The following is a 144,179-nucleotide window of genomic DNA, read 5'->3' as shown; positions in this document are numbered from 1 at the left end:
CACATCTTGCGGCTGGGGGTTTCTTTATAGAGGTTTTTATCATCCACATGACTAAGGCAAGAACGGTGTTGCCTGTGACACAAAATATTCCACTGCCAAACTGCACGATGCATGCTGAAGCATACTGATGGCTTACAGTCTTACAGTTACAAAGTAGTGGTGGTGGCTTCCAAACTCCAACTCAGGAAACCCAATTGTCCAAAACAGAAAAACAAATCCAAGCACTGTCGGCATCAAGTACACCATCCAAAGGAAATGGAGAGGAAAAAAATAATAGTAGGAGGACAGAGTTGCTGTACAGAAAGTGAATTAGCATTGCAAGGGCTGGGGTCCGATGTTGGCAAAGCATCTACTCACAAAAGTTATGTGAGCCATCTGGGGGATGAGGGTCAGATTCTGGTCTAGCTACGTTAATAAAACAATAGTTATTTGGAACTGACAACGCATTCTATCATACAGCTTCAGGCGCTAGCTCACAAGACTAGATGAATCCCTTAACAATACAATACAATTGGCCGTCAATGTGTTAAGTGCTATCGAAAGCGTCGGCGTAAATACACGCCTTTAGAAAAACTTCGCACCGACATAGACTCCAACCATCGTACCCTTATGTTTGACGTGTAAGTTCGTTGAGTGTCTAAAGGTAACATGGTTTTGGAGATTACACGAACTGAAAGCAGAGGTCGTCGTTTTTAGATGAGAAAAAAAAAGAGCGAGTTACTAGAGGAATCTTCCGATCTGACACTTCAAATGCCTTTGGCTTATCTTGTGGATATTTTCACACATTTGCATAAGTTAAACTTGCAGTTCCAAGCTTCCAGAAACAGACATTTCGAAGTCGTTGCAAATATCTTTATATTTGTCTTTATTTGCAAACTTCAGTGATGGATAGGTGAAATAGGCAAAAACCATTATTCTGCGTTAGCTCTCACTAATGGTACAAGTGTGACACGATTAGCGCAAACGTACAACAAAGCATCAAGAGTCATCTGCGAATGTTAGATGATGAATTCAATCATTATTTTCCAGAATACAACAAAACATAAGCTAAAGTTGACAACCCGTTTATTACTATTGCAGGAGAAATTGCAAAAGAAATGCGAGAAGAGCTCATTGAACTCCAAAATAACAAACTGTAGGGAAAAATTTGAATCCGATTCTCTTGAGCAGTTCTGGTGTAGAAAGGAATTACATACACTAAGCTTCGAAAAATCATCTTACCCTACCTTAAGACTTTCTTCGAAATTTATTTATACAGACAAGGGTTTTCTCCGCGACTGGTAATTTAAATCATGTCCAGGAATGCACCGACTGTAAGTGACTATACGCCTCTAGCTCTGAGCAACAGTATTAAAGCCGGGATTACGGAACTTGGTAGAGATTATGCAAGCTCAAAAATCACATCGATGCAAACCGAATTAATTTTCTACTGAACATGTATTCCCTATTATAATAGTACTGTTAACGCATATTACTGTTGAGTTTAACAAATATGATAAAAAGTTTTGATTAAAGTGTATTTTTTGTTTGACGCCCGCCGTTGTGGCCGAGCGGTTCTAGGCGCTTCAGTCCGGAACCGAGCTGCTGCTAGGGTCGCAGGTTCGAATCCTGCCTCGGGCATGGATGTGTGTGATGTCCTTGGGTTAGTTAGGTTTAGGTAGTTGTAATTCTAGGGGACTGATGACCTCAGCTGTTAAGTCCCATAGTGCTTAAAGCCATTTGATCCATTTTAAATTGAAACCATGTTTTTTTAGTTGTTTTTTTATTTACCTGCGGTCCCCGCTAGCTACAAAAAATGGAAGTGGCCCCTGATCACAGTTACGTTGGGAACCAGTGGTGTAGAGGTAACCTTGTACGGAAGTAAATGAATACCACGAGAGACTTGTGTGGAGACCTGCACTCAAAGAAACAAACAATATGTTCACAAACAAAACATATGACCGACATCTACAACAAAAATATAATTCGCTATGCTCTCTTGAGGACTCCAACAGTTACAAAGCAATGTATCATTAGGTCCGTGAGGGGCAGAAATACGCGAACACCGAGTGAGTAACTTTCACCATATACTATTTAAAATAACTTGCATGCTAAGCCAATCCGCCATTGCTGTCACCCTAGCCCCGAATAATTAGACTTGTCGAGACACACAGAGAGCCAATAGACAGACTGACACCTCGTCCGAGCTTCTCTAGTTAAACAGCTTTTGCGCTGACCGTTTAACAACCTCAGGTGGCCAGCGACTTAAACTGTGGAGGCGTTCTGCGACGGGCGTCCACTTGTACTGACTCTTTGGTGTTGGTTATGCATTGAGACACAGAGGCAGATACCGACTCGTGTGAGCACGAGCTCCTGCGTGCATGGCTTTAGCCCTTACAGAAACACGTAAACTGAACCCTCCAATACGGACCAACTAAAATTATGTTGTAACTTCTCTCAGCGTCAAGAAACTACTCTCGTGTAGAAGAATATGAAAGATAACCAATGTTCTCACATAGTTATTAGCGTCCGTTTAGAGCCACTAACTGTGAACTATGTAATAAGCTGCGAACCTACGCTAAATCATAGTTACTATTGAAGAATGTGATACATCAAAGGAGTATTTTCCTTTCCTCGCATCATAAGGTGGTCCCGACATCGAAAATGAATTGTTTCAACTCTGGTATTGTTTAACAACAACGTAACTATGCACCTCTGGTAAAAGTCACCTAGTGCCATCCCCCTTCTCCCATTTTGCAATTTCCATAATTAACTTATGGTATGTGTACGTAACTAACAAACCTGGCAATGCTTCGCAATTTCTGAATATGCAAAGGAATTGGATATACATCCTAATCTCCTGCACCCCCCCCCCCCCCTTCCACAATCCTGTGTGAATCGCCCCTTCTCCCCTCTATCTGACCATCAGCTTTGTTTACTGTTATTGCCAACGAATCCTTAACTAGGAATTGAAATTGCTTAAAATCAATAGGTAAATCATGTATAGGGTATGACATGCCTTTTTCATCTGTCAGGATAATAGCTTCATTGACATTATTTCACATTTCGATCCAGCACAGTGCTTGTTTACTAATGAAGCTCTACACCTGGAATGAGTACACTTATTTGGTTTGTGCTTACTACAAAACTCTGGAGTCTTCAACATCCACATGCGACATGTTTGGAGTGAGTTTATTCCACGTGCGATATTTAATCAATCTAGTCAACTGATGTTCTACGTGAATCTGTGGGCGGATATTGTTCGTGAGTATGTAACTGGGACATATCTCCTATCTAGGCCATTAAATGGCAGGAGCTATTACGGTTTCCTCGCCAGAGCATTGCCAGAGTTGCTGGGTGACGTGCCTCTCGCTACAAGACGGCGCGTGACGGGGCGCCGGTATCTGCGCCGAGTCTGCAACCGACGGTTTCCTGAAAAATGGGTTGGCAGTGGTGGTCCTGTTACACGGGGTACTCGATCCCCTGATTTGACCCCTCTGGACCATTTTTTGTTTAAACAGACGTTCAACATTGTTTGCAATACCTCTGTTCTGTCAGAAGAGGAACTCGTCGCTCGGATAGTAGCACCAAAAAAAAAAAAATGGTTCAAATGGCTCTAAGCACTATGGAACAACATCTGAGGTCATCAGCCCCCTACACTTAGAACTACTTATACCTAACTATCCTAAGGACATCACACACATCCAAGCCCGAGGCAGGATTCGAACCTGCGACCGTAACAGCAGCGCGGCTCCGGACTGTAGTACCTAGAACCACTCGTCCACATAGGCTGGCCCGTTCGCTTCCATCTGTTAAAAACTGCGTCTCAAATTTTAGTGTCATAAAAGCGATTCCTTACAAGAGAGGTAATTATAAAAGTATCTACTGAACAAATAATATCTATCTCGTCCAGGCTTTAGTATGTTTTTATTTTTTAAACACATTTGGCTCTCTATTCGGTTTGCATTATTACTGTTAGTATTTTAAACATTTCAAGTTCAAGCAGCATAGTTTCCTAATGTCTACGTTTCTCCCCCACAGGATGCGTATAAACTGAATAGCTAATGCATAGCGTTATAAACTGTTCTCACAGTTTCGTAGAAGGAAGGAGTGATGGAGTGAAGGGACTACAGTGAGGAGGAGGTGAACAACCGAAACAACACAGGGTTTGGCACTACCCCCACCACTTCGTGCCTGCTCTAACCACGTCAGAGCTCGAAGGCTAGTCGGAAAGCGCTATGTTTGACCCGAGTGCAGGTTTATATTGTTTTTTTTTTCTAACGTTGTTTTTGGTGTGGTGATGTTTGATCACAAACATGTCACCCTTGGTAGTATTTGGATTAATTGTCAACTAATGACACATCGATGGAAAAAGCTGACAGGAGATCCTAGTATGAACTTTTAACTTTATTCTTTCGCATCCAGCGTTCCGTTTGGGTTTGTACTTGCTGTTAGACGCATCGTATCACGTGTCTAAGGTCATGTCCTTGCGTCTATGACGGATTCAGAGGCCAGCAATGATATTTGTATTCATGATTCTTACAAACATTTTTTTTACTATTATGTCCCGATTTCCATGGGTGTGGGTAAGCAGCAACGTAAGATTACAACTCAAATTGCGGAGACTGAGCGAACAGTAATGACTTCTGGAGAGGAAAGAGCCTGAAAATGAACTCTCATTTTGTTTTCTATTTAAAAAATAGAAACAGTTAATTCTTTTAAAAGCATGCAATATTTATTTTATAATGTGATGTAGTATTTACATTTTAGTAATAGGTAATAAACGAAAAGTTATTATAGAAAAATACCTTAAAATTTACACTTAGATGGCAAAATCTGTTTCCATGAACAAATAATCACAATAACGCTACACAAAATTAGAATTAGGTACTAAATCAGAGAAAACATAACCTAGTTTCAATGTAGGTATAATATAACATCTTCCAGAAAGTTATAGAATTACTGTGTGTTCCTTTTGCTGAACCCAAGGAATATGTGGAATTTATTTCCTACAGTTTGGATTTGTGTAGTTTAAGAACTCCCTCCCCCCCCCCTTCCTCTCCTAATTTGCCCAGCAATTTAGTCTTTGAAAGGATATTAAATGTTATTCCTCTTAGACAGTTGTACAGTCATTGTTCACAAGCCTTTGCTAGTAAGCACGAAGAAAAAGTTTCCGTAACAAGACAACACTAAAACAGCTTTTCTTCAAGATCTTTACAGATCAGTGTAGGCCTTTCCTCTTTTCGCTGCGTCGTCAGGTGTGCTGTACTTAATGTTGGACACAATTATAAAAATTCACTGGCCTTTTTCCAACTCACCTCTTTTTTTACCTACATCAATAACTTTAGTAATTTTAGCCAAACTCCACTTTCTTTGGTAAACTCTCCCTATTACCTTCTAGGAAAGAGCAAAAAAATTGCAAGGGAATAAGAGTGTGCACAATTACGGGAAAATTTTTAAAGTGAAAAAGCAGTTTAATTAACTTCAGGAGGTCGAGTTTACGTGACTAAACCCTACATTTCATAACGGAATAATTTTTTAACCACTCATGTCAATCAAAATGAAAAATATGTCTGATACCACAAATGCATCAAAGTATGTGTGTGTACCATATCAAACATTGCTATGAAAAATACTAATTTCCCATAGATGCTTTTGCACTCTCTGTAAATAACTGCACTTCACAAGATTTATTGGGCGCCCATTTGATAGCATTCATAACACATGATTTGTTATTACCATTGCGCTGACTTACAACGTTCTTGGCAGCAACTACTGTACAAGCTTCACACTTCATTTCATACACGCCTAGTTTATCTGATGTCAGTATTTAAAACAGCGATACGAAAAACAAAAACGCTAAACATAATTTTCAGAAACAAGTACAATTATTGAAAATAAATATAATTTTCAGACAACACGATTTTCACACTTAAGTGGGCAACTTTTCAAAGAAGCAGCACTGCTATAGACGGTAAGCAAAAGTCAGCTGTTTTAACTTGCAAGTCGGTGAAACATAGAGCTTCGCGTTTGGCCTTCCAGTTTTGAATTTCCGTTGGTGAGTTTGTTAGAGCTGGGACGACGTGGTGGGGATAGTGAGAAACCCTGTGTCGTTCCCGTTCTCGCAAGGAGGAGTCACTTCTGGAACATCCTGTTGTCGGACTGTTTGGGTGGGAGAGGGACGCGTGACGTCATTGGTCCGACGCTGCATTTGGCAGCCAGTTACAGACCGTCACATCTCCCCTCGGCGTTGTCTGATGCCGCCCTCTGTTGGTGGAGGACTCAAACCGTTAAGTTAGACCGCCACCTACTTCTCTGAGGTGACATCCTGCTTGTTTATGATGGCACATTAAGCTAAAACGTAGTTCTACGTCGCATCTCCTTCATTAGTTCGGCAGTCTGCACCGCAAATAATTATTTGGATGACGCAAAAATAGGACGTTAATTCTTATATGGACTCCTTTGATTTGTCAATTACTTTTGACAGTGTTCTTAATATTTTCTACAGATGTTAAGACGCCACGAACTGGAAGAAATCCAGCCGGTTGTGGAGAGACAACAGGGATTTGCAGTGTAAACATTCTCATTCAGTTAGGTTGAAAATTCGGCATCCAATCTGTTGCATGCAGTACCTAGAAATTCCGTCCAGTTTGTTGTAAAATGTTGGAATACTTTGAATAGTTCTGTGTTCCATAACTCGTAAATCACTTATTATACAGAATGATTTTACTTGATTAATTTCATTCCAACAAAAAAATGTCTGTACGAAAAGCACGAAGGACAAAGATCGTAATAGAATAGGTTTAGCTGCGATCTGTAGTTCTACCACAGCTCTTCCTGTTTTGTCTCTGTATCTGTGCGTGTGATTTCTTAAGACTTATTTTATAGCTCTCTCACTGGATGCAAATGATGTTTTTACAAGCCAAGGACCAGTTTAGAGACGCTCTTGCAACTGGAATAAAACTCGTTGTTTCACTGTATAAACAATTTTCTCTAAAGCCTTATTGTTCCTTGGGCGTCTTCTAAGAATGGGTTCTGTAAACAGCTTTCGCACTGTGCATTTGTTCGCCTATACCGGAACCTCAAGCAGATGTATTTTGCAGACGTGACCCATAACAAATATCTTTAGGTAGTGGCTGCAGGTTTAAAACGACTCTGAGCAGCATGGGACTTAACATCGGAGGTCATCAGTCCCCTAGAACTTAGAACTACTTAAACCTAACTAACCTAGGGACATCACACACAGCCATGCGTGAGACAGGATTCGAACCTGCGACTGTAGCAGTCGCGCGGTTCCAGACTGAAGCGCCTAGAACCGCTTGGCCACCGCGGCCGGCTAGTAGCTGAATACGAGCTACATAACACCGAAATCGACAGCGTTATGAAACTAACAGAAAATTGAAGAACAAAACTGTAAGAGAAGTTGTTTATCCATAGATGCCACTAACTGACATCATTCAGAAGTCTATCCCGTCCGCAATGGAACATATTGCACTAATACCGGAAAAGCGACGTAAGCTATTTTATGTGTGGACTAAATGCTTCTAAAGATGATAAAGCTGTTCTGTATGGATTACCATTTTTGGTCAAGTCATCTTGTCATACACAGTGTTTGTGCTAAGCTAAGTGAATAAATTGACGACAACATGTGCTAAAGGGTATACATTTGGTAGTTCGAAATCTCTCTAATCGCACTACGCAACACTGAACACAGAAAGCTAAAGCAAATTTGCCTGTGGCGACCAGCCGAACGCACTCATGTGAGAAAACATTTCATTTCCTAGTTAAGTATCTTATTCCTGATAACAAGAAATACTAGCTGAGAATGGCTCAATGTGATTCACATTCCGGAATATATGAGATGTGAGTACGAGTTCTGACACTTATAAAACTAAGGGAAACCAGGAAACACTGGCTCCCAGTGTTATTTTTATATTATTGTTTGGCTTATATTCCTCAGACAGAAATATGAGCGCGTATTGTGTGTGTGTGTGTGTGTGTGTGTGTGTGTGTGTGTGTGTGTGTATGTATGTGTATCAGTAAGTGCGCGTAGTTCAGTGAAGTCGATGGCTGCTCGACGTATGTGGCAGTGTTCTTCCCTGGAATTGAGTAATGAATAAATGTCAACCTAAGTCTGAAACAGCAAAAACTCGCAATAAATCGTATTCAGTGTCTGCGTTAGTGCAGTATACTGAGAAGACGCTATGACCACAAAATTTATTTACGATTGGTTAAAACACTCTTGGGATGAAAAAGAACTTATATGTGAAACGCCATGTTCAAGTTGACTGTCAACACACATAATTCGGCGTATCTGTCAGATTCCGACAAAAAGTCTACGACTGTATCTGAGAGTGATGTCTAATATAAATTGAGAATTTAGAAAGACGACGGCAGAACTACCACTCACATAGACGTAGGTAAGCGGAAGATTTGTTCCTGATTTCAGTCAGAGAAATTCACTGACTAGCAAAGAGCAATGTGAATGCAAACTGACATACTTGGGAGTCAAGTGACTTAATAGTACACAGTAGTAAATATACATACATATACTTAACTATTCTAAAGTAAGTAAATAGAGGGAACCTGATGGTATCATTTTGAGTAAACGATTACTGAAAACTAAGTAGGCGAACGTACATAACTTTGTTTACAACCGGAAATAGGCTATGTGGTCTGGGGCTACGCAGAAATTAAAAAATAGTATTTTCATTTTTGTCAATAGCATGCATATTGAGGGTGTCCTGGCTGGAAATGAAAATAACTATTAAACAAGTAGCAACTGCTATAAAGATTGGTAATCTAAAAATAAGATAGTCTATTAGTTAAACTCTCCTTAAGAACTACAGGATAAAAGTATGACCAACGTAGTCGCAGCAAACTATTTCAGTTATATAGACATAAAAGAAAATCCGACACTCTGAACAATGCGATAGTGTCAAAGGCCCTCTGGTACATAAGAAAAGAGGTCTTTTGGTCTCTGTTACCGACAGAGCGGCAGGTGAGCTTCAACATTTAAGAACGATGTTACCGATCAACGGTTATCCCAAAAAAACTGTTCCATGATACATTACTGTCAAAGCGACGTCAGTCGAGAGAAGCAAATCCGGATTGTAGGTACGAACAGCAACTGTCTTTTCCTCATGTTTTAGTGACATGCGTTGTAAAATCAAATGTCGCACTGTCCGAGAACGAAATGATGAACTCCATCGACATATGAGCTTTGGTTCAACCTATTAAATAGGCAGTAACGGAACATTGTCGAAACAACGAGCATTGCATATTTTGTGAAGAGACTGAAATTTTATCTTCTGCATCGTAGTTCGAGGATTGTATCATTTAGGAAGTGATGCATACAAGTGCAGCAGACGAGATACTCTACAGGGATGCTAGATTTCAGCCAAACACTACCTGGAACCCAGCGCTGCCCGCTGTTAAAGTAAAAGGAGAGAAACGAGAACCTTTGATGAAGAAAACTAACGCAGCAAACTGCTGAAATTTAATTCAAGTTTTAGCTAGGGACGGGCGGTAACACATTTCCTTCTGCGCATCAACTGAAGGCCTCTACTGGACTCGCGGATGGCGGATCTATGTACGCAAGTTTCGTACTTTGCGCTTTTTTGCGCATATGTTATTCCTGCTAGTTGCCCCGATTCATTTTGAGGCCGCTGCTCTAATATCACCATTCACGTCTTGCAGTCGTGGGCAACCATCTGCGGAGCGAAACAATTGCTTCGAAGAATGACTGAGGGAATTTACTCAACGTTATACGGCGACAAGTCCGAGAAACGTATTTGCAACGTCAGTTTAGAAAGTACTGAAACCTCCGTCTTCTAGAAACGGATTTGAAAAATGTTGCTGTTCAGTATACTAATATGACAAAAGTGAGGCCAGAATGAGCAATTGGCAACTATTCTGGGGGATGTGTTTTGTAGCCGCACATTACAGTGATTTACTGTGATGAAGTAGCGTTAGCTGCAGCTGCAGTTACTTCTTATCGTCGTGTTGTTGTGCGCATTAGAGTGGCTCGGTATGTTGCTGTCCCAAGAGGTGGGGGAGGGGGTGTGACGTCACACTCAGGTATACGTTTGAGGCGAGAACCGCACCCAGCTGCTGTTATCGTTTTTGTTTGTTGTGGCCAGCCGGCGGCTAATCTTTAGAATCTGAAAAGCTTATTGTCGCCAGTTAAGCTGGGCACTCCCTGCGGCCTTAACTTATAGGCTACATTTACTGGTTACCAATGTGTATAGTAATTGTTTTGCGCCGTTGACAACCAGATGCATATGAAAAGTGTCGTCCAAGTAAGAAGAAACTCTTTAATTTACTCGAGTAAGTAAATATGCACAAACCAGCATGATTGTGTAATACAGCCAACTGGTTGCAACAAGATTTAATACTGCCAACAGTTCGCAACAAGTTTTAAGATAAATCTTACTGTAATCAATTGACTATATTATGTAAACCACATTCTTGTACGGTTGCCTGTTCACAGCAGTGCTTAAAATTTTAACAAACACATGAAACAATGTTTAGTAGACGTACCTAGCGCTTTTTTTACTGTATCCTTCGTGTCTTGTTTTCTTTTAGAATGATAAACGTTATGTGAACGACGATCCTCATTCAACCAATTTGAGTTTTTTGCTGTTGAAACTATTTTCATTGAAATCTTTTATCTGTTTACGTTCTTATCCATGCACTGAATAGGTTTATTTTCGAACAGTTATTTTAAAGCCTAAATACTTCTTTTGCATTTCCATGTCTTGTTTATCTTGCAGAAGAAGACCCGTAGAAAACTTGATAAGTCTCGACGCAGCCTTAGCTAACTATCACGTAAACAAAGTAAACAGTAAAATAAAAGTTTAAAGACGCAACATCCATTATTATTACTTTAGCGAAAACGGATATAATGTGTGTGTGTTTACGGACATATAGCATTCAGTGGCGCGATTATTAGCGCCTTTGCTAAAATAAATCGAGTCGAATACGGTTTAATTAGTTAAAACTAAAAATGCATAAAACATAATGCACTTGAAAATACAATCAGTCTCACCCAATTACACTCACTTTCGCCTTTCATATGACGCCCAATCATTAAACCTGTAAATTTTGCAACATTCTCAACGTTAAAATGCGTTATTGAAAACATAACTATACCACAGAAAATTAACGAAAAACTAGGAGAACGGTTGGGTATTTGATCAATTACAAAAAACCAGGTTCAGTCAGCCACCCTGTTAACACATTAAAATTCCTGCCTAACAGGTTATGGAGAATGTCAGATATTTCACAAAATGGTAAGTTATTCGCCCCATTGCCAGCTAAAACAGACAAGTAATTTGACTGCCCTCTGAGCATAAACTACATTAATTCACAATGTGATGTCCCATAATCTGCACACCACCAACATCAGATGGCTCTCCCGATCGAGCAGGAAACCACTCGTCTTCGAACTGGGCCCTGTCCGAAGATGAGTAGAGGAATTTCATGTCGCCTAAGTGGCCTAAAGGAGGTGATAAGTAGTCGCTTTTACTGACCGCAATTTCTTGTCTGTCACTTCTAGCCATTGCTTTTCCCATCGTCAAATAACCTTCAACTTCAACGGCGATAATACAGTATGAAAGGGGGCAGTGCATTGAGCCCCCTGGGATAGAGTCCATGTTTCCTTGGTTTAAACTATTGCTAGTGCATGCTCCTGAATTTCCTTGTGCCTTGGTACCCGGCAGAATGGGGAGTCGGTGGGGACGAGGAATTTTTCAGCGTGAATATGTGCGGTATGCTGCAGTGCCCTCAAGATTACATGTGACTCTGCAGCATAGACAGTAAAGTAGTTTGCCGGCCGCGGTGGTCTCGCGGTTCTAGGCGCGCAGTCCGGAACCGTGCGACTGCTACGGTCGCAGGTTCGAATCCTGCCTCGGGCATGGATGTGTGTGATGTCCTTAGGTTAGTTAGGTTTAAGTAGTTCTAAGTTCTAGGGGACTAATGACCACAGCAGTTGAGTCCAATAGTGCTCAGAGCCATTTTTTTGAGTAAAGTAGTTTGGTAAACAAATCTGAATGAGACACCCAGCAAAATTACAGCGCAGCCAAAGGAGGTTCCCTGTTTACACCCATCTGTAAAAACGACTACATATTAGTGGTACTCATTTAAAATGAAAATGGAAAAAAATGTGCTTGAGTGCTGTTTCTCCGACACAGTATAAAGCCTAAAATTACGGTGTGCCTCTTCAATAGCCAAGGTGACAGTGGACTCCATGCCAGTATTTTGCCCATAGCAAGTGCCAAAAGGTCCTGTTTTGCATGGGTAAAAAAAAGGAAGATTAGTAAAAATTGCTTTCATGGAAGGGCGACCAGCGGATTGGTGTGCAGGTGACGACAGAAGTGAATTTTTACGCTTGGTGCACCATAGGTAGTTGCCACTCATATGGCAGTCGGTGGCTCCCCTGGCTATAGGAAAAGCACCACCTGGGGCCAGCCGAACCCCCCCCCCCCCCCCCATCGTGGACAGCATCAAGTATCTTGACGTACCTAGTTTTCGCTGATTCATAAACCGTAATCTAACAGAGATCTATCAAAGCCTCTATATAACCGTAGCCTATGAGCTCTGTCTGCTCCCCACGATTTGCATCTAAGGCACTTTAAAATGTTAGACGCCTTGGGGAACCTTTCGTTGAGGTCCCCTAGGTGTGGTAGCTAAGGCAACTGGATTAAATGTCGTACCCAGAAACCTCATCGAAACTTTGAAATTGGAAACTGTGTCTTTCATGTGGAGGTCGGGTACTTTATAACAGCGACGACAACAGTGAAGAGCAACACACACACACACGCGCGCGCGCGCTTATCTGTAGGAAGTTTAAAGTCAGTTCGTGCAGCCCATTCTCCCAAACTTATAAAGGCAAGCTGCAACTGACGAGTTCCTGTCGGAGCGCTGGAAGAGGAACAGGACTGCAAAATCGCCAGAAATAAGGAACACTGCACTGGAATTCTTACTGTAAACTTCATTCTATTATGAAAAACATAACAGAGTTACGATTAAAACACTCCTTTAAGGCACTCGATTTTCCTGACCAAACCTGTCAGAAAGAACTTCACAAGCTCGGTATGAATATGAGGAGTCTTCCGCGGAAGACAGTGCATCAGGAATTGGTTAACTTCTGGTGTTGACACAAGATACCTCCGTTCCTGTTAATGCGCACATGTAGAGTTCAGCACAGGATTTTGAAAATCGGTGCTCTCGGCCCAGTGAACTAATGACAGACGTCACTGATGCATTAGCGATGTTGTAAGCGTATGATCTGCTCGCTGCCGTGTGACGCAGAACCAAGACGATTATGCGATTTTGACGAGTGAGTCATTAGTGTGGTAACAGACAGACAGACCGGCCGGGGTGGCCGAGCGGTTCTAGGCGCTACAGTCTGGAACCGCGCGACCACAACGGTCGCAGGTTGGAATCCTGCCTCGGGTATGGATGTGTGTGATGTCCTTAGGTTAGTTAGGTTTAAGTAGTTCTAAATTCTAGGCGAATGATGACCTCAGAAGTTAAGTCGCGTAGTGCTCAGTGTCATTTGAACCATTTGAACAGATAGACAGGTGCCACAAATTTTCTCTGGTCTCAGGAGTAAACACGAGACATTTCCATCACATTGCAAGAATGTTCGGCCATTTCACTTGTGGAACAAGAGCACAAAACCTTCTTGCCATCGGCCCTACAGAACGAACCCATCAGATCAGCTGAGTGCAGCAATTAGACAAAAATGAAAACGCCAGCATTTATGCCTTCTACACGTATTGTAGACTTTTGTAATATGTCGTTTTCATTCCCCTCTGCATCTTAAGTCTTGATTTAATCCCATCCAAAAGTGAGTTATGTTGCCTAATCTCGTTTATTCTATCCTAAATCTTTCTAGTCGATTTATTTCTCCCTGCATTTATTAGTATAGTTTTTAGTCAAGGTCTTTGTCAGTGACACATATCATAGAAAACATCATAACATACAGATAACTTATTGAAATAAAATGGAACAGTGCAATAAAAAATGATGTTATGAGAGTTCATTGACAACAACTATTGAGTAACTTTACTACCAGATATACATTATCAGTATAGATGTCTTTTCAGAAGTCTTGATAACGGGAAAAATGGTTAGCTGCCAATCATTATGAAGTTTCCAAGCATTCACATACTGTGGATCAAAAAAATGGGAAAACCAAATCTGCATCTTTAGGCCAGATAAATGAACAAGTATATTCATCACGCGAAAAACTTCTGTATCTCGCAATGTATTTTAGTGACTTACTGTTGTTATAAGAAAATCAAGTGATCCCAAAGGTATCCTGAATCCTTAAAAAAAGATGTTTATTTTGAAAAAGCCTTCAAAGTCGATTTGAATGCCTACTGTTTATCATCAACGCCCTTCAACTACTGCTGAACTCTATCGAAAATAATATATATTTAATCGTAAGAGGAGTAGCGGGATTTCATGTCTCCCAACTGGTCTGAAGGATCTTCTCGGACACTAGATGTGAATCTGCTCACATGGAAATACTGGCTCTGGCTTGTGTCAACTCAAGGACTGTTACCGTTCCTCATCATCATGATCACGTCGACAGCTACAAACCTCCAAACTGTAAAGCAGAGTTGTGAAATCACCATAAACATTCCAGCTCCTTAAATAAAGCTCTGCTCGAACTTCGTGAACAGCACTACATGTACTCGTGATACTAGTCTTTCATACTGAAATGCTTTTTTTACTTGAACTGAATGCTCACCAAATATTCTTCCAAATATCATCAAGAGTGGGAAGTAAGGAAGGTAGAAAACTTTCATTGTACAGCTGACTTCGGCCGTGTAAAATATTCTGACATTAAGTGTACATTCATTTAGCCTCTGAAGGAGATAGTGAATATGTGTTTTCATTAGAACTTGTAACCTACCAATAGTTCGAGAAATCTGGTTCATTAATCACGACTCTATTGTAACAAAAAGCTTAGTGTAACGCTTTTATTTAAATAGGAAGATTCAAGAAATCGCCATAACAATCACCTTGCAGAGAGCGCTTCTGGTGGCTGCGCCAGTAACATGATCAGATTCTTTCCGCCGTCTTCTCAGGCAACTGAGTCGCCCAGGCACATTGGTGGTGGTCATTCTACCAAGGATGTCATCACTCGAGACCAGAGATTCATATCTTTTGAAATCCGACTGATTCCGATGAATCTGTACACAAACCGTAGAAAATTTGTGCCGTCATGTCGTAGCTTGGTCCGGATGCGACCATATCGGAGTTGTTTTCGGTATGACTGGCCACCCATGTGCTTTGACGGTAGGTGGCCCCGTTCTCAGAATCCAAGCGTACAGCCAGGCCACCTCTCATTGTAGCAGCAGTTGCGCCGCCAGATGTTCATCTTGGTTTTGGGAGTCTTAATTGTCTGTTAGGGGTTCTTTGTATTGTTTTTGTTCATTTGCGGTGAAAACGCTCGTTGATGGCGTTTTCTAACTAGACACCTATGGAGAATTAGTACCGTTATATGTTGTCTGGTCAGTCCAATTCAGTTGGACCTTCTTATTCTTTCTGGTTCGTCTTGAGGTGAAGACTCGTCGAGGTTGGGTTACAGGTACGGTAGCACATAACTCTCTCTGTTGATTTCTGACTCCGTTATGTAATTAAAAGTCAGTCAACAGTATTTTGCGATGTCAGAGACGTTCGGGCTTACGGACCTGCAGCATTGTATTATTACCCAACTATTAACTGTCTTCACTGATAATAAAACGAAGCTGCAATACATGCGAGGCCAGTTACATGCGTCACTACATTGTTTATAAACACTATCGTGAACCGCTGTTAGTTACAATTCAACGTCAGTCTCATTGTACATAGTTTCGCGGTGGAAGAGCACATTTCGAAGATGAAAACAATTTTAAAATTTTTGGCTGCTTAAAATTTTAGAGTGAGTGTTTTTTTCTACCATTCATGGGTGCCCTTTCGGCTGTTTATGGCGCATATCGATCACCAAGTACTTCAAGAATCAGAGCGTCATCTACGTCTCATGCATAGTGGAATAATGTGAGAGCGTAAACGAACTCGTTCTGATGTTGGATCAAGTTATACAGAGAGTGACGCTGTGTGTTTGTGTGTGTGTGTGTGTGTGTGTGTGTGTGTGTGTGTGTGATAGGGATTTAAAAAAAAAAATGTGTGTGAAATTTTATGGGACTGAACTGCTAAGGTCATCAGTCCCTAAACTTACACGCAACTTAACCTAAATTATCCTAAGGACAAACACTCACACCCATGCCCGAGGGAGGACTCGAACATCTACCGGGACCGACAGGGATTTCCATTGTTATTCCAGTGGCTGTGAATGTTACTTGCAGTTTAATTTTTTAAACGGTTGGTATGCCCATCACGGAGAAGCAAACGGTAAAGTACAACTGAATGATGAAAGAAAGATGCTATCACTTTAGGAAGGTCCGTTGTCGAAATATGCACAATTGATTTAAACGAAAAGAAAAGCAATTTCAAATAACAGGCTCATAGAAATGGAACTGTGGGTCGCCAGGAAGGGAGCCGGCGTCATATTAAAAGTGCCACCTCCGCCTTTCCGCCGCCTACAGCTTTACTTTGGGTGGCACACATTGCGTCCACCTCAGCTGCTCACGGCTGAGTGGTTGTCTCTCTTGCTATTTAGATCAGTTACCAAGCCTTCCCACACTATTAAATCAAAATGCCGAATTCTTTCGTTTCAAATAATTTCCCTCGACGTTTCAGGTAGGCCACTCTGAACGTATAATGGGCAGCAATGGTTTTCTTCCATCGCCAGCAAACTGCTGTGCAGCTTCCCAGTAGCCGTTACAGTGCTTCTATATTTTTATTTCTTTTTTGTATACTAATAATCTGTTACTGCAAGCAGTAAACACCGTGTACTATGTTGAGGATATTTCTAAGTTTGTAGGTAGGTTAACACAGCGGATGAATGCCCTGGTAAACTGGTGTACTTCCCGTGTAATTCATTCTTAACGTAGCTGCGTGTATGCCCAAAATATGCCAATAAAAATACCTGTAAGGCCTGTTTGTTGCTGTGCCTTAGAAAGCAATACGACAAGATCATAAAAACACAGAATATTGGTTCCGGATACTAAGAAGTACGATAGGTTACCGACAGATGAGAGGGAGTACTTTGATTGCGGCACTGTCCCCGTAGGAGAGATCATAGACTGTTTCCTCTCGCCGCAACCTCCCGACGGAACTGATGAAGGCGAGGGCAAGGGACTCCGCAGACAATCTGGACAGGGCAATACTAGAGGCGTACTACAGTGCATAGTCACGGTATGGATAGTAGCTTATAGTCGTCAGAATTCTCCGGGAGAAATCAGTATTGCGAGGGAATGAACACTGACGGCTGAGGAGAAGACGCACTGTATACAACCTCCACAGCGTAGATCTGTGAGGGTAGTTCCCACAGACTGCTCATCATGTGATCGCTATCAAAAGTAAACAGACATAGTATGTCAGGGGCTGTAAAATGTTACTGATATGGAAGATCCAGTACCTGACGTTTCCAGAATTCAGCACCACATGATTATTTAATCACTACTTTTGCATTCCACTGGTACCTGTCGCAGTGGAGGTATAAAAGAGAATTCCGGAAAATTGCCCGTAATAGAAAAAAATAGGAACCACAAGAAAAATATTCCTAAGCAAGACCGTTGCAGGATTACCCAGGAGTGCTGTGATCGACAATGGACTTTTTCACTTATGTGCATCAGTGAAACCTACGGTGTGGCTTTCATATTTAATTGTGAAATGTTTATTTGAAACTTTCTTTAACTGGACCAGAACGCCTGACTGGTAATCTTGTGAATGATTACGACTTTTGTTCACTACTGCAGAAAGATTACACCACCTCATTTTCACAACTAACCACTACTGCAAATGACAAGTACCGTTAGCAGCGTTATCTCTTCCATCGCTGACGTGGAATGTGGGGGGTGGGGCAGAGCTAGACTAACCGGCTGTCGCTGCCTCACTTCCTTTACCTGAGCGGCAGATGTCAATCACCACGTGATAAGAACGTGGCACTGAAGGGAATGCGAGATGGACTGCACAACAGCCGTAAAGTTCAAGGCGGGAAACAGCTGAAACCGACGTAGAAACCTGTCTACTCCACCCCATACTGACTTATACATCACCCCACGCAGCAGAGACTTGTGCAATGAATTCGTAGTGGTGCTGTACTATTCGTTTGAAAAATGTTGTGTACTTTATTCCATAACATTGGAGTTGTGACATTTTATGGCTGTAAAGAAATGCTTAGTGACATTTTTTAAAATAACCTTTTTGATCCTTTGGGGGGCGGGGCGAGGGGGCGATTTGGCGGGAAGATGTGACGGTATTTAAGAAATCCTCTGTTGATTTTAGAGCATCCATTAGTACAGAAATTCGTAACAATTCGCGTTAATTTACTTGGTATATTGCTATTAAAGGTTATATTCGATAACTTGACTCCGACCTACGAAATAGTACACCACTTAGAAATGGGTCAACTGTTATTTGGTGGTAAAGGACATGACTGCTGATTACGAGAGGTTTCGGCGTAGGAAACTCCCATTAGATCCATTTCGTAGACGTCTTTCCACAGAAGAAAATGAGTCATTTACTCAGTCTACAGCTGACGATGAGGCCAGAGGATTCGAACTGCATTGTGCGACAGGAAACTGATTTTGTGTGTCTAAGTTTTCTAAAATCTTTCTGTGTTCAAGAGGAATCTAGTTTCGGATGTATTATATTACAGCATCATTGGATGAATAATTTAATTTAGAAATGTAGCCAGCCGGTGTGGCCGAGCGGTTCTAGGCGCTTCAGTCTGGAACCTTGTGACAGCTACGGTCGCAGCTTCGAATCCTGCATCGGGCATGGATGTGTGATGTCCTTAGGTTAGTTAGGTTTAAGTAGTTCTAAGTTCTAGGAGACTGATGACCTCAGATGTTAAGTCCCATAGTGCTTAGAGCAATTTGAACTATTTAGAAATGTTTTTTGAATAGTTGTTTACTTTCAGAACAAAAAACCAAAGTGTTTTACGAACGACAGTTGTTGCATTTATGTTCCTTCGGTTCCACTGATATATGCTAAGTACCAGACTGTCTTCCCTCGACGTATCGTGAAAACTCTGAAAGTTAATGTCCTATAGGCAATTGAAATTTGGATTTTGAGTTTCTTCGTGAATTCTGTTATCAGTGAGCATTTAGTGAGCCTCATCTACTGCCCCTTATTGTTCCGTAAGTCCACAGGTTTCTATAAACACTTAGCAACAGCGGTACAATATCAATAGCTTGCAAAGTATTTTTATAGACAAGAAGTGAGTACATCTTGCATTGCATTCTACAGAGATATAAGTCAACAAATAATAAAGGAGGTGCAGTATACCGAAAAGCGACTGAGACGGTAAATGTGTGATCGTTAGTTCAGTTCTCTGTTGGCGACCTTTTTTTCTTCTCACCTGACTTATATGTCTATACAATAAAAAAATATTTTGGCAGTTATTTGCTTAACTATGTTTATCTTCTGAGGTACTGACATTTACCTTGTGTAAATAATTACCCTAAGAGTCATTTAACATACGAGAAAACTGTGAGCGATCCCTCAATATTTGCTCACTAGTAACTAGTTTAGGTCACAATGACGTAATAGCTGACAAACATCGACAAAGCACCGAGTTTGGAAGAAGTCAAATTTTGAAAACCAAAAACATTAGCAACTACACAAAATATTTGTTCATCAAAAAATGCAGAAAGATTAATCGCCGATCCCTCATGTCACGTTTCAAATATGTCATGGACGTTAGTGAAATTTATTCACAATAGTGTGGCTAAATTATGTACGCAAGTAGGGAAGACGATAAATTATAATTTAAACAATGACCACGCCCCGGTTCATACATTTCAATACAAACATCACATGCGTTTAATTACTACTAGCGCATACACAAAACACCTAATTTTTATTGTTATTTTTGCACTAGGAAGACAAGTTACTCTGTGTCATAACAGTAACTTTTCCATCTGGGTCTTAAATAAAGACATATTCTGTCAAAACCAGTGGGAGCAGTCTTCTTCAGGGCATAAGAGAACTTTTTTTGCCACGGCGAGTGAACTAACAAGAACAAGAAGGGAGGTCTACATGCATTTTCTTTAAATCACTCTATCTGAATTGCGAACTGGATTGATATTCAAGTGATAGCTACCTCCTATGCAGTATATTGGTCAAAAAATATGTTTCACAATGACTGCGAAAGAGACTTCGATGACGAAACAGTGGATCACGGAATGTAGACTGAGAAATAAATGCTTCGATAGGATATGACAAATTTTCTTCAGTGCTAAGCCGAAATTATAAGTACAGCATCAGCGGTCCATGATGGGCGAGAAACAGAAGTTTGTAAATGATTACAATAGTATTCTAAAAGTTTACCTCAGACGACGTTTTTCTGAAGTCATGACTTGGTAAATCTGTTCAAGAGGAAGAGGTTCTCTTGTTAAACGTGGACAGTGCAGATATTTGCGTCTTAGCTAACGCCACTACGCGTACCGCTGATGGAGTGAACGATGCTGCTTTGTGCGCATGATGATTATTTGTGTTTCGAATTACCGTGGCTATTTCAGTTTACGACAGAGTTCATGAATGTTGTAAGAAATCAGTTTCTAACTGTAAACTTGAGTTTGGTAATAACTCATCCTACAACTAAAAAGTAATTAGAGTGGTAGAAATTTAACAGTTGAGACATAGCATTGAGTGAACAATCGGTAACGCAACATTAATTTTGTAAGAGAGAATAGAACTGATGTGACGATCGATCACCAACGTTGAGGATTTTCCGAACACGTAATATACTCTGGAAAATAAGACGCATTACAAGTAGCAGTTAGAAAGCAGAAAGAGAGACTCAAAAGCAGATTCCACAGTACCGCAATTCTTCTATTCAAACACTCCACAATGGTTTTTCTGTCCTGAAGGCAGTGCACAATAATAACGGTACTGTTCCGATGGTCACGTGGCGGCTTCGCTGATGACGCATGGACAAGGGCGTTGTTTCGAAGGTGTTACCCCCACCCATTATCCCCAGACAGTTGCCACGCCGGGTGTCCCTTCTGCACGGGGTCCAGTCTGTGTGCAGATACTGAGGTGTTCGTACTTCGGCTACTACAGGGACGGAGCGAACTGCCAGATAACTCAAGGTGAGCAGACGCTGCTGGTGACGTCTAGATTCTGACTGCTTCTAGTAGTCTTCCGATTGTGCAGAATATCGTATAGAGTAAAAGTGTTAAGTGGTTTTATTTCCTCCTGAACCAGTGCTCTGCTTCAACGTAACTTGCGCTTTCACATTGTGAAGGTTTACAGCCAATGCCAAATCCTTTTCTTGGCACCCATCGGTCGATCTGATGAAGCCCACATTGTTCCTTCGAAATTTTACAGTTTCGTTCATTATACTCTATACTTCCGAGGGCATGTCCCATCGGAACAGTAGTTGGATGAGTGTACGTGGAACACAAAGAAGCTTTTTGTGACAGCGCTCGTACATTTAGATTAGTGATTGTGACTGAATGGAGTTCTACTTCGGTTTCACGTCATGATCTCCATCTAAACTGTACTTGTCTTACTTATTTTGCTGTGGTTGAACATTTATTTTTTTACTTCCCCCTGCCGATTTGTGGACGTAACTAGTGTCTAGCTCCCGTGTCGTGTGAGTAGTTTCATTTGCCATTAGTGTGTGTAGTTGGCATCGCGTAATTCATTAGAAAGATAACATTGGCTAAGTTCACTTAAGACGTTACATCCAAAGTATTGTGTAAGCACCCGAAGTTGCTATTTAGTCAGATCATAACGGTCTGTTACTTGTTTCAGGATACAATGGAGAGGTGGGCGCTCGAACAGAAGCGTATGGAGATACGGCACCGCAGCATCCAGTTGGAGAGAGAGCGACAGAGGCTGCTGAGAATAGCCGTCCACAATAGCGCCATGCTGAAGGCGGAACAGTACGCACTACAGGAGGACGACATGGACGATTATGAAGAGGAACTTGGTCCTGGTTACGGCAACGCAGAAGAAGTCCAGGTGGGCGACTTAGAAGCACTATGGAATCATCTGGATACCGACGACGAGGACGTCGACGAAGGCGACTGGGAAGACGATGCTGAGGGAGGCGGTTCTTCTGACGAGTGGACGGACTGCAGCTCCTCGTCTGGAGGTGGCAGCCGCACTGGTTCTGAGGAGGGGGGGCTCTCAGACGGCTCGTCCGGTGGGTCTACCGAAGACCTTGTGACAGACGAGGAGGCGGACTACATTGCAGAGGACAGCCAGGTGTCAGACGAGGAGCTGTCTGAACATTCAGCAAGTCTATCTCCAGAGAAGCAGACGTCGGACGTGTGGACGGACTGCAGCTGTTCGGCAAGGGAGAAGTCTTCTGGTGCCGACGAACCAGAGGACGGATCCAGACCCTGAGCGGCGGTACGGGACGTACAGATGGTAAGCAATAGCTACTGCTGGCAACCATTTCTGTTCTCTGAGTCATCAATCTTGTGATTGGTCTGATGCGACCTGCCAAGATTTCCTCTTTTTACGATCTCTTCATCTCAGATTTCGTATATCCATCTTCTAGAGGAGAGTGGCTGATCGGTGTATGAGAGTTAATGGTAACACCTTCAACCGTGCTTTTAAATCTATTTATTCAAAGGCGATCGGTTTCGGTGTCACACTGCGCCGTCATCAACCCCTCTTGTGCCAAAAATTAGACCTTCAGGCAACTCTCCATATTGCCGCAACACAGAGTGAAAATCAAACTCTGCGGTAGTATTGAAAGTTGTTTGTAGGTCTAGTTTATGTCAATAGATGGGTATTATGATGGTGCAGTATGTCACCAAAATCAGGTGCATTTCAATAAAGACATTGAAACTCTCAGGTGAAGGTGTTAACATTAATCCCGTGTATCTTCATCTCAGGGTAGCGCTTGCAAATTTCGTCTTCAATTACCGGTTTGATGTACTGCAGCCTCCGTCTTCCCCTGCAGTTGTTAACCTCTACAGTTTCTTCTCGCACCGTGGAAGTTATTCCCTGATGTCTTAACACATGTTCTATCCTCCTGTTACTTCTTCATGTCAGTGTTTTCCTTTATTCTGTAGATAATATCTAGATACCAAAGTACCACAATTATTCTGATCGAATCGCCATTATTAATCATAGATTGTATAGAGAATCTTCTTATTCCTTACCAGTCCATCTAATTTCCAATATCCTTCTATAGCAGGGTTTCCCAATCTTAGACCATCACCCCTGAGTGACCTAAAACATTAAATAATAATCAAACCCTCTCCCACCTCGCAACTCCATTATCAACATTAGCGTCTCACTAAATTTTAGAATCTTTGAACACTTTCATTTTTAAAATGAAAAAAATGAAATATATTTAGTGTTTATGGGGTTTTATTAAAGCAAGAACGAATGAGTCGATAGGTACTGATTGTTCCTAATAACTAGCTTTAGAGAATGGTGAAGCATTTCTCTATGCATTCCTCGCTAACTACCCACAGTCAGGGTAGCCACGTATTACAAAACGTGCTCCCCTGGCACAACTCCTCCTCCTAGAGACATTTGAGTCACCCACAGCCCGTGCATAACTAAGCAATTTATGGGATATTGCTGGAACTACTTAAAACTCTGAGAAGGCATATTTAAGCGTACGTGATGTAGACAGATGGTACGAACTATGAAGAATGTGTGTAGTGGTTGGGCTAAATGGAAAACGATATTCATACATTCGTTTCACACACTCTAACCTCTCAACATTGTATCACGAGTTAATGTTAGTATTCCGAGAAAATGTAATGATTGGTAACTTATACGATAAGAATTACAGTCTTACGAAATACTAATGCTGTTTTAAAAATAAATTTAGTTTCGTGACCGAAACACAATTGAACACTTTCGTTTTTCCCCATCAGAAAATTACATGCTACCCGTAAGGGGATAATTATCACCTAGATGGGAAACATTGTTCTATAGCAATACATTTCAAACGCATCGATCGTCTTCTTCTCCGATTTTCCCACTACTATGTAACTTTGTACTTGAAATGTACGTTCTTAGAAGTTTTTTCTTCGTATTAAGGACTATGTTTGAAAATAGTAGACTTCCTTTGGCCAGGAACGCCACTTTACCAGTACTAGCCTTTGTATTATTTTGCTTCCAATGTAGCGAAATATTGTACTTCATCTACTTCGTGGTTATCAATTTTGATGTTAAGCATTCCTCATTTTCACTAAGGATAGCAATGTCATTACCGAATCATGTCTTTGTAATTCTTTCATCCCGCATTTTAATCACACTCTTGAACCTCTCTTTTATTTCTGTAATTCTTCGATGTATACATTGAGCAATAGGAGAGAAAAGCTGCATCCCTGTCCCACACATTTTTTAGTCGATGCACTTTCGTCTTGGTCTTACTTTCTTATTATTCCCTCTAGTTTCTTGTAAATATTGTGTAATATACGTCTTTTTCTACAGGTTACTCGTATTTTCCACAGAATTTCGGAAATATTGTACCAGTTCACATCTATGTGGACAAATCCTTTGAAAATTACTGTTAAGCCTTGCTTCGATTATCAACAGCAACGTGAAAACTGGCTCTCTGGTGCTTTTACGTTTCCGAAACCGAAATTAACCTTCATCTAATAAATTCTCAATTATCCTTTTCCCCTTTCTGTATTCTATTCTTGTTACATGCTAAGCTGATTTTTCTCACACTTATGGTCACTTGCTACCTTCGAGATAGTGTGGTTGATATTTTTTCAGAAGTGTAATGGTATACTCGCATTCTCATAGATTATACACACTAATTTAAATAGTCGTTTGTCTGTCACTTAGCACAATGGTTTTTGAAAGTCTGAAGGAATGTTATCTATGGCTTCTGTTTTATTTAATTGTAGAGTTTCCGTAGCCCTGTTAAACTCGGACCCTAATGCTGAATCTTCCATGTCGATTCCCCTTTTTCCCCCTATCATAGGATCAGACGATTCCTCCTCTTCGTAGAGGCCTTCAGTGTACTCTTTGCACTTATCCGCTCTGGGTTTAACAGTGGGATTCCCATAACACACTTAATGTTGACGCCCTTGCTTTCAATTTGACAGAAGAGTCTTTTGACATCTCTCTGTGCTCAATCAGTCGTTCCAACAGTTTCTTTCTCGATTTGTTCAAATTTATTCTACAGCTATCTTCTTGACTTTCCTGTACTTCTTATTTATTACATTCCCAATTGACTTGTATTGCTGTATTTCTGTCTCTTCCTTAACACTGTTGTACTTTTTCTGTTCACCGATAAGTTGCAATGTTTCTTGGGTTATCAAAAGTTTCTTCGAAGTTACGTTCCTTGTAGTCCAATTTATACTCATTTGTCCAACTTTAAACATATATCATCACTTCTCAGTACTTCAGTACCCAGTTCTTTCCTCTTTGATTCTTTCGGGCAGTTTTTTTAAGGTTAATTCTTCTCTTCAACATTAACAGACTGTGACATTAGTCTATATCTGCTCCTGGGTACGCCTTAAAATTCAGTATCTGATTTCGGAATCTGACATGACGTAATTCATCTGGAATCATGTTATATCTGTCTGTATTTTCCAAATATAGCTTCTCCTGTTGTGATTTTTGAGCGGTGTGGTTGCTGTTACCAGCTGAAAGTTATCATAGAACTCAGTCTTTCTGCTCTCTCGTTCCTTCGACCAAGCCTGTTTTGTCCCCTAACTCCATCTTCTCCTCCTTCCTCTACTACCGCGGTAGACGTAGGGTGATATATGTATATGTGTCAGTAACATTAATTACTCCACATAGAGCTACGTGGATGCCGAAATCCTCAGTAACAGTTGCTTTGTGCATAAGTATTTGCGAAGGGATCTGCTAGTATGTCTGTGGATATCCAAGATAATAATGACTTTGTGCTTATAACTGTAGAGTTAGTCTCAATATTATTATACGATTCTTGTCAAAATGCGTAATCAATTAATGCGATTTCTTGAAGCAACGCCGAACCTCTCTCTTAAAGATAGCTGAAAACTTGCAGTCTGCAGGTGTTCTTGACAACTTCACAAGGCCTAGAATCAGGCTAAGTCTGTTTTTGCGACCTTATATTCTGGATACTATCACATCACCTGAGCCTATTGACTCTCTGTTGGCTCGAGTTCATCTCTCGCGCAATCTGGGGAGTGCTCTGGATTACTTCCGCTGCCGATGGCTACATGCTGTGAAATTTCTGCTACCCTAAGTTAACATTCCTCCATGTTTTAGTAACCGCTAACGAAAGCATCAGAATAAATGTTACTGAGAGTGCATTTTAAAATTAACAGTACTAACATAATGTCGTATTGCATGAAGCAAAGCTACTACACATTAATGCGAGGTGCCAGATTTCAGTCGTTACGTGAGTAGATAAATGATCATAGCTGGAAGGAAAGGAAAAAGTTAAAGATATAGTTGCCTGTTTTTGCGTGTCAAAAGTCTGTTCTCACGCCAGACACAAAACTGGAACTTCCGATTTCTTGCAACCTAGGTGTGAGACTGGTAGAAGTGGTATAATCTGTTTTTTATTATTAAGAGGGACATCAAAATTTCTGGTTACCCCCTCAAGTTGAAGGCAGCTTCGACTTATGACTGACAACGAAATTTGCTTAGCCACAAAATGGTTTAAATGGCCCTGAGCACTATGGGTCTTAACATCTGAGGTAATCAGTCACTTAGAACTACTTAAACCTAACTAACCTAAGGACATCACACACATCCATGCCCGAGGCAGGATTCGAACCTGTGATCGTAGCGGTCGCACGGTTCTAGACTGCAGAGTCTAGAACTGCTCGGCTGTGCTCAGCCACAGAAAAGCTTCAAAGCTGAGAACCATGTTCAGCTGATAAAAACAATATCTGGGCCAAGCGTGGGGCTACCTTTGGAACTGTGGAGTGCCGAACGCTTTTAAAGTGCTCCACAAGAATTTACTATCTGCGGATACGGATCAAAGGCTGGCGTTTGTGAATGCGAATAAGGAACTTCAGGTGAGGATAGCATTTGCCTTATACGCAAAGACGTCAATGGGTACAGACTAAACACTACGTTGGCTTCTTTTCTTATTTGTCGGTGGTGATGGTCGTTTTCTGATCTTTCACTATGAATGACTGTGGTCCGTTCTACTACATGCAATTTTTGACTGCTGTTATTCCATTCGCGGTGAGCAAGAATGTCACCCAGTCTATCGTCCATAATTCTTGTGTCTGTTATGGAGGACTCTTGCACAGGTTTTTATTTTCCGTTCAGCCCTTACGTCTGAATCCTACAACTGAGTATTTCTTAGCAACATACGAGCATCGTCAATAAAGTGACAGCCGATCATAAGTAATGGAAATGTTTTTGATTTACTCAGCAGCAAGCTCAGTTGTATTATTCGTTTCCATTACATCTGTATGTATCATTCCATTCCTGATAACCGAAATTTTCAACAAATACATTAAATTTTTCTGTTGATAAAGACAATAATGTACAGAAACTCACTTCGCAAGTGTTCCTGATTCTTGATGGGCTGTCAGGCATCACTCTTGAAGTACTTTCTCCTTACAAATTTCACATTTTGCCAGGACTGTGCTCTCTCTGCTTCCCAAGTAAATAGATTCGCCCTTTACTTTAAGATCCCACATTGATGTTATTTTTCTGGTGTGTTGCAGGTTCCTGACATATCGCTGTGTTCTTGCTGCTATAGTTTGGAGATTCCGAAGATGACTGGCAAGCTTATGCTGTGACAAAGCTATAGTGAAAGAAACTTGTGATGTGCGTGTGAACAATGCAGGGTCAAACTGACATTTTTCAGTGGAATGTCATTATTGCAAAGAGTTGGAGTACATAAATTATTATTCGTGTGTTCTTATTTGTTACATATGTTTTCACTGTTTTGTAGCCTAAGTTAATTAATGTCATTCTTACAGCTATAATAAAAATTATTATTTATGTAATTGGTGTTTCATTTAAAGGCCTGTCTCCTTGCTCTATCTTAATTGTTTCATAATTAAGATTTCTAGTTACCATATGACTGTTTGTTCTTAATGTGAAACTGTTACGGCAAAATATTCTATCGCAGTCCGCCTGCTTAGCTTAGTGGTAACGTGCTTGCCACTAATGCAAGTGGGTCTGCGCTCGTGGGACTGGGTGTTGTGTTGTCATCATCATTTCATCTTCATCAATGGTGCGCAAGTCACCCAATGTAGCGTCGAATGTAGTAAGACTTGCACTTCCCGGAATGGGGCCTCTCGGCCAACGATGCCATATGCTCATTTTTTCCATTCTACCGCAGTAGATTCTGCCAGTTTTTCACTGTTATTTGACATATAATTTGACACATAATATAGTTCATGTTAGTGCTTTGTAGTTTAAGTGTGATGATTTGGCCTCTACTTGCAATAAAATGTACTGGAAAAATAAATAAACTAGACAGTATTTTATTTGGACTGCAATTAAAGGTGGCTTAGGTTTGATTCAGCATACTCATGAAAACAGTGTTAGTACTCTAATCTATTTGCATTCTGCAATGCTTCTGTGATTTGTAACATAGGCCTCTATTGAAATTTTGGTTTGTTATAACATGTACGTTTCTGTATAAACTCTTATGCAGGTGATGTGTTAAGCCCGTGGTGCAATAATGTGGCGCAATAATGTGGAATTTGTTCGTCAACAGATACAGTTTTCTTCCACAGCACAGATGAAATAATTACGGTAATCAGCATACTTCAGTACACTGTTTTGTCTAGGAATCAAAAAGAAATGTACCCAGGTTTTCATACTCGAGACTGTTTCAAACACTGTTTAAAAAGTTTATTGTGGTATAATCATATATGTGCAGTTGAACATTGAAACTGGTCTGTTTGAGTGTCAGAGGACGAGAGCATACGGTGCAAAGAATTTACCATTAAATTTGCAGATAGGTTTCTCAATGTAGTTCAAAATGCAGGACTCAAGCATATACGCAAAGAATCACCGTTCATGTGACAGGTAAGACAAAGAACATTTGACCATCAATAACTTCTTAACTATTTAGAAGACAGTAAAATGCTTGAAACTGTGACGTTACAGCAGCATCACTACGATTTTCTTGCTCTATGAAGATTTATGTGTTTCACCATAATTGTAATTATATTTGTACCTTGATGACAATTTTTTTACCTTATAGCAATAGGATGTTCGCATAATCCGTATTAGTAGCAAAACAGATTTTGATTTATCGGTTTCTTTTACTAGCATATGAATCATTCTTAGGATACGCATGCACAAAAATACACCAGGATGTTACCATTTGTATGAGACATTGAAAAATACTATATTTGGAAATTTTACTGAAGCAAATTTTATACTGTTATGACTGCTGGTGTACGCAAACGGGAAAGTCGTTCTACACAGATGGATACAGACGTCTAACGCTAGTCGTAACTCTATTTGGAATGTTTAACATTAAGAGAGAAATTAATTTGAAATACCCTACAAATATAGAAGTAGATACAAAACTACTTTGTTACTTTGTAGATATATTGCAAACATAACAGTAGTTTACTAGTCACGATGATTTCAAATGTGATTCGATTTCATATGTGATTCAGTTACATGAAGACGGTCCAGATCAAGAGGTTATGCTGTAACAGTCAGGGTAAGATGTAGAGTATTACCTCGTACCTCACATTTCGATAAAACATGCCTCAGTAAATTTAGGATGTATGACAAATACACGATAATGAATGTTACTGTACATGTCAGTATAAAGCACCAGAAATTGTATGTTGAATGGTAGAAATTCTTTTACTATGCAAATTTGAATGTTCAAAGTGAAATAGGCAGTTATCATGGATAGCAGTTGAACTAAGTCACCAGAAATAGAGCCACATTATTTTTCTTTTCGATTTAATAGCTCATTCTGGAAATTAAGATCACTTACTATCGGTCATTTCAAATGTATTTAATCTCTGCGCCTGTGTTATAGTTTCGCAGTTTTACCATGCCTTACTATAAAATTACGTTCTGTACATCTCCTTTAACAAGTTCTAAAGGATATAATCTCCCAGTTCTCTGTCATGTGCTCCTCACTAACGCGCGTTACAAAATACGAGAAGTTATCAGATTTACTCGAGGAGAATGTGTGACTCTTGTAGTTCAACTTTATTATCTTTGTGTCTACTCTTCCCACAATACGAAATATTACTATTTCAAAAGTTAGCTTGAAGAACATTAAAAATCTTATCACTGGTGTCCTTTTTTTTGAGAGTTTGTTACACTTACGGGCACATATAGTCATCCACAAAGAAAATTTGGATTAACAGTTTAATGTAGAATTATTTTCGAGAGAGGAATCAATTCTAGGGCAAGTATAAAGTAATGAAAGTTTCCAGAGCAGATAGAAATAGGTTTATGGAAATGTAAATATGATAGAATGTTCTCATCCACACTTTTCAAGGCGAGTGAATTTTAGGGAGAAGTGGCATTACGTGCCAGTTTAGGGAGGAGATCATGGCAATCATAGGTAGTCTCGCTATTAGGGTCGCAGCAACATAATCTGCATCAAAATATGATTCCACTTGTGTTAACAACAAATGCTGAGTTCGATAAATTTAAACCTCGCTAGCAGAATGTCTTTTTTATTATATGAACAAAATATGAATCTCTGTAGATTGAGAAGTCATTCTTATTTATTATTGAACAGAATTTACTAAGGAGACGGAAGGTTTGTAAGTCTCTTTTCCATGAACTGATTCACAATAACTCATGGCTGAAGTTGCTGAAAATATGAAGAAACCGTACGTCCGTGTTGATGTAGAAAGCGTGGAACTTCTCCTGTATTAAGCTGATAGCCCTTTAATTCGCTAATATGACACAAGAACATAAGATACTTTCATAAGGTAATTATGTTGTGACACGTTTGCACAAATCATTGCAATTAGATATAGGTACGTTTACATCTGTCACTTCTCTCCGGAAATATATCTCGCATCTCAAACAGAAAATTGCTTTTACTGCTTACATAGTGATAGAAATCAACAAAAATTTTTGCCCTGAAGTGCTGTGTTTTCAATATATATACTTCCAGCGAGATACGTTTATATTTGACAGTTATTGCTTGGTGCATACTAATGTGTCCTGTATCGTACATTTATTTCATTCTGCTCACCCTGTTGAAAGCTTCTAAACGTAAAATATTGGCCTGTCTAATCATTCTAAAAATCTCAGAAAAGAAGAAAAGACGTCCTGTGTGGTTTCGAGAGTGGATTTTGACACCAGAAAATTTCGGTTCCTACAGTCAATTAACGGAGGATCCAGGGCAATTTTCGATTTTTTAAAGAATAAAACCGCCTGGTTTCAAAGCCTGCTTTGACAGCTGTATCAAAACAAGATACGAATTTGAGAAAAGCTATTAGTATAACAGAATGACTTGCAGTAACTTAGCTAGCCTGTAGTTCTGCCCGTTTCTAGTATTCATAATTGGTTATCATCAGAAAGATATTCTGCAAATGTATATGCTCCCGGAGACGCATTCGACCGAGGAAATTTAGAAACAGGTGAAATAATACATTAGCTGACGAAATTAAAATCTTTCCGCTGGCAGTCCGGTAACACCTACTCAAAGAACGCTAAAGGAGTACGTGAAGAATATGGGGAATTATGATACATGCATTTTTCCAGTGCCCTGACCGGATTTTGTCTTATCGTATTTTTTTTCATTGACTGTTACATTGGTTTCTTCAGTTACGAATTTTTGTTTGGGTCTTCCATACAGTCATACTAAATTTCCGTTAAGCCACTGTATTTCTTCACTCTGACTTTATGACTTTTGCATGTAATGTCGTATACTTCAGGTTTACTGTACTACGTATATGTGATTCTTCAACTTGAACATCCAAGCACTCAATTTTGTCGCCCATATTTATTCCATAATTATTGCTAGAAAAGTAGACGAGCAACCAACTTCACGGTATGTGTCGTACGAGTCTGAAATTGCAAATAACCATTGTTTACATCAGTTGGTGGGGCGTCGACACATATAAATGGTGTGAGAAGTAAGTATATATGTCATAAATTTGACACACTTTCTGTGTGACATAAATATTGTGCAGTAACTGTTAGATATAAACGTACCTTGGCTGCTTCTGTATGTTCCTGGCTCGATGAAATCTCAGAACCCGTGTCACACTCAACTTGCCAGCTAAATCACTTAATATTAAAACCTCCGTGACTATCTGGAACAGCAGGTGAAACCTAACAGTCAACATCCTCGCGTTATGGTAACGCTAAGGGATATGATCATCTATGCGTAGCTTTATATACAGAATACTTGAAACTTGTAGAACCTCTTCCTCGCCGAATGGAAGCCATTAACGAGTCTAGAGACGTTGTTGCTGAACAGCGTCAGCGCCATATCTGCGGGAAGCTAATTTTTTGTTCGGCGTGTTTACATCAACGAAGTGTCAGATATTGTCAAAAAATCTGTCACAATGTTTGCTGAAGACGGCAAGGAATCGTTGCCGGATGTTTCTAAGGAAACGGAGAAGTAGTTGCTCGGTATTGAGCAATCAATGGCACTTATCTTAAAATTTCTATATGTGCAAAATATTACGTGTATCAAATATACAGGGCGGAGAAGAAGGAATGGTCAATTTTCAGGGTTATGACAGGAACGACCATTCAGAGGTCTTGTTAACATAGGCTGTAAAATGCGTACATTAATACGCTAAAGGGATAAACCATGATGACCACCTGCTTAACAGCTTATTTGTCAGACATCAACGTGAGTCGAATACAATGTTACTCAAACTACTGTAGTACGGTTCTGTCTGCGAGACGTGTGCAAATACACTGCTGAAAGATGACATTCCCCGAGCAAGATATCAAGCATGAAAGGAGGCAGGTGGTTTGCAGATGTCAGCGTTTCTTAGATTGTTACCACTGGCCCCATGAAGGCGCAGGAGAATGCCTCCCATAGCATAATACCGCTCCCATCAGCCTGCGTCCATGGCACGCTTCACTTTTCGAACCGCCGTTCAGCTCGATGACGGCCTTTTTGGAGACAACCATCGACCTAGTGTAGCAAAAATGTAATTCCTCAGAAGATCCTACACGTTTACATTGATTGACGGTCGAATTCCGATGATTCCTTGTCCACTGCAGTCTTAATTAACGATGTCGTCTGGTCAACGCCTGAAGACGTAGGATGGTCTTCTGCTGAGCTCCGTGGTCAACAATGTACAATGAATGGTGGACTCCAAAACACTTGTGCGTGCACCAACGTTGTGTTGTTTCGGTAGAGGTGCCACAAATCACCATGCGTCCTATTTTAAAGAAGAGAGAGGCCTCCTAAGTCAATGTTCTCTGTGGAGTCGTAGACGTCCAGCCATTTAGCGCCTGATGGTAGTTTAAGTGTCCTGTCTCGTTGGATAGATGCTCACGACAGTGGCATTTGAACATTCGACCAGCTTCACGTTTTCGAGATAGGCGTTCACAGGCGCTGAGTAATAATAATCTTCCCTTTGTCAAAATCGCTTATCTCAATAGATTTCCCCTTTTGTATACCACATGTATTTGCTAGGGTGATTCCCCGTCTGTGTGTGCTTCGCTTAGGCACTTTTGTTGCCGCTCGCAAGGTATGGAAATCGCTTTGGGCAAGGTCTGAGTTGCTCACTCTCTTCGTTTCCGGTTGGTAGAAGTGAACTCAGGTTTCGTCCCCAGTAACGATTCTTGCAAGGAAGCCATCACTTTCTCGTTCAAAGCACCGAAGAAGTTCCTCACAAGCACCAACACGTCGTTCTCTCATTTCAGGAGTCAGCTGCCGTGGCATCCATCTTGCAGACACTTGGTGAAACTGGAGCACATCATACACAATGTGGTGTGCTGACCCATGATTAATCTGCAAACATGCTGCACTGTCATTCAGTGTCACTCAGTGGTTTTCCTTCATATGGCTTCAACTGCTGCAATGTACTGTGTAGTCACAACTCGGTGTGCCTGACCTGGACGAGGAGCATCTTCCACTGAAGTCAGACCATTTGCGAACTTCCTACACCATATACTTGGTGCTGTGACAATGATGCAACCTACATTCGTCGATGAATTTCAATACGTTTCACAACTCCACTACGCAAAACCGAATAACAGAAGGCTCTGGTGCAAGTCGCAAGGGGTGGGGGCATCTTTATACTCATACTGCGACGGTATGTGTCCATCTGCACTATGCTGCCACCTACAGGCCATTCTGCACGCTGTTTGTAGCACGCTTACCAACTTACAGGATAACGGCGCGAAATTTCGATTTGTTATTACAAATTTAAGGTTTCCATTTGATTCACCCTCATATGTATGCAGCCAAGAAGAATCTTGTACAACCAGGTAAGTACAATATATATTATTTTTTACCAACTACTTCTAATTATTTTAGTCTTTGCAGATCCAGACCATGCAGCCAGTACCTTATCGACGTTACTGACAAACCTGCTGTGATTTATATGTTTCCATTTAGCATTGGCTACCAGTCAACATTGGCGGCGACTCGTTCGTCGTCATCATAACAGACATTAACAATAACACAAATGGCAAAGAGCAGTAAGAATAATATAGATTAGTTTAGCACATTTGCTCAAGAGCAGTAAGTGATCAAATGTATCCGGACACCTCCAAAGCATATGTTTTCCACATTAGATGCATTTGCTGTCACCTACTGCCAGGTGCACCATATCAGAGACTCAGTAGTTATTAGACATCGTGAGAGAGCAGAATGTGGCGCTCCGCCAAACTCATGGACTTCGAATGTGGTCAAGTGATAGGGTGTCACTTTTCTCATGCGTCTGCACGCGAGATTTCCACACTCCTAAACATCCCTAGGTCCACTGTTTCCGATGTGATAGTGAAGTGGAAACGTGAAGGGACACATACAGCACAAAAGCGTACAGACGGATTTCGTCTGTTGACTGACAGAGACCGTCGACAATTGAAGAAGGTCGTAATGCGTGGTAGACAGACATCTATCCAAACCATCACACAGGAATTACAAATTGCATCAGGATCCACTGCAGGTACTATGACAGTTAGGCAGGATGTGAGAAAATTTGGATTTCAAGGGCGACCGGCTGCTCGTAAGCCACACAGAAAGCCGGTAAATGCCAAACGACAACTCGCTTGGCGTAAGGAGCGTAAAAATGGGACAGCTGAACAGTGGAAGAGCGTTGTGACGAGTGACGAATCACGGTACACAGTGTGGCGATCCGATGGCAGGGTGTGGGGATGACGAATGCCCTGTGAACGTCATATGCCAGCTTGTTTAGTGCCAACAGTAAAATTCGGAGGCGTTGGTATTATGGTGTGGTCGTGTTTTTCGTGGAGGGCTCTTGCACCCGTTGTTTTTCATGGCACTATCACAGTGTAGGACTACATTGCTGTTTTAAGCACCTTCTTGCTGCCCGCTGCTGAAGAGTAATTCGGGGAGTGCTATTGCATCTTTCAAGACGATCGAGCACCTTTTCATAATGCACGGACTGTGGCAGAGCGGTTACACGACAATAACATACCTGTAATGGACTGACCTGTACAGAGTTCTGACCTGAATCTTTTAGAACACCTTTGGGATGTTTTGGAAGGCCGACTTCATAACAGGCCTCACCGACCGATATCTATACCTCTCATTAGTGCAGCACTCCGTGAAGAATGGGCTGCCATTCTCCAAGAAACGTTCCAGCAAGTGATTGAACGTATGCCTGCGAGAGTGGAAGCTGTCATCAGGGCAAAGGGTGGTCAAAAATTACGACGAATTCCAGTATTACCGATGGAGGGCGCCACGAACTTGTAAGTAATTTTCAGCCTTTCGTGCGGATGCCTTTGAACACATAGAGTATAACTTGGCAGAATGGTTCTCCCGTCATGGATACAGCCCGTTTGTAGATCATACCCGATATATTAAATAAATTGTTAAACGCTGTGCAGTATAGTAAGACAATATTTTAATTTCATCATATGTATTGAGCAACGAACGGTGAAGGGAGTTATCAATTTCCTGGTCAGAATGTACAATTTAATCACAAACGGTGCTCTTGGAATGGATCAAAGTCTACATTACTTTTATATTCTTGGAGTGACGAAAACAACCTAAGCGACCTGTGGCGGTAGTGCAGCGAGGAGAAGTTGATGTCGGCGTTGAGACGCGTATGCTATCATCTCAACCCCCACCCCCTCCATCGCCGCCACAGCTATCTCGCCAGCTGTCCTGGCTGCCTATCTCATTGCGTGTGTGGACTCCGTTGATCTCGTACGTCTGTACCTGCAGATGTAGCAGTGAGATGCCACGGTTTTTTTTTTTTTTTTTGGTCATCAGTCTACTGACTGGTTTCATGCGGCCCGCCACGAATTCCTTTCCTGTACTAACCTCTTCATCTCAGACTAACACTTGCAACCTACGTCCTCAATTATTTGCTTGACGTATTCCAATCTCTGTTTTCCTCTACAGTTTTTGCCCTCTACAGTTCCCTCTAGTACCATGGAAGTCATTCCCTCATATCTTAGCAGATGTCCTATCATCCTGTCCCTTCTCCTTATCAGTGTTTTCCACATGTTCGTTTCCTCTCCGATTCTGCGTAGACCCTCCTCATTCCTTACCTTATCAGTCCACCTAATTTTCAACAGTCGTCTATAGCACCACATCTCAAATGCTTCGATTCTCTTTTGTTCCGGTTTTCCCACAGTCCATGTTTCACTACCATACAATGCTGTACTCCAGACGTACATCCTCAGAAATTTATTCCTCAAATTAAGGCCGGTATTTGATATTAGTAGACTTCTCTTGGTCAGAAATGCCTTTTTTGCCATAGCGAGTCTGCTTTTGATGTCTTCCTTGCTCCGTCCGTCATTGGTTATTTTACTGCCTAGGTAGCAGAATTCCTTAACTTCATTGACTTCGTGACCATCAATCCTGATGTTAAGTTTCTCGTTGTTCTCGTTTCCACTACTTCTCATTACCTTCGTCTTTCTCCGATTTACTCTCAAACCATACTGTGTACTCATTAGACTATTCATTCCGTTCAGCAGATCATTTAATTCTTCTTCACTTTCACTAAGGATAGCAATGTCATCAGCGAATCTTATCATTGATATCCTTTCACCTTGTATTTTAATTCCACTCCTGAAGCTTTCTTTTATTTCCATCATTGCTTCCTCGATGTACAGATTGAAGAGTAGGGGCGAAAGGCTACAGCCTTGTTTTACACCCTTCTTAATACGAGCACTTCGTTCTTGATCGTCCACTCTTATTATTCCCTCTTGGTTGTTGTGCATATTGTATATGACCCGTCTCTCCCTACAGCTTACCCCTACGTTTTTCAGTATCTCGAACAGCTTGCACCATTTTATATTGTCGAACGCTTTTTCCAGGTCGACAAATCCTATAAATGTGTCTTGATTTTTCTTTAGCCTTGCTTCCATTATTAGCCGTAACGTCAGAATTGCCTCTCTCGTGCCTTTTCTTTTCCTAAGACCAAACTGATCGTCACCTAGCGCATTCTGAATTTTCTTTTCCATTCATCTGTATATTATTCTCGTAAGCAGCTTCGATGCATGAGCTGTTAAGCTGATTGTGCGATAATTCTCGCACTTGTCAGCTCTTGCCGTCTTCGGAATTGTGTGGATGATGCTTTTCCGAAAGTCAGATGGTATGTCGCCAGACTCATATATTCTACACACCAACGTGAATAGTCGTTTTGTTGTCACTTCCCCCAATGATTTTAGAAATTCTGATGGAATGTTATCTATCCCTTCTGCCTTATTTGACCGTAAGTCCTCCAAAGCTCTTTTAAATTCCGAAATTCCGATTCTAATACTGGATCCCCTATCTCTTCTAAATCGACTACTGTTTCTTCTTCTATCACATCAGACAAATCTTCACCCTCATAGAGGCTTTCAATGTATTCTTTCCACCTATCTGCTCTCTCCTCTGCATTTAACAGTAGAATTCCCGTTGCGCTCTTAATGTTACCACCATTGCTTTTAATGTCACAAGGTTGTTTTGACTTTCCTGTATGCTGAGTCTGTCCTTCCGACAATCATATCTTTTTCGATGTCTTGACATATTTCCTGTAGCCATTTCGTCTTAGCTTCCGTGCACTTCCTATTTACTTCATTCCTGAGCGACTTGTATTTCTGTATTCCTAATTTTCCCGGAACATGTTTGTATTTCCTCCTTTCATCAATCAACTGAAGTATTTCTTCTGTTACCCATGGTTTCTTCGCAGCTACCTTCCTTGTACCTATGTTTTCCTTCCCAACTTTTGTGATGCCACGTACTTGAAGTAATAAGAAGCTGCTTAGGTTTTCCGCATATTGGTCAGTTCTAAACGCAGCTACAATTGAGCAGCACCTTGCCCTTCTACTTTAGTGTGTAGCTTTTACTCTTGTCGTTTCTAGTAGACGTGCTTCCACTTTGCTGTCAGACTTTGTAAATTTTAATGTTTAGTCCCCTTAATTCCATAATAATCGTTTTTCATTATGTGAAAACCTGCTTTCGCTTACGGAATGTCGAAAATTTCGTCGCTCGTGCCTTCAGTCTGTGAAGAATCTCTATAGCACGTATGAAAGCCAACTCGTCCAGCATGATTATTGGAATGTCCATTAAATGTCATCTATTGCAAGGTTAAGCAGGTTGTGTTGTCCTTTGTTGTAATCGTGTGTAGATAGGAGCCTAATAGTATCATTACAACGAGTGTGAAGTCTAATTATATCGGCATGTTACGGTAATTAGATGTTTGAACAGTCCGCTGCTTTCCACAGGACATAATGGACTCGAGGAAATCTCAATAGAACCGTCTTCAGGTGTGACGCAGCAGGGCAGAGTTGCAGCAAAAGTGCCAGAGCTTGCTGAGATTTGCCTTCCACAACAGCGCCGTGCAGAAGGCAGGGAAGGACTGCGAATGGAAGAGTGTGGTCCACTGTCGTATGACCAGAAAACGCGAGCGTGAGCAGAACGAGGTGTACAAACATGTGGGGGCTTTAGAAAACCCGTGGTTGCAGCTCCAAAAACGACATGAGGACGAAAAAGCGACTTGGGGGGTGGGGGGTGGGGGGACGTACGGCCGTCGGGCAAGTCGGTATCCAGGAAATCACTCGTTCAACGGGAGGACTAAATGCAGCAGAAGCAGATATTGAGCGGAAACAGTACTGTGCAAACGCGAGGTAAGGGTGACTACTTGCCGACGTGTAAATAGCCACACTCATTCTGTGACTAGTACTTGAATTAACCTACTGGTTACCACAACGTAATTGAGAAATACAATCTGGGTGATACACTTATTTTTGTTATGCTTTTCTGGTCATTCTCGAAAGATATGGTACAAAGCTCGAGGCTTATATCACATACCCTCTGGTACTACAGTTTATGCAGTAGTGTTTCCTGAAAACCATTACACAAACTCCTCTCTTCATTGTTCTGTCAATTCCATTCAATAGGTCGAGACTTGAAATAGAGATTACTCTGTATAAACTCTCATTTCCACCTTCCCTACTTTATTTTACTTGTGCCTGTAATAATCAAACTACAGTTTAGCAAATTGATTTTCTCATGGAAAAAGTTCTGATTTTATTTTTCACTGATTACTGTTTTATATAGAACAGTAAGGAACTGTTTAAAAACTGTGAAATCATACTGCACAATGTGAGTTCCCTATTCCTGTTCTGCGTATCAGGGAAAACATTACTAAGCATTTCACTAACAGTTCTACACATAATCATGTAACAAGAGCTAGTGTCGCCATTCATTTACCAAGGTAATAACAGGCAAAGGACTGAGATCGGCATCTTATTTCAGGGAAGAAAGTAGTGTAATAAATACACCAAGGATATAAAAGAGATAACTAAAACACATGTATTTAAAAGAGTAGGTAAAATATTCTTCGCAAGTAATGCTCACAAAGATTACTTAGAAAATTCACAAGGAGATAGCAACTAAAGGGAACAAGCGCAACACCCTTTCAGATAAAAATACATAACTTCAAAGTAATGTTGTTGAAAGCAAATGCGTAATTATCTGTATTGCACGGTAACACTGGTAGCCATAATCTCATTCATCAGCGATTCTGAGTTCTTCAGACGGTATGATGTCACCAGCGGGCGTTCTTAGTGTGTGCGGTGGTGCAATAGAAAACTATGATTTGTGCAATAACATATTTGATACAAATTCTTATGTGATAAGAAGAACAGAACAGTAGTGACCAACCGAATGAAGTGAGACAGTTGTTGAGACACTGACTTCGTATTGGGGAGGACTGAGTTTCTTCTATTCAGCCACCCAGATTTAGATGTTTCGTTGTTTTCTTATATCATTTCAAGCGAATACCGAGATGACCGAGATAATTCCTTCGGAAAGGCCACGGCCGACCTCTTGTCTTATTGTTATAAAACGTATTTGTTCCGTATGTGTGTGCATGTGAGTTATTTATTTTCGTGGTATTATGATTAAGATTCCTGTATCACTGGCGTGATAACTGGATGAGTGGATATATAATAGACTCTACAATTGAAATGAGTTGCTTACATCAGGCACTTCGATGGCGTCTTGGATAAAAAGAGACACCAGTTACCGTTCAGTATTCCTGTTTGTCTCAAATATTTACACTTTTATGTGCAGGTAGCAATAGCAAGGATCAATTTGTTTAGTGAAACATTAGAGACTCTATACGTTGGGCTTCCAGAATTTCTGAATTTATTGCAGATAGTTCAGGATGGCAGCGATTCCACACTGAGGGCCGAATGCTAACTTTTGTAGGAGTCTTTTTGGTGAGCAACGAGATTTTACATGTCCGGTAACATAGCTGACATTCACTTGAATCACCAGCGATGCAAATTATTCAACAGCCAGTAATCGTGTCTGGAGTAAATCGTCTGGGGCAAAATGTATGTAGGTGATGTATGTTAATGAGCGAAGGCTCTTAAGACGTAGAAAATTGTCCTTCAACAGTCTGTACTGGAAGTTTCTCCGAACAGACTTCTGGTGCACTTTCTCGGGTGTTACGGTAGATATCTGCAATTTAGTTTTTGCACTTGTAGCTGAAGTCAACCTAAAAAATTATTGCTCGTCAGGTCTTTCATACGGCCCCCAATGTCAATTCAAAACGTCTGTTTCTTTTCCATTTCTAGCAAAAGTTTCTTTAAATTGGAATTTTACGTGCCAGTTTGATGGAGCACTCCCAAATTAGTCTAGTCTAGTCCGATATTTGCTTCATTGAAATGTATTAACCGAAACAGTAAAATATGATGTATAAACAATCCAGCAGGTACTGAGTAGCGCTGCATGCTTGTCGACTGCCGGCCGCAGTGGTCTCGCGGTTCTAGGCGCGCAGTCCGGAACCGTGCGACTGCTACGGTCGCAGGTTCGAATCCTGCCTCGGGCATGGGTGTTGTGTGATGTCCTTAGGTTAGTTAGGTTTAAGTAGTTCTAAGTTCTAGGGGACTTATGACCACAGCAGTTGAGTCCCATAGTGCTCAGAGCCATTTGAACCATTTGCTTGGCGACTGCAGTCCGCCTGGGTCAGGGCTGTGCTGGAGTGGTGGCTACTGCTCGAGTTCCACTGTCCCTCTTAACACATGTCGATAGAACAAATATTGGACTAGACTTACCAGGGACCGCTCTATCGAATGAACACGAGAAATTCCGCTTTTGAGAACCATTCTGTTTGTAATAAGATACAAACCGACAGTTTCCATGGACAATGGGCGTCGCTTGAAAGACGCGATGAGCATTTCTTATTTGGGCTGACTCCAGCTACACATTGAAAAAAAAATAATACCAGAAAAAATGCGCCTGAAGATTCTCAGGAGAGACGCTGAAACCTTGTTGTCAAGGGAAGGCAAGATTCGGTTACGATTATGGACGGGGCTGTAATCAGTTACTATTGGTTGCCTTTTACAGTTGCACATATTTATTTTGAAGGGATAAACAACTGCCGGCCGGTGTGGCCGTGCGGTTCTAGGCGCTTCAGTCTGGAACCGCGTGACCGCTACGGTCGCAGGTTCGAATCCTGCCTCGGGCATGGATGTGTGTGATGGCCTTAGGTTAGTTAGGTTTAAGTAGTTCTAAGTTCTAGGGGACTGATGACCACAGATGTTAAGTCACATAGTGCTCAGGGCCATTTGAACCATTTGATAAACAACTGTGTAAACAATAGTGTTTTCAGTGTGTCACAATTTAGCAAACCACCATAAAATGCAGATACAGATGATGTTAAAAAGAAACCAAGCCACAGTTATCATAGCTGAAGACTTTACTCGTCAAGAATGGCAATTATACAAAAATTTAATACCTGCTGTAGAAAAGGTAAATACAAGGAAAGGTTAATTAAAAGAAACAAGCAATTGACCACAAACGGGTGAAATAGGGTGATGGTAACCTTAACATAACCCTTACACTGCTCGATTTATTCCAGAACGCGACCTGAACTATTAACTAGACGTACATAACCTTTAATGTAGGCATTACAAGGTATGGTAATAAATAATACAATAATAACAAACAAGGACCAGTCACAGACAGTGCTCCAGGAATCGAGCTCTGAGAAGGTCCGGCAATAAACATCTTTGCATGCGATGAGATAGGCAGCCAAGAGTTTAATTCACTTCACAACATGGTAACTCATACTAGTGGCAGTCCAACGAATGACTAACGATAATTTTGCTGAATCTACCTGACGTCCAATAAACCAAATGCAAGAATGGAACCACACGCCAAAGCCGGAACCGGCGGACTGCACTACGCCTCCAGAATACTGTGCTTAGGGTGCCTGAAACGAGAAAGGAATCACTACCACCAGAGTAGAAGAATCACAAACGGCCTACAATCAAGAAAGCTGTCAAAACTACACGCCTTACCGGACAGTAGTGGCAAGGCGAGGAAACGTACACAACCGTTACATACACCAACCCCCAGGGCAGGTAACTGGGGCGTTAGCGGCCACCAGGCAGTAGAAATACCGCTAGCTGAACTTAACAAATTGTAACAAGTTGAATGCAGTAAATAGTAATAAGAAGTCGAGGAAAACTAATCAGATCCGCTATTCCCAAGTGTTCCACTTGCTGCTCTTGGTCTCGGTGACACAACGAGCAGCAACACGAACCCGAGTCACTGGAGAATCCCGAGATGTCACAATGGTGGAGGTTTCCCTACTTGAATTAAAATGCACTCATCTTAAAGCTTGCTGTATCTGGTTTACGACGAGGTCGCACACCCTCGCGACCAGAGACCTTCCATCTGGCAGTCCACGCGCGTCGCCAGCGGTCCCGGCGTGTTCTCACGCTGCACGAACCTGGCTCCTCCTGAGTCCCCAACTGAACTGCCTCACTCAAACGTCACCGAAAAACAACGACCTCGCTCCAGAGATAGGGCAACAGTTACTACATATCAATAACCGCCGCTGCTGCGAAACGAGAAGAAGAGGAACAACCGCAACCATGCCAGCTAATGGATACGGTCCGGCCTCCAACAGAGGGCGGAAACCTACAAACAGCGCCAACGCAAGCCGCAGCATGGCTCAGACGCTCCCTGCAATAGAATGACATTCTCTGTTGGCGTCGTGGCCAGTTACTTTCCGCCATGTTCGTTGTTGAATGCACTAGTGTCTTATAAGTAATGTCTTTTGGATGTTGACTGTATTTGCCTAATGCATGTCTGCCACATGCTTTACTTAGGGCTGACCCTATGTGATCGGGACATTTCATATGCCAACAAAGTGTTACACCCAAGTATTTGCATAAGATCACTGATTACAATTGTCACTCACTGATATTGTAGCCATAAGTTGCTAAGTTCATTCGTTATGTGAAATGCATAATTTTACATTTCACAACATTTAAACTTCAACTACACTCGCTATTTAGACTGACGTTAGTAGCATGTCACCAAATCTTTTTAAAATCTGTACTGAATACATAATAAGGAACACGAAGAAGGATGTCAATGAAGTTAGACAGTTGAAAAGCAATTACCTTCTAAATGCTAAGCTGCATGCAGATGATGTCATTGTATTTCGAAATACAGAGGTTGATACGTAACTCTCTGAGTTGGCGAAATAACATTTCAGTCTTAAAATATCTGCTACTAAAACAATCCGCTGCTTAGCTGCCGGCACGCTAGCGCAGTGTGTTCGGTCATAGGGTTAGCTATCCTCTGTCATAAAACAGCTGAGTGAATGGATTAACAGCGAACTTCAACGATTGTCTTGGGACGTCCGACCCGAACAAATGCAACGAACAACAACGAACAAAACAAGATTTAGTAAAAAATGGCTGCGTGGTAACATGCTTGCGTACTATGCAGCGGGCCCTGATTCGATTCTCGGCCTGGTACGGGATTTTCTTCGCCTGTGGGGTGGGTGTTGTGTTGTCCTCGCCATCATCTCATTATCACCGAAGCGCATGTTGCCCAGTGTGGCGTCACCTGAAATAAGACTTGCAATCCGGTGGCCTAACAACCTCGGGCGGGGCCTCCCGGCCTTCAATGCCACATGATCTTTCTTTTTCTTTTTTTTTCGATAATAAAACAAAAGCTGCAGTACACTATGGAAAATCACCAGTTTGATCTAAGACTGTTATCGAAAACAATGTACTTGTGATAGTCGCCAGTTTCAGTCACTGAGGCAGTGACGTAAGTCTGGTCATAGATAAAGACATAGAGAAGAAAACTAACAAGTTTCAATACGTTGGAATTACAAACAAAAATTTACAACATAAAGTTACTAAATACAGCCAATTGAAATTGTACATGTTGGCTCCTGTGCTATTTTATGGCAGCGAATCGCAACTTTAGGGAAAAAGAGATGAAAAAACATAGTCAGCAGAAGCGAGATTTTTAAAAAGTGTCAAAAGCCGCTTAAGGAGGAATCATATAACAAATGATGACATCCGGGCACAATCGGGAATGTGTGATTTAAATCAAAAGATTGAAGGATAAAGGGAAGAATGGAAGTGGATGATTGAATACAAAATTCCATTCGTTGATGACAAGTACAAGTCTTCAGGAAGAAGAGATGTAGGGCGACCGAGAAGAGATGAAGTCGGAAGGAGCACATTGGCTAAGGTTTGAAGTAGGGAAGCAGAAGAAAGAAAAGGTGTTCAACACACAACATGTACTAGGCACAACAGAAAATAATTCTACATCAACCGACGAGTCTCTATCCTACATAAGAATCTGTATCCTTCTTACAAAGAAATCCTCAGTCCAGTAAAAAATTCCGCTTGATACGCCGTAGTGCCGTATTTTGGATAATAAGCGCAGGTGTTGTAAAGAATCAAATGTTTTCCAGAAAACAAGAAATACTGCATCTGCTCAACTTTCTTGATCCATAGCTTTCAGGATTTCATATGAGAGCAGCATCAGTTGGGTGTTCCAGGAGCGATGTTTCCAGAATTACTACTCTTTGGGAGGGAGGAGGCAATTGTACTCCAGATCCCTCTATATGTTGGAAATCAGAATTGCTCTAAGATTGTACACTACTGGCCATTAAAATTGCTACACCACGGAGGTGACGTGCTACAGACGCGAAATTTAACCGACAGGAAGAAGATGCTGTGATATGCAAATGATTAACTTTTCGGAACATTCACACAAGGTTAGCGCTGATGGCCACACCTACAACATGCTGACACGAGGAAAGTTTTCAACCGATTTCTCATACACAAACAGCAGTTGACAAGCGTTGACTGGCGAAACGTTGTTGTGATGCCTCGTGTAAGGAGGAGAAATGCGTACCATCACGTTTCCGACTTTGATAAAGGTCGGATTGTAGCCTATCGCGATTGCGGTTTATCGTATCGCGACATTGCTGCTGGCGTTGGTCGAGATCCAATGACTGTTAGCAGAATATGGAATCGGTGTATTCTGGAGGGTAATACGGAACGCCCTGCTGGATCCCAACGGCCTCGTATCACTAGCAGTCGAGATGAAAGGCATCTTATATGCATGGCTGTAACGTATCGTGCAGCCACAACTCGATACCTGACTCAACAAATGCGCCTAGAACCGCTCGGCCACGCTGGTCGGCCCTTCAGTTTCAGAGGCTGTCTCATTCGTTAGTGTGCGGACACTCAATTTCCTGGTTTTGCAAGTCGCTTATTGTGAGGTACTTTATCTCTTTCAAGGTTGATGGGTCACGTATGCCGCAATCAAGCGATTCGCAGTTTTGAGCTTTGGGTTGACTATACCGGTTCTTTCAGAAATAAGTACAGAATTTTTGTGGGATGACAGGCTGCATATAAGCAATCATTTAAAGTATACGAACTTGGGATCTATGACTCATAGTCTGTGCGCTAGACAAAGCCTAAGCGCGTTACTTTTCGTGGATTACTGCTGTATGTACCCTTAGTGTGCGCCATTGCCGGCCGGTGTGGCCGTGCGGCTCTAGGCGCTTCAGTCTCGAACCGTGTGGCCGCTACGGCCGCAGGTTCGAATTCTGCCCCGGGCATGGATGTGTGTGATAGGTTAGTTAGGTTTAAGTAGTTCTAAGTTATAGGGGACTGATGGCCACAGATGTTGAGTCCCATAGTGCTCAGAGCCATTTGAACCATTTTTTTTTTTGTGCGCCATTGACTTGATGGCATAACTCAAACTGTCCAACCACGGAATGGTGGATAATGGATAATGTTTCAATGGCTTGATCTCGGACGTTTCCTGCAGCAACAGCAATTCGAGCTACGAGTTCTTCCACAGTGTTTACAGGAGTTCGATACACAAGAGCCTTCACGTGACTCCAGAGACAAAAATCAAGTGGTGTGAGATCTGGGGATAGTGCCGGGTGTGTATAGGTCCAATACGTCCACTCCAGCCTTCTGGGTATTTTCTGTTCGAGAACCTTCTCAATCGGTTTGGGTAATGGGGTGGTGCTCCATCTTGCTGGAATAACATTCATCTTCTGGTCTGCAGCGGGACATCTTCGAGAAGACCGGGGAGTACGGCCAGTTAGACGGTGTGGAAGAATGTAAGGTCCCAGTACTTGGACTTGGAACGTTAACTGAAAATGGTCCCTCAAAATGGTGGACAGCTGTACCTCGAGGATTTTCACGAGACCATACATGGGAGCGACGACTTTTGAATATTCATTCACGGGTGCAAGTCGATTCATCAGCCCACAGAACAATGTTTTGCGAAGTCGCGAGTTAGCATTCTCTGCTAGCAAAAACCATACGGCAAAGTCGTCTCTAACTGGAATATCAGTAGGTCCTATACCTTACACAACTCTCAGGGATGACAATGATCATCACGCACAGTTCTCCGAACACTGTAAGCTCTTCTGCGAACCTCGCAGAACTAGCACTCCTAGAAGAAAGGATACTGCAGAGACGTGGCTTAGACACAGCCAGGGGGATGAGAAGAGCTTCTCTGAAGTTTGGAAGGTAGGAGACGGGGTCCTGGCGGAATTGGAGCTGTGAGGAGGGGTCGTCAGTCATGCTCAGTTGGTAGAGCACTTGCCCGCGAAAGGCAAATGTCCCGACTTCGATTCTCGGTTCGGCACACAGTTTTAGTTTGCCAGGACTTTTCATGTTTCATTTGATTGTGTAAATGCCTCTTTTCAGCATGTTCTATGATACACTGCTAAGTGTAGAGCGTTGATATGAGTCAATTAATGATTCAGACTCAATGAAATGTTGCAAATAAATGTTCTGTAAGGGTCTACGGGTTGCACGCAGCCGTACAGCAGGGAACACGCTCTCGCCAGCCCACCTATCTGGAATGCTGACAACCTGCTTGGTCAGTTGGCGTCCGGCCGCAGTGCGACGCAGAGAGTGAGCCAGTGGCCGCCGTCCGGAGCACGCCGTATTAACCAGCGCGGCCTCGGGCGCGAATATGTCTCTATTCTTAGTTCACCATGGAGCCTTTCGATACGATCGTAATCAGGATGTCAGACACAGTGATGATGGGTGCGCGTAGCGTGCGTGTTTCATAATACGCCTTTAGTAATAAAACTGTTTAAACTTATTTCTCGATGTTCGCGTATTGCCGTGCCTCAAGGACCCATCGTTTAGAAATAATGACAGATATTTCGCCTGATTATCATCCGGGGCAACAACTCAAACAACCCCCTTATGGAAGTGGTGTCAGAAGTGGGATAATTATGGAAAGTCTTCAGTCCTGAAGAGGTGTAGCACAACGCAAACTTCGAGCAGCAGCAGCAGCAGCATGAACATCTTCTAACTACGTGGGGACATCCAACGCTGGAATTCAGGTTGGTCTACTCCAGTTTGTCTAGAATAAGAAAGGCAGTGATGGATTTTTATTTTACATTTGCGTGACTCGTTGGCGTTAAATTAGACGAAATGTCGCAATCCAGTCAGAGTAACGTTGTCGATCTACAAACTGTTATTAATGAACTGTAAGAAGAGATTCGGCAGTTAAAAGCAGATAGAAGCGAGCGTAAGACTCCGAAAGACTTGGCAAATGATAGTTCATGCACTACAGGTACAATTACAATAAGGAATTTTTCATTATTGCCATCAGTACCACTGTTTTGCGGGAAACCCGAAGATGGTGTGAAGGTGTTTTTTTATAAACTTGAAGGTGCCGCCCTGTTAGGATCATGGACAGATTACGATAAGCTAGTGGCTGCCAAATCAAGAAGTCAGGGAGCAGCACAAGATTTCATTAGCGCGGAGTCTACTTGTGTTAAAACAGAAGATTACAATGAGATTAGAACGATTGTTGTTCAGAGATTTAGCATCAACGCTCAAACGTACGAGTTAGTAGAAGATGAAAAGGAAAATCGAATTCAGTTGTTCGGAGTCGACCAGAGAGTCTTGGACACATTCATTCATGGGTTGCACGGAGAGGAGGTAAGTGAAGCCGATCGACTGGCACGATGTGAAACGTTTCAGGAAGCAGTAGAATCAGCTGTCGGTTTCGTTGAAGCGCCAAGACGACCGAATGAGATGCAGAAACAAGAACGCAGAGTTTTCAACACAACAGTGCAATGCAATAAGCTGGGTCACAAGCGTAATGATTTTAAAGAGCTATCGTTGCGGGATGCACGATCATGTTTCGAGAGACTGTCGCAACAAGAAGAAAGGTAATTCGAACAACAGATAATATGCCAGATCTTTAAACGAGTAAGGCGACGCACGGGCCACCACTCGGTCAGCTCCTTGCCAGAGACAGTGATTCCTGTTAGTTCCAGCCAAAATCAGAACGAAAATGACTCGTGATAGGTGCTGTATATCGTGGGAGAAACGTCGAACTACTTATTAACACAGGAGCACAGACCTCATTAATGTGGTGTGGCGTAGGTAAACAATATTAAATGAAACCGCCGCTATTAAAAGTGAGGGGGTTAAACCGAGGAAAGCTACGTAACTATGAAGAAGTAGAGGTAGAATTAATTCTTGGCCAAGGCCAAGATGGAGGTGCAAATAAAGATAAAGATAAATACACAGCAAGGGTGCAAGTAGTTTCAAGTAATTAAACCCGTAATGACGGTGTACTTGGATTTGATTTCTTGTCCGCTAACGAAGCAGAGAAATTTGTCGCAGAAAGATAGTTCAGACTAGGCCGCAGCAACTACAACCTAGGAAATCGTTCTTCAGATCCTACTCAAAGGACCAGCAATAGTGAAGTCGTGGCAATGGACCGCCCAAACGATGCATCAGTTCAAACCGTCCAAGTAGATGTTCAAATTGATCAGCTTCAGCAAATTCCCAAGCGAGCAGGAAAGACAATCTACGTTGAAGTTAAGTCACCCCGATGCAAGGAAGGAACTTTGTTATTAATTGAGCGATCCGAGAAAAGTGAGTTATTGGATACAATGCATTGTTATGTTGCTAGAAGTGTAAGTGTCGCTACAGTGGTGAGACAGAATGTTGCAAAAGTCCCGGTTCCAATAACGAATATGAGCAATGAGTATGTTGTTTTGCCACGAGGAACGAAAGTTGCTGAAGTGTCGAGCATAAGTAAAAGTACGTAATACAGAGTCCAAATGAAGTAAGAAACGCTGCAGTTATAAACACAGATTTTTCTAACAATACCGCAAAATTATAAAGAGGAGACGAAGTCAACCCTAGGATGCCCAAGCCTTTTTCTCTAACTTGGATCCCTAAGGTGCGGTTCGGCGAGCCGACAGGTATTAAATAAGTTTACTGACGAAAAATTACAACTTTCAAAATGGTTTATGGATTTTACCTAAGGCATCGGTTTATAAATTTTGTTAATTGTTATAAATATTGGATTGAGTGAATAAAAAATGGACGTATTACAATACAAAATTAGATTGTTGCACTTCTGCTTCTTTGTTTTAGCTTTTCTTACGCAAATTTGGCACCAACCTTTCCCTGCAGGAGGCTGACGGGCTTCTGTTATCACTTCTTTGATTTTCTCTTGTAGAATACTCTCCATTGACTGAACAATTTGGTTAGATAACCCTCTTGCATTGGCACTTCTTTCTTCTACCTGCAATTTCACTAGTTCCATCCCAGCTTGCAGAAAATAAAGTTTCCGTTTGTTGTGTTTCTTTTCGTTCCGTCTTGGATGTTGCTGGATCAATATGGTGGTTGCATTGATAGCACAAATGTCGATGAGAGAGTAAAATACAGATAGAGGCCATCTCTTTGTTCCCCTCCTGCAGGTGTACATACGCGCCATTTGATCAATGGTATCAATTCCACCTTTAGTGGAATTTTAATATGCATTTATCTCGGTTTTATTCTTCTCTCTTCCAACAGTGCCTTTATCTTAGTGCATTGTTGACAACGGCAGTAAGTTTTTACTTGGTTTCGTTTTTGCAGTGTAGGACACCTAAGTTACTGGAGACCTACGTGTTGGGAACTGCACTAACTCATTGCAAGTTTACAAGATCTATAACAGCTGACTGATATCAACAATCACCTCCTCTGAAAGTAAACCGATTGTTGTGAATATCAAGAATACCAACCAACAAGAAACTAACTTGCATTGCTGTAGAGATGAGAAATACGAAATCCTACTAAGGGAAATTTTCTATAGCATCGAAGCCTAAGGGGAGGGGGGGGGGGGACCCATAATAAGTTTATTTATTTTTTCTTTCAAAGCAGGAATTTTCTATAGAATATATTGACACTAACATTTCATAAAATAGCCAACAAACAATAACTCAAAGGTAATATGTAGTATGAAAGTTACTTGTGCAAAAGCAGGGGGCATAAAAAAATTGTGGGTTCAGCGAAGATAGAACATTTGACAACTGATGAACAGAAGAATTTAGCGACTGTTTTGTTGGAGTATTAATTTCCTGTTCCTGTCGCTCATTTAGTTCAGCATCGAATTCACATTGGGAATGCAGCCCCAATCACACAGAAACCTTACAGAATACCATTCAGCCAAAGAGAGTTGGTAGAAGACATGGTTGAAGAACAATTAGAAGCCGGAATTATAAAACCAAGAGGTCCTTCAGACCCACCGTGGTGTTCGCCTCTTGTAACTGTAAAGAAGAAATCAATTTATGGAGAACGACAGTTTCGTTTTTGTGTTTATTACCGATCTTTGAATGCTGTGACTACACCCGACATTTTCCCCTTACCAAATTTAGTGGAAACCTTGGATTGCTTGGGAAGATGTCGAATTTTTCGGTATGTAATTTAACAAGTGGTTATCACCAGCTAACAGTGCATCCAGATATTCAGTCAAAAACTTCATTTGTAACAGCAACAGGAATATATAAGTATCTTCGTATGCCGTTTGTACTTCGTAATGCTCTAGCTACATTTCAACGCCTGATGGTTCAGTTTTATGAGGGCTCACCCCAACACAAACACTTGTTTACCTTGATGATGCAATAATTTTTAGTGAAAACACGAAGCAGCATACTGAGAGACTACAAGCTGTTTTTGAGAATATAAGAAGCGCAAACCTGTCTTTATCAACAGATAAATGTCATTTTGAACAAAGTAAAGCTAACTATCTTGGTCATGTTATAACCAGTGAAGGTGTTAGACCTGATCCAAAATTAACTGAAGTTGCAAAGAATTTTCCTGAACCACAGAATTTGAAGAACTATAATCATTCTTGGGATTGACAAACTTCTACAGACGATTTATAGCCGGTTATGCGAATGTATCACGTCCAATGACACAGCTACTGAAGAAAGGAGCCACATTTAATTGGTCAACAGAGTGCAAAACGGCAATGGAAGAACTTAAAACTGCTCTAACCACAGCCCCAGTGTTAGCCCATCCGGATTTCTGTAAACCTTTTATTCTTTCAACAGGTGCATCCAATTTTGCCGTAGGTGCAATCTTATCTCAAGAAGTTGATGGTCATGAACATCCAATCTCATTTGCTTCCAAGCAATTAAACAAAGCAGAATGTACTTATACTACTACTGAGAAGGAGCTCTGTGCTTTGGTTTTTGGTGTGACACATAACAGATGTTTCTTAACAGGAAGATAATTTACAATTATTACAGATCATGCCACACGTAAATGGTTATTGAGCTTAAAGGATCCAAGTTCCAGGTTAACAAGATGGGCATTAAGACTGAATGAGTACCAATTTAAGGTTATTCGCCGACCTGGTAAACAACATGTGAATACTGATGCAATGAGTCGAAAAGTCCATGTCTGTGTTACTATAAATCGAGAAGAAGCCTTTCGTTCGATTTTCGTTCATGTCGATAGTGTAAAGCCATTTCTGGGTAGATTTCCTGTAGTATCGCAAGACGACGAGGACCGACCGAGAGGCAGGTCTGCTGTTTTCAAACCCAGGAAGCGAGAATCGCGAGGTGAAGTCCAGACTTCGAGGCCGAGGCATCGCAGCGTTCCGAGCAATCTTGTTCCAGACACACCTACAATCAACCTAAAAGTGTGTAGTGTGTGAAAGTGCAATGTGTGTGGTTATTTCAGCCATGTGCCTATGTGGATGTGTGGTGAAAATTTAGTATTGAAGCTATTGCACGAGTGTACCGTGAAACTAAACCTTTTATTCCACAGTTTACCACAAGAAACTCATTTACTTTATGTTGATTGTTAACTCTAGTATTTAGAACTAATTGACCATGTTCATTTTTATTCTAATGTTTGATATGATAGCGTATGCTACTAATAATGCAGTAATAGTATCACAGAGTACATGTGTTTTGTTTGAACCACGATCAGACATGGTAGTTTCAACAAGTAATACAAAACTAATCTTCAAGTACAATCTGAGTGAAATCTAGCAACAGTTCAATTCTGTAAAGAAGTAAATTGATCTAATTCGTTCTGTTAAGGGCAATGACACAATTTTGGAAATGGGTACATTTTGGTATAATAACTGGATCACAGCGAAAATGTAGGTAGAGTCTACATTTGCTAATTATGAACACGAGATTTACTGTTTTTTTTAAAGTTTTTGCCACACTAAACTTTAATTAGGCATGAACGTGCCTGCTTTGATTTTGGAGGTACTATCCTTCGTACTGTATTTGGTACTTTAACTAGTCTACATCTACTGGAAGTTAAAGGCAAAATATTAGCTCTTGAACAACAGTCCTGTACAGATTCAACTAACCTCTCTAATGAAATTGTCGTATTAAAGAATATGCAAAGAACCATTACTAATCACACAGTTTTCATTGAACAAACTGTAAAGCAATTTATCTCACATATCCACGTAATACGTAATGAAACGAACACAGATATCCAAGAACTATTCCTAGGATTAAATGCCGTGAGTGCACAATTAGACTCAAACACTCTTTCGTTAAGGATTACTGGTATTTTATCAAATGCTAGAATTGATGCACTTAACTTAAGAACAGCCGTAGAAAGTAGTTCAAATGGTTGTTTGAGCAGTGTACTACTACACCCAGAACAATTTTAACAGATCCTACTATCAATTGAACGAAAGCTAGATGCAACATATATTGTGATTTATCCTGTTAACTCTTACGATTTATATGCTTACTACAAGTTAACCACCTCATACTCTTTAATGATTGAAGATGAATTAACTGTTATTGTTTCTATACCCGTTGCTAGATCAAAGCATAATTTTTAAATGTGTGACATTTATACTTACCCAATGAAATGGATACAGGCAGGTATTCATGTAAAGTATCTACTGAATGATTATCTAGTGATCAGGAAGGATGGAAGATATTTTGTGTCCCTAAATGAAAATGATTTGCGTATGTGTAAACGTAGTTATAAATTAATTTGCCCTGAATCGGCAGTATTCATAGATAGTAGAATGTACAGCTATGAGAAATAATTTTTTATGAATCATCACCCAAGAGATGATTACCCCAGAATTTTAAAGCATCTTTATCATCCATTTCTTGAACGAAGTTTTGAAGTTATAATTTTCTCATCTAACTACACCCTTGATGTCACATTTACGTGTAAAAACTATGATACAGCCGGCCACGGTGGCTGAGCGGTTCTGGGCGCTTCAGTCCGGAACCGCGTGACTGTTACGGTCGCAGGTTCGAATCCTGCCTCGGTCATGGATGTGTGTGATGTCCTTAGGTTAGCTAGGTTTAAGTAGTTCTAAGTTCTAGGGGACTGATGACTTCAGGTGTTAAGTCCCATAATACTCAGAGCCATTTGAACCATTTTAGAACTATGATACACCTGAGCTAAGCTTCACCTAGAACTTAGAACTACGTAAGCCTAACTAATCTAAGGACATCACACACATCCATTTCCGAGTTTCGTTGAATGGTTCGCACACTGACACTTGTTGATGGTCGAGCACAGAAATTTGCAGTAATATTCGGAAGGGTTGCACTTCTGTCACGTTGAACGATTCTCTTCAGTCGTCGTTGATCCGTTCTTTTTCTGGTCAAAGAGATATCGGAGGTTTTGTTTCCGGATTCACGGTACACTCGTGAAATGGTCGTACGGGAAAACCCCACTTCATCGATACCTCGGAGATACTGTTTCCCATCACCCATGCGCCGACTATAACACCACGTTCAAACGCACTTAAATCTTGATACACTGCCATTGTAGCAGCAGTAACCGATCTGACAATTGCGTCAGACTCTTGTTGTCTTATACAGGCGTTGGCGAGCGCAGCGCCGTATTCTGTCTGTTTATATATCTCTATATTTGAATACGCATGCCTATACCAGTTTCTTTGTTGCTTCCACGTGTATAGGTTGTCCCAGGAGTGGTGGCCAATATTTAGGGATATGACAGGAACGATGATTCGAGGCAACGAAAGCTCGTAAACATGGGCTTCAAAACGCATAGTTTAAGAAGAAAATCTGTCATCTTCGATACTGTGAAGCAATTCTCTGATACTGCAAGATCTTTGTTTTCCATACCTGTGAAGAGTTAATATAGACCAAAAACTGAGAAAAATTTGTCTTGTAAAAATAGGCCTAAAAGGCATACCGTAAGAACTTTGAAAACTTGTCCAGCAGAAGAGATGAGTTTCACAGTAGTGAAGATGAACAAGTGCTCATAGCTCTTAAGGTATGCACTTCATGATCAACGTTTACTGGGATTTTTTTCTTGTTTCTGTCTATACCGTCATCTCTCAAAATAAGGAAAGCAAAGAGCTTGCAGCAGAAAATATCCGTCTCACAATATTGTTTATGAAGAAGTGCTCATAGTTCATAAGATACGTACTTCAGGGCCCATGCTTACTAGTCTTTTTTACTTCGAATGATCTTTCCTGTCACATCTCTGAAAACTGACAATTCGTCCTGTCACGCGCTATATGTGTAGTTCCAGGGAGCTATAGCTTGTATAAAAATACACAGTTTATTCTCCTTTAATATCTTTCATTTCTATTTCGCGAACGCAGGGCAGGCGTTGCCGAACTTCATTATTTCACCGAAACGTACAAGCCTGCTGGGAATGAAGCAGAGTGAATCACAACTCGGAATGTTTGACATGGGACTGCAATTACCGACATTTGCCTAGTGGCCAAGAGATACATCAGGAAAAGTGTATTAGAACGGGAGTTAAAAATAATTTATATCTGTGACAATTTTGCCCTTTTTTCCAGCAAAAATTAAAATTTTCAATCTCTGCATGTATGGGTATGTATAAGTCTTGCATGTGCGAATCTGCGACGTTAATGATTTGTTCAAGAACTTATACTTGGTGTCGTAATATAATGCCATGTCGTTAGAAATCTCCTGTGGGACCCCGTAATAGTACTTCTTTATTAATGCGCACAAAGAAAAAATAATGTGGTTGTAGCCGTTAAGTGTAGTAAAAGGAAGTAGAAACTTTCACATTCATAACACTGGTGCTACATTCTCTATGACGTATTAAAATCTCCAATACTGGAATATGGAAAATTGAAGAGCTACCAACCTCTGCCCTGCGCATCGATCATGTGCTGTGATAGAAATGACACACTAAAGTAACACCATTTCGTGAAATCGCATTCTAGGGGCTTCATGTTTACATGGTTCATGTTCAGTAAAACTAGCATACTGAGCAGCTAAAACACGACTATTGGGTCGATGATACGCTGATTTTGTTATTGACGTCACTGTTAAAATGTAGTTTCATATTTAAAATTAAATGTCGCTTGAAAATATCGTTTCTGTCAGAGTCTAACTACAAACAGTGAAATATCTATTCTGCTGTATTCTTAATAGATCTGGGACTCGTGCTATGTTCCTTTAACGGAAGAGACAGAAAAGAAGAGCTGCACTATTCATTTGGTTACAGAAATACGTATTTACCACACTACATAATGTCACTGCTGCGTATGGATAGTGCCTGATGATCCAACCACACGCCACACGTCACAGTTCTCCGGGTTGTCGCCCTCTCAGACGACTGCAGCGACGCAGCTCCACTTCGCTGCGACATCCGCTGCGGTAACGAGGATTCCACGATCACCGAACACAGCCGGCACTAGCTTGACTCATCTGTCCACTTGACTCGGCCAACTTGCTGGTATTCATACGCTTGGCAGCCTTTAAAAAGAGCCGATGTCTGCAGCTCTTGCCAGTCCGGATCCGGCTTCTGTTACGACATGTCTCTGAATTCAGCGCGTTAGGACCATGACAAATATAGTGTAACCAGTTCAACCTTGCCTACGACAGTTCTGCCAGTTGCGGCAGACTGTGTGCTTTCTCTGACACCTTCAAGGAAATGTAATGCATGAGTGACATTTATTGTAAAGGATCGAAACCATCTGTACGTATCTCTCACTGAGAAACTGTTTCGGTTTTTCGTGTTCTTGTTTGTATCCTTGTGAAAATAAACTTCTGTTGTCACTACCAGGGCAGTTTCTCTCTTTCTGCTTACACTGTCTCACAAAGGGGTACTTTAGGGACGGTGATAGGAAGACGCTATGTGTTGTGGAGACTGTTAATCACAGGCTTAAATTCCTTCTTGTAAAACGAATCGAGAATCGTACTACTTCGGTTAACCTATATGTGGCGCTAAAATGAGAAACGCACGGACAGAAAAAAAAATAACAACAAGAAGGAGTTATGCGACATAAACGAAAGCTGAGAGGAGTGATCCTACATCTAAAGGATTACGTCTCAGATTTCGCGCCAGTCGCATAAGACTGGCTATAGTAGCACCACTATGGGGGTACAAATCATATTTGCTTTAAATACAAATGTAACTTTTGTTTCAGTTGCCATTGAGACTGGACGTGGTGGTTAGTAAAGAATGCCTTTAAGCCGACAAAAGCGCCGCTATCATCACCTCACTGAGTTTGTATGGCGTTGTGTAATAGGGTTACGAGATGATGGAAATTCCTTCTGCGATATTGAAGAAAGACTTGGCAGGAAGACAGCCATCTGTACATGACTACTGGCAGAGGTGGTCTCGAGAATGTACGGTTGCAAGAAGTCCCGCCTCCAGACGGCCACGTGGTGCAGGGAAGACCACTATTTGCGACGTACGGTATCTGCATCTGCATCAGAAATTTGAGCAGTAATTGGTCCCACGTTGACACAACAATCTGTTACAAATCGGTTACCTACAGTAATAAATTTTTGTGTTACTATATTTTTTCCGTCAGTGTACACTACTGGCTATTAAAATTGCTACGCCACGAAGACGTTGCTATGATATGCAAATGATAAGGTTTTCAGATCATTCACACAAGGTTCGCGCCTGTGGCGACACCTACAACGTGCTGACACGAGGAAAGTTTCCAACCGATTTCTCATACACAAACAGCAGTTGACCGGCGTTGCCTGGTAAAACGTTGTTGTGAAATGCATACGATCACGTTTCCGACTTTGATAAACGTCGGATTGCAGCCTATCGCGATTGCGGTTTATCGTATCGCGACATTGCTGTTCGCGTTGGTCGAGATCCAATGACCATTAGCAGAATATGGAATCGGTGGGTTCAGGAGGGTAATACGGAACGCCGTGCTGGATGCCAACGGCCTCTTATCACTAGCAGTCGAGATGACAGGCGTCTTATCCGGATTGCTGTAACGTATCGTGCAGCCACGTCTCGATCCCTGAGTCAACAGATGGGGACATTTGCAAGACAACAGTCATCTGCATGAACAGTTCGACGATGTTTGCAGCAGCATGGACTATCAGCTCGGAGACCATGGCTGCGGTTACCCTTGACGCTGCATCACGGACAGGAGCGCCTGCGATGGTGTACTCAACGATGAACCTGGGTGCACGAATGACAAAACGTCATTTTTTTCGGATGAATCCAGCTTCTGTTTACAGCATCATGATGGTCGCATCCGTGTTTGGCTACGTCGCGGTGAATCCACATTGGAAGCGTGTATTCGTCATCGCCGTACTGGCATATTACCCGGCGTTATGGTATGGAGTGCCATTGGTTACACGGCTCTGTTACGTCTTGTTCGCATTGACGGCACTTTCAACAGTGGACGTTTCATTTCAGATGTGTTACGACCCGTGGCTCTACCCTTCAGTCGATCCCTGCGAAATCCTACATTTCAGCAGGATAATCCACGACCGCATGTTGCAGGTCCTGTACGGGCCTTTCTGGATACAGGAAATGTTCGACTGCTGCCCTGGCCAACACATTCTCCTGATCTCTCACCAACTGCAAACGTCTGGGCAATGGTGACCGAGCAACTGTTTCGTCACAATACGCCTGTCACTGCTCTTGATGAACTGTGATATCGTGTTGAAGCTGCATGGGCAGCTGTACCTGTACACGCCATCCCAGCTCTGTTTGACTCAATGCCCAGGCGTATCAAGGCCGTTATTATGGCCAGAGGTGGTACTGGTTTCTCGGCTCTATGCGCCCAAATTACGTGAAACGTAATCACATATCAGTTCTAGTATAATATATTTGTTCAATGAATACCCCTTTATCATCTGCGTTTCTTCTTGGTTTAGCAATTTTCATGGTCACTATTGCGTAACATGGCTATTGGGTTTTGTAATTTGAGTAGCCTGTCATATAAATAAATATTAATAGGAGACCAATCAATTACCAAACGTCGTGTAACACCCAAAATAAATGTATTCACATGTGGTAAGAGCACTAAACTTTAACCGTTGTTTTAAAATACTGTAAAAGTTTGTGATTAGATCATATGATTTACTCATTGTTGATAGATGTAATGCCGGTTCTCTAAAATTTATGGTTAGAGTTACGCGAAATGAATGTCATCTTCACTGCATGGAATCATATGTGAGATCACAAAGGATTTCCGTGACACTCGCGTGTTATGCAACCTATCAGGAGCTGCTTCTATAATTCCTTTTAATTTGATCTGGTGGGAACCTCAAACCCTCCTGCAGTCCTCAAGAAAGTGTGGAACAAATGTTCTGTACACTGCCTCTTTTATACACTGACTGATACAAGATTGCCGAGGATGAGGAGGAAACGAAATTAAATGATACGGGATGAGAGAGCTTGTGAGGGTTACGAAATCAAATCAGATTTAGAAAGAACTTTGCAATGGGAGCTCTCTTACCAGTATGTCGTTGCCCCTGGCCTGGAACTGACGCTTTCAGTGAACCTTTAGAACAATCGTCATAAATCGGTTGCATCCACTGCTGGGGCAAGCTATCCTATCCCACAACTGGCGTAACTGGTCCTTTATGACCTGGATACTGGTCCCGAGATGGAGTCGATGTCCAATTTAGTCTCACGCAGGTTTTATCGGGGACAGGTTTGGCGATCTTCCTGTCCGTTGCAGTATCTCAGCATCACACAGACAGTTCATAAAGTTGCATGCCTTGTGTGGTCAACCACTGGCACACTGAAAAATGTCACCGGGCTGCTGTCGCATGCGAGGTAACACATGAGGACTCAGTATGTGGTCTCAAGTACCGTTGTGTCGTTACAGTTTCCTCAGTCACTATCAGGCGTAACCGGAAGTCACATTCGATGACTTTCTACAACATGAAGCCAGGAGTAACGCCGCTGTAATTCTCCAAAACATTTGGAGAATGAGACATCCCGCAAAGTCGCCGCCTTAGTCGCCGACAGTGGCGATCGGAGTCTGTGCAGAGCCGCGATTCATCTCTCTACACAATGAGATGCCATTTGTCAGCAGTCCATGCTTCCCGCTCACAGCAAAATCCAGACGCCACCGTTTGTGTGTTGGTGCTAAGGGCAGCCAGAGCATGGCATGAAAATTCCCTACTGAGCCTCCTGCTAGTCTGCTAACAATGGGGCGGGATGGAACTGCGTTTTGCAGGGAGTTCATCACTTGCTCCCTGCTGGCAGCCGCAGATGTGAGGGGGTCACAAACTGCTCGGCGCACACTATGGTGGTCCTCTTTTGTGGTGGTCAGACGTCGTCGGCCGGAACTTTGACGACGAGTAGGCCAGACATTAGTTTCCCACGCATTTCAACATCGGGCCACTGTCACACCCGAATCTCCCACAAATCTGGACATGGCATGATTCGACCAGCAGGTCAAAAGGAGACCCACAGGAGCATGCGGCATCTCCGTGTCCTCCACAGTGGTCTCTCAACGTCCGACTCTAACCACGCCCCTTATATGCCGTACCATGAGTAGCAACAGCGCTAAACACAAATAGTACTTAAATACTCTGCTGAGCCATTCTACCTGTGACAGAAAGTAGCATCTCTTAATCATTTACGTGCTCGCCCATGGTGTATATGTGTATAAAGTTACATTCACATCCGACCATGTTTTCAAGCCACCTCACTTCTTTTGTCACACAGTGTGTATGCATTGAGAAGTGGAATAACACAGAGAAACAGCGTAAGCACTACAGGCAAGAAAGCTGACTAGAGACTTACAGATTAGTTTAAAAATGTTCAAATGTGCGTGAAATCTTATAAGACTTAACTGCTAAGGTCATCAGTTCCTAAGCTTACACACTACTTAACCTAAATTATCCTAAGGACAAACACACACACCCGTGCCCGAGGGAGGACTCGAACCTCCGGCTGGACCAGCCGCACAGTCCATAACTGCAGCTCCTCAGACTTCTCGGCTAATCCCACGCTGCAGATCAGTAATAAGTGGGATTTTACAGAGATAAGAGGGCGATATTATTCAGAATTTTCGTTCATAAAGCAGAGGATAAAAGATGATAACTGTAACAGAAAATGCCATCGAACAATAACCTTTGAAGAGACCGTTTGCAAAATAGTTACGAAAATCAGAGCTTTCTTTGTACTATCTGGAGCTGTTGTCAATTCTGTTTTAGATTATTTCACAACTCTTCTTCACATGCTCATTGGTTCAGTACGTACAAGACTTGTGTTGAGGTACAGTAAAAGCAGAAAATGTGATCATGATAAACGGAATGTATATTGTTTAAATCAAGAGCTAAAATTAGTTAAATACATTTGTTTCTAACATCTCCTTTCTCTAGGCTTATTCCTTCCTTCTAAAAAGTGTAGGTGTAGATTAATCTTTCAACATGGGTAACAGTTCCTCCTTATTTTTAATTCCTTATTAACGGCTCTGGTTACCGAAACGCTTGCCAATAATGCCTCCTGGGAAGCATCTGATAACAGTCTTTCACTATACTGAAATTAAATCGCAAGAAGTTTATGGGCCCACCAAGTGTATTATAAATTCACTGATTAAATGAAACAAGGTGAATGACGTGTGCAACCCAATTAGATACAAAAGACAATGATTTATGAAGCCCAACAGTATCGTGGAAAGTTCATTAGTAAAGTACATCATTAGAAGGAAGGCAATCACTGTGTGGAAATTAACATCAATTAATAAGAAAACATACTAGTGGAGACAGCGAGAGAGTAAAAGCTGAGTGAATAGTCGCAAGTCTCTGGCCAGTCAGGATGACAGACAGTCTCCTAAGCAGTTGGAAATACAAGAGAAAATATCTTTCGACGACGAACGTAAGTTGGTAGAATTCCGCTATTGCAACGCACAACGTGGCTCTATTTGTCTGAACAGACCAAACTGGGAGCTTTTCCAGAAATAAAAGTGAGATGTAATTATTTCAGTGCAGATTCTACGACCAATTGCAATATTAATTTCGAAAAAGCAATCGAAGTTGCGTATTGGCCACGGAAAGGTACTTGGATGATTGGGACAGTCATAAAGTTTTAATTGCCATCTGGAAAAAGAGAACTGCCACCGCTATAAATGGCTTGGTTTCGTTTCTTCCCTATATATTCAGCCTTCAGTTCGACACTTTCACTGAACGATCGATGACTCGGCGAAGACCTCTGTATTTTGACTGTTCAAAGAACTTTCCACCCAGAAAATCACCTCTCTGTCATCCTGTAAATGCCTGCCACACCTTGGGTTCATCCGAGTGAAGAGGAAGAAGTCAGATGGTGCCATGTCAGGACAATAACGAGGAATAAAGGAGAATCTCATATATTCCAAATAAGCAGGATGAGGTATTTGTCCTTTGCAGTTTGAGGTGGGACGCTATCGTGGAACTAAATCCCTTGAGATTTTGTCTTGGCATTCTTCCATAACCTTATCATGAGACTCCGATAAAATGCGCGTGTAAACGGTGTGCCCTAAACAAGGATAATTTCTTAACACCAGCAGCGCATCTCGTTTGTTGTTCGGTTGTGTTTGTGAGAGGACGCTGTGAGTCTCCTGCACCACAACTCCTTGCTTAATCACTCGACTTCCCGTAACGTTGCTTGCCTGCATCCGTTTCTGTCCTCTATATTGTGCAACGGCTCTCCCAAAGCAATTTAAAAATTCAGCAACATTCGTACATGAAAACGGTATCGGCTGGACACAGTCTTTTCTGGAGAAATTTTGCTACACTAAATATAAAAGTAGGCTGCTGAAAAAAAAACATTAAAACACTTAAAGGTTATTATAGGATGGTTTCCTACATCGACCACGTGATGAATTCATCTCATTTTAACAGTACACGAAATGAAACTTCCTGGCAGATTAAAACTGTGTGCCCGACCGAGACTCGAACTCGGGACCGTTGCCTTTCGCGGGCAAGTGCTCTACCATCTGAGCTACCGAAGCACGACTCTCGTCCGGTACTCACAGCTTTACTTCTGCCAGTATCCGTCTCCTACCTTCCAAACTTTACAGAAGCTCTCCTGCGAAACTTGCAGAACTAGCACTCCTGAAAGAAAGGATATTGCGGAGACATGGCTTAGCCACAGCCTAGGGGATGTTTCCAGAATGAGATTTTCACTCTGCAGCGGAGTGTGCGCTGATATGAAACTTCCTGGCAGATTAAAACTGTGTGCCCGACCGAGACTCGAACTCGGGACCGTTGCCTTTCGCGGGCAAGTGCTCTACCATCTGAGCTACCGAAGCACGACTCTCGTCCGGTAAGGAGACGGATACTGGCAGAAGTAAAGCTGTGAGTACCGGACGAGAGTCGTGCTTCGGTAGCTCAGATGGTAGAGCACTTGCCCGCGAAAGGCAACGGTCCCGAGTTCGAGTCTCGGTCGGGCACACAGTTTTAATCTGCCAGGAAGTTTCATATCAGCGCACACTCCGCTGCAGAGTGAAAATCTCATTCTGGAGTACACGAAATGTTATTCACTGAAACATTAAGAGTTATCCTAGATCAAGAATCTGACGCGACACTTGGTGCAAGAGACTTATAAAATGCATTCCTGCCTGATCCACTCATACTACCCCTGTCGTACGAGGTGGTCGTACGTTCACCTCCTAGACCTGTCACAAAGTGCTTTCCAGCTCCCTTCTCCACCAACCGTCGTGTTATGCTCCGTCTCTACTCATGCCTTGTTGCAGTACAAAGAGGGACATTCTGCCCAATTGCAGACCTATCATAATGGCGTTGCTTGAGTTTTGCGAATGGCGCATCATGATTCGTGAGCGACCAACATTTTCGAACGCAAAGAGTGACCGATCACAATTCACTTGAAACTGGTAACGCCTGTTGAAGAGTTGGCGGCTTCTAGTGTCTCAGGGGGGGTGAGTGAGAAGCTTTCGGCTGGTACCAGATAGTCGGACGCCGTGCTCGGCCTTTCAGACAGTGTAGACCCTACACTTGTCTTGCGCCAGTGTTCTTTTCAAATTGTTGGGTATCACGAAACTCGAAACCAACTCTGGCATTTAGTACTTCTGCTTACGCCAATAGTGCAACATATCTTTCCACCATGTTATCACCTATCCATTACACATCATTTACTGCCAATTAAATAAGTATTGAATTCCTTCTCATTGCCAATATTGATGCCCTATGACGGGTATCACTAGGCACTACCTTGCCATTACCTTCATTTTAAAAATTAGTAATATTTTTCTATCTTTTCTTAAAAGTGAGCAAAACTAGATTAGGTTTGTATAACTTCACAATTTTCTGTGTAAAAGCATTCAAGAAATAATTATTACCTTTTGATTAGTCTGTAACTTTATTTCTAATAATATAATCTGAAAATGAAGTATGTGAATTATATTGACACTTACCTAAAGACTGTATGTTTTCAGTTTTAGTAACAATACATGTTCTGCAGTTTTCCTTTTTTCGTTTCATTATATTTTTATAGACATGTTAGGTATTTTACATCAAAGTCCATGCGAAATAAATAATTTTCTCTCCCTACAAGTATTCAGACCCCAGATTACAATAATAAAGCAAAGAAACGGATTCCACTTCATTGCATATAGAAGTTGCACATTCTTTTGTTTTGTGTACCATTTGTACTTGTTAACACTTTCTTCTCTTTTAATTTAATGTACTCTTCGTCTTCCAGTCATTATTCTCAACTTTTTACTAAAATGGAAAATTATTTCCATTAACATATATTTGTAGAATTGTACAAAATCAATTAAATTTGCATCTAAGAATTGTAATAAATACGTAGGACTGTTTCAGTTTCATTCAACAAAGTTTACTCTTGCATTTATTTTCAATAATAATCAATGAGTGCTTGTGTCATGCAAATCATAATTTGTGCCAGACAAGTAGTCAGCAGGACACATACAGGCTGGATCGTTTTCATTATAACTAATGTTTTCACTGATAATTATCCATCTTTGAGACTGGCATTGCCACCAATGTTCAGCTGTTATGACATATCCATTACATTACAGATTCTGTGTATATGAAGAGTTTGCACCAACAACATTTCATTTCATAGCTCCTTCATTGATTTCATCCCTATGTAGTAATTACCTTTGTATCTGTATGAAATACAGAACATTTTCAGTTACAATACAGAGATATTTGGAGACATATGGTTGTGAGCACTACCTTTGACATTACCTCCTTTGTAACCATATATTTCTTGATGGTTTACATCACCTTTAGTTTTCTGATATTGTTACATGAGTGCATTGTCAAGCACATGTTGAGGCAGAAGTGTTAGTGGCAGTTTATGAAATGCGCGATTTTCAGGAGCAAGCAAGCAACATAAAATTTTCATCATTTGGGTTTACAGCTCTTGTATTTTTCGTGTTTGCAGTTAAAATTATTGGATGTAAAGTCAGTCAGTTAAGGAAAACAACGTTTTTCCGAACTTCCCAGACACGTTTCAGCAACTCTGTCCCATCAACAGCGGGATTCTGTTTTATTTCATCTGTATTGTGAACAATTTACTAAATGATTAAAAATCATGGAAATATTTAGTTCAATCAACTATTTGTTTCTGTTAGTTAATACCTTTACATTCGGTTTGAATGGTTTTGCAGGACCAGTTGCGTATCATTTCTTACTGGTAGCTTATCATCAGCAACCAAACGACATTGATGAGAAATTTTGTTGGGAGTTAACCTCTAACATTATGCTTTAAAAGTAATTTAGTTTCTTGTGGTGTTTCACCCAAATGAAGTCTAACTGGGCTGGGGCACGCAAGAACCACGATTATAGTGCGTTTTGGTGGTGTAAAGTGTTTCTAGCGATAAAATTTCTGAAAACGTGTGTTATATTTAGTTGTGCTCCAAAACACCTCATAAGGATGCTGAAGAAAAGGGCTTGCCAGACAAAAATGTGAGTAAAAACGAATGTATGCTACAAATATCGTGACAAACTAAATTATATTTAAAGTATAAAGTAATATGTTAACTCCCAACAAAATTTCAGGTTTCAAATATTACACTTTCTGATACTGTATGTAACATTTCTGATACTGTATGTAACATTTCATTCCACAGATACTATGTTTGACAAAATACTGTGCTCGTTTTCTTAGAGAGGAAAGCAGTTAATCACAAATGAGAATATCAAAACGTATTTCTTTCATGTAAAAAATTTTAAGCATTAGTGAAAGGCACAGGAAGAAAAGTTATATTTTATACTGATTACAAAGTAAAATATAGCAAATAATTTTATTAGAAAGATGTTGACAAAATTCAACGCTATCTGTTTCATCCCTTTTCTCGGAATTGATGAAGAAGCAATATTTGAAATTTCTGAGCATTGTTTTGTAGGCTATTATAAATACTGCTGTTTGCAGTTACACATTAATCAGAGTCTTCTCTATTTCAGTGTTATTGGTAAGAAATTAGCAGCAGTCATAGAGAGGCTTTTCAAGAATCACTAGGTAAAAACCATGAAGTTAGAGATAGAATTAAGCCAAATGCAGGACTCACCTATGTTATGACTGATACAGACTTCTTGGGGAAGTACTTGATAAAAAAGACCATATAATTATATTTTGCTGGGAATAGTTGAGATTACAACCACGGCTACAGAGCCCAAGTAGATACCTCTAACACGGCTGAGAAAACAACAATCACCAGTGAGAAGGTAGTTTCACTTTTCCAACGTTTTGACAGGCCATTAACGAAACATTATGTGAAAGATGTTGAGGAGCAAGCAGATCTTTGTGGAAACCAGGCTACTAAAACAATGAAATAACTAATCAATGTTGATAAGCTCTTGACATCACACATGCGATGGCCTGCATTTAAACAGAGAAACAAACCAGACAGCACCTACCCAATCCCAGTAGTTTCTAATATTCACTATAGACCCTTTTTAGAAGAAAAGAGAAACACATTGTAAAAGTAGCTCTACTTGATAATAATATGTCAGATGCCAAAATCAGAAGTACAGACTCTGATAATCACTATTACTTAAAATATTCCATCACAGTATAAGAAGGCTGTTAAACGAAAATGAAGAACTGTTGCTTTAGATTCAGGGTGCATGAAAGTTTATATTAAGCAACTGTTGTTGTACTTTGTTTAACAGAACATCTTCTAGGAGGAGCATAAATCGAGCAGATGTATTTAGAAAATTATAAAAATAAGTCTAAGTACTATAGAACTAATTTAAAAGAAGGAGGTGTTGCTAATTTTGTTCACAGCAATTTTAGATCTCAAGCTGTACATTTAAGTCAATATGGCATTGAACAAGATTTTCTGTGTAGCCAAACTAGAACTAGAAAAACAGTTCATCGTTGTTAAAACCATCCTCAGGGCACCAGTAGAAAATATCCCACAGTTTCTTGTTCAGTTATAAAGCGCCCTTACAAAACTTTACAAGAGCAGCAATGGCATTATTTTATGTGGGGATTCTAATATTGACTTTCCACCAACAATCAGAGCATCGATGTCTTCCTTTAACTTTCACCCAATTATCTCATTCCCATAATGTTAGATGACTGCAGTTAGACGGCAATCGATAGAAGTAGGGGTATAAATGTGGAAACTTGGTTTGTTTTCGTTGTATAAAAGAAATGTTTACTTCTCTTTCAGCTTCAAAAATTACCAAAAGCTAATTCATAATGTTGTAGCAATGAATGTAATATTATGAAACACATAAAGTAAATATGTTGAAACTTAAAAAACATTTCTGCTTGCACAACAACTCATTAATTTTTCAAGAAGTGCAGGTAATGTGGAAACGCCTTAAAACTGTGAGAAACTGACTACTTGAAACGAAAACTATTAAAAATGTTAGAAACTATTTTATTTTATATTAAATTTAAACTGCACAATATTTTTAAAGGTAAATGTAATAGAAAAATTCTTCATAAGCGAAGTTCTCTTGCAACAATCGCATATGTAAGTATCTCCTTCATTTCTGGTACACAAAGGATGACTTCACTCCTCACCCACTACACACTTAATCCAAAATTCTCCCTGATTGTCACTGTAAAATGCCCCTCCACAAAAAATACGAACGGCGTCTTCTTCAGTAGGTTCTTCTTCCCCTACTGAGAGATCCAAATCTGACTCGCCTGAAGAGACAGTTGATGCATTGGGCTCTTCATCTGACTCCTCACATAACTTAAGCGGTTTCTGCATGGTTTTCTAGGAGGAGCTTCAGGTTTTTCTTGCTTTTGGCAGGTGCCTTAGGAAGCTTCTGTTTACCCTTCAGTAAAGAGTCTTCAAGGCATGTTTCATAAGGCAAAGATGTCAAAACAGCTAGTGAACCTGGCTTACGACCTCTGTTGGAAACCGTCCTCTTTAGAGGAGGGATTGGCATGATATCTTGTGGAGAGACACGCGTGTGTGATGAGGTACTGGACAACGACGTTGACATTCTGCTTTCTCTTTGGCCGTCTTCACTTGGGCTGTCAGTTGTCACAGATCTGAATGAGTTCTTAGTGTCTTTTTGTCTGAGGTCATTACTTCCACCTGCAGATGCTCGATTCTCGTAAGTTCCTCTCAGACTTCTGGCCTCATCTAGAGCTGACGTGGCAGCTATAAAGCCAATTTCTGCAAAAACAGTCCTGTCTCATGGGAAAATTACAAAAATCCTTTTGCAGCAACAGAACCAGTCTGGCACTTTTGGTAGGCTTTCCCAAACAACTCAGATATGTTATATGGTCCTAAGGACCTGCTCCTGTACCGCAACCATTGTAGAACACACTCAGCGTAAGAGGTTTTTAGAGTTCCCATAAAGGTCTTATCAAGTGGCTGAGTTTTATTAGAGGTGTGAGGCGGGATGCTCATGGCTGTAACATGGTTCCCCCTAACACGTTCTATAACTTGAAGGTTTCTGGCATGACTGTTATGCCCGTCATGAATTAACAACACAGGAGATTCTTTTGAGGGATATGCCTTAGAAATGAAGTGGTCAAACCACTCATAGAAGAGCTCCGTTTGAATCCTGCCTGAAGGATGGCAATTACCAATTGTTCCAGGTGGTGATCCTTTTAGTAGAGTATCAGTCCTGTTCTTGCTGGGGAAGATCATCATGGGTGTTATGAAAGTACCGTCAGCACTCATACAGCATATGACAATCACCAGGGAACCTCGCTGGGGGCACCTATTTGAAGTTTACCTTTCAGTCCAATTACACGTGGTATTCTGCTGTGAACGACAGAGAGCCCTGTCTCGTTCACATGGTACACACGATTAGCACTATGGGAGTGTTTACTGAACTCAACTTCCAAAATGTAAAAAAAAAAAAAATCTCTACAGCTTCTTTGTTGTACCTGTTTGGTCTCGAGAATAAGGTCCCCATACGTTTGTGGATTGTGAGTTTATTTCTGTATTGTCTAAGAAAAAGGTCAAACCAAGCTCTCCCTCCGTCATTTGAAGTAAATGAATAATTAATATTATCTTTTCCACTACCTGATATGCCGTTCTCTCGACATCTAATCTGGTAAGGCCATAGAGGCGATTACCCATTTCAATGAGATACTGTACCAACTGTTTTTCAATAGCATCAGGGAGTATAGGCTTACCTCCAAGTCTCAAAGGAACACATTCTTCAGGTGACATATCACTACGCACAAATCTTTGACGTGTCCTCTGAGGTACATTGAAAGCTTGTACTGCTCTTCTTAACCCCCATGTGCTTTTCCATTAAGGCTATTATAGCCTTAATCATGTTTCCAGCATCCCACTTCTTCACAATAGCTCTTGGTTTCCGATCAGTTAGCTTTCGTGGCATCTAGAAACGTTTCCATAATGCCATCGTATGTATGCTTCCAAATTACCTACACAATGGCAATTTTAAATTTCGGTAGATTACATTAAATAGCTATCCATTTAAGGTTGAAAAAGAACTGCTAAAACCTTCGATGCACCTCCCTTTATAAGCTATCAGACGTAAAGAAAGATAACTAAAAAGTATGTAGATAAATATAATACCACAACTAACCTCGAATAGGGTTTAGAAAATGCGAGAAAGTAAATTGCATCACTGTCACGGCGTCTGTTGCTCAACTGATTGCTAATCCTTTACTGTGACAAATAGGAGCTACTGCAACAATTTTTGGCTGCCCCACTAGAGTGAAGCATTCTGCAGGCCATATACTAGACGTTTTCACATTACCCACACTCTTCCACCTTTACACCCCTACCTATACCGTTTTCCTGGACCCATAGAACATTACAATGTAAAAATATGAGCTGTAATTAATGGATACCTGATCATAACGGTGAAATACTGAACATAAAACTCTGCAATAGAGGAACAGTTAGTGTCACACCCAATATGTGAAAATGTGAAAATAATAAACACAAAATAAACTAATATTTTCAGAAATAATCTCCAATAGGAAGAATGGAAAAGTTCTACCATGAAGATATTATGGATAAGAAATTTAACTTATTTTTAAGCCTTTTTCCCAAACACTTTGAAGTCAACGTCCCCAAAGGGAAAACAAAACTAAGTTAAAAGTAAGTGACAGAAGGTATGGATAACTTCATGTACAAGAAAAAGGAAAATTTACTGAGAATAGAAGAACAGCATACACAGCAGTGAAAATACGCTGTAAGAGATATTGTAAAATATTAAATTGTGTAATCAGGAAGAGATCAAAAACATACATTATGTACAAAAAATTAACAGGTCAAACAATGAAACAAAAACTATATGGAAAGTCATACAATCGGAAACAGACAGGGAAAAAAATAACAAAAGAAGTAGCATAGTACATAGAAAATCGGACAGATCACAGTAATATGGAAAGGGTAGCCCTTAGAATTCAGTAAGTGTTTCCTCTCTGTAGCTAAAACCATAAGAACACAAAGCAAACACTAATCCTTCCTAAGAAGCCATAAAACTACTTAATATTACCCAAAATACACCAACGATAACAGCACTTCATATCCACAACACCCATTGAAAATGTGGAAACCATGACATCCCTGAAAAGCACCAACTCTTCGGGGTATGATGGAATATCAATGAGTGCATTAAAATTTAGTGACGACATAATAAGCAACATATTGTGGAGTGTACAAAAACATCAATATTTCCTAATAGATTAAACATGTTACAGTGACACCAATAAACAAAAATGATGAAAGATATTTAATATTTATTAGCCCTTCTCTCTCTTGTTAATTCCTTTGAAAACATTTGAGAGGGTAGTTTACAACAGACTATACAAACAGCTAACACAATATGGCTCAATGACTATCTCCCAGTTTGGCTTTTGCAAAGGGCATTCCATAGAGGGGATTATATTCAGTCTTACAAAAGATATTCTAGATTAACTAAACTGCACAAGACATCTTGTAGAGAAGCTCACTGATCTCATAAAAGCTTTAAACTGCATAAAACATAAGGCATTAGTACAAAAACCAGCTATTATCTTGGCTAAACCATAGTTACTTAACAGGGGACAAAGATGCCCTAACAGATGCAGGTGAAATAATAAAATCAAAGTGGGTAATATTAAGTAAGATGTTCCCAAGGCTTGATTGTAGGACCATGGATCTTATTAGTGTACATTAATGATCTACCAGCATCCATGAATTTCAATGCAAATATAGTAACGTTTGCTGATGATAATAGTATCACTATTAGGAGTGTGAAATCCTCGATGCAATGTACGACTGAAATAAAGAAGCATAAGAAGTACAAAAATGTTCACTGCAAGTAGTCTAGTATTAAACCATTCAAAGATAAATGTAATGCTGTTTCAGACAGCGAATAACAAGTTTCTATGATTTAGAATAGATACAAATCGCCAGAAAATTAATGAAGTTCCACACATAAGTTTTCTAGGTATACAAATAGATAGTAAATTAAGATGGAATGAACATATTGATTAACTTCTCAAGAAACTGAGTCCAATGTGGTTCACACTAAGAAATATTTTGCTCTATATTGGAAGGGAAACAATAATCTTATATTATTCTGCATATATTAAATCTCTGATCATATATGGTACAATATTCTGGGTAGTTGCTGCAAAAGAGGAAAAAGTTTGTGATATAGAAAAACGGGCTGTGAACTTGATGGGTGGTGATTCACGTGGGGCTTCCTTAAGATATTGACAATGCAAAGTTGGTGCAGCCATTCCTTAACATTATTCGTAATCAACAACAAAATATGTTTTCCAAAGTAAATTTGAGATTCAGAATCATAGTACAAGGCACAAACAAAGCCTTTCAGTGACTTAGCTACTCTCAATCTAGTATAAAATAGAGTTATCTAGGTCAGCAGACGAATTTCCAAAAAACTTCTACTAAATATAAAAATGGACATTGGTGACCCTGGTGTATTCAAGAGGAAAATGAAACAGTTCTTTATATACGATACTACATGTAATTTAAATAAATTCTTAGAGCTATAAAGTTAATATAAGACGTATCTTATTACTAGTGATGTAATTTCTATTCCAATGTATTTCATACAGTATATTTTGTATGAACATTGTAATATGCTGTACTTTTCTTTTTGAAAGTTTGAATATAACATTGTATAGCTAGTATTTATATTCTTTACAGTATGCTTTGTTTTTCTTCTTTTTTTTTGTCCATATGACATTGCATTCATTGGCTTGTCCAACATTACACTATTGTCCTTGTAAAAAAAATGTAATTGTACAGAACCAAATAAACATCAAAGCAAATGAAACAATTAATAGACACATAGCAAACCTAATTATAACTATTTTTCAAAAGTGTTTGGCCTTATTAATGAATCATATGCAGAAATATAATTTTTTATATATTGGATAATTACTTATTTCACTCGGCATCTTATGTGATTGAGCCTGAGTTTTTGCTTATGAGAGATGTCTGTAGCACAATGCATTAAACAACAGTCATTTAACAAAACAAAACAAGGGAATGCTTAATCTTTTGGAAGTGGCACTAGGATTCTTTCATGTTAAATGGAGTTCTAATGGTTCCTTTGAGTTTTATATGTAATTACAATCTAGTAAGAAATTCATACAAATCTAAGATGTTTACCTTAATATCCTTGAAAGTGTCACATCATGTAGTAAAACGAATTTGTGTCCTATATCAAAAAATATTTTGGCTCGTTGTAAGGCACATGGATATTTTCAGTAGTTTTACAATAACAAGAGATGAATTAAAAAAGATAAATCAGTTGCTGAACATCAAAACTGAACATTTCTGATCTAATCAGGAGGCCTATTAATATAAAGTTTTTAAAATAAGTACTGTGTAATTTAAATACACCAAATAACTTTATGGGAGCTCATGACTGACAGTGTAACTATTGAAAAATTAATTTTTATGAAGAAATACTCTTTGTAATAACTATAATTTTCTCACTAAATTCGTACTTACATCATTAGCGGTTTATCCTTACAGAGGAGGTGCCTTTAATAAAACTCTGATTCATTTAAGATATGACCTTTTTTGTAGAACTTTTGATCTTACATAAAACATAGAGCATTCACTAAGAAATACTACTATTTGTGAGAGACAATAAGATCTAACAATAAATGCTTAGAGACAAAGTAATTGAAAGTTGATTAGAAAAGCATGTCTTAGATAAAACTCACTATTTAAATAAAACATTGCAATTTTTTGTGTTTTAGTATCGGTACTAGTGGTTATCAGTATTCTATATACGTTACAATGGCTAACTTTAAGCTTGATTTACAATTCCGAGTCAATAAGAAACCCAACAGATCTTAGGAATCTATGTGTTTATCTTAAAGAACCATCAAAATGCAGGATTATGTAGTAAAACAAAGTTATAATAGTTATCACTACTGTTTGTAGTATGTGGTATGACACATACACATCTGCAAGTTACTTAAAATAATCACAGTTAATATTTGATACATATACATCAATTCTTGGCCATCAAAACTTGAAAACTTTCTAGCATGAATAATTTAATGATATTTGTTCACTAAAGTGTGTAATTTAATTAGACTTAACAATCTTATGAAAGCTTACGATTGATAGTGTGACTCGAAAATATTATGCAGCTGCAAACAGATTGTCAAAGTAATTCCTTCCTGGGCATAATTAGAACATTTCTATGTAATTATACTAGCTTACTTTTCAGCATAGCTATAAAGAAAACCTTTCCAAAGTGCAGTGCCATCTGACACAAGCTTAGCTATGGCTGAGGAGTTACATAACAGTCGTAAAAATGATACATCACCAACTTCATGGTATGCCTATACATTGTAGAATAAAACAGTAAGTTATATTAAAGATGCATTGAACAAAACACTTAAGCATTCACGTGTCCTCTCCACTACTATGAATAACGAGAAATCTTTGGTTTAAATAAGGGCATACGATGTACAGTAAGATGTTTGGGTGGCCAAGGTATGTGTGGACATTGTTATTATGTTTTCCTTTGTATTCTGACATTTATGAACAGACACTGCTGTATACCATCGGCAGTCTCCCAGACTTTATAACAAAAACATAAGTGGGGTTCAAAAGGGGTACAGACTGAGAACTCGTACCATCATCACCACTTGCTTCCTGTCTATGACCTACTCTGTGGCGTCGTCATTGTTTCAGCTAGCAGCTATGATAAGACGAACCCAACAAGCGGTCTCGAATTTTTTTAAATCAGTTCTATAGTGTCTATATGAGAGAAGTTATTCTCTTCTTTTAGTTTCACTGACTGAAAGTATCACAGTCTTGTTACAAGTTCAATTAATGAGTGTCAAGAAGAGCAAATGGAGAAATGTACGGAGGAGAGTAGGAAAAACTGGAGACAGTGATTATCTGTAGTCATCTCCAAAATGTTTTATGGAAACATTTCTCCCAAGTGGCTTACGTGATACTTGCCCATTGGCTAATTCTTCTTTATTAGGTTTTCCATTCTTTCTATATGTTGCAATTTTTCAATGTACTAGACTCTGGTTTCGGAATTAACTACAGGAAAAAAGATATTGTGGCCTCAGAAATAATTACAGATATAAGGACATTGAAAATTAACACAATCCAGCTCCTGAACGAATGACCCACTGGACTATTAGGAAGGCGCCATTAAACATTCAGGTTGCTTTTTCTACAGCTTGTACACAAAAGACACCTTCTCAAATGGGGGAGGCTCTTTTTTCATAAAAGGTTTCGACAAGTATGTTTCTTTAGAGCCATCATGTCAATAAGCTGTAATAAAACATGACAAGGCATGCAAATGGTGATTCTTAAGTATGGCTACCTTCAATGAATGAAAACACAAAAGTAAAAAGGGATTACAAAGATTGGCTTTTGTAATGGACCGCTCAGTTGTAACTATATTCTCGAAAAGTAACTTCTTACTAAGTGAAAAATCTTATCCAAGACAACTGTATGTACTTTTATTGAACTGCATAACCGCATTTCCAAATAGTGGTAAACAGTATAGTACATAGTCATTGCTGAGGTACTACAGCTTATAATTTTATGTTGGATGCCAGAAAAGCATGGACGCAATCACCACAAACCTCATTACTAAAGTATTCTGTATGTATTTATAACAGTTATAAGAACTATGAATAAAGAATGTGACATTACTACAAAGATTTAAGACAGTGTAATTATCAGAGATTAGTTTAATATTAATATCACAGCTATATTCATATTACATTTAAAATGCTCTACTACTGCTTACAGTATGCTCTACTACTACTTATAATATGCGCTACTACTGCTTATAATATGTGCTACTACTTTTGTAATGTTCACAAAGTCGCATATTTTGTGTTGAGGGTTTGAGAATAATACATTTTTATCCTAGAAGTACAAACCATATTTCTAGAAGTACAGGAATTAGGCTATTCTATCAGCTGGCTACTCTGTTAACAAAACATCAATGAACACAAGAAAGTAACTTAAAAGAAAAACATGTTAGGACAGAATTCTGTCCAAAATTTTCCACATAGGTCTTTTGTTGCGAGATTTGCCTAACGAAATTTGAGTCCTGTAATGCATACAAATTTCCCTATGACACTACTGTCAAAGATTTAGTCGTGAGTTCATGTTTGTAAATTATGAAAAGAATTGTATTGATAAGAATACACTTTGTTTAAAACTAATAATTCTCAGTTTAGCGTGGACAGGCTTGCTAAATAATAGACTGCATCTCACCTTGAGGAAAGGAAGAGTACTTTTTCGTGGCTGGAAACACATCAGCTCGTCTCAGGATATTCGTAACTCTAATGTATTCTACTTACCTGTAAACATATCTGTCCTCTTGGCAACTGGATAACATGTTTAATTTTTAACTATTGTTTGTGACACAAATTACAAATATTGAGTGATATCCATTTCCTCTGCCACTGATAACGTATTAAATGTGTGTAGTTGTTATGTGTGAGAGTGGTAAGACCTTCCTCCTCCAATGTAGTTTCTCAATTGTGTTTTTATGGGAAAGAAAATGGAGGGTAAGAGGGCAAAACATTATTCGTACACACACTGCACTCCTCAGAAGTAACACCAAAAGATTTCGGAATTTATCGGCCACAGCGGAAGTAAGCTGTCACTCACAATGAATCACTGGGACTGCTGGACAGTGTGGCACAGTTTGTTTGCCAAGAAGCGTTTTTCGCCACCACATGGAATGTCATCACCATAGACCAGGTAACAACTATGGAGGAGTACAATATTGTGAACTGAGATTCTGTTCGCTTTCACTCAGTTTACAGAAAGTTACTCAGGCTTGTTTAGTAGAATGGGTAAGTCAATGTGTATAGAATGGACAAAATGGATTAAGCAGTATGTCAGAAACACTTGGCAATATGAGCGTGGATGATGTGTCATACATGTGAGGGTTATCGTGCGTTGGACCACTAAACAGAAATAGTTTAAGTACAGCACTTAACAACCCAGATTACAAGAAAGATGTTTTAGCAAATGATGGTGATAAAGCGAAAGGGAGAAACCCCAGAAATGGAAGCACAATATTAAAATAATGTAAGATGAGTAACTACTCATTTTTTACAGAGATCGGAGGCTGGGAATAGTGTCAAGAATGAGAGATAATGAAAAACAGCTAATCCCCATAATTGAATAATGAAATTTATAAATATTAGCCAAACTCTAGTTTGCTCACAGTGGTTTCGATATTCGCTTGAGAAGTGCAGAGAAATTTTTCACAAAATGTTTGGTATTAGGAGTAAAACTGGACAAGTATTATAACATATGTGACGGTTGCACGAAGAGCGGCAACAAACAGATCGAGATCAATGTCAAAGAAACCTACAGCAGAAAAACGCATCCTCTCCACAGACATACGAAGATAGTTATAATTCGCTAATGACGGTGACAGTGTCTGAATTCTTTCCAGTAACATTCTTGCTGTGCCAGCCCGATCTATTGCAGAAGAACATATCCAACAGGTGGCCAACAAGCAGCTGGTGGTATAAAACAATAGCGCACTGAGTACTGGTACGTCACCATGCCCATCCTTTTCCCACGAACGCCAGTGCTTGACTTTTAGCACAAGTGCGTAGGTCAGATAGACGATCTGTATCATCGTATTGAGCACGGACAGCAGCACCGCCGGACCAAAGTGCTGCCCACAGAGGCGGGCGACGCGGTGCAGGGCCAGCCTCGCGCGCTGCAGCTGCCGCAGCTCGCCCTCCGGAGCCCACCGCTGCCCTCCAGAGGTCACCACGTCCTCCAGATCCGCCTCACTGTGTACAGGTGGCCGCACGCTCCTCAGCAGCTGAGTGTTGACCCTGCCCATCCGGTCTCGCACTGCCATCACTATACCGTAGAACTGAACCTGCCAAATGCCCGAGTATACAGCAAAGAAATTTAGAATTTTTCTTCTCCATGTTTTTTCAGTTCTGTCAACTGCAGTGTATATAACACAAATACTAAACAACATAAAAACGTAAGCAAGAAGGAAAATCGTGGCTACTCGTGTTCTCATAAACACCTTGCTCCTTTTACATTGGCTATGAGCTAGCACTTTGTCTACCATTTCCAGTAAATTAACAATATCACATAAGTACTTGTTTCCAGTAACAAGACATGTGGTTAAAACTACAGCGGACTGCAACCAAAGCAAGACTGAGACAAACATCAAAGGAATCTTTAACGTAGGAAAATTGTCTGGTACTGGGAGAGTGCAAGACTGAGTATGGCTGCAGTATGAGCCACAGGCTACAGTGCCAGCTAACCACACTATAGTTGCGATGTGCCATATTTTAAAACTGGATGTAATATTTCCTTCATTTCTAATGGATGACGAGAATCCACACATCTGGCTCACCACATGTAAGGGTCTAACAGCGGTGAAAAAGCTGTGATTACTCATTAAAGGTCTTGAATATCTAAGATGAATCATGACGACTCTGCCACTGTTCTATACAAATTGTGTGTCATTTGGCAATAAGATACCGAATCAGGCTTAAAGCACTTCGTGCTTCAAGAGATAACTGTCACAGTATCCTTCGCATTAATTATGTAACTAATATCTTTGTACATCAGAGAGATAAAGTGCCTGATATAACTACTCTTTAGCGACCTATACTGGTTCAGCTATTGCCTTCCCTCGGCTGAGGCTGATGATCGCATGGTAAACGAATGTCCTTACATGGGACAACACCCGTAATGACATATTGATTGTGTGTCGCCTGAGCGACCTGTTACAATGATTCAGAGTCTAATTTCGCTAATTGCATGTCACTTAGGTGACAACAGAGTGTTTTCGCTATCCTTTCCCCTACTAATTTCTTTCTTGCATCATCATTATCGTCTTGATGGATTAGGGCTTCTCCTTGTTCCCCCTCAGTATTCACCCCATCTGCTGGGTGACATCCCACGTTTTTCTTTCCAACAGAGTTGTATAACATTACAGCTGTAGTTACTCTGTTCTTAAATGACCGATTAAAAAGGTCTTTTCATTTCAGTCTGTACTTCTCACTTATATTAGTAATGGGTACTCATTTAGTACTTCTAATAGGGGTGTTTTTTTATTGCACAACAATGAATATTCCGTTACAGATTACGGTCTCTTCGTGTCTGATGATTCGTTTAATCGCAACTGATTTGATGTTGCTCTCCAACAATCGAAAGGCAGGGCTATTATTTTGTAAAGCTTAACTAATGTTGTGTCTGTATGTTAAGTTTTAACGTACGTTGTGAGGTTCCACATCTGTGACTGAATCTGGACAGTTTTAACACTACATCATCTGACCTGGAAAATTGAAAACTGCGCGATAGATATTTAATCTTTCTCACTTATTCATTTATTTGCCCGTGCATAACACTTTTCTACCCTATGGGTTCAAATCCTAGAAATGCCATCACTTTCGTCTTATATGTTGATATTCTCATTCCACGTTTAGTGGCAATTTGACTCAACTATTGTAATTCGAGCCATTTCCTCATATTCCTCTTTTGATCATCAGCAAATAGCAGCTTCATGGTATTAAAATTCCCATTTCTTAATGTATCGTTTTATATAATCAATCATTAATGAATGAAAACGCCGATATGAACAAAAGTGTGGGGGACAAACTGCAGCCTTGTCTAACTCCTTGATTAACATCGGTAGTTTCCGTCTCATTCTTTACGGTACACATCCTTATTTTATTATTTTTTACAGTTATTGAATTCCTGTTGTCAGATGTGCTGGAACACCCATTTTTTATTGATTTTCATATTATTTTCCGTTTTATCTTGTCAAACACCAGTTCATATTCGATAAAACCGTAAGAGGTTGGTAATATGAATTAACGTCTTTTCTCAGTTGCTAGTGCCAAAGTGGAAATATAATCACAACAAGTTCCAACTCTCCTGAAACTGTTTGTACCCCTGACATACATGCTTCCAACGTGCTGTTAATCTCTCATTTATACCTTGAGCATGTACTGTACTTTGTAAGACCAATATGGTACAATTATTTCTTGGTAGTTTACCATTGTGATCTTCTTCTTGTAAATAGAGCATATATAAGCAGTAATTCCATTGACCTGTTACGTGTCCATACATATATTCATTAAATATGCATATGCATTAAACGATCAGATATTTAATCAACTCCTTGCTTACATTAACAGTATCCAGCGACTTTTTGTTCTTGGATCAGTTTTTGCAGTTCTTCAGTTGTTAGTAGATTTACAGGGTCATTGGTATTGGTAGTTGCCTCTGATCCTTCATTATCAGTCCATAAACATTTAAAGTAAGTTTTCTATTTCTTTTGAGATGTTATCGGTAACAGCAAAGAATCTTGTTCTTGTTTATTCAGGTGGTACATAGTTTTATATGCTTTGTTCGGTTTTCATAAATATTTTTTTCTATTTGACTCACATATCGATCCCAGTTTCCTGTGAAATTTTATGTATATCATCATGTTTTATGTTTTCCGTTGTTCCTCTTTGCTTCTTTATTCTTGGGATATAGTTCATCTAAGGCAACTAAATGAGAAGCGGTTTTTAATGTGCCACAAGCATTTCACTTCTTTTTATTTAGGACCCATTTTCAGTGGCCTGTAAAGCAGTCTGTTTTTGTATACAATAGTTGGGTTATACAATAACTGAACATTTATTAGTACATTACATTTTTATTATACTTTTGTTGTTATGAAAAAACTGCTTTTGAAGCAGAGGTCTTGTAATCTAAAAAAGTGGTTCAAATGGCTCTAAGCACTATGGGACATAACATCTCAGGTCATCAGACCCCTAGAACTTAGAACTACTTAAACCTAACTAACCTAAGGACATCACACACATCCACGCCAGAGGCAGGATTCGAACCTGCGACAGCAGCGGTCGCGCGGTTCCAGACTAAAGCGCCTAGAACCTCTCAGCCACCAGTGGCCGGCTGTAATCTAAAAATAATATTTGTTTCTATGTACGATTTGTGATCTCATTAGTGCATATGTGCTGTCCTGAAGTTTCTCTTGGCTTGTGCGCATGGAATGTCCGATTTTCGGCGTTCTACGAACAGATTTAGACTTAACACATCACTTTGACTGATTGCTGTGTTTCAGTTTGGTTTGTTTACTATATGTACCATTTTCAACTATTACTCTGTGGTTTTTGTTCCACTTATGTTTGTGTTGTCGTGTCTCAAGTAGTTTAGTATTCTTTAAGTTGTTTCGTGTGTGTGTGTGTGTGTGTGTGTGTGTGTGTGTCTACAGTGAGATTTTTTTCATTATAGTGTGGGTATATTATACATCTGTGACTGATCTTGTTTTATTGGCTAACATGATCAGTGAGTAGCTATTTATATTGATTTGGTCATTTATCACTTTCTTGTTCATTGTAAAGACTGATTGTAGGTGAATGATTTTGTGAAATGGACTTCTCTTTTACTACTCATCCTAAATATTTTCAGGCCCACTACTGTGTTAGATGATTTATGTGCATGATTTGTTAGGTGTTCAGCAAAGGTAGGAAGGACATTTTCACATTTCCTGCTTCTTACATATTCTTCATATCTAGTGTTTAAATTTAGGCCTATCATTTCCAGATGTACTGATCTCCAGTTGTGATCATTATATTGGTATACAGCAGCGCCTTGGTGTTTGTCTGGCTTTTCTCTTAGTATTTGTAAATGTGAATGGAGTGTATTTCTTATTCTGTATGCTGTGTCTAATCTTTCTTTCTTCAGTGCATTTGCTGTTCTCTGTGGTTATTTGTGTCTGTACATTAATGTGTTCTGCTTCTTTTTGTTAGTCGTATTGTGAGTGTTTATGTTCTGTGTGTTTGCGTACTCTCTACTGTCTGTGTTATTTGTGGTGTTTACTTTCATTTTGCTTTAGTTTTGTTTTGATTTTATGTTTGTGTTTTTGTATTATGTGGGCGTTATATCCATTTGTATTGGCTGTGTTGTTTCTGATTCTTTTTCCTAGTTTTCTCTTCTGAGTCATATTCGATGAAGTCTGTATTCAATGTGTCAATAAGCTGCTAATTTGTCGTTTCGTGGCTGGTTTGATGTGATATGTATATAACGGTATTTCTGCTCTTGGCCTTCAGTAAATGTTAAATTTGCGTTTATTGTCATCGCTCTTTACTATTTATTTTTGTATTGTGAATGTATACTTTTATGTCTGCGTTTAACTGATCCATTTTCTCTGTTGGTTCATTTACAACACAGACTATATTATCCACAAATTTGTATGAGTAAATAATTTAGTATACTTTCTTTGTCCTTATAGTATCAAAGATTATGTATTATATGTGGCTGATTAATATGTTTAAGAATGTTCCTGATATAGCGATTCATACTTGGAGGTCATCTTTTGGTAAGCAGTATTCCTTTTCAAATTGGAAGTTATGTTGTGATGTGCTTATTCAACAGGTTTTCGTTATTTGTTTAATATTATCTGCAGGTATTTTGTTATGTGTCAGTGGATTCTCTTCAATTAGATTTATTGTGTCAGATGTTGCTACTGAGATGTACACGTTCTCTTCATGAAAGGAAATGAATGAATCTGTTTGTGGAATATGTAGGTTTTTGTTTCTGCCGTAAGTTTACTTTTATTTTTAGCTACTTTATCTCTTAGACTTGTGTTATGATCTTGTTTATTTGTTTTTCCACATGGTGTGATGGTGAATTCATGAAATTTATGACAGATCTCAAAGAAATATTCGTTTTTAAATTTTGGGTTGGCTTCCAGGTGTTGGTGCCTTCATGGTCTTTCGTGTGATGTGTGGTTTCTGTTTGATGGTGATTTCATGTTTGATGCCACTTAGTTTCTTTTCATGTGTCTCTCAAAACATTAGTTATTAGATTAGAGTATTGTCACGTTGAATGAGGAAATGAAATGTTCAGTTTCTTCTCTAAATTGTTCTTTATTGATCGGTATTGCAATGTTTTCTTTATCAGCTCTGATTTCGATACTGTTCCTGGAGCATAACTTTTTTAACTCTGTTTCCTGCTATGTTCTTTCATTGACATTGTGATTACGTTGTTTATATTATTCTTCTCCAACTCTCATGTTAGCCTTATTTTTACTTTGCTGTTTTCTTGTTTCTCTTCCTCTATCATGATACCTTTGTCTCCACCGTCAGATTTTTTATGAAGTGGTTATCGATCTTGGTCCTTGTACTGCGTTTGAGGCTTTTGTCTAATAGCTATCTTTCTTTCCAGCTAATTCAGTAGCTGTGAATGTTTTTAACTTTTGGGTGAAATGTGTGGCGGGATGTATGTTGTGCCATGTTGTGTTTCTACTGCTGTTTGTTTTCATTGTGTTTCGTTTTTGCAGATCTATTTGTTCTCACTATATTTCAATGCTCCTGCTGTGAAGTATTCAGTTTTGTACATCACACTGATCATCATATCACTGTTGGGTGGTCAATCAGTACAGGTACCTTGGGATGGACACCATACAGGGTGCTAATAAGCAGGAAACTGATTTGAAAAATATTTAGTTCTTTGTGCCACCAACTAGTTGTTTCTGATCTTTACCTTAATATAACTTGGAAGTTTATTATTTATCTTTCGTGTTTTGTGGAATCGGATGTGTTGGATGGTTGTGAACTTTTGTATAACGTGACACGAAATTCTGTAGTATGTTTCTGTTAGTCTGTAGTTTCTTCTATATTCTTGGGAAGTAGTCTGTGTAATGCAACTATAAACTAATTTTCTATATTTAAACAGATTTTCTCTTATAATCCTACCAGCAGATGGTACTATTAGGTAATGAAACTGGTTTAGATATAATAATAATAATAATAATAATAAAATAGTAATTTTACTATTTCGATACAAGCAAAGGTGGTGGAATCTCTGCCCAAACCACCGTACAACACTGTGTGCTGCTACAACTTCTACCAACCAACGCGATTTACTCCACAATTCTCCCTGGAGTAAACTCTTGAAGCTTCCTGCTCATATGCTGTCTCATTTCCCTGGTTTATGACGTCATGAATTTGCACCAGAATGTGTCTTACCAGTAAAATGCCAATTATTTAAATAAATTTCCCAAGAATAATAGTTATAAGCATAAACTCATGTGGCCTCTGAAGGGAAAATGAGACGAGATTAACTATTAGACTCTGCAATAATTTTCGTAACTGCGAAAATTTATACTATAAAAGAATGGATGAATATTTAGGCTAAAGTCTCTATTATAGGAAACTGTTGCAGTGTTACGTGGCTTTATGCTTAATTACAGACTTACTATTTTATCAGTTGACTTGTTTTCACCACGTAACGCCCGCTATTTACGTCCTTCTCCGTTGCTGAGCGATGTATCACTTTTCGTGCTGACGCCGCAACTCTTTCTTTCCTATATCTTTACTACTTTTTATCTATATAAACGATGAACTATTGATCTTGCCGTTTAACAACTTTTTAATAACTGTGGAAGTATTACAGGCATCGGGTCCCACCTAATGTGTCACCCGCCTATACATTTTACATGAACCTTTTAAGACTCGATCGATCTGTTTACAACGAGAAAGCAGAATATCTCTTCCTTTGACGTTGTCCAACAACGACCTAGGAAGCTGGACGCCCTCGCAGCCCAGGCTCTTCCATGGTTCGCGGTAGTTTGCAGCATTCGTTTTACTCCTTGCCCACTTGCCGCTACGTCGAACTTTCGTGGTCATCGTTGGGCAACGTCTTCCACATTATTTGCAACATAAATAAACTTTATTCCCACAGTATTTCTGAAAACTCAAAAACAAACTTGAAGAATAATAGCTGTTCTTACAATTATTCGTATAAGTCTTGGTCTATTTAATGAGGAGTGGGACAGGCCTAAGCCTTGTGACACCACACTGTCTTCTGTTTCTACTCAACTATGGTTATATGTATCAGCTTTCTGTCATAATATACATATTCAACGGTAAAAAAAGTGTTAAAATGTGTGTGAATTCCTAAGAGACCAAACTGCTGAGGTCATCGGTTGCTGGACTTACACACTACTTAAACTAATTTATGCTAAGAACACATACACACACCTATGCTCGAAGAAGGACTTGAACCTCCAGGATGAGGGACTGCGCAATCTGTGACATGGCACCTGAAACTGACCGGCCACTCCGCTCGTCGAATTTTAAAATTTTTGTTTATCAGTGTGTAAATTTAACTCTATTACATCTTGCAAAAGTTTGTTATGATATTGTAGTATAGGTGTGGCTACGAATTGTGCTCTCAGAACACACTCGAGCCCTGTGACGGCAGCCACGTCTGCTCAGTGCTCCAGCTTCCCCAACCACTGCTCTGTTCTGAGCAGGAGTCTGAACGAGACGTTTATATCCCGAAGGTTGCGCATGCGGGAAGCATAGAAAGATGTGCTTGCAACAGAATGCGACTACATCTAAATATTGCTGCATATAAGGAGGATTTTATCACTAGAGTTTATTTCAGTTTTTATTTTCCTACTGAAATATTAAATTTATTACTTGATTAATTAAGTACATTATTTATTACTAATATGGTGAGTAGGCATTTAATATTAAGTTATGATGTTTATATATTTACACATATTTAGATTTTAGAACATGAAATATATCTGGAACTCTGGTTCATTATACAGTCAAACCCATGTAACTGTGAAAATCAAAATCTTTAAAATCTGAATGTGGGAGGGGTTTGTCACTTTCATAACAGTAAAAAAGTTCATCACACACGAGTGAAGTAGACGTGGAAATAATCCTAGTGGTTTACCTGCACAGCTGAGGATATTGCTGTTGGGGTAACACTTCACAAAAGTCTTGTACATTCTTGGATTGGTCAAACAAGTCTTTGAGATGGATGCTGCACTGTACATCTGTCAGTTCACGTTGCAAGTAATGAAAAACCAAACGACTGGCCTGACAAACAGAAATCTGTTTTCGCTCGTACAATACCTTCGAACCTCTATGGTCACTCGTAATGAAATATTTTAGTTACTCAAACATAACCAGTCATTTATGTTCCACAATCGACTGTTCTGAGATATGGAAAATGTTCCATGTTATGAACTTGAAGCTGATTTTTCAGCAGGGCTACTTTTTGCTTCATAACATCGATGTTGACCGTCATATCGCTTACCGAATAATTCTTCTGGTGCTTTAAGACACTTAATTAATTCAAATAACAGGTAATGTCAGCCATTAAAGATTTCAACGCCACTCTACTTGCCTTTAACTCAGTTTGTTAATGCAGAACACATAGTTACAGTACTGCTCATTAAAATTGCTACACCACTAAGATGACAGACGCGACATTTGCCTGGTGAAACGTTGTTGTGATGCCTCGTGTAAGGAGGAGAAGTGCGTACCATCACGTTTCCGACTTTGATAAAGGTCGGATTGTAGCCTATCGCGATTGCGGTTTATCGTATCGCGACATTGCTGCTCGCGTTGGTCGAAATCTAATGACTGTTAGCAGAATATGGAATCGGTGGGTTCAGGAGGGTACTACGGAACGCCGTGATGGATCCCAATGGCCTCGTATCACTAGCAGTCGAGATGACAGGCATCTTATCCGAATGGATCGTGCAGCCACGTATCGATCCCTGAGTCAAGAGATGGGGACGTTTGTAACACAACAACCATCTGCACGAACAGTTCGCCGACGTTTGCAACAGCATGGACTGTCAGCTCGGAGACCATTGCTGCGGTTACCGTTGAAACTGCAATCACAGACAGGAGCGCCTGCGATGGTGTACTCACCGACGAACCTGGGTGCACGAACGGCAAAACGTCATTTTTTCAGATGAATCCAGGTTCTGTTTACAGCATCATGATGGTCGCATGCGTGTTTGGCGACATCGCAGTGAACGCACATTGGAAGTGTGTATTCATCATCGCCATACTAGGGTACCATGCTGCGTGATGGTATGGGGTGCCATTGGTTACACGTCTTGGTCACCTCTTGTTGGCATTGCCGGCACTTTGAACAGTGGACGTTACGTTTCAGATGTGTTACGACCCGTAGCTCTATCCTTCATTCGATCGCTGCGAAACTCCATGTTTGAGCAGGATAATGGACGGCCGCGTGTTGCAGGTCCCGTACGGGCCTTTCTGCATACAGAAAATGTTCCACTACTGCCCTGGCCAACACATTCTACACATCTCTCACCAACTGGAAACTCAATGATCACACGCAAGGCACAGCGGACACACCAGGAACCGCGGTGTTGGCCGTCGAATGGCGCTAGCTGCGCAGCATTTGTGCACCGCCGCCGTCAGTGTCAGCCAGTTTGCCGTGGCATACGGAGCTCCATCGCAGTCTTTAACACTGGTAGCATGCCACGACAGCGTGGACGTGAACCGTATGTGCAGTTGACGGACTTTGAGCGAGGGCGTATAGTGAGCATGCGGGAGGCCGGGTGGACGTACCGCCGAATTGCTCAACACGTGGGGCGTGAGGTCTCCACAGTACATCGACGTTGTCGCCAATGGTCGGCGGAAGGTGCACGTGCCCGTCGACCTGGGACCGGACCGCAGCGACGCACGGATGCACGCCAAGACCGTAGGATCCTACGCATTGCCGTAGGGGACCGCACCGCCACTTCCCAGAAAATTAGGGACACTGATGCTCCTGGGGTATCGGCGAGGACCATTCGCAACCGTCTCCATGAAGCTGGGCTACGATCCCGCACACCGTTAGGCCGTCTTCCGCTCACGCCCTAACGTCGTGCAGCCCGCCTCTAGTGGTGTCGCGACAGGCGTGAATGGAGGGACGAATGGAGACGTGTCGTCTTCAGCGTTGAGAGTCGCTTCTGCCTTGGTGCCAATGATGGTCGTATGCGTGTTTGGCGCCGTGCAGGTGAGCGCCACAATCAGGACTGCATACGACCGAGGCACACAGGGCCAACACCCGGCATCATGGTGTGGGGAGCGATCTCCTACACTGGCCGTACACCTCTGGTGATCGTCGAGGGGACACTGAATAGTGCACAGTACATCCAAACCGTCATCGAACCCATCGTTCTAGCATTCCTAGACCGGCAAGGGAACTTGCTGTTCCAGCAGGACAATGCACGTCCGCATGTATCCCGTGCCACCCAACGTGCTCTAGAAGGTGTAAGTCAACTACCCTGGCCAGCAAGATCTCCGGAGCTGTCCCCCATTGAGCATGTTTGGGACTGGATGAAGCGTCTTCTCACGCGGTCCGCACGTCCAGCACGAACGCTGGTCCAACTGAGGCGCCAGGTGGAAATGGCATGGCAAGCCGTTCCACAGGACTACATCCAGCATCTCTACGATCGTCTCCATGGGAGAATAGCACCCTGCATTGCTGCGAAAGGTGGATATACACTGTACTAGTGCCGACATTGTGCATGCTCTGTTGCCTGTGTCTATGTGGCTGTGGTTCTGTCAGTGTGATCATGTGATGTATCTGACCCCAGGAATGTGTCAATAAAGTTTCCCCTTCCTGGGACAATGAATTCACGGTGTTCTGATTTCAATTTCCAGGAGTGTATTATTAAACAATCTCAACGAACCCACACATACTTTCCTTAACGGCAAAAGCACAATACATAGCACCTTCGGAAGGGACCAATCAGGGGCCGTATAGCATTCCTCTGGATGGGAAACCAGCCATCTCTTCGGAAACGCATCCCTCCAGAAATGAGCACCTAAGGAGAACGGCGGAACATGCAAGGAAAGGAGGAACAAGCACCTTCAAGAATGAAAGGAGTTGGGAAAGTGAAAGCAAAATCAGAAGAGATAATGTGTTGATACGCTAACAGACATCACACGACTAAAGGTAGCAATACACGCACTAGCAAAACTCCTTTTAACAAACCGCCATACTCAGCAATAGAATAAGATCGAAAAATGGACCAAAACAGATTGCTACAGAGGAAGGATATACTGAAGGAAACACCCGCTAATACTGTCTGCAGAAAACACAGCACTATTCAGAACTTACGCCGAAAAACGATCTTTCTGCAAGAAAACTTTAAAAGGAAAGAAGAGAACTTTCTTTGAAAGAGAAGGAAAGGAAGTAGTGAAAGGTGCCACATGAGGCCCATACACAGCGCTACGCTCGAGAAACGAGCTAAACACACCAAATCGTTATGATACAATGAGAGAGACACTTCCACAACATACGTAACAAAAAGAGGCTAAACGGAAAACCAGACGTCAAACAGCAGACGTTGCCGGAGACTATAGAAGCGGCCACATATGCTAATAATGGCACCAAGAACAAATAGCGTTAGGCCCTCACAGACTGTGAACACCTAACAATGAAATGACCGCATGGCACTGATGGCCCCATCCTGAGAAGTTCGTCCGCCGGGTTGCAAGTCTTGTGTTAGGGGACGCCACATCGGTCGAGCTGCGCATCAGTGATGATGAGTTTATGATAACACAACACCCAGTCCACGAGCGGAGAAAATCGCCAACGCAGCCAGAAAACCAGCTCGGGCCTGCTGCTTGGTAGGCAAACACCGTACCACTCAGCAAAGCAGACAGCCGCTGAGAACATGTAAGAGATGCAACCCAAGTACTGACACCAGGATGGCAAAAAACTTTACAATAAATGCATAGAAACAGTGTCTGTTCCAGAACCGTGAAGACAATCAGTAATAACAGTGCTGTATGAAGGGAAAGGAGACCCCAAGGACCCCAGTATATACATAGGCGTAGCATTAAAAAACTTGACTTTCAAAGCACTAAATAAATAACAAGGGAAAGAAGAAAAGACACAATCGACGAATACCTCAACGAAAACTAAACGGCATTCAAGAAAGGAGATGAACTCTACAACAATATAACTCTTGCTAGCGTACATGCAGGAAGCCCTTAGAGAGAGGAATGTTGTGCGTACTATTTACAGACTTTACAAAAGCCTTATAAACAAAAGCCTTATAAACATAAAGCTAGTCGTTAAAAGAGGAAACCCTAGCAAAAACAAGGTATGGAAACTATTCAAAAGCGCAATAATGCGATCGAATAAATAAAAACTTAACAATCTCTCTCTATAAGAGCCTAAGAGACTATACACGGAGTACTACATGGAGATCTAGTAAGTCCATTATTGTTTATACTTGCAGCAAAGAAACTGCGAGGTTATCCCACACGGAGGGTGTAGTCTTATACGCATATGCGAACGGTAATATAACAGGTTCAAAAGACGTTAGAAAGAAACAATAAATGATTTGGGAGATTGGTGAGTCAAACACGACTTGAAAGTAAACGTGACAAAAACAGGAATGACGGTGTTCAGAATTGGAGGAAGATCGTCGCTATTGAAAGAGATCGTCATAAGGAGAGGAAACTAACAATTGTAGCAGACTTCGAATCCTTGGGCGTCACAATACCAATAAAAGCTACATATTTCGTATGACGTGTAAGAAAGCAATGCAAGCAATAATGGCTGTTCACGATACGTCAAACCGCTCAGCCTAGAGACAAAAAAGTCAATATTCAGAGCCAAAATCCCGTCGATACTGACCTACGACCTACAAATCATTGGACCACATCTCACAGTGAAAAACGTAATGCCAGAAAGATTAAAGGTGATCTATGTAAGGAAAGCGATCAGAATGTCCAAAACCACGCACACCATCTGGTAGAAGAATGCCTTCTCACTGAAGACCTACGGCCAATCCTGATGCCATCCAGCACCAGCACTTCAAGAACATTGCCATAACCCTTGAAGGAAAAAAGGGAAGGCATATCGACAAAAATTACGGTACTAGGCCATGGTACATCAAACATGGACAAAGTAAAACTTCGAGATGTGATACGTGATTAGCAGAATGGCAGTCCACACTTTGCGCCAACTTATCTGGAACTACTCATCATAAACCAAATGCAAAGTATGACTATAAGCTGTGTAACCGAATATGTGAACAGCAGCATGTACTGTATTTTACGGTCTATGAGACACGACGGGCTATAAGACGCATCTTAATTTTTAACTAACTTTTAAAAAACTAACATATTTACCATTTAGATTATTAGGTTGCAAACCCGGACTAGGAAAATCATAGTTTGTTAAACCGAACTGAGCTTTAAAATCGCTGAAAATCGTCATCTTCTAGATTGGTCATTTTGCATTCGGTCCTCTATTTGCACATTTAGTCTTTCTGATTCTTTTTTTTTTCAGTTCTTAATAGCTCGCCAACTGCGAATGGTTTTTTCTGTTGGCGGAGGGTCGAATTGCTGCTCAGCTGCTCTGTGTCCAGATTCTTCTTCATATGGTATTACGTTCTATTTATAGCCCGTATTAAATGAGTATCTTTTGTTTGTTTCCATTACGATACTGGCTACTGACAAATATTTTACTATTACCAACACCACGAATTACTTTCACTTCAAGTTCACCGCCACTGCAATGGCGAATCATAGGCTAGAGAATGTTCCGGGTTTGTGATGGTGGGGCGGGAGACATACAGTGTTAGAAAGCTTGTGAACCCCCGCAACTTATGTACGTCGCATCGGTGCGCTGCTGCTGTCAGTTGAATCCAATGTTGCCATATAGAGACAGGTTTCTCAGTCCATCGAATACATGATCACTTTTAAGACTGGCGGGAAATTCAATCAAACTCTGGACACCTTTATACTAATGTCCAGTACGGGATGCATCTGAATTTTGAGGTCAATTTTTTGAAAATAAAAGTGCGTCTTATAGTCCGTAAAATACGGTAGAGCTCTGAACTAAAATGACTCGTTCAGTAAGTGACTATGCAAACCGCAATATATAAAATCTCTAGATTCTTGTATTACTGTACTGGTAATTTGAACGTGTGGCTATTTGGCTGCTTTTCTTGTATTACTGTACTGGTAATTTGAACGTGTGGCTATTTGGCTGCAATGCCCGTATTTTTATAAACGGCTGATTTGGTAAATTTTACGACTAGCTATCAAATGACACATGAGAGTTATAGCGTCATGATTGTATTCTGTGTTATTAAATTTGTAAGGGATAATGTACTTTTCTATCTTGCACTGCGAATGTCTTGCAACACAATTGTCGGATGAAGAATCTGATACACCAATAATTATTTGTCTGTATTTCTTGTAAGCTGATGGCACATAGACAGCCTACGTTTACAGTGTCGATCTTTGATATCTAGACGTTCATCTCGATATGTACTACGCAAACTACCGCACGGTGTATGGCGAAGCATATCTTGTACCACTGATAGTCTTTCCCTATCCTGTTCCACCCGCAAATGGAGCGAGGAAAAAACCTATTGTCTTTACACCTCCATATCCTGTTCCACCCGCAAATGGAGCGAGGAAAAAACCTATTGTCTTTACACCTCCATACGAACCCTGACATAACTTCTCTTGTCCTCACTGTTTGTTCACAAGATGTACGAGGGCTGTCCAGAAAGTAAGTTACGACTGATTTCGAAATGAAAATCACAGTGAAAATCAGAAATGTTTCATTTGTAACAGTTAGCTACACCTTTCAGCTACTTCTCTACGTAGTCGCCGTTCTGACTCAGACATTCGTCATAGAAGGCAACCGCCAGTGATTTCCGCCAATTCTATACGCTGGCCTCAAGCTCGGTGTCTGTGCCAAAATGTTGTCTTCATAGCCAGCGGTTCGTTTGAGCAGAGATAAAACTCAGTGGGAGACAATTACACGCTGTATTGTGGGTAACCAAACATTTCCAATTGAAGCGATGCAGGAACATCTTCATTGCCCCTGCAGAATGAGGCAGATAATTGTCTTGAAGAAGAAACCGCACGACAGTTATGTAATGTTGGTTGCATAGCTTCAGGGGAAAATTCTCACCAGGCCCTCGTATGTGGCGGGAGACACTATTTTCTATAACATCTTTACGCGCTCACTAAGAGCTCAGGAATGAAAAGAGCGACATAGTTCTACCTAGAGTCATACTAGAGACACTGCCCAACACATCTTTGCAAAGCTTTATCGGATTTTCTGAGTCGTTTCCATTTCGCGACCGATCGGTAATTTCTGGACAGTCCTAGTATTATGGTGGCAGCGGGATCTACCTACGATCTGTCGCAAATACCAGTTCTAAATATTCTCGATAGTCCTTTGTGAAAAGCATCATCCTTCCAGGGATACCCATTTGAGTTCACGCAATATTTCCAGGTGTTGATGGGTGATTATTTGTACTAGTCCGCTACACTAGCCGCGTTCAGGACGGATGCTGTTTTCCACACTCGACTACTTCCACATTAAGTCAGTGCTGTTGTGTCGCAGAGTACATATCGGCTTTCTACGGATCTGGACGTTTGCAATAGTCCACCTCGCTGGCTGTTCACAACAGGCGACTAGCCGCAGCAGAAATGGGCACCATGGGCTACCAAAGGCTCCGATAGAGATCTCTGTTGTCAGGGTGTCGTGATGCCAAATTTTGGTACCCATTGTAGGTGATGAGCTAAAGTAGCAGCCCATTATATCTTCAGCTGCTCCACTGATCACAGTTCTGGAAGCAAGTACTGTCATTTCTTCCTTTGAAAATGAGAACCTGAAAACTTCGTACTCATTATTAAGTAAATTGCAGGAGGACGGAGGAGAAAGGAAAGGAGAGCGACTACTGTTGTCAGTAGCGCAAGGATTTATACGGCGCAGTGGTCCACGTTAAACTATATAAGTAGGCTTTAAGATCGGAAGAACATGGCAAGCTACTGTAATCCTTCGTAATGGTAATACGCTACAATGGATTTCATATTTAATTGTGAGAAGTGTTGAAAGTCTGAGAGGGGTTTTGTCGTGCGTAGTGGCTGCGCGGTTCGAGGCGCCATGTCACGCCGTAGGTTCGAGTCGTCCCCCGAGCATAGCTGTGTGTGTTGTTTTAGCATAGTTTAGTTTAAGTTACTCGTAGTTTAAGTAGTGTGTAAGTCTAGGGAGCGATGACCTCAGCAGTTTGACCCCTTAGGAATTCCCACACACACGCTTAGAGGAGTTTTCAGGCACGCACGTATTGAAGGGTCGTATTCCTTTCCGCTGCAACATAAGGTCAATGGCTGTGAAAGAAATAGTTTATCCCCGTTTCCGAATGCAAATCCGGTAACAATTGTAGAGAGAACCTTCTTTGTAGTTGTACTTTTTCATTGTTGTACAGTAAAACAGTTGTGGCATGCATGCAGATTTGAACCAAGTATTTCGCAGCTGCGCTTGCAATTAACTAGATATTATTTTCAGTGCTATGCTAATGTTTTTTTCTTGTTTTGCTCCTCAAATTGTGCTTTTCTATGTCATCGTGTGAAACATTGTGACAATAATGGCGTGTGAAAAACGTATACTAGGCTCCAAAGTAAACTAAGAAATGACAGTGAAGACGAAAGCAGTGTGTTAGCGCCACCGTGTAATGAATTAACTAATGTTCAAAGTAGTAATTTGGTAACTGTGCATAGGGAAATGGAGCGGGATGCAAATAATGGTGTAGACCGTGAAACAATCAGAGAACAGGGAAGCATTATCGATCGATCGGTCGGCAGCAGCTCGCCTCAGGAATCCGAAATGACACGACGCAATCTTGCAAGTACTGTAGATTCAGGTTTTGCGTCCCCACCGTTTCCTCAAATAAGCCAAGACACCTTATCTGCTTTTCAAAATGCGAATATTGCCGGTTCAAGTGCAATGTCGAATAGCATTGAGGAACATGTTTCACACACCAGTGCATTGTTATTACAATTTATGCAACAAATGGGACAAAGGCTACAGACGTTAGACACAACGCTTGAACAAAATCAGAAACAAATGGGACAAAATCTTCAAAAGTTAGACGCAATGGAACAAATTCTTCAAAAGTTAGACACCACGCTTGAACAAACACGTGAAGATTTAACTACTGAGTTACATAAAATCGAATCGAAGTGTCAATAAATCTGTAATGACGTAAAAACACAAATTTGTGAGCATTTCCAACCTATTTTTTCGCGTCATGAAAATGCATTACAGAATCACGAAGCAGCCATAAAGGAACTGCAAACTATTCTTCATCAAAATCACGACACCTTGGAAGCTATAACTGACTCAGCTGCATCTACCGATTCGGTTACGCAACTTGCAAAAACTCAGGAAAACTTAAGGGACACAGTATATACGATTTCAACACAAATGGACACTCTGAAACATGGTTAAAGAAAACACACTGAGGAAATGTGTTCACTATCGGAGAAAGTAGCCGAACTTTCAGATCTGTTCACTAACTTATCTACAAAGGTAGATGATCTGAGTGACACAAGACCTGTAGCCATCACTGACACAGAAGAGTATGAACAAATTAGAAAATTCAAACAAAATCAGAATCAAATTAATACGCAACACAAAAGAGAAATCCGGAAAGTACACGATCACTTGGCACAAGTAACACAAAAACTACATATTTCAGAGGACACTCGCGCTCCAGCAAGGGAAGAGGGACTTAGAAATACGGAACAGCCGAAAAATAATAACACAGGGCATTTCGGAAATTATTAAAGAAACTGGAGAGGTACACCGAATTTTGAGATGGAACCGCCGAAGCGAACTAACAATGACCGATATGCGACTTGCCGACATGATGATTTTGATTATAAGCTGTTTATTACTACACGTAAATTCAAAACATTGAAGAATTGCGGCAACGACATTCATCAACAATCGTGGGTTCATCAATTCTCTCATTGTTTTCCTCCCAACTGGTCATTAGAGCACAGATTAGAATTTATGTGTTGCTATTTAGAGAATGAACCAGCTGTAAGAATGCGATCGGTCATTCACGATTGTCACAGTGAAGGAGAATTTTATCATGAGTTCCTGTCAGCATATTGGTCTCAAGCTACACAAGACCGAGTATAACATGGCATCATAATGATGAAACATTTCGAACAATCTGAATTTTACAGTCTTGTGAAATATTTCGAAGAGATGTTACATAAGAATCAGTATCTTTCAAATCCATACAGCCCCTCAGAACTCATCCGTATTTGTTTAATCAAATTGCCTGAACATTTACGACATATTATTTTGTCAGGACGTTGCAAAGACGACATTGAAGCTTTTCAGGGACTGTTACAAAAATTGGAAATTGACATTGACAATCGCGGAACGCGAAATCAGGAACACAAAAATTACAGGTCACATGCTTCACAATGTCGCGATGAAAAAAATAATAATTGGACACAACAAGGCTATTCATACTACGTAAATCTTGACCAAAACAGACACCAACCGTATGACAACCGTTGACAGAGTAATAGTTACAGAGAAAGATAGCATTTCCGTAGTAATGAATATGACAGAGACAACCATAGATACGACAATATGGGAACCAAAATAATAATTATCAAGGGAGACGGAATAACCAGACGCAACGCTCTAGCGCACAGTTACGATTCAGGGAGAAATTCTCCAGCACGTGACCGACAAGAAAAAAATTATGGAATCTACCGACATGACGACAGACGATATGATCGTAACAACAGACCTGAATTGCATCAGAACTGGCGGAATTCAAACAGGGCAGGGCCCTCTCGACAAGATGAATTTGTAGAAGTTAGGTCTCCAAATCCCAATAACGACGTTCTCCAACAAAGAGACAACAGGCAATGACTCATACCGCTGGCAGCCACAAAACGTACTTAAGAAACTGACGACGCTGCCATAGCTAGTAATTACGTAAAAATGGAAGGCATTAGGGACGTCTTACTCCAGGAACACGACGTAAAACATAACAACATTGCATATCCTGTGATTCACATTACAGTAAATGACGTAAAATTTACTGCAGTAATTGACTCTGGCAGTCCCATTTCAGTAATTAGTGAAACAGCCTTTAGCAAATGCAACAAATCTAACGATTGCCCCAAACTTCCGTTACGTAAGATTAAATTACAAGATGCAATCGTTGGAAAAAGTGTAGATGTACGCCAACAAACCAACTTAGAATTCTTATGTCAAAACCACAGCTTCTCTATGAAATTTTTTATTGTTCCATTATTGTCGACGGAAATTATATTGGGAATGGACTTTTTGAATGAATACAAAGCAATCTTGAACTTTCATGATGCTGAAATAAGTTTAGAGAAAGTAGGTAAGTCAATAGCTTTGAAATTTGAAGATTAGCTCTCAAACCATGACGAGGAAATTAATCGGCTTTACCTCCTGTTAGACAACAGTTCGGAATTTTCGACGGAACTAGACACTAACAATCACTGTGCAAGTACTGACAGGAATGATATCGACGGCATATTTGATACCAATGAGTTAATTTAGATTAAAATTTAAACAATTGAGAACTGTAATGACACTGATAGGCAGGACCATTTTGAGATTTTACAAGCACATTCCACAGTTTTTACTCACAAAACAGGAACAATCAAGGGATTTCAATACCAATTTCGTGTTCGTGAGCATACTAAATTTTGTGTTAGACCTTACGTAATTCCAGCACATTATAGGGACCGTGTTAGAACAGAAATACAATCTATGCTTGACGAGGGCATTATTGAGCCTGCAGTAAGCTCATACAACAATCCATTACATGTTGTTGAGAAGCAAAATGAATCGATCAGGCTTGTCTTACATTTGAGACAAATCAATACTATCATCATTCCTGAAACAGACAGGCCGTAAACGATGGAAGAACTTCTTAAAAATTTTAATGGTGTAAAAGTGTTGTCTTCTATTGATCTCAGATATAGCTTTTATCAAATCGAACTTCATCCAGAATGTACAAAATACACAGCTTTCCTTTGTTTTGGCTTTTGTTATCAGTTTCGGAAACTTCCTTCTGGTTTGAACATTTCTTCGGCAGCGTTCATTCGCTGGCTAAATTCCATATTACATGATTTCTTAAAACGTCACGTCACCTTATATGTGGATGATATACTAATAGCAGAAGCCTCATGGGAACAACATAATCCCATCCTCAACAGTTTGTTACGTATTTTTGCAGAATCTGGAATTACAGTGAACTTGGAAATCTCTGAATTCGGTAGGTCAATGGTGAGGTTTTTGGACATACCATTTCTTCTGAAGACATTCAGCCGGATCCTGAAAGGTTAGAAGCAATCAGAGCCATTCCAGTTCCATCCACAAAAGAACAAGTCCACTGTTTTCTAGGTCTCGTAAATTTTTAACATCGTTTTCTGAATATGCATATTCTAGTTACACCAAAGCTTTCTTCTCTCACTGGAAAAAATACTATTTGGAACTGGGAAGAACATGCACAGTTGGAATTCAATTCTTTGAAAGAATCGCTACTTAATGCGCCAATACTAGCTCTTCCAGATCTGTCACAAGATTTCTGCCTTAGCACGGATTCTTCTAAAGTCGGTCTTGGTGCCCATTTATTTTAAGAAGCCATGGAAAATGACACTATTGTTCAGAAGACCATTACTTTTGTTAATATGAATAAAATTATTCCTTTACTGATTTAGACGCTTTAGCTATCGTTTGGACATTTAACAAATTTTGTTTCTTTATTTCTGGCAAGCACGTAAAAGTATACAGTGATCATCGTGCATTACAATTTCTTATGTCTTCAAAATTAAATCATGACAGGTTAAAACGTTGGGCATTGTTTCTGCAAGAATTCCACTTTACAGTAGTCTACATTCCCGGCAAGGAGAACATAGTGGCAGACGCACTGTCGCGCGCACCAGCTGGGCTTGAGAAAAGTAACCACGAGAAAAATTTCAGTATTCTTTACATTCAGAAAGTCGCCTTTGAAAACTTCATTACCACATCTTTAAAGGACATTGCTCATGAACAAGATAAAGATCCGGTTTGGAAAGACATCAAAAGTAAATGGCATGAAAAGACACATACTCAGATTCAGCATTATTATCTGGTTAGAAACAACATACTCTTCAAACGCTCCACTGTTGATAACAAGGTATGGGTACTTTGCATTCCAGACGATTTTGTTAATAAGTTCATTTGGTACATTCGTTTCAGCTACGCACATTTTGGCCCACGAAAATGTTATCACATTCTTGGAACGACTTGTTATTTTAACAATATGGAAAAGAGAATTCGAAGAGTCTTGTCTATTTGTAAACTTTGTCAAAAGGCGAAACCATATACAATCTCACATCGTGCTCCGTTGTTTCCTATCATTCCTTGTAAATTAAAAGAATTTTCTGCTGTTGATCTCTTGGGACCCCTTGTTAGAACATCGAATGGATTTTCGTACATTCTAGGCGCTGTTGAACTTTTCAAAATTTGTTTCTTTCACTCCTTTATGTAAAGCCACTGGACGGTCTGTATCCAATGCCTTTGTTAAAAATTTCTTACGTGAAGTTGGACAGGTTAGTAAAGTCATTTCAGATAACGGACCACAATTCAGGTCTGCTGTTTGGTTAGGCATGTTTCAGAATTATAAAATCAAACCAATTTTTGTTTCATTATGCTCACCACACACTGTAACCCGTCTGAACGGATTATGAAAGAAATAATAAGCTTTGCAGACTTGATTGTCACAGAAAGCATCAGCATTGGGACAGATATTTACACTTATTTCAAAACGTGCCTCAGGACTCCACTGCTTTACCACCAATTCTTGTACTGAAGAATAAAGAACCACCGAACAGAATCACAGAGCTTGTACATTTCCCAAATACACGTAATCTTCGACACAAAGACATAATTGATTTGGCTATTAAAAATATAAATTCTGCAGCATACAAAAGGAGAAAACTATACAGTAAAGCAAATGGGAAGTATTTATATATTGGTCAGAAAGTTCTCATTAAAGCTCATTCATTGTCACTTAAGAGGATACATTTGAGTCACAAATTCTTTCTACTTTACAATGGACCTTACAGAATCTGACGTATACCACATGATAATTGTGTTGATGTTGAATTTCTGCGTACTAGGAAGAGAAAAGGTTTACACCACATTTCACACGTAAAACCGTTTATTAAAAGATAATCTGCTTTTTAACTTTGTCTTTGCCATGAAACTTTTCACTTTACGTTTCTAGTATGCTTTGTCAGACCTAGAAAATGTTAACATGCAACAATGTTTGAAAAATATCCAGTCAAGAACTAATAGAACTTACTTAAACAGAAATTACGAATCCATTGTTATAGTGAACAGACTACACAGTGTTGTTATTTGTATATTCTTGATTGTTAGTAGCACGATTACTTAATGACTATAAGCCTCACATACTTAGAACATATACTTGCACTGCTAATGAGGTTTTCATGCAACATTTTGGTTTACTTGAAAAGACATTCTTTATTTGAAGTACTTTCTGTGGGATTAAAGATGGCTTAGCATTTGGTTTCTTTGACAGCTACACAATTATATCACGACGCTACTAATGTGTGACAAAATTTACATTGTTGCTTTTGTGCTGTATCTGCTTTATATCTGAATTCTTCTGGAAAGTAAAACATGACTTAGTAGTAACTTTTGTGGTATAGCTACAATGAGACAGCCTTTCTTGTAGCTCAACAATATGTTACAGTATAGTACTTTCTTGATCACAGTTATGTAGGTAATACCTACGATATCTATATGCATAGCATTTCGCTTTTGTTTATTATGTGGTAGAAGGCTGTACTTCTGTAGAAGTCACTGTACTAATGAGTTCTACAGAACTTTGCTTACAGACGACGATAATTACGACACTTGGCACATTTTTTACCCTTAAGTAATGACAGAGATTATGTTACAACAAGACGCACAATTTAGCGCGTCAGGACACGTATTTGAGTGATTAATTTTGTACTGAAAACATTTATTTTTAAAGATTTTTGAATTACAAAGAAAGTTTTATGTGATACATTTCATTCCATTGCTATAATCTGTAACATCTGAGGGTATAATTACATTAATCCTCAGGGGGGTACATGCCTACTCTGTGTACCATGTGTGGCAAGCACAAGGAGCCCTAGCTAATATGGTATTTGCTCATGGGGGAAATTACTTCATTATCAGAGAAAGTAGTTGAACTTTCGGATCAGCTAAATAATTTATCTACGAAGGTAGATGATAATCTGAATGACACAAAACCGGTAGTCTTTAATGACACAGAAGAGTGCGAACAAATTAGGAAATTCAAACAAAATCTGAATCAAATTAATACGCAACACCAAAGAGAAAATCGGGAAGTACAAGATCAGCTGACACATGTAATACAAGAATTACGTATTTCAGAGGACACTCGCACTCCAATACGGGAAGAGGGACATAAAAGTACGGAACTGCCACAAAATAATAACACAGGGCACTTCGGAGATTATGAAAGAAATTGGCAAAGTACACCGAATTTTGAGATGGAACCGCCTAATTGACGTAACAATGACCGACATGCGACTCGTCGACATGATGATTTTGACTATAAGCTGTTCATTACTACATGTAAATTCAAAACATTTAAAAATTCTGGCAACGACAATCATCCACAAGCGTGGCTTCACCAATTCTCTCATTGTCCCCCCACCCAACTGGTCATTAGAGCACAGATTAGAATTTATGTGTTGCTACTTAGAGAATGAACCAGCTGTAAGAATGCGATCGGTCATTCACGATTGCCACAGTGAAGGAGAATTTTACCATGCCTTCCTCTAAGCATATTGGTCTCAAGCTACACAAGACCAAGTAAAACATAGCATCATGATGATGAAACAATTTGAACAATCTGAATTTTACAGTCCTGTCAAATATTTTGAAGACATGTTGCACAAGAATCAATATCTTTCAAACCCATACAGCCCTTCAGAACTCATCCGCATTTGCTTAATGAAATTGCCGGAACATTTAAGGAATATTATTTTGGCAGGGCATTGCAAAGACGACATTGAAGGTTTTCAGGGACTGTTACAAGAACTGGAAATTGACACTGACAATCGTGGAACGCGAAAACAGGAGCACAACAATTACAGGTCACAGCTGTCACAATTCCGCGATGACAGAAATAATACACGACAATGCTATTCGTACAATGTAAATCGTGACTAAAACAGACACCAACCGTATGATAACCGTTGGCAGAGTAGTAATAATTACAGGGAAAGATCACCTCTCCGCGGTAAGGACTATAACACAGACAATCAGAGAAACAGACAATATGGAAACCAAAATAATTATTATCAATCCTCAGGGGGGTACATGCCTACTTTGTGTACCATGTGTCTGGCAAGCACAAGGAGCCCTAGGTAATATGGTATTTGCTTATACAACTTTATACATCGGGACCATATTTCTCCAACACAAAATACACAGCAACCTGATTATTTAACAGAGAAACAAACATTTTTTTTACTACATCAGTGATATGGTTACGCAATTACACAGTTGGATAACTTCACACTTATGAAACTGTATTTTGTTTGTACTTTATGAACTCTTCATATTTTTCCAGAACCATTGTGATACTGTGAGAGCTTTGAATGATGTATTTGGTATGGGATCATGATCTTTAAAGTACGTTTGAGGCAGATGACAGTTTTTACACCAGCAGAGAATTGTTTTTAGGTTTTGAAATTATTGGAGGAAGCTACCACGATTTTGAGATTTGACTGGGGTGTTATGATGTTATTATTACGATGACTATGTGTATTATGCTGTTAAGGTATGTTTATGATCAATGAGCTGATGCTATATGAGTTATTTGATTATGCTACATATCTGTTATGATGAAATTCTGAAGAAGTGTCGACGAATAAGGTAAGGAATAATGAGTAGTGGTTAGGTACTCTGGTTTGTGAAAAAGGATGTTGGAAACCAAGAATCGTACTTTAAGAGTTATGAAATGTGTGTAAATGTGTGAATGTATCACAATGTCGGCGAAAAATTTTGCACACTGTTATATTTATAGGATTTGGTTTCTACACATTTGTAACGCAAATTGTCAACCTGTGGAATTTTTTTTATATGAGACTGTCACTGTAGCGGAAATTGCTGTCGTAAAAATTTCAGTAAGAAAGGTAAGTGACCTTGATGTAATGCGTTTTGGGCGCCCAGCTGAGAGGTAGTCGTCTGACAAAAGAAAGTCATTAGGTGAAAAAAAGAGGACATTATCCTCGCTAATGACATTCATTCCTTTGTAGAAAGCATCGCAAATACGACAGGCTCAAACTTGAAAACATATGATTATACTGTGGAGCTCTTAATTGGTGATAGTTATTAAAATGCCTAATGAAACGACAAGAAACATCTCATGTCTATTGTCTTGGTAGTTGAAAGATTATTTACTGCATTATGAAACGCCATATGGCTAGTGAATGACGTTTCACACCTTGCTTTGCCTATTTTGTTTAATACCTAGTTTCTAGCTGCACTGCAGCATTGGTTACTATAAAATTTAATGGATGTACTAATATAAATATTTTATGCCTACAGATCCAGTAAATAATAACTTTATGATGTATTTAAAAAAAGTGAACGAGCTTCCAAAGACATTTCCCTTCACAGGAACTGCATACAGAATTTTCTTTTCAAGTACATGGTAATATTTTTTTTACAATAAGTTTTTGTGGTGCAACACTTTAATTATATAGACATTAAGATGTGAATATACATTTCCCTTATCTGCATTGTTGTCTTTAGTGTAACATTTTTTCTGCTTGAGCATTGTCATGTTTAGATTTAAGTTATTGCATTTGCTGGTGCTGTGTGCCAGGCATAGTGCTACTGAATTTCACTTTGTATTACTCTGTTAAGCCAGTTTCACTACGGATTTATTTTTTCTTGTTTGCAGCGCATTGCCTTATATTAGTTGTAATATAGCTGGCTTTTTTGTCAATTTCCATTTGTTTGGTCATTGCTGTTTGCGTTAATTGTTTTGTGCTGCTGCATTTCATCGTCCCTTAGTTTAGCATCTGAGCGCAGTAGGTTTAAGTTAGCTTAAGAGGGGGTAGACTATATAAGAAACTAACTATGATGAATTGGAAGAAAAGCATTGAGAAGGTTTAAGAAAATGGTTTGGCCAAAAAGGTAGTGTACAGTGGAGAAAAACTATTTTTGAAAGAGGATGTGAACAGAATACAGAAAGCATGCTTGGATAGGATTTTTTTTTTTGGCTGGAGCAAATGTTGAAATAATAGGGACGATCTATGGAATGTAGTTTTGGGTTTGTACTGCAGTACCAAATGTTACCCTGAAAACAAACCCTGTCCTTTTCTTTTGTGTTATCCCACTATGTGTTTGTGTACCCTTGTGTATTTGTTTTCTTCCTGTCTCTGTGTACTGTTTCATAGAATTTTTTCTCTTCTAATACTAAGCTACATTCACTGACGAGGAATACAGTCATCCTCAAATATAATTTGCATTAATAACATGTTATTTACTTCGTAAAGATATTTACACATTATTTATTCTGTTTTGTTCTAATGCTCATGTGTGAAGTTGATGTTTCAAAAGTTATTCTGATCTTTTATGTATGTACTTATGTCATAATTTCTGTAACACTGATGTATTTGTTATTTCGATTCTTTTGTAAAGCCTGTATTACAGCAAATGTTGTCTGTACTATTATGTTCTTTAATGATATATTTTGAACCTTTGTAATTGTATTCTTATGTTGTAAATTTATAACTGTATAGACACCAGTTCTTCAAATTAAGTTTCATTTCACTGCACACGTTTCTGTTGGTCATAAAAGTACATGGACAATATGTGAGAAGTAGGGACTGATAGTGTTTGCATGTGTGTTAATAATTCAGCAAGGGACTGGATAACAGCATTGCTGGTTCTAAGGACAATTCCAAAAACTTTGTGAGTGCAGAAGTGGCGGTTTATGGAGTTGCTATATTCTGCACAAGACTCTTTGACGGTGATTGTGCACCTGCGCAGTCGCAACAGATGGCTGCTGGCCGTCTCTACATGGACTACAATGGGTCTGCATCTTTGATGGCCCACCAATACCATTATTTCTATAAGGACTGCAGTGGGTCTGCACCTCTGGTGGCCCACCAAAACCATAATCTCTACCAGAACTACAGTGGGTCTGCTCTGTGATGACCTACCTACAAATAGTCTTCAACTTCGACTGACTCTGCTGTGGGTTTGCTCTCTTGTGGCCCATTACCTGTCTGCATGTCAAGAGTCAACATTGTCTTTCCTTTGGAAGGACAACACTACTTCTTCAAGACTGCATGGAAATCCACTACTTTTGTGTGCATTTTCTTTTACTGCTCAGACATTGAGCAAAAACACTGCAATTTTACTGTGATGAACGATCAGGACTGTCTTTACGGACTGCGAGAAAATTGTAGCTTTTGACCAACAGTGTATCGATAAGTGTGTGCATTTCATTTCTTTGTTATTGTGATTATGAAATTTTTTTTCTAATCTTTATTGGCCACTGCCCAAAACAATTTGTAAAATTTTTGTGGGGAGCATGGGCGTTATGTAAGTAGGCTGTTTAGGTTTTTTTATTGGTAACGCTACATAGCGCTCTCTATGAAAAATCACCAGCTGTGCTGTGTGCAGTCAGTGGCTGGTTCGCATTGTTGTAATACTCGCCATTGTAGTGTTGGGCAGCTGGATGCTAACAGCGCGTAGCATTGCGCAGTTGGAAGTGAGCTGTCAGCAGTGGTGGATGTGGGGAGAGAGATGGCGTAGTTTTGAAATTTGTAAGACTGGATGTCATGAACTACCATATACATTATGAATATTAAGGTAAATACATTGTTTGTTCTCTATTAAAATCTTTCATTTGCTAACTATACCTATCAGTAGTTAGTGCCTTCAATAGTTTGAATCTTTTATTTAGCTGGCAGTAGTGGCGCTCGCTGTATTGCAGTAGTTCGAGTAACGAAGATTTTTGGTGAGGTAAGTGATTGGTGAAAGGTATAGGTTAATGTTAGTCAGGGCCATTCCTTGTAGCGATTACTGAAAGTCAGATTGTGTGTCAGTTTAAGCACAGTCTTGTATAATTTTTCAAAGGGGACGTTTCAGAATTATGACCAACAGTGTATCGATAAGTGTGTGCATTTCATTTCTTTGTTATTGTGATTATGAAAATTTTTTTTCCAATCTCTATTGGCCACTGCCCAAAACCGTTTGTAAAACGTTTTTGTGAGCAGCATGGTTGCTATGTGAGTAGGCTGTTTAGGTTCTTATATTGATAAAGCCACCGCCACGTAGTGCTCTGTATGAAAATCACTGCCTGTGCTGTGTGCAATCTGTGGCTGGGTGGCATAGTTGGAATCTGCTATTGTAGTGTTGGGCAGTTGGACGTGAGCAGCGTGTAGCGTTGCGCAGTTGGAGGTGAGCCGCCAGCAGTGGTGGAGGTGGGGAGAGAGATGGCGGAGTTTTGACAGTGGATGATCTGGACGTGTGTCCATCAGATACAGTAATTTTGAAAGACTGGATGTTATGAACTGATATATATTACGACTTTTGAGCACTATTAAGGTAAATACATTGTTTGTTCTCTATCAAAATATTTCATTTGCTAACTATGCCTATCAGTAGTTAGTGCCTTCAGTAGTTTGAATCTTTTATTTAGCTGGCAGTAGTGGCGCTCGCCGGATTCCAGTAGTTCGAGTAATGAAGATTTTTGTGAGGTAAGTGATTGGTAAAAGGTATAGGTTGATGTTAGTCAGGGCCATTTTTTTGTAAGGATTATTGAAAGTCAGATTGCGTTGCGCTAAAAATATTGTGTGTCAGTTTAAGCACAGTTATTTAAATTTTTCTAAGGGGCTTTTCAACTTCTCCTAATACATATGAAACTAAGGGGTATGAAGTTAAGAGACTCTCATTATCAAACAAACAAAAGGCAGCAGTGATTTCCAAAATTGCAAGATGTGTAGCAACTGAACTTGTAATGACCTTCTGCTTTAATTCATCTACTATAATAGCTACAGCAGCTTGGGATTATGATGTCATGGGAAAAGAGACACCTATCAGTATCTTCAGTAGCCCAGAGTGACTGTTTCTGCTGGACTAGCTGTCCAGTTTGCAAAGGTGGAGAACAGTAGCAGGCCACTGGGACTCTATTAATGATTATCTATTCAGCGTCTGACCACATAAAGGACTCAGAAACGATCTTCGTGCAGGTGATCATTGATTACTATGAAGAATTACAGGAATTCTGAAAGGAAAGGTCACAACTAAAAGAAAAAGAGGAAGTTTCAAAGTGAAAACTCGTGGCCAGTCTTCACTGACTTAATCAATGCTACAGAAAAATTATATGATAAACTTAGCTGAAGTGCACAAGAACTACACTATTTGATGCAAATTTACTTGAGCTATACGAAGGTCGGTTCTACGCTAAATGGAAGTGGTCACTGTAATTTCAGGAATTCAACGTGAAGGTCACCTATTCTTACCCTTTTTAGGAAGGGCATAGTCTTGCAAAAACTAAATTCATTTTCTTAGTTTTCCTCGACACATGGAACCGAATTGTGGCTTCAGTTTATTGAGAATTTCAGCATAGTATTTCGTCGAGAGAGTTTTATAATGTGTTAAGTATTCAATAAGTAGGATTGCATCTTTATTCCAAAATAAGGATGCAAGGAACTTGTCTGCTGATCTTTATGTTTTGATCTTCCTTGCATTGAAGAACCACGGTGTCTCCATTCTTTGGTCTGATCTTTGGTCTCTGGATCACAACTGTATGTCCATGTTTTATTCAGAGTGAAGAGAGATACAAAAACTACACATGATCCTGACAAAATTGTATCAGAAGACTGTGAAGCTATTACTTGTGTACACATTTCGTCTGCATTAAAACATTTGGGAACTCATCTGGCGGAGAGCTTTTTGACATTCAAAATCTCATGAACAACACGATCCACATGTTCTCGGGATAAGCTCAGGATGCCTGCCACCTTTTTAGCAGGTATCGTCCGATCATCAACAATTATAGAATGAACAGCATCTACGGATTCTGCAAAGGGCTTTCCAGAACGTTCTATACCTACATTGCAGAAATACTCTGTTTTAAATGCAGCAGTTAAATTCTCAATAATGTAGTAGGAAGGATAGTTATCACAATATGTACGAGATATATCATCATATATTTGTTTGGCCATATTCCCTAATTCCAAAGAGATGCTTAACGACAGCACAACTCTCTTTCACAGTAAGTTCTCCATCATACTGTGTCAGCTCGCTTCAAACGTGCACAGAAAAGTAAAAACCTATGTCACTTCTACACACTTACTACCACTTTAAATGTAGGGAACAACGTTTAATCGCAAAACATCATCCATATTCCCTAGGAACTGCCAAGACATTCATCGTGTACAGACCTGCAGATGTATATTAGGTTGTCTTCCTTGCATTAATCACTCGCCTGATAGCTGCAACTTAAAACTACATCCAAACAATTTCTAGCTTCTGGAAATATTTACTCGATGTATAAATATACTTCTCAATTGTTCCATAATTACTTAAGACAGTATGTGTCATCTTTAGAAAACTATAAACTTTAAAGGGTAAATCTTTATGTTTAAAGAAAATCTTGGTAATTAATGGTCTTATGTTTAAGCGACACTGCTGGTTCTATGAATCGTTTCCTAATAAATTTTAAACGTTCATGAGTTGTCGAGTGCTGTGTCTACAATGAAAATACCACCAGAAATACTTGCTTCCCCATAAACAATTTTCGTAGCTCCTCAATGAAGTAAATTTCATATCTCAATGTTCGTGATATGGAAGAGTTTACGATATTACTTTTCGTTAACTTGTTATTTTTCTAGTAATTTACACCTGCACTGAAATTAGAAGTAAATTCTAACCTGGTTACCTGTGGACACATTTGCGTTGAAGCTTTCTTTTAAGTTTAGCACTGTATCATTGAACATTCAAGCACATCAGACTAGTAGTTTATATTTTATCTGACTAAAACTGACTATCACATCTGACTAAGCCTGAAGTGAAGAAGAAAACAAACTGCTGAAACATAAGTGATGTGGTAATATGTCTTGTAACGAGGGGATTTTACAGTAGACTAGCTTGGTCCTGTGCTGATTATTCTAGTTCTGAGTATTTAACAAAATCTTGAGACAGAATGTAAGTTTTAACAAAAACATCGAAACTGTGAACATAGGCGGTATGTGATGAAATGCTCAGGAAGCATTGATTGTTATACAGATTAACAAGATCACAGAAAGGGGAAATGGGAATGCGTCATTCTCATTCATCAGATTTAGATGCATTACTTGAAGGTAACTGTGCGCATGTTGTACACACCTAGGACATAGTGGAGGCCAGCACAAAAGCACTTTGGTACAAAGGCAACCTCCTCCTTGAAACGAAACTCAAAAAGCCTACTTTCTTTTCCTCATAGCACTCCATCATAATATGCAATCCATACTGTGCATTATGACATTGCATTCCACTTTCTTAAAACCACATGGATCTAGGCCTCCTGAACCACAGCCTTGTAAGACAATGAAAATACCACAGTTAAAGCCAACAGAGGTGAGAAAGGTACAACATCGGAAGCAAAAACATTCCATAGGACATTGCTTCTCAAACAAATTGTATTAAATATAACTGTAAATGAATTGTTACCAGCCTCCAGTGACTTGAATATGAATGACTATCCTAGTTAGTTCTAATCGATTCGGAATGAAAACTATCCAATTATGTCCTCATCTAACTGGCCTCAGATTTCCCCCCTGACGGACTTCAACAAAAAGTATAACCCTGCTCCAGTATGTTACGTATTACAACTTATTGGATACCCATACCTTATAAAAGGGGTCTTTCACTTGTAGTCCTCGCATTTGCAACTGATATTCATCTCTTCACTTAATTACGAATTCGTTTGAACTCCACTGGGTCATCGCTTGAAGTTTAACCAGACTACACTTCACTGCTCCCTTTTGTAACCCAATCAGTGAATACACTGTACATTTGATTTAATGAGATGATGCCAGATATATGAGTCATGCAGATTAAGATCAGGTTATGTCGGAGGTTAAGCTACATACATAGCTTGACCTATTCGTCTTGGACCTTATTACCTTCCTACATGTCATCTTAGATCAGCTAGAAAATGAGCCAGTTTCCCATCAAGTATCTACTGTGTTCCCAATGCAGTGAACATATATGAAATTTGAGCCCTACTGGAAGGGTTCTTCATCGGATAATTTACATATTAATACCTTTGTACTACCTCAGACAACACTTCTTACAGAAGTCAGTAGCGGGTTATTTGGTACCTATCCACAAAATGACTGTATTTCGCAAATGGCTTGTCTGAGGACTTATGTTGACTGAGGAATTCTATTGTTATAAGTTATCAGCCTTGTCAGTTTTTGCTGTTAATTATGAAAAACCCATTTTGACTTATATTCGTAATCTTAAAGTGTTAAAATTTTTTCTATTCTTCAGTCTTTCGAGTGGATTAGATGTGGCACACCACGAATTTTCCCCTGCATCAACTATTTCATTTCATAGTAGCACTTTCAACAAATAGCCTTTGTTACCTATTTCCTGGATGTATTCCAGTCTCAGTCTTCCTCTACAGTTTGTATCCTCTACAGTTCTCTCTATCACTGTGGAAATTAGTCTGTGATGTCTTAATAGATGTCCTACCACTCTGTCTTTTCTTCTTGTCAGTTTTTTCCATACATTTATTTCCTCTCCGATTCAGTGTAAAACCTCCTCATTCCTTCACTTATCAGCCGTCCATTGCACCAGATCTGCAATGCTTCCATTCTCCTTTGTTCTGGTTCCTCTTCAGTAGATGTTTTACTATCATACAAGACAGTGCTCCAAAGACACATTCTCAGAAATTTCTTCCTTAAATTAATGCCTAAGTTTAATCTTAGTAGACTTCCCTTGCAGAGGAATGTTCTTTTTAAAAGAGTTGGTCTGCATTTTATTCCTCCTTCCTCCATCCATCATGGGTTATCTTGCCAGCTAAGTATATTCATATGGTTTCTGGGAAAAAGAGCATTTTGGAGTAAAAATTCCGGATTGCAAACCAAGAATGTAATTTTGCAGTGTTTCCCAATGAAAAAATCTCTTTTGCCTACATCAAAAAAATCTGATTCAAATTTTTTCATTTACAATTTTTAAATCTATTAAATTTTATGCTTTATAAATAAGAAATATCAAACCTAAAATCTCAAAGATACATTTTAGCCACAAAAGATTTTATAATACAAAAATCAATTATGATTCTGTATAAGTACAATGGAAACAAAAATGATCAACAAACTGAAACTATTTAAATACAGAAAGTTATATTAAAGGAAAGTACAGATTAAGTTATAGTGATTTACAAAAATTATTCTAACAAAAATGATTATTTAAAATTATCATGAGAAGATCTCCTAGAATTTATTGATTATTATAATAGAAAAGAAATGAATAATGATATAATGATGATCAAATAATAATATAAAACTTTAAAAGAACTTCATTGAATAGCTAAAACAGAAAATTTGAACAATTATACGAAATTTAATATGGAAAAACCTATTAATTGTACTGCAAATCCAGTTGTTAAAATTGATAACAATCATAATGATAGTTAAATGAGTAAAATCTTTAAAATAACTTCATGAAATCACTAATAAATAAAAATCTGTAAGACAACTAAATGATCTTATTAAAAAATCTGCAGGTAAAATTAGTAATTGTAACAATTTAAAGAAAAAATCTGTAAGTGGTTTTTGTGAAATAATTGGAACGAAAAATTGTAAAGTTATTCTAACCTTAATAAACAACTATTAATCCATCTTTAAAACATCTCTGAAAAAAATACTAATAATAATGTGAATGACAATGAGAATCATTTTTAAAAGCTTCTGGAAGATAAAAGCAAGAAATTAAACAAAAAATTGTTAGAAAAATTTACCACGTTACAGTTTTCTACAGGATGAGGATTATGTTAAAAAAATCACCAAAACGAAAACTAGAGCAGGTTCTGCTAGTAAATAAAGAATAAAAACGTATGGAATTAATTATAATGCTAATTTTGTTGAATAACAATTATCTTTTAATCAAATTAAGGAAGAAATAATCATCAATTTAAGGGATATTTTAATTCAAATTAGGTGAATTAAGATTATTACAAATTTTAATTGAAATTTTGAAAGATGTGAAGAAATACAAAAACTGAATTTCAACACAATCAATTGTGTTTCATTAAGAACAACTGATTTAGAAGATTATTATCATAAATGAAAGAAGAAACTATTAACTGAGATGGGAGAAAAGCAAAGGAAAAATCTGGTTGGTCTTTATTTTAAATAGATAGTTTAAAATTAAATGTTAATATCAGATTTTTTGTTTTATTACATTATTTTATCAAAACTAATTGTTGATAAAAAGCATTATTTACTATAAAAAGCATAACATAAATGTTTTGTTTATCCAGTATAATAAGCAGTATATCCTTTTGGATGTGATTCAGAAGAAGATACAAAAACGAAATATTGGATTAGAATTTAATTAAAGAAAGAAAACTAATTTTCCTGTTCAGCAAACATACATTTCCAAATTTGAAAAGAAATCAAATATTTCAATTAATGTCCATGCACTTGAAAACAAATATGAAGAAGAAAAAGTTATTTTATATCATTTGTTAATACAGCAAATAAACAAGAAAAACATGTAAACCTTCTTTTCTTTTAAAAAGAAAATAATTCACATTTTTCTTAGATGAAATATTTGTCTAGATTGATTAAGTCTGAAGCCACTAACCCCAAAACAAAAATTTATATTTAGGTAGATGTTTAAGATATTGTTAATTACAAGAGAATTAGATATTCACAAAAACGATTGTAAAGAACATAAAGCAGTGAAAATAGACATTCATGAAAAAATTAAAAAAGGAAATTAAAAATTATAATAATAAATAACATGTAATTTAGAAATGTTTCGAATGTTTATGAAAAGATATCCAAACTTCTCAAATAAATCCTGTAAGATCTTTTATTAACAAATATGAAAACCACCTACAAATGTTATTTAGGTACTATGCTATAGATCCTAATGGATATTGCAAAGGCCCAGTACTCATACAGGCAGAGCTCGAGCTAAAAAGTCGTAGTAATATTAAAGGGAGAAAGAAGATAAATTGCTAGAGTGTATGAACGAAATCTCCTTTCAAGACACTGTGATGTAAGTTGGGTGATGCTGAGGGTATTTGATTAGGAAATGAGGCACTTAAAGTAGTAAAGCAGTTTTGCTATTTTATGATGCTCGAAGTAGAGCGGATATAAAATGTAGACTGGGAATGGCAAGGAAAGCGTTTCTGAAGAAGGGAAATTTGTTAACATCGAGTATGGATTTAAATGTCAGGAAGTCGTTTCTGAAAGTATTTGTATGGAGTGTAGCCATGTGCGGAAGTGAAACATGGACAATAAATAGTTTGGAGAAGAAGAGAATAGAAGCTTTCGAAATGTGGTGCTACAGAAGAATGTTGAAGATTAGGTGGGTAGATCACGTAACTAATGAGGAGGTAGTGTATAGGTTTGGGGAGAAGAGAAGTTTGTGGCACAACTTGACTAGAAGAAGGAATCGGTTGATAGGACATAACCTGAGGCATGAAGGGATTACAGTTGTACAAAAAAAATTTTCTAATATCCTTTTACGATATGGTAATTTTTTATGGGTTGATAAATAAAATGTATAAGCAAATTTTTCACAAAATTTTCAACGTTTTCATATTCTCTCTCTTTATCTTTTTGATATTCTGAATTAACGTCACATCTTTGGAATGTTAAGCCTCAGGATTATATTATTAAAAAATTCCCTCCCTTCCATGTTTTTCACAAGTAAATGTTTGAATATGACAATTATGAAGAAGTTCTCTTTATTTCTGTGTTTTACTATTTTTAAACCCATTTATTTAATTGTCATTATGAATAAAATTCCTTGATTGCAAATTGGCGAAACTGATTCATTTTCAGTAATAGAACTTATTAACACTACAAAAAAAATCTGAAGAAATTTAATTTTTAATATAAATAAATTCGTTTGCGGATCCAAGAAATAATAAACTTAATTAGCAAACAAAGAAGTTTAAATAAACATTGAATAAAAATAATCCTTGGTTTTATGTATGTCAAGTTGCTGATATTTTAGAATATAAGTGTTCATGAAGTACAGTAAAGAAACATGTAGATAACGAAGGTAATAAAACTTATAGCATATTGAACTCAAATAAAAAGAAATCTGCATCCTCATAAAACGTTCAGTAACAAGAAGGGGGTTACTTCATTATTCGAAAAGTATAGCAGAATAATTTTAAAAAGTGAAATATAAAGTTTGTGAATGATTTTATTAAAAACCTAAATTTAGTTTCAGGAAGCCAAGAATAATAATTTATTATCGTCGATATCAGCTGTTTCAAAAGTGAAAACTATAAAACTAAATTTGTATTGGAGAATAAAGATTTTTTTATATTTCATAGAATACAGAATTCGATGTAATTGTGATGGAAAAGCTGTAAAGTGGAAGTTTAATTGAAGAAATTAGAAGAAAATATTTCGTGGAAATTAATTGAAGAAATTAGAAGAAAATATTTCGCAAAGAACCATTAAATTGTAAATCTGTTCATTTAAATTCTGATGATGGAAAGTTTAATATTTAGATCGTTTTCAATAGACTGAATAAAAATAAATGAGAACAAGTAAAGGTGAATAAATAAAATGAAACAAACTTTATGTATAATTTGTCTTTAAAATTATTTCTATTCTGTGTATAATTATTAATGAGAACAACTGGGTGAAGATATAAAATACTAACAAACTTTTCTTTGAATATAAATCTTAATTTCCAATAATTTTGTCATATTCAGTTTCTAAATAACATTCATTGGAATCATTATATGCATCTAATATACAAAATTTATGAAAACGATGTAATCATATCTGCTCAAATTCAAAATCTTGAAATGATTCTGACATTAAATCGTTGTTGTTAACCATCATATGAATATCAAAACATAATCTATCTTCTTTCATAAATAATAATCATAACGAAAATAAAATACAATAACAAATTGGTTTATTTTTGTTTATTCCATGGTTGTGGTAATTATTAAGATCTAACCATTTAAAATAAACTTTATTACCTTTCTTATTTTAAAAAATTTGAACAACAAAACCATCTTTATAATTCCTTTTCAATAGTCCTTGTACATTAATATTTTCTTATAATTGTTCACCAGTCAAATCTTTCAATTTATATGTGATCGGATTCAAATGAATAACATGTTCAATTGATGGACTACCTTTTGACCAATTTGCTCTATTTTTGTTGTTGAATATTTTGTGTTATTATATTCATCTAATAATTTAAAAACCGAGGCAGCTCGATTCAGAATTTCTTTGCACAGGAAATTTTTCCTCTACTTTTCTTGATACATTTTCTTAAGACTTTCGACATGTGTTTTTAAATCATTGAATTTTGAACAATGATTAATGTTAAATCGTTTCTTTAGTTCTTCGAATTGTTGTTCATAAAATTCTTTACCATTATCTATTTTTAAATTTTTTCGTTTTCTCAATACAAATAGTTTTTCGAGGGAATGAACTATATTTTCACCCATTTTATCTTTAACAGGAACTGCCCAATCAAATTTTAAATAAACATCTTACCAGTTAATAAATATTTTAATCGTTTATTCATTTCTGGAATTCCTTTCAGACTACCTGAGTGCATTTGTGTCAAATCAGATTGACATAAAGTACTTATTCCAAAAGAAATTAAATTTTTTCTTTGAATATTTTTTGGTATTCGTTTATGTAATTCATTCAGTCTTGGTAACTTTCATGGGATGGAGAGAGTGGTGTGTAACCACAAGTTGCTCCATATCCATATCAAGTGAAGTGTAAAGATCTGAGGATGACATGGTGGCCAGTTATTACCGTTTGGCCTAGATGGCTTCCCCTGGGAGGAATTAAGTTATTATGAAATTCATTAATAATTTGTTAACAAATTTTTAGAGCCTCACTTAAAATTTCTGTTAATGAGTTTACTGTTTTCAGTTTTACAAATTGAACAAATAGCTTAGTTTGTTGTTTTCCATTTTTGGTTGTTAATCCATGACAGTGAAGCATTTTTGTAAACTATTTGCACTTCAGGCAGTAAATATTTCTATTGCTCTTGATTTATACAGAGAAAAATGTTGGCCAGAGTGGGCAAGCGGTTCTAGGTGCTTCAGTCTGAAACTACGTGAAAGCTGTGGTCGCAGGTTCGAATCGTGCCTCGGGCATGGATGTGTGTAATGTCCTCGGTTAGTGAGGTTTAAGTAGTTCTAAATTCTAGGGGACTGATGACCTCAGCTGTTAAGTCCCATAGTGCTGAGAGCCATTTGAAGCATTTTAAAGAAAAATAAATATATTATTATTTCACCAAATTCAATTATCTTTACATTAACTAGAAATGTTTCAAGAGAATCTTTAAATGTAACAGTTAGGTAATCTGCTTTTCTCATTAATTTGATTCCTAGAAATTGATGTTTTATTTTGGAAAGTTCATTTGAACATTTATCGAACTATCAAAATCACAAATGTTAAATCTCTGTTTATGTTATACCAACAATAAGAAGTTTTTTAAACAGAAAATCTGTTCATTGAAATTATACATATTTTGTTCACCTCTATTCATAAAAATAAATTCATTATTTCATTCATCATATACTATATAACTAAGTTTCTTTAACTCATTTAATTTTGGAGATAAATCTTTCTTGTAAATTAATGACTTAGTTACTGTAATTAACATGATTATCAAGTTGTGTTAGAATACTTGTACATTCAGGTTTTGAAAAAAAATAGTAACTCATTTTATAAATAATGTTTGTGTACTACATATTTTATATTTATTGGACTATTTTTAATCACAATTCCACGACCTTTAAATCCAACATAGCCTCTTTTTACTTTGAAAGTACCAGTTAATTCCATCTGTAATTATTTAACTATATTAACTATTATTGTATTTATTGATGTTTGTAATAACTTGACTATTGGACATATTTCTTAATACATTTTTGGATCGATTGTTGTTTGAAAAGGCTTGCTATTTTGATTCAAAAACTTCAGATTTTGAAAGTAATTCTTTATTAATTTTTGCACCTAATGACTGAAACGCTTATATTTTTCCTAAATTCTTATTGATTTTGTTTTGAAATGCCTATTTAATAAATTTGAAATGAATTAGACTTACAATTGATTCATATTTGTTTTAAAAGAAAGAAACACAAATGATCACAGATTAATTCATCAAAGTTTTCCTTTCTCTTGTTACTTTGAAAAAATTTCTTTTCCCAAACAATTATTAGTTGTTTTTGTCATATTTCCAGCATATGATTCAAAATAAAATTTTCTATTTTACTTTTTATAGTAACAAAACCAATGCTTGTTCATCCTGCAAACAAAACTGTCTGTTCTTGCAACTTCAGATAGCCAGTGAAAACCATAGGGAATCTGTTCCACTACAAAGTCACACACATCATTGTTACCAACATGAATCACCAATTGCAGATAACTGCACCCTATGTTCTTCATGACGTCTGTTAGCTCGCTTTCCTGGGATGGCTTCCCTCTGCTATGTACACAGAGAGCACACTGGGTTTCATCCCAGCCTTGGTAACCCTTAAGTGCTCCAACACATGCCTAAAACTGGAGCTCCCAATTACCTCCTTCTGTGTTTGCCCAGGTGAAGCAGGTCGAGAGGCTTCTTCTGAAATAGGACAAGTGTCATCAACTATCTCACGTTCTTTGGCACCCACAGTCAGCGTCAGACGTTTCTCGTAGAAACTGGGGAGGCATTTCGATCGGTCCCCCAGCAAGTCATTGACTATCGGTCAAACCTTGAAACGACCTCCTGCTCCACTGCATGTGACGGGGAGGCCTCAATGCGAACAATAATATGCTCGACACAGTAGTGGACCAATAAAGGAGGCCATGCAGGACGTCCCCTATAGCTCCATCTCCAACGCTCCACACTGATGCCCTTTGACTACAGCCTCAAGCTGAGTGACCGAAGCCAGAGAAGGGTATCAACTCAGCAGCCAGCATCTGTGGCCCAACAGTCCTAGGTGCTTCATTCCAGAATCGCGCTGTTGCTACTGTCGCAGGTTCGAATCCTGCCTCGGACATGGATGTGTGTGCTGTCTTTAGGTTAGTTAGGTTTAAGTAGTTGTCAGTCTAGGGGACTGATGACCTCAGATGTTAAGTCCCAAAGAGTGCATAGAGCCATTTGAACCATTTGATATCAACTCAGCTTGCATCCAAACATTGATTTCACAGCCCCTATCCATACTAAAGATGGTGGAAACCTACATTACACAAACACGCAAGAATGTTAACATTAAACTACAAAAGCAGGCAGACATAGCTAAATAAGTAGCTCTCTTCTAGTTACAAGCTCGAAATGTAATGCACAAACTAACAGTCTGTTCTCCTGTTCGTGTTGAGATTTAGGGTGGTTGAACTGTCCACAATGGTCGCTGGCTGCTCAAAAGAAACGACAATGGCACACTGCCAAATGCTTTGAGGGAAGTAAGTTGACAGCAGATTAAAATTTCAAACTATAACAATGATTAGGAATTGGAAATAGTTGTTCCCAGGCATAAAATATTGTTTATTACCGTAAGTTGGAACTCTCCATTCGTTGAATGTCCAACTGGTGTAGAGTACAGAAAGTACTCACTTCCAGGATCTAAGTCTTGACACGTTACTGCATGGGCGCCTTACACAGTTAATAATATTCTTTTTGGAATGGAGCATAACACAAGACCTAACATTCACATGTTTTATTCCTATGCAGAGGTTCTTCATGAGGATGAAGATAACAAAAGTCCACTGTGACCAGTTGTTTTAGGGTCTGCACCAATTATCTAAAATCATAGCATGTGACAGGCTTGTAGTCAAGTCGGCTGCATAAGATGGTCTCGAACAGTTGTGATGTGCTGTAATAGCACTGTAACTTTCCCACCTCAACGGAAGGTTGTTAAAATTTCAATGGCAATGCTTCACTGTTGTCGCAGCTATATACACTGCACAATAAGGAAATCATACACCTAGAAGGACGACGTCGATTCTGATCCGATGATGGCATATGCCACTTGAGAGATAGTAGATGTTCTGATAATTCTTTCAACATAGTCCAGCATTGCGAAGTGGCATAGCTACCAGACCTCCTTCTGTGTCCATCCTCTAATATGAAATGATCACACTGGGTACGAACGTGTCAAGAAAGCAGACAACCATCCCATAAAGATGCACTCGAGCTTCCTACAGCCAGCTGAAAGAGTTTGAAATGTGTCAAACTGCGTTCTTCCGAATGGCGCAATGGTCAGTTTGGGGAATGACAGACAAGTTGGTTATGCTAAATCAGTTGTGCAACATTGCTGGTATCAGTGGTGTCAGGCAAATTCTCACACCCATGTACGAAGTTCTGAAAGTCCACACAGCACAGACTCCCCGCCAGGATAGTCTTATTGCCAGGACAGCAGTGGGAAATCGTACGAACATCACAGCATAGACAAGAGGGCTTTTGAGTCCAGACATATCAACATGAACTGTTGCAAATCGGTTTTTAGCGGTGGGGCCATGGGCACACACCCCTCTTGCCCGTCTACCACTCATGCCACAATATCAACGTTCATGGCTCAACTGGAACAGGAGTTCACTTGGAAGAAGGAATAGCACCCCACGGTCTTCAGCGATGAAAGCGGATTCTGCGTGCTCACTGGTGATGGACATTCCCGAGTACGACCTAGATGTCATACAAGCTGTGTCATGGATTGTATTAGTCCAAGACACTCTACTCCCACTCCGGCCTTATTGTCTGATGTGCAGTAAGCTACGACTCTCATTCACCTTTGTCGTTTCTATAGGGGATGCTAACCAGGGATCAGTTGGTGCAGATTATAGTTAGACACGTTCAGATGGTTCAAATGGCTCTGAGCACTGTGGGACTTAACTTCTGAGGTCATCAGACCCCTAGAACTTAGAACTACTTAAACCTAACTAATCTAAGGACATTACAAACATTCATTCATGAGGAAGGATTCGAACCTGCGATCGTAGCGGTCGCGAGGTTCCAGACTGTAGTGCCTAGAACCGCTCTGTCAATCTGGCAGGCTAGACACGTTCCTTTGCCTTTCTTACAACAGGAAGGAGATGTGTTTTTCCGACAGGATAATGCTCGCTCACACACTGCCTATAAAACTCGAACTGATCCTCAAGATGTGGATTAACTTATCTGGCAAGCCTAATCTACACACATGTCTCCTATCGAGCATGTGTGGGATATGAAGGTACTAAAAGTGAAGCGTGGACTCATCGACCAACAACTCAAATAACTATGTGAACAGGTGTATCAGAACAGTATTCGCCATCTGTTCTGTAGGCTGGGTGCCACTGTCAGCGCCTGCTTTGCGCCGATGGCGCTACACTATGTACTACCATGGGTCTTTTAACATGGGTCGAAATCTGGTACCTTAGAACCGCTTGTACTTGTTCTGTGAATGTGATCATTTCATACACTCCATATGTACTAATGCAACATTAAATCTGAGTCAATTGAAAACCTCTAAATACGCGAACTAATTTTTTTCTGGCAGTTTAGATGACTATTGTTTTCGCCTGCAGCCATTAGTACAATGCAGCTGAAAGCTGGAAATACTGCAGATATCCGTCAGGGACTTTTTTACGTCGACTTCGCTATAGTGCTTCAACTAGCGAAACCAATTTTTTTTAGACATTCTCTTCAGATATTAAATGTAGGTAAAATAATATGTTTAAGTGAATGTGACTACATACTGCCAGGAGGGGACCTGCAATTCATAGATGTAGCTTTAAACATGCCTGGTGGTATTCATTAATGACATGTTCACCAGTATTATTCTACCATTTGTTCAGTTGCTTGTAAACACGCAAGTACTAAGTGTAGGAGCTGATTCTAATCGGGCAAACAATGGAGACCATATGTGCATAATGTCAATTAACGATGGAGGGAATGTAGACAATACTTCTGCTGTAGACAGAGCACACAACAGCTTCCACAATGGCTCTGGGGAGCAGTACAGTTGCAATGACGCCAGTTATAACCTTGACATGGTTGCTGAAAGTCACTGTGGCAGAGTAATTAGCCTCACTTCTCACTGGAGATAGGCCAAATTTTTTAGGAGTGTTAGGAGTCAGAGTTTGCATAGCTACATTTACACGATGCTAAACCAAAAAACGGTATACTCTGGAAGATCTGTCCACACACAAAACATGTCTGGAAACTCCAGAACTGATTCTGCTGCTTGTAATACATTTACAGTCAAACAGACTTTTCTAACACAAAACCAGAGCTATTAACAAGTTATGCAGAAAAGCATCTTTGAGGAGCAGTTCACATTTAAAAGTACGTTACCTACGTTTGTTATCATCGTTACAGGAGGGATGATGTTCACCTGCTTGATTTAATGAGTATACCGCTGGCACACGTCATCCTCGAGGATCTAATAGCATTAATGAAGTGTCGATTGAGGCTCATCTTCATTAATAATCTTGCATCTGACGCGCGTCTGGGTCAGTTTACTACGTAGCTATAGGAAATCAAAGACTCTCTATAAGAAATAAATGCGCGGTCTTCCTATGCAATCTTAGACAGTCTTTCATCATCTGCGTCGTTTAAAAATAGAGTTCAATATAAGGGATCTTCTTGTCGGTTCTTCACAGCAAAATGTATAGTTTGCTTACAAACTGGCGCAGTAGTTAATTGCTTGAAACAAATCCAGCAACATTAAAAGTCAACTTTTCGAATATAAGTAATTTATTCAACAGTAACTATAGTGGCCGAGAGGGGTTAAATAAATGTAAACCTTCCTTATTAGCGTACATAAGGTAAAATAATAAATCCAGTCACTTCTTAGTAATTGACAAATCATTTATCTTTACTCATTATGGTGAGAATGTGGAACTGTAATATTCTCAGAATTGTTTTCCCACTGTCTGCTATCGGATGGCGGGTGATATCAAGTGTAGAACAGTACTGAATTACGAAATAAGAATGTAAAATTGTTTGCTTGTAGGACAGTATGACAACTGCACTTCCATCCCTTTGTCCTCCTACATCCAGTCACTATGTTATAAAATCATGGTTTTTTTATGCCTGCTGGTGAAACAGAGATCATGGCAATGATACTTTTAGTCCTTCTTGAAAAACACAACGTTTTCAGTCCACACTGTGCAAACTCATTAACTGGACGACACAAACAGTAAACCATTGGCTTATTTACTTATTTTCACACATCCAGTTCAGTAGGACCAAACTGACGAGCAAACGTCCAATGCCAACGTGTCAGTACATGAAATTACAACATAAACACAATAACAGATGAAATAAAATGTTTATGAAGGCAAAAGAAACGACAAGCCGTACCTTTACACAAATGCAGCCAACAATATAATGCAGTTCAACTAACTCCTCCACAGAATATAGATGGAGTGACCCCAAGAAAAACCTCCAGTTTTCATTTGAAAATGCGTGGATTATGGTTAAGATTTTTGAATTCTTCAGACAGATTATTGAAGACGGATGCAGCAGTATACTGCTTGCATTTCTGCACATGACTCGAGGATGTGTGACCCAAATGCTGATTGGATTCCTGCCCAATAACAACATTAGTCAACAGCCATTTTGCATCTGAGATGTGATGCATAAACTAGTATATATTTTGGTGCATAGAATCTGAATATACCTCTCAAAATGTTCTAGCACATACTATTTTTGTATTCTTAGAGATTTTAATTTTTTGTATTCAATATTTCGCTTTTTCCTGTTCTTCTGCTTTTATGTTCAATTGTTTGTTTTTGATTTGCAGAGGACAGCTAGAACATCTACAGATCGTCAGTAAATGGCCGCTGTGGTAATCCAGTGGTGTGAAAGAAATCCTCAGTGAGTATTTCCTGTGAAAGATAGTGCAACCTTTCTGTGTTTAAAACTTATACTAAGAAAAATGACGACTAGTTAATCTCATTGCTGTCCAAACCACACCAACAACTTTCGTTATGTGTGTGGGAAATTCAGTCCAGAAGCCCAAAGAAAACCAATCACCGATTTGGTTAAGAAGGCATATAAACTGTGTTTTGATTGTCCTGTTGGTGTTCAAGACAAAAATTTTGCAACTCATATTGCCTGCATAGTTTGTAGTAGAACTGTAACTAAATAGTTACATTCGCTGTTCCAATGGTGTGGTGTGAGGCTAATGATCGTTATTCAGACTGTTATTTCTGCCTTACAAATATTTCGGAACATTCAAGCAAAGCTAGACATAAATAAAGTATCCAAATCTATCTCCAGTGCATTTGCCTGTGCCCCATGATGAGGGGTTGCCTGTTCCTGTCTGTTGAAAGCCATGGAACCAGGCACCATGTCAAGTGAATCAGAAAGTATTGAACATATAGAATAATACTTTCCTCAATATCATGACACTTCGCCTGAGCTCTTTAATCAAAAGGAATTGAACTATTTTGTTCGTGATCTAAAACTTTGGAAACATCAAGCTGAACTCTTGGGGTCGAGACTGCAACAACGGAACCTTCTAGCTCCAGAGAGAAAACGTTCCTGTCTCAGATCACGAGGTGCTTCCTTCACTTAATATTTCGATATGCAGAATTCATTGTGTGTATGTAGAGATGTCAATGGGCTGATGATGCAACTAGATGTAAAACATAAACCACAGGAGTGGTGACTATTTATTGACTCCAGTAAAACCAGCCTGGAAACAGTACTACTGTATAATGGCAACGCATTTCCTTCACTACCTTGGGCTTACGCAGTAGACATGAAAGAAACTTATGAAAAAATGGTTTTGCTGCTAGAGGCAATAAAATATAAGGATCATGAATGGCAGTTTTGCCATATTTTAAAAGTTGTTGCACTCCTTACAGGCTGGATTCACGGAATACTGCTGCTTTTTGTGCTTTTTGGACAGCCATGACACCAAGAACCACTATACAAAGAATGACCTGTAAGGGCGTCATATGTTCTCAGAAACGTAAATATGAACAATAGCCCATTGGTTGAGCCCCATAAAATCATTTTGCCTCCCGTTCATAAAAAGTCGATGCTTATCAAGAACTTTGTAAAAGCTCTGCATAAAGAAGGTGAGGCCTTCAATCACTTAAAAGAAAAGTTTTCCAAATTAAGTGAGTCAAAGCTGAAAGAGGGTGTATTTGTTGGACCACAAATGAGAAAATTTCTGAAAGATCCTTTGATACCAAAATTACAGATATCCAGTTACTTACTTGGTCTTCTTTTAAAGCAATTGTGAAGGGTTTTTGGGTAACAGAACAGAGAAAAACTATGTTAGGATTGTGAATGAGGTGTTGGACAACTATTACAGCATGAGGTGTAGAATGTCTCTTAAAATTTTTACATTCCTACCTTGATTTCCTCTAAGAAAATTTGGGAGCCGAAAGCGATGAGCATCTTGTACGCTTTCATCAAGATATTGTTACTATGGAACATGGTTAGCAAGGCCATTGGAACCTTGTGATGATGGGTGACTACAGCTGGGATCTTGTTAGGAAGAGTGCTGACACAGCAAACAGTAGAAGAGCTTTGTCGTCGCATTTTTCAAAAAGCCAAAGACGATTGTGAAAACACCTTCTGAACTAATTTGGACCTTTTATTGGCATCATGCCCATACATAAATACAAAATAGTACTGATTTCAAACGTTCTGTGTATTTTTGTTTGACTTAATTTTGTCAGTTTTCCCTATTACCATTTTTTATTCTTCTGTTTAACTAGGGAATGTGACTTCATAGAGAAAAACTGTTTTCCCCAATGTATTCAGCACCCAAAATTAGGTAAATACATCCATTTATAAACTAGGTGTAGAAAATAAAGGTTAAAGTGCTTAACTAGTGTAAATGAGTGAAAGCTACTAATTCTTGCAATTAGCTGATATTATTAACAAGAAATGACAGTAAAGAATATATATATATTGCGAGACGAATGTCAGGATACCCACAAGAATGAATAAGGGTTGACAAGAGTTTCATGAACTTACACCATTTATTGCCTGAGGAGTTACCCCAAAATATTATCCCAGACATCATAAGCGAAAGAAAATACGCAAAGCAGATTACTTTTTGTGTCTAACTATCACTTTCTTCAGATATCATTTGAACAGAAAAAATGGTAGCATTAAGTCTTTGAACAAGAACCTTAAAGGGGGTTTCGATTACAGTTTACTATCTATCTAAAACACCTAGAAATTTTATCCATTCAGTTCCTCTAATCATATCCATAGTCCATGAAATTGAAACGTCATGTTTCGTTGAATTGTGTTTGTTAGAAACTAAAAAACCGAGTCTTGCTGTGATTTAATATTAGTTTATTTTCTACAAATCATGAACTTATGTTTTGAAGTGCACTATTTGAAACAGTGCCATTGTTGCACACAACATCAAGCTAGTGGCATCAGTGAACAAAATTATTTTAGAATCACATGTAATACTAGAGGACAATGTTTTATATAAGTTGAAACGTCCCCTTAGAAAAATTATACAAGACTGTGCTTAAACTGACACACAATATTTTTAGCGCAACGCAATCTGACTCTCACTAATCCCTACGAAAGTTTGGCCCTTACTAACAGTAACCTATACCTTTCATGGATCACTTACCTCACAAAAATCCTCGTTACTCGAACTACTGCAATACAGAGAGCGCCAATACTGCCAGCTAAATAAAAGATTCAAACAACTGAAGGCACTAACTACTGATAGGTGTAGTTGGCAAATGAAATAGTTTGATAGAGAACAAACAATGTATTTATCTTAATAGTGTTCCAAAGTCATATTATATATATCAGTTCATGACATCCAGTCTTACAAATTTACTGGCTCTGTACAGACCATCCGCTCTCACAGCTCCGCCATCTCATTCCCCACATCCACCACTGCTGGCGGCTCACCTCTAACTGCGCAACGCTATGCGCTGTTAACAACCAACTGCCCAACACTACAATAGCCAACAACAATGCAAACCAGACACAGACTGCAAGCAGCACAGCCAGTGAGTTTCATAGAGAGCGCTACTTGTTGTCACCAATATAAAAACCTAAACAGCCTACTGACAAAGTAAGGAACACAAATGGGCCCAGCACTGATCCCTGTGGCACGAACCATTTAACTGCATCCCACTCAGACCCCACATCATAGCCGTCCTCAACACTGGAAAATGACCTTTTGCGGTCTGTTATTAAATTAAGAGGTGAACCAAGTTTGAGCTCATCACAATAATCCATATAAATCAAACTTCTGGAGAAATATGTTGTGACCAACACAATCAAAAGCCATAGTTAAATAAAAAAAGATGCCTAGTGGTGAAACCTTTTCTTTTCTCTACCCAGTAATGCACAGAAGAGAATATAGCACTTTCAGTTGTTAAACCAATTCCAAAATTGAACTCTACATTCGACAGCAAATAATGAGCAATAAGATGTTGAATTATCCTTACATACAGAGCCTTTTCGATAATGGTAGAAAACACTAATGGCATAGAAATAGGTCTAAAATTGTGTACATTATATCTTTTCTCTTTTTTTAAAAAGTGTCTTTACTACTGCATACTTTAATCCTCTTGAAAACTGACTGTTCTTAAAGAGAATACGGCAAAGTACAGGGCTACCATGTGCAGCACAGTACTGCAGTATTCTGTTAGATACTCCATAGTACTCATGAGAATCTTTAATCTTCAGTGATTTAAGGGGAGTTAAAAGGGAAATTTTTTTCACATTACTGGATTTTTATCTCATTAGGAAATTAGCAATTTTCAGAATAAATTTTATATATATATATCACTTATAAACTCACATGGGAAGTATTTTATTGTACTTTTAAATGTAATCTACAGAGGTTGAAAATATTAAAATTTTTACATGAATTATTTCAAGATCAAATAAAATCACTAATTTTTTATATAGAAGGCTGTGGATTACTGTGTTATCAAGGTCATGTCGAGAAGAGGATGTGCACCAGGTTGAGGAAGCTGAAACTACGTTTGAGAGACAAGAGACTTCCTGATGGTAAAACCATAAGAGGCAGGCTGACAGACAAAATGATTGATGAACTATGGCAGTATTACGGGTTGTCCATTAGAAATAATAGTGATAATTTGTTGAAAATGAAGCAGGCAGTATGAGTTACCATCTTCCGCAGACGGTCAACTGATGCAAAACCAGTACACCAACTTCGACCTACTTAACCTGATACATGGTGCAATTACTGCAATGCTCACTACTCAAACAGTTCATACAGCCATAAATATTCCATCCAGCAGCAGTCATGGATATCATGAAACCTTTTTACAGAGATCTGGCAAATCCTGAATTACTGAAGAAGTGTGTACATCCCAATGAGTCGTTCAGTAAACTTATATGCACTCGCTTATCAAAAACTGTTTTTGTTGGAAGGAAGACAATAAAGTGGGGGCTCAAAGTGGCTGTTATTTCTTTTTAATTATGACAACAATGTTAAGGTAAAGGGCTACACCATATGGGAATTAATCCTGGAGGAACGTGCATCAGAGAACTTGAGTAGATAGACAAGGTCTGCATTGTTAAAGCAGAGTATGGAGCACAGTTGGCCACTAAGGAGTCCAGAAAGAAAAAAAAAAGAAGAAAAGGTGGGAACAAGATCAAGAGGATGATATACAATATGGTGTAGGGTGCTTCTGAGTGACTAAAAATGAAAAAATTAACAATATTTTAAGTGAGTTACAGTCTTTTGAAACTTACAAAGCCATTCCTGAAAATTTACATTTTCTTTTGCAATTTTCCCTAAATTTCAGAAAGCATTTCGAGTAGACAATGAATAAAAATATTGTGTATGGCTGTTCTACTGTTGCCCTGCACCCTGGTTGGAGAAAATACAGTCTGCCCCAGATCATATTCTGAGTCTACTGAACTAAAAGAAGAACATAATGTCATGTATAATTAAAATTATTTACGATAACATATAAAAAAGTACAAAAAATGTTATCCAAGTAATTAAAAAATTGTATTTTCGAAATCAGTTGCTGAAATGCAATTATTTTAGTTCAGTAGATTCGCAACATACAGTTTAATGTTCTGTAAAAGTTTCATGTCAATGGCTACAGTGGTACCTGAAATAGAGGGAAGCCAAGTCACTAAATTTAACATTTCGAAATAGGGCATTACAACTCCCTTTAATTATTGACTCAGTCTTCTCCTTGTCATTATCATAGAGGAGTATTTCAGATACCAGTTTCAAAAAGACGTTTCCCAACAGAGTTATATGATTCCCTGTAGAAAGTAAGTTTTTGTCTAATTCACTATCAATGCTTAGAAAGTGATTATTAAATAGTGTGCACTTATCCGACTTATCAGTAACAGAAACATTTTTGTACATGCTGACTTTATATCGTCGACCTTGGGCTTCTGATCAGACACTTCCTTCACAACTGAACACATGGTTTTAATTTATCTTGTGCTATTTAATTTGTGTACCAAATACTCTTTGCCTTCCTAATAACATTTCAAGTACTTCACAATACAGTTGGCAATGGGCTAATGTAGCTAGATTGTGACTAGTTGTACATTTTGAAACAATTTCCATGTTGTCCTGTATGATATACTTGTCCCATTAGTCAGCCACCAAGACTGACATTTACTGCTAGGACTCTGTTTAGAAGATTAGAATGGGAAGCATCTTTCAAAGAGCTTGAAAATGTATTAAGGAACGCATTATATTTGTCATCTATATTATTGGAACTATAAACATCCTGCCACTCTTGCTCCTTAATGAGGTTTAAAAAACTCTCTATTGCTGTTGGATTAGCTTTTTTAAATAGTTTGCAATTACATATAACATTTGTTTGAGCACAAAAATCTTTTACTCTTAAAATTCGTGTGTCAAAGTCTGAAAGGCCATTCACCATTTTGCTAACAGAATGCTTATCTAGTAGTGAAGAATCTATAAAAAATATTGTGTGTGGCTGTGCTACTGTTTCCCTGCTCCCTGCCTGGAAAAAAACACAGTCTGCAACAGATCATATGAATTTAGGAGATCTTCCAACATCCTTTCTCTTGCACAATCACATACAAAATCAAAATTGAAGTCACCACACACAACTAATTTTTGTTACATCCTATAAAGTGAACCAAGAACCCTCTCTAGCTAGAGTAGAAACGCTCTGAAGTCAGAGTTAGGAGATCTACAAATAACAACAATTAGAAGTTTAGTTTCACTAAATTCACCAGCCCCTGAACAATATTCAATACTTATTGAGTGCTGTGGCATGATACATCCACAGTATCAAATGGAATACTGCTTTTTCAATACATCTCCACTCCCCCAGTCCACAAAGAACTCCTAGGAAAACAGCTAGCTAATCTGAATCATTGTAAAGGGAGCCTTTGAATTGTCAAATTATTTAACTGGTGCTCTGATAAACCAATAAGCATTTCACTAACTTTATCTTTAATACCTCTTACCGCGTCAATGTGCCTCTGTGTTCATTAGAGAAGGTCACTTGAATATAGTATCAAATCGTGTTTCTATATAATAAGACATGATCATATATCGCTGTTACTTTTGTAGGTCTTAGGTCACAACTCTTACACACAACACAGCTATGCATTACGCAGTTAGGACATCATGTGGTGAACATAATATTAATAGCTGATGAAATGCCAAACCATAATAACGGTACTCACCAAGGGTAAATAATTTTTGTAACAATGTTGAGCCATTTGGACATGGTTTGTGTAATGTTTTGCACGAACAGTGCCATGAAACTACTATAGTTGAAGATACATCCATAATACTTTCATCAGACTACAAGGTCGCCTTAGATTACTACAGAAAATGTGCAATAGATTATACAGAATCTAGGGCTGAGCTTAGTTTGAAATCCGTTAGCATTATGATATTTTATAGCTCTGAATATTAGATGAACACTATGCAAGCTACTGTCCATTCCCGTATGATGGTTGTTACAGTACCATACATCCGGATCTCATCCCCTGCAGTGGAAGTCTGATGAAAAGTTTTATGGGTTGTATAATGCAGCTTCTCAGTCCTACTCTGGAAGTTCAGTAGAATTGATTGATTCGTAACTTTATCCATTTTGGCAAATGATTTATGATAATTACTTGCACTAATTACAAAAATTTTCCACACTCAAGCCTAGTGTTTTTAGAAAGAAAATAAAGCATTAAGTGCTGAAAGTTGTGTGTGATCTTTGAAAAGCGCGAATTACACACAGAGGAGTGATATTTCAGACAAATGGAAGAATGAAAATTCTAATGCTCCTGCAAAGATTACTAACACTAGCCGACTCGAAGTAACACACAGAAATTATCATACAGCCCACATTGTCGTACACATGCTGGAGAAAATTAATACACCTGGAAAGACGATGCTGATCTCGATCTGATGACGGCATATGATACCTGGGGGATAACAGATGTACTGATAATTCTTTCAATATCGTAAGTGCACTGATAGGTTGTGGCATAGCTTGGTATAGCTAAAAGAGTACCAGCTGTACCTGCCCTTTGGTAGGGAATGCACAAAGCCAGAAGACTCAGTGTGGTCCAAACGTGTGAAGCAAGCAGGAAACCATGCCACAGAGAAGCACTCGAGCTCCAACAGCCAACTGAACGAGCCTGAAAGGGGTCAAAATGTGGCCTTCCTAGTGGCGGATGGTCCGTTCGGAAAAAAACCTAACAAGCTGGACGTACTGTGTCAGTTGTGCAACAATGCTGATATCAGTGATAATACACCCATATACAAGGTTCTGAAAGTCCACACAGCACAGACGCCTTTAAGATTGTCTCAGTGTAAGGACAGCACTCGTAGATCATACATTATCACAGAACAGATGAGAGGGCTTATTAGACCCGATGTGTCAAGACGAATTGTTGCAAATGTTTAATTAGGAGTGGGGCTACGCACACACACTGTTCTAGCCCGTCTTACACTCAAGCCAGAGCATGGACGTGCACTGCTCGACTGGTGCCGCCAGAGGATGACTTGGAAGATGGAATGGCGTACCGTCATCTACAGGGCTGAAAGGACATTCTGCTTGCACTCAAGTGCCCGTACACTATTCGTGGAACCCGAAGTGCTCTGTAAGACGTGCTAATTCTTCCCGGGCCACTACGATCTCTGGACTTGTCTCATTCGAGCTTGTGTGACATAGGATGATACGACAAGTAACTTGTGTCACTCGCCAACCAACAACTCTTGCAGAGCTGTGTGAACATTGGAGCTGGAGTGTCATAACGTATCCCAGTACACTAATAGCCATCGTACGATAGACTGGATGTCAGAGTAGATCATTAATTGCCGTCCGTGGAGGCTACACCAGGTAATACCACGGTTTCAGCGTGAGTCAGAACATGGTGCCTCAGTATCGCTTGTGCTACTGATCTGTAAATGTAATCATTTCATTTACTCCATATGCACTGTTGCAACATTAAATCTTGAGTTAATTGGAAACCTCCAACAGAGTGTACTAATTTTTTTCCTACTTTGTTGTTGGATGAGCCCGATGGCTGAAAAATTGACAGTATATCTCGCACGAGAATAAGACAGTAAGCTACTATATTAAAATAACAGGCATGACTAATTTTAGTTAACTTACTGCGTGTAGTGATCGGAATCGCCATAGGATGTTTTCTATGAGTCTGTGTTCATCTGCACATAGGTGGATGCTAAGGCTAATCATCTAAATGAAAATTATTTGACAGTAATCGAAGATGTCGCTAACGTAGCCAAAACAACTTCCTGCACAGGCACCACACGTCTGACATTATTTGAACTAGATATTCGTCACAGAGTATGTGAAACGAACTTGAGCAGACATGGATGAAGGGTAGAAGTAACTGTTCGATACGAAGTGTTAAAAATGAATATATTGAACTTCAGACAACAGTAACTCAAATTACTAGTTATCAGTTCAATTCGAATACATGCAATTCAAATTAGCTTTGTCTTTCCCATAAAACATAGTGCTTAAGGAATGAATGCAAGTCTTACCAAATTTACAAATGATGTGGTAATCAACTTCTGAATACCTAGAGATTCACTGGTGTATTGCATGTTAACCGGGGGCCTTGAAACGACGGAGAGGCTTTGTCCCCGCCACGGCCGCAGTGGTCCGCAACCCCACGACGACTACCGCAGCCCACTTCACCCCTCCACCGCCCCACACCAAACCACTCTTTTAGGGTTATTGTTCTGTTCGGCCCCCATGGACCCCTCCCCCCCCCCCCTGAGAACGTCTCACATCAGACACATGTAAGCCCTATGTATGAGTGGAGAATGGAAACAAGGAGAACTCGTTTGCGCAACAATCGCCGACATAGTGTAGCTGAGGCGGAATAAGGGAAACAAGCCCGCATTCACCGAGGCAGATGGAAAACCGCCTTACAACTATCCACAGGCTACCAGGCTCAACGGACTGCAACACAAGTGCGCTGGGCGCATTTGTGCTGGGACCAGGCGCTCCTTCCCAATCCGGAAAGCCGTACGTTAGACGGCACGGCTAACTGGGAGGGCATGAGTCGCTATTACTCTGAATTACACCACTGAATATGAACTCGTGTAAGTATATTGGTGGGTGGACAAACACAAAGTAGGGATGTAACCCACCGCTTGCAATTTAGAACAACAACATAACTTGGAAGGGTGGCATTGGTAATAAGATGTGCCGCACAAATTATTCAGAATCATTACTTTCCATCAGGAGAAAATGAGTTATCAGAATTCACTGTTCCTCTTAATATGTCTCTTGTACAAAACACGTGTTATTACTCAAAGCACTGTTCTTCCTATACAACAGGGTAATCTAATGGCTGATTTCTTCTTCAAAAAGACGTGAATGGTAAACATGCTAACTACTTAAACCTAACTAACCTAAGGACATCACACACATCCATGCCCGAGGCAGGATTCGAACCTGTGAATGTAGCAGTCATGCGGTTCCAGACTGTAGTGGCTAGAACTGCTCAGCCAGTCTGGCTGGCTGTTGAACTGTCAGACGATACAAAATCTCGTACTGGTATGGAGACAACAAGAAAGCCCATCCATGCAATTTTTGGACAATTCGTACAGGAACCGGTTTCGTCAGATGACACAAGGACTGCAAAGGATTGTGACTCTTTAGTAAGTAGAATTTTCTGCCATGCAAATAGTGGTGGAATTTGGTGACACCATACACAATAGCCAAAGCCTCCATCTCTATTTGTGAATAGTTACACTGATCTTTGGACAACACTTTTGATACGAAAGTAACAGACCTGTCTATATCACTAATTCCATGTGAAAGCAATGTACTGTTTCTCTAAGAGGAAGTGTGAACTAGCGATACAACTGGCTTGTCAGGATCAAAGTGAACTAAGCAACGATCACTAAGCACTGCATCTTTATGTTTTTGAAAAAGTACTTGGCACTCATCTATCGAAACAAAGGGGACGTGACTTAGCGATGGAATGAAGCTGCGATTTGTGCAGCATTCCGCAAGATACGAATATGATAGTTCAATTTCCATAAGACAGATTGAATTTCTGTAACATTGCGAGGAACTAGCAAATCTCGTACAGCTAACAAATGTGACAGAGGAGGATATACACCTTACTGTTTATGACGTGACCAAGATACCGCAACTTAGGTTAAAAAAATCACACTTGTCCACTCTACACTTTAGTCTTGCATCAGATAACGCACTAAAGAAAGCACGCAAATTAGCAATATGATCTTTTGGTGTACAACATGCTACAATAATATCATCCCAATTGTTTGAACCGTTTGGTACTTGAGCAGTCAGTAGTTGCAAATACCATTGGAAAATTGCAGGTGCGGGAGCATTGCCAAACGGCAAATGCAAAGATTTAAACAGCCCAAATGAGTATTCACTACACACGCTTTTTGAGATTATTCATCATGCAGTATTTGAAGACACGCATAGCACAAATCAATTTTTGGAAAACAGCGATCAGCACCTAATCTGTCCATGATATCCTCTAGGCATGGCTATGAATAAGGGTCAATGACAGTGTGTGGGTTGACTGTAGACTGAAAGTCAACACAGAGGCGAATGCGACCTGAAGGTTTGGGGAGCAAAATCAGTGGACTTGTCCCACTGACTAGCTAGTATGAGCGCAATGGCTCTGCTGTCTTGCAATTCTTTAAGTTCAGCAGTGACTTTGTCCCCTAATGCAATGGGAGCAGTTGTGACTTGGCAAAATTTCGGCTGAGCATTGTCTTTCGGAGTAATTTGTGCAACAAAATTGTTAGCCTTGGCGAAACCTTCAGAAAAAATTCCAGGAATTTCTTTCTGTGGAATGTACACTGGCAACACATTGTCCTGAATGTTAAAGCCAAATAAGTCAAATGCATCAAGAACAAGTATGTTCTAACAGTCATGTGATTGTAGCATTATAAGAGTCACTGTCCACATACGTGAGTGATCCGTGGCAGGCAAAGTACAATTTCCGAGAACGGGAATGTCTTTTCCATTAGAAGCCGTCAGTTGAGTGCTAGTTTTAGACAGGTGTTTGGAGTCTAACATTGCATATGTGTGTCGATTCAGCAATTTAACAGAGGAACCCATGTCCAACTGAAATTTCACACATTTCCTACACAGAAGCAAAAGGCACATTTGTTGTACTGGAATAGCACTGAAGAGACTGCTCGTGTGCAAGTTTGAAAATGCATGTTGCATAATTGTAATTCACTGCATTACTGACATGGGCCTTGTGACTAGTTTTTGGTGAGGGGTTAGAGTTCTTCTGTTGTTTTTTGTTGCTAATATATGGATTGTAAATGTCCTTTCTTGCAACAAGCGTAACACTGTGCTTGTCTGGAGGGGTTTTCTTGGCGTTTGTGCTGTGAATAACATAGAGGGCAATACTTAATTCTGTTCACCTGTGTAGCGACCCATTTAGCAAGCTGTTGACGTGGAGTGGAGCATTGCTTACTAAGCATGGTGAGTGCAAGCTGCCATTGCAGAGTGGAACAGTCACAAACAAGGCATTCATCCTGAAAAATTGCTGGCTGCTTAAATTTATCTGTCGACAGGGCACTTGAATCATACTCATCTAGTAGTTGCAATACCTGCTGTAATGATGGATTGGGTTGTCTCAAAATCTGTTGTCTGAGTTTGAAATCAGGCACATTGTACACGATCAAATCATGCAGCATAACATCTGAATATGTTTGTAGGAGCTATTTTAAATCATGCAACTCACATTCTGGGGAACATAATAGCAACTTACAGTGCATACATTACAAATGAACGAATTTATACCACATATTATTATCTCATAAAACGAATAGCTTGATTGAAGGTGGGAACTTGCAACAATAGGTCCTGCTGGTTTGTCATGTAATAATTACTTATTAGTAGGTATATTTTGTATGTTCTGACACAATAACGCAATATTAAAAATAATTTTGTATTTTACAAAAAAACTCAACTGATTTTTAAAAAATCAGTAAAAAATCAGTATATTTAATTAACTACACCGAATTAATAATGTTAACTAAACACATTTATTACAATAATACAACAAATTACAATACATAAATGATTTCTAAATTCATTTATTTTATTTACAACACGATTTTAACACAATAACACGTATTACTTGAAAAAAGTGACTTACTTTAAAAAATTTTAATCTGTGAAGGTAATTAAAATGAATTATTTAACAAAAATACATTATTTATCAATTTTGTATTGTGAAGGTAAGTAAATAATTAAAATGTATTAGTTAAGAAAGCATATTATTTTATAAATCACAATGTGAATCAAAGTAAATTAATTAAAATGAATAAGATAAAAAAGTACATATTTAAAAAATCAAACTGTGAAAATAAGTAAATTAATTAAAGATATTAGTTACAATAGCGCATTATTTAAAAAAGAAATTTTGAATGTAATTAAATAAATAAAATGGATTAGTAGTTAACAGAAAGTACATTATTTAAAACATTTTAAATTATAAATGTTAGTAAATTAAATAACATGTATTAATTAAAGCAAAAGTACAAATTTTAAAAAATTATGGAAAGTGAATGCAAAAAAAAATTAACAAATCTATATTATATTAAAATTTTCAATTTTTATTTTTATATCTATCAGAAAATGTTTCAGAAATGTATATAAGCTTGGAGTAAACACTTCGATAACGTTTTTTAAGTTTTTCATTTAATTACATAGAAGCAAGTATTAATAATTAAAAATTTTCAGTATGTAATCTATGTTTTGCATCATATGTGAGGTTTTTTCATACATAGTTATAAGAATGTGAATCATTTGAAATAATATCATTTCATTGTTTTGTATGTAGTTATAACATTTTTCAACATGTCATATTCATTACATGAATTGGATAATTAATTGTAAATCTAAACGGATTAACATCAATATTTTATTTTAGTAAGGTAATTCTTTTAAAGTCAAGAAATGCAGCAAATGCTTTTAGAAAGTAATTTGGTGGATTAATATTCCACATTTCTTGAGGAAAAACATCATTTGTACTAGTTTTAAATATATAATCTGTAGTTTAACATGATCAAATAATAATGAAATGACTAACTCATTATTCTTACTATGTATCTGAAATAAAATAAAAACAAGATAAGGGATATCAAATTCTATAGAGTTGTATGTATTTCAAAGTAGTTTTTACCAGATAATCCAGCAACTTATTCCGTTTCAAGTACATAAAAAGAAATAGGAAATTTATGATTTACTTAAAACATTATCGCATTGTTCAAGTTCATAATTTAACTCATATTTAACAACAGATAAATGAATGTCCATAGATTCTAATACTATTTTTTTCTTTAATTAAAATTGTATTATTTCAACACCAGCATCATTTTTATCATACCAATGTAAAATTGCGTCTCCAGAACTTGCACTAAATGTAAAAACTACAGTTAATTTATATATAATCGTTAAAAAATCCATCAAACATTGATAATGGATAAAGCACTTTTTTAATATTTATTTCTCCTGCATTAAGAATATGTCCTTCAAAACTTCTATTAATAGCAACAGATGAAGTTAAATGTAGTAAAACTATTGATGAAATACAGGGAAGTGAAATTTGACTAATATACTATTTCTTTTTTGTTGTTATAAAGTGAAACAATTTAGTTCCATAATTATCAATTAATTATTTGTTAATTTTCCATCATAACTAGGATAATCTAAACCATCATTTCCATTAATAGTAAAAATCATGTATAATTGTGCATGATTTGGATGAAATCAACCATCAACGATATTTATTTCAATTTCTGCACCTTTATTAGGAATATTTTAATTATTATATGAATTTCATTAACAGGAAATGAACAAAACTGATAACTTTCAATTTAATTCATGATTTATTAAGAAAAAAATAATTAAGGTATTTCTAAAATAACTGTTATAGTAGCACCATTTTATTCAATTAAATCACCATTTTCATCAGTTATAGTAACTTCTAAAACCTGAATTGTATTAAAAATAGGACAATTCCGTTCTCAAATAATTGGTTCACCAAACTTAGGATTATGCTTAAATATAACAGTAGTATTAGTATCTTTATGAAAATGATCATTATGTTTCATATATATTCCAACAAAAAGATTAAACTTTATATTTCTTAATTCAAAAGGCATTAATTAGGAACATCTTCAGCTATAGCTTTTTTAATTACATTGAATAGTTTGATTATTAAAACCAGTAAACTTCCAATTTTATCTGCTAATTGGATTTTAAATTTTACACTCACTTTTAATAACAATTCTGTTTAAAATTAAATCGGCTTGAATGTGTACATTGGGTTTTATCAAATACACAAATGTTTTAAATTATTTAAACTGTATAGACCTAGAGGTATATCATTTGTTTCTGCATCACAAAAAGGTCATATAATTGTTTGTTGTGATACTTGCTGACAAAAAAGTTGAATAAAAAACAACTAATTATCACATATTGGTTCAGTTAATAGTTTTCCTAGAACAGAAAATTTTTCACTAATCTGAAATAACTTACTGATTTACTACTGAAAAATTATATATAAATGAAAAACGTATTAATAAAGGAGAAACATTAATAACGGAAAATATTACTAATAAATGAAAAATATTAACAAATGAAAAAAGATTAATAAATGAAAAAAATATTAATAGATGAATCAGGCACATTGGGAACCACAAGTAAGAATTCGAGATACAAATTTGTATGTTTATTCAAAAAAGTTTAGAACAACGAAAATAGCAAGAATTTATAACACAATGTTAAAAAAATGGAAGATAAAATTAATGAAAAATTTTTTAGTTTTGTAGAAGGTAATGAAGAAATTATTTTTTTAGATGAATGTGAAGAAAATTCAGTTGTATTCATTCTAGAAAATCAAGATATTGTTAGAAATTTTAAAAGATGTAGACACAAAGATATAGATAGCAATTATTTATCTTCACTCTTATTCAAAAATACCAAAACACAATGCTACAAAAAATTTAATTTTTTAAATATTTTTAGACAAGATGATACAATCATATTTTCCAGAGATTGGTGATGGAGAAATAAAGGTTGGAAATTTTAAAGAATGGTGTAGTAATTTTTGGAACGATGAAATTGGATTTTTTACAATAGATATGTCTAGATAACCAGATGATGGTAAGTTTTGAAGTAAAATACTACATTTCGTAACAACACTAAAATTGAACCTAAACGTTAAACATTAACTTTTACTTTAACACAAACTCTAATATTAATGTAAACACAAACTTTAAGTTAAAGATAAACATAAATATAAATATAAACATTAAACATAAGAATAACCATAATGAATGTTTTTGTTCATCGACAACTTTTTGCAAAGTTTGATGAGAAAGTTGTGAAATAAGCTAAACAAAATATGACAGCTGAAGAACTAAAAGGAAAATTTAAACTTAGGAAAAACCAACAAATAACAGAATACAAGAAATATAAAAAGGAAGATTAATCTGTTATTGGTGCTTTTGAAAAAGTGCAAGAAGGTATTGAAGGTTTACGGGATAATGTTTTAATAGCAAGCTAAGGAAATAGGGAATTTGAAAAACAAATGGTCCAGTATCATCATATAGAAGACTTTGAAGATTTATTACCAATTAAGAAATTAAAAGATTGGTCTGATTATATTCCTTGAAAATATGATCACTCATTAAGTGAAACAGAAATTAATGATACATTTAATAAATACCAAGAAGAAAAAGAAAGTTAATTGTTAAATGAAACTAATAAGATTAATGAAGCTAAAAACAGAAATGTTAGAGAAATTATGTTAAAAAATATGAATCACAGCGAAGGTAAAGTATTTGGTTTAAAACGCATTGGTATGTTTAAATATGTTGGTTATTTATCTGTAGAATTTAATGGAAATAAATTAACAATAGGTAAAAAAGGTACAGATAGCTTAAAAGTGCTTACAACTGAAAAACCAATTACTATAGAAAATTTATATACTAAATTTGGTGACATAGCATTATCAAAAGATGCAGATGTTTATTAAATTCAGGAACATTATATTCTGATAATAATACAAATAAAATGAGATCTAGCAAATGTAATAAATATTTATGTTTAATAAAACCAATAGTTGATGATAATTTCCTAACTTAAGAACATTAACTATAATTTTTTCCGATATTATTTCTATAGATAAAGAAATTGAATATGTTTGGTTCTATGATGTTAGTAAATTGTTTGGTAATTTAGCACTTATTCATGGTTGGATCTAGCTGGAAACAAAAATTAATATGATGAAAAAGATAGTATAACGCAAATGTTGACAAATAAATTTACTGATTTGATAATTGATAATCCAAAAACAATTTCATATTAATTTAGGTTTTTAAATAATCCTTCACACATATTTAATTAACAAACCACCATCTGAAATTCTACTTCCAGAATACAAATTGTCTGGTTTAGGTACAAAATAAGAAGAAAGATTTACTATAGGTGATAAAGGAATAAATCCATTAGATTGAAGCATGTAAAAAACATGATATTGCTTACAGAGATAATAATAAGTAATAATAATAAATATTTTGAAAAAAAACATATAGCTGATATAAAACTTAATTAGCTACAAAAGTGAGAATGTATGCAAATGATGCTTCATTTGGTGAAAAAGTTTAGACAACAGCTGCTAAAGGAGTAATGTATGGGAAATGAATCTAGACATGAGAATTACTATGATATTGTTGAAAATAGTTGGGGGAATAAAAATCTTAATAAACTTTTAAACTATATAACAATCTTTAACAATTTTATATATATATGAAATTTTTTTATAAAATTTTTAACTTAATAATAATTTAACTTTAAAAAATCTTATTAGATTGTATAAAATATCTGTATACATTTTAAACTACATTACAATGTTTATAAATTTTAAACTACATAAAAAAATCTTTATACATTTTTAACTATGCAAAAATGTTTATAAAACTTTTAACTTATAAAAACCTTACTTAAATTTGTAATCATAATATGAATAATTTTAGAATCGATTATATTTTGCTGCCTAGTATTAAACCTAACCAAAGTCAGTTAACCTACAGTTAATTAATGAATAATTAAATGTAATTGAACCATATTTAACCAAACCACAAAAAAGTATAGAAGATAAAATAATCTGTTGATAATTTAATTATTACATTAGATATTGATGTCTTAAATAAAGCTATAGAATATTTAACAAAAATGAAGGTTGGTGAAGGATTAGCATAACATGAAGGTGAATTTCTTCCATTATTATTAGCTCCGTAATCGCATTTTGAACAACAGTTCATTAGCAGGACGATCTGCAGCAATTGCAACTGCAGTATTAAACAACTACAAAAATGATATAACTAAGAAATGGAGAAAAAGTTGGTAATGAAATAAAAAAATTACAAGGAGTAATTGATAATTATCTTAATGCTCTAAGTAATTGTGATATTAAACGCTTATAAAACTATTAAAAATGGAACACTTTCATGTTGCAAACATGATTGATGAATTAGCAAATAAACCATTAAAAATTGACTGCTGTGTAGTAAATTTTGATTCAACTGATAATCCTGGTGCTGATTGGTTTTTAATTATAAAGACAATGATAAAAAATTTGTTTTTGATTCATTTGATGGTAATATCCCAAAGAATTAGTTAACTATTTTGGAAAAATAGAAAAGATGTGAGAAAGAAAGGTAACCAAATTTATCTTTAGTGGTTAGGTTTTGATAATTCACGTAACAATTGGATAACGGTAAAGTAATTTAATAAAGAACTACTTTACTATTTAGTTTAACTATCAATTCGTTTTTTAAATAATGAGTTTTTTTCAAAAATGGGTGTACTATCTAGTTTAACAATCAATTAGATTTTGAATAAATAGTTAGCTATTTTGTTTCACCATCAATTAGTTTTAAAAGAATTGGTTTTCAAAAGAATTAGTTTGATATCTGTAACTAACAATTAGTTTTAAAAGAATAAGTGTTTTAAAAGAATTAGTTTACTATTTAATTTACTTATTTGTTTAACATCTAATCGGTTTTTAAATAACATCAAATGTTTCCATCAAATTTTGAATTTTAACACGTTTTGATTTAATTATTTCATATTTTACCTTAATTCTTTCATCTTTTACCTTCATACATTCATCGTTTATGTTAATATTGTCATTTTTTTATACTCCAGTCATTTTATTTTAATTATTTCATTACTTATGTTATTCAATGTTTTAGTTTTTGTATACAAAAATATTTGCGTTTTATTTGAATTTCATAAAATGGTTCCATTTATATAGAAAAATTATATGTATGTATATAGAATTTTGTTAAGTTTGTATAGAAATAAATTTATTAATTTTCTGGGTAAAAATTTTATAACACTTTTTAAGCTTATAATGACTATATTCATTTATCTATTTTATTTTCCAATATATACCTTATATTATCAAGAGGACTAAGTGCTTAATTGTTTACTTGAATTGTATGTATTTAATGTTTTTTCCATTTAATTAATTTTACATTCTGAATTGTTATGTATTTTTAAACAAACAATCTTTGTAATCTTCTAAACTTATTAACATCGCATTTCTTAATTGCTTTATATTTTTTCTATATTATCACAGGCCCCCAGAGTAGACAACATTCCATTAGAACTACTGATGGCCTTGGGACAACCAGTCCTGACAAAACTCTATCAGCTGGTGAGCAAGATGTATGAGACAGGCGAAATACCCTCAGACATCAAGAAGAATATAATAATTCCAATCCCAAAGAAAGCAGGTGCTGACAGATGTGAAAATTACCGAACTATCAGTTTAATAAGCCACGGCTGCAAAATACTAACGCGAATTCTTTACAGACGTATGGAAAAACTGGTAGATGCAGACCTCGGGGAGGATCAGTTTGGATTCCGTCGAAATGTTGGAACACGTGAGGCAATACTGACCTTACAACTTATCTTAGAAGAAAGATTAAGAAAAGACAAACCTACGTTTCTAGCATTTGTAGACTTAGAGAAAGCTTTTGACAATGTTGACTGGAATACTGTTTTTCAAATTCTAAAGGTGGCAGGGGTAAAATACAGGGAGCAAAAGGCTATTTATAATTTGTACAGAAAGCAGATGGCAGTCATAAGAGTCGAATAGCATGAAAGGGAAGCAGTGGTTGGGAAAGGAGTGAGACAGGGTTGTAGTCTCTCACCGATGTTATTCAATCTGTATATTGAGCAAGCAGTTAAGGAAACAAAAGAAATATTTGGAGTAGGTATTAAAATTCATGGAGATGAAGTAAAAACTTTGAGGTTCGCCGATGACATTGTAATTCTGTCAGAGACGGCAAAGGACTTGGAAGAGCAGTTGAACGGAATGAACAGTGTCTTGAAAGGAGGATATAAGATGAACATTAACAAAAGCAAAACGAGGATAATGGAATGTAGTCAAAGTAAATCGGGTGATGCTGAGGGAATTAGATTAGGAAATGAGACACTTAAAGTAGTAAAGGAGTTTTGCTATTTAGGAAGTAAAATAATTGATGATGGTCGAAGTAGAGAGGATATAAAATGTAGACTGGCAATGGCAAGGAAAGCGTTTCTGAAGAAGAGAAATTTGTTAACATCGAATATAGATTTATGTATCAGGAAGTCGTTTCTGAAAGTATTTGTTTGGAGTGTAGCCATGTAGCCATGTATGGAAGTGAAACATGGACGATAACTAGTTTGGACAAGAAGAGAATAGAAGCTTTCGAAATGTGGTGTTACAGAAGAATGTTGAAGATTAGGTGGGTAGATCACATAACTAATGAGGAGGTATTGAATAGGATTGGGGAGAAGAGAAGTTTGTGGCACAACTTGACTAGAAGAAGGGATCGGTTGGTAGGACATGTTTTGAGGCATCAAGGGATCACAAATTTAGCATTGGAGGGCAGCGTGGAGGGTAAAAATCGTAGAGGGAGACCGAGAGATGAGTACACTAAGCAGATTCAGAAGGATGTAGGTTGCAGTAGGTACTGGGAGATGAAGCAGCTTGCACAGGATAGAGTAGCATGGAGAGCTGAATCAAACCAGTCTCAGGACTGAAGACAACAACAACAATATTATCACAAAACTAACCCAACCACAAAATTCTTCAATTACTTTTCCACTTCATTCATCCTTCAGTTTACAAATAACTTTCTTGTTTTTGTGTAACATTATGGATATTAGCTGTTGGACAATATCTTGAATCAAAATAATCATTTATTTATTTTTATCCTGATAGAAAAATTCCCTTTTAGTAAAATAAATACAACTATCTGCATCTTGATGACATAATTCAATATTTCCCCAAATTTAGGCTTAATAACTCCATAATGAAAGCTAATCCAACATAAATCAAATTTTCCTGCCACATTAAAACTATGTAGCACGACTCACTCCCAGTCCTCACAGCCTTACTTTTGCTAGTATCTCGTGTCCTACCTTCCAAACTTTTATCACGGGCAAGATTG

The sequence above is a fragment of the Schistocerca gregaria genome, chromosome 1 (assembly GCF_023897955.1).
Source record: "Schistocerca gregaria isolate iqSchGreg1 chromosome 1, iqSchGreg1.2, whole genome shotgun sequence".
Taxonomy (NCBI): domain Eukaryota; kingdom Metazoa; phylum Arthropoda; class Insecta; order Orthoptera; family Acrididae; genus Schistocerca; species Schistocerca gregaria.
The sequence above is the reverse complement of the archived record's forward strand: the minus strand, read 5'-3'. Positions refer to the sequence as shown.